Source organism: Anastrepha obliqua, chromosome 2 (genome assembly GCF_027943255.1).
Source record: "Anastrepha obliqua isolate idAnaObli1 chromosome 2, idAnaObli1_1.0, whole genome shotgun sequence".
NCBI classification, from domain to species: Eukaryota; Metazoa; Arthropoda; class Insecta; order Diptera; family Tephritidae; genus Anastrepha; species Anastrepha obliqua.
In genome coordinates, this window is record NC_072893.1 from 15984659 (window position 1) to 16128837 (window position 144179).

Consider the following 144179-nt stretch of genomic DNA (forward strand, 5'->3'; position numbering starts at 1 on the left):
TAAGCTAAAGTGACTACCGCTAGAACTTGTCGGCACTCTCAAACTGGGGTTGCGAAGCACTTTAACCCTTTGTCAAGCGCGCGCGTTCATTCGAATGAAATTTTATTGTATTCCTTTATCAATATTGAACGTTTTAAATTCTGTAATGCTGTCACTTCATTTACTTTTTGTTTTCTGTAATGCTCGATATTCCATTCTAGGGGGAATGACCATCTGAACGATAGGCAATGCAGGTTTTTTTGGGGTTGACGTACTCATAAAGTCCACTGTTGCTATGTAATTTACACCTCTACATGCAGAGTAGACGAACATGGGCAATAGAAAATTTCTTAATTTTCTTTGCCACTCAGATCATCTAAAAATTCCGAACGCATTTATTTTCGTTCTCTCTTCCAAAAAGGCAGTATGCGAGCAGCTTTTTACTCTGTTTGATTGCTGGAAGTCTTAATGGGAAATGCTCGGCGTTTCTGGATGCCTTTCGCTAAAAATATAATTTGTTGGCGTCCCCTTGGTTGCACATGAGTTCTGTTGTGGGTTCCTTCATTCAGAAGTATTGGGTATGGGAATAAGTCTCCGTCCTTTCTTAGCCAAAGTTCTTTTGACTTGATCCATTGAGCCAGTTTGCGATGCTCTCGTGTGAAGTGAACCGCTCTCCAATAAGGGCTGACTGCATTGATCGGAACAGATGGTGCAATGTCTGGGGAATACGGCGGGTGGAGCAAGGCTTCCCATTCAATCCCTCTAAATATTTTTGGCCCGATTTGGAAACGTGTGGCCTGGCGTTGTCATGCAGCAAAATCAGTTTTCCATGTCTATCATCGACTTGGCACTTTGGAAGCCACTCTTTACGAGTTGTATTTGACAGAGCGTGATTATCGAAAATATGGATCAGTATACGACACGTTTCAGCTGCACTTTTCTTTAAAAGGTAGATAATAATGAAGAAAGACTTCCGGGAAATGCTTTTTTTTTGGGACGAACGTAGATATTTTTGACGTCAGATAAAAGTGATGTGAACGAATGTCAACTACTGCGATCAGGACCCCACATATTCACCTGTAAATCATCAGTCTATTACTAAAGCGAACACAAAAAGTATCAGCAGCGACACCTCTTTTACGAGGGCGGAAACTTATTCCCATACCCAATATTTTTGTAACGAAAGTTTTCTTTCTTACAGACTCATCTGCCACTTTGTTGCTTTGCCCAGTGGCTACACTAGAACTAAAGCGAAACTTATTGCTCATCTATGCACTTAAAATTTCAATTTTTTTTCACGATATATTTTGAGACATTTTAAGTTAAAATTGAGTTTACTCAAGCCACAAAGGGAATTGCGTTTAAAAAAAAAATTAATATTATGAATAAGTCGTACGCACAAAAAAAAAAACAATAATTATTATTATAGTATTTACACATCTGCTGAAATTTTAATTACAATTATTTGCAGCAATTTAGGCTAAATGACTCACAATTAGCCGCTTTTAACTTTTCATAAAACAGACGCACATACACACACCCACACACTCAAGTGCTGCTACACCCAGCGGCTAATGCAGATATTAAAATAATGTTAAGCTTTTGCGTGTGTTTTGTTTACTGGAATTTATTTACATATTCTCAAATTTACACACGAATTAGTAACAAATGCTAATAAATATTTAATTGCAATTGAAATACAAATAAACCGAAAAAATGGGTAAATATAAGCGTTAAAATGGAGTTAGATTACTTTATGTGCGCTGATTAAAATTAGGTAGATTAAAGTAACAAATACATATTTTTCAAATTGGTATTTGAAAGTAGTGTAAATAAAAGAATTGGCCTTGCCGGAGCTTATAGACAGATAAACAAGGTAAAATCCAAAATAAACAAAACTGAGCTAAAATAGAAACGACAGGAGTTTTGTATTCGAGTTGATTTATTCAAAATAGTCCCCTCTGGGATCGATACACTGTTTTCCGCGATCTTAAAACTTTTCGGAAGAGTGTTGCAGATCATTGACCGTAATCCGGAATGTCCTTCAGCATGTCGGTTCAGGCCTTTTGGATGGCTTCTACAGACACAAAACGTTTTCCTTTCAGGGCCTAATGCAAATTTCCAAATTAGTAGAAGTCACAGAGAGCCATATCAGGCATATATGGTGAGGGATTGATGGTCAAAATGCGATTTCTAGTCAAAAAATCAGTCACAAGAGTGGATAGATGAGATGGTGCATTATCATGCAATAAGCGCCAGCTTCCTACTTCGCAGTATTCAGGACGAATTCGACGAATGCGATGCAACAAACGCTTCAAAATGCCAAGATAGAAAATTGCATTGACGGTTTGGCCCATTGGCATGAACTCCTTGTGAAGAATTCCCTTGGCATCGTAAAAACAAATGAGCATCGACTTGATTCTCTATTTCTCCAAACGCGATTTTTTGGATGGTGGCTCGTCTGCGCCTTCCATTCGGCAATTTGACGCTTAGTTTCAGGTTCATCTTGGAAGCACCACGTTTCATCATCAGTTACAATGTTGCAAAGCAGGATTCTCGCCTTTTTTCGCCTCTTTAATGAGGTCTGTCGAACGTTGAATTCTTAGTAATTTTTGGTCCTCACATCAGTTAACTTGTGCGGAATGAAACGTGCACAGACCTTTCGTAAGCCCAAATGATGAGTTAAAACGCGATAAATCGATTTTCTGAAGATATTCAACTCCGATTCCATGAACTTCATCAATGATTTCTGTTCATTTTTGATACATTTATTAACAATTTCTCTGAAGTTTTCGGTGATTACTGATTCCCGGCCCGTATGTTCACTGTCATTTGTTTTCTCAAAACCATCCCAGAAATGAGAAAGCCACTCATGTACTTTAGCACCAGATGGATAATCATCACCATATACGTTGTTCATCATTTCAAATGTTTTGGTTAACGTTTTACCGATTCTAAAACAAAATTTGATATTAGCTCTTTGTTCGGAACTCATTTTTGTACCGATGACATAATTATACTGACACTTTAGACGCCATAACTTCGCTTCCACTGAACCGAATGTCACCAAGCTTTCGCTGGAAGTCAGCTAGCGAGGTAACTCATTAAAAAAATGGCGCCATCCTTTTGTATATATGAATGAGGTTTGTACTTTGATCTCATGGTCTTTTGTGCCCTCTACTCATCACAGTACCTCATCCAAGCCCAGTTCGCTGATTAATAAGCTGGGTTCTATGGAGCGGCTACAGTTTTCCAAGATGTCTCAACCCTCTCCGGGCTATAGCGCTGCATTCCAGGAGAAGGTGCATTGGAGACTACTGGGATTGGTCACAGAAACAGCAAGAGTCCGTGGACCAAATCCCGATCATGTGCAGATGACTTCGCAGTATGCAGTGGCCTCTGAGCATGCCCGTGAGCATTATCAGATTATATGCTTGGGGAGAGTTATGAGTTCTTTAAAACTCATATAAGCCGGAGCGTATAATTCAGGCCCACCAATATAGGATTCCTACATTTAGTTGCATGGGTGGTACTTTTTAATTTTCTTTAAATCTACCCGAACACCGAGGAAATCTGAATAGATCTTGTGGTGCCAAGGAGCCAAGGTGGTCGCTTCTTAACACATTAGTGCCAACGATCTCAAGCCTGATTCGAGCGAAGACCGGACAGACGCACGGAAAGCCGTCTCATCCTCCTCTCCTCATGCCGGACAGAGTGCGCTGCCTGAGATGCCTACATTTTCCATATGCACCGCCCATAGAAAGTGGCAGTCCAACCACCTGTCTACAGTCCCTTCTGCTTTGACAGGAGGACATGCGACAGTCGGTCGGACATGACAGATAAAATCAGTTTTGACCTTCTGCAGCCTCTCTCAGCCCGCGAAGCTCGCTTGTGGGTTGAAGTAATCTGTTTGCTAACCGTCGCTTTGATGGTTGCAGAAGTGAGTGGGAGATCGTGCTCCGGACTAAAGAAGTTGGCTTCAGAGTCCATCCTAGCTAAAAAGTCAGAGATCTCGTTACCCGCGATACCTACGTGTTCCGGACCCCACGTTAACATCAGGGTATTATGCTGAACGACATAGTTAGGCCTGGATTCGCAGGACTAAACTACCCTTGAAGTGGTTGGAGGGCTGTGTAAGGCCATGAGAACTGCCTCTCCATCTGTCTTCCACAACAAAGTTCACCGCTTCTTGAGTAGCCTACTCCTCCGCTTGAAACATATATGCGAGTTGAAGGCCTTTTTCGTAATTCTGCTGTCGTCCATCCTGACAACTACCCAAGCCATCTCAGCCGCACAATATTTTGACCTGCTCCATCACTTCATTGTGTCTGATTCTGTAAGATCCATCAGCTTCCCTTACTGGTCCTAACATCGTTCTAAGGATTTTATGCTCAAAGCAGAGAAGACCTCTTGAAGTGTAGTCGTTGTAATAAATTTTGTAATAAACTCTTAACATTGGCAATTTGTTGGCCACATACCAAACTATCAACATTGAACGCCATATCGTTATGTCGAAAATAGCCTCAACGAATGTTACGTATACGCACTGTGAACGCATAATGACCTTTACCATGTTTTGATTTACTTAATTGTAAGTTCACTCAGTATTTCGTACTTCATCCACACCTTTCACATATGCAGACCGGCTTGGCATTTTGAAAATTTCTTCTTGCTCAATTGTGTGCCAATCTACTGCACGCAAGGGAATTTTGTTTGCTTCTTTAACAGTTTGCAAGTACAAAGTGAAAACGGAAATACCAAATGTTATATCATTTTGCCACACGCTATTTCGAACTAGACCAGCCAATTGCCTCTCGGGATGAGGAAATGTACTTGCAACGGAAGTCGAAAGAGTTAGTAATTCATGCACATTACTCAAAGGCGTCGAGCAACACCGAACCGTGCAACACATGCCTCAGTACGTGGAATCACCAGGCAATGCCCAAAACATCATTGAACTACTAACATTTAATAGACAAACACTTGAAAATATTTTGAGGTTTTCGAGCGTTTTTCAACAAGAATACTAAATATTGCTGTTTGTTGTTGCTTGTTCTGGCCATGTACCGTCTGCTTTTGCACTTGTAGCTATTTGCCAGTGTATCTTTTTTCCTGTATGTTGCAAATTGGCATGCAAGCACATTAAGATTAATAGCTGCACCGGCAGATATGCTTACAGCTAACTGCATTTATGTGTTGGTATGTGTGCGTGGCATGAAATTTAAGTAGGTGTCTGAGGTATCTGAAATGGCGCATGTTGGCTGACGTTAACGAGCACGTAAAAAGCGCATCAGTGGCTAGGAGGCAAAAAAGTGAATTTTGTTTTTTTTTTTTCGGACCACGAAATGCAAAGTAGCTTGAACTTCAATTCGTGTTAAACCGCACGAACCAAGGCATGTGAGCGGCCAATAACGTAAGCATTTATTTATTGCTGGTTTATTGAAATGAAGTTGGAGGTTCTGAAGTTGCTATTGCATGGCTTACCACACCGATGTGCGTGTAAATAAGATGAGGCTTTCGAAGTTAGAACTCAGTGAATTATTTACTGTTATTTATTGTACATATGTATAACGTTTTATTATGTGGCCCTGTATCTGGGTTAGCTTCAGCAAAATACATCGTCTATTGTTTTTCAATTCTGCAAATGGAAGCTCTTGAAGCACTCGTCTTTCGGAATGTGATTTTATTGCTTCAAATGCCGAAAAAAATTTCATAAATTTTCTCATAGAAATTCTCAACTTTTCAGTTTTCTATGAAAGGCTCACTGTTAAAGTGAAAAAATACAAGGAAAAATAATAATAACAAAATTAAAAACATAACATAAAAAACATAAGTAAAAAAATGAAAATAAAAAATATAAGGATAAATCCTTCTTATTGTAAAAAACAAAAAAATTAAAAAAAATGAACAAAAAAAAAATAAAAATACATAAAAAATGCAAAAATAAAAAAAACAAAATTAAAAAAAATTACAAAACTAAAAAATGAAAACAAAAATAAAAATAGAAAAAAAACAAAAAAGGGAAAAAGGCAAAAACACAAAAACAATAAATACAAAATTAGAAAAATAAAAAAAAATGAAAACACTAAATAAAAAATAAAATAAAAAAATTAATAAAAGACAAAAGAAATATATAAGAAAAGAAGTAAAAAATTAAAAATAAATAAAAAAAGAATACTAACAGAAAAGTAATAAGAATGAAAAAACCAAATCTTCCCGTTTACAATGAATTGTAAAAAAGAAAAAAAGAAAAAAATAGAAATAAATGAAAAAATTTAAAGACCGTTTTACCCTGTGGCAACAACTTATGATGCACAACGCCCCTGATACCGAAGAAAACGGTAAGCAAAACTTTTACATTCGATCGAGCTTGGCGTGCTTTTTTCGGTCTTGGTTCGTGCGGCAGCTTTCATTCAGATGATTGAGCTGTGGTTTCCACGTAATAACCATAAACCCACGATTCGTCACCAGTAATGACCGTCTGGAGCAAATTTGGGTCGTCGCGGGCGGAGTCCAACATTTGATTAGCAATGTTCATGCGATGCTGCTTTTGGTTGAAATTGAGCATTTTTGGTACGTTTTTGCGGCGACGCGTCTCATGCCCAAATCATTGAGAAAAATGGAACAGCACTAGCCAATCGATATGTCTAGGTCCTCTCCAACTTTTCTAACGGTGATTCGACGATTGGCCACTTCATCAAATTTTTCATTTGTTGTTGGAGTGCTCGGGCGAACGGCACGCTTTTCGTCGTTCACATCTTCTCGGCCTTCTGAACCACCGATAAACGTTACTTTGGTCCAAAGTAGCTTCTTCGTATGACACAGTCAACATTTGCAATGCATCCGCGCACTTAATTTCGTTTTTCACACAAAATTTGATACAGGTTCTTTGATCCATCTTTTTGAATAGGTAAAAATCGAAGACGAGCCGAAACACGTGCAAGCAAAGCAGCTGTCAACAATTAACTGAACATTTAAAATGACCGAACTCGTCAAAATTGGTATATACGTAACCTGCGAAAATCCAAAATTCGCGATACTTTCTGAACACACGTCGTATCTACTTCAAGGTAGATACAGCAGTTGAGATTGTGACTCTTCAGTGAAGAGGGGTATGAATATTGCAGGTAGACATATTCTTAGGGTATTTTTAGGAATTTATTTTACAACAAAAAAAAGATGAAAAACGATATTTATATTTTTTAAACTTTTTATTTAACTTCTTTTACAAACAAAATTCGAATTTTTTATTTAATTTTAATAATTTTAAAAGTAGCGCTGAAAGTTAACCCTTCCGAAAAATTGGACTTGGACGGTGTTGCCCATTTTGGCTCTCCTATTCATCTGAAACACAAAAACCAAAAAAAAAAATTATTAATCAGTATGACTCTAGTTATGTCTCGCTACTAGAAAAAAAAATTGACAAAATGGTACGGTTTTGACTTTGACATTCTAAAAATAAGGTTTTTTTCAATTTTTTAATCAAAGAGTACGAAGGCATTGAATTAATAATAAAGCTTCAGACGATTCGGTGGAATAGTTTTTTGTTTACAACATCAGGCCGAAAAAAGACGTTTCGAGGTAATTGAGTTGAAAGTTTTGAGAGTAGATAATGTGACCATTGATGCCGCCGTTTGACGAATCTGACTCTACCTCTCTTCTCGCAAAAACGCTTGTTGAATCGAAAATACTAGGAATTTCCTTCCAAAAAGTTCACAGTATATTCTTAAAAGCCTTTAATTTCGAAATATCAAAAAAATCGATTTTTTGAGAATTCTAGACCACATAAGAAGACAACTGATCTTAAATCAGCTCATTCACCGCAATATGTGGGCAGCTTTTTATTCTCAAGCAAGTGTCGGATCCGGCCACTCTCTCTATCACGCAAGCCAACAGCTGACGGACCACGGACCAATTGCATTTGACCTAGGGGGAGTGAGCATAGAACCAGATCCATCATTAATGTAGGTCGGCTTTCAATTACTACGGTAATTAGTATCATCATCGGGCGCTATCTAATGGGAACACATGAGAAACGTATTCAATTTCCCTCAAATGACTTACATATGTCGCAGTTGCACGAATGAGGAGAAGGTGAGTAGCGTTCAATACTTCCTCTGTCACTGCTTCGCTTTTGTCAGAACGCGATATCGCTGCCTAAACTTTTACTTCTTTGGATGGTGGCAGACTCATCCACAGTTTTTATTGTTTATCCGAGAGGCAAAGTAGTTACACCATATTGGGAATTAGATGAGGAACTTGAGCCCACACCAATGGTAACACTATGGACCTCCAGGTCTAACTGTAGCCCCTTATACACCCTTATAAAGATGATGTGACAAAGATATATCAATAGCTTGCAGGGGCTCTTTACTAGGATAAACCAGACCGCTCTGATACAGCTGTCTGTTAGTAGGCTAAACGACAGTCCAGAGTATTGTTTACAAGCGCGCGGAAACATTTTGCCGAGAGTAAACACGAACACCGAAAATCAGTAATGAATTTCAGACGTAATCGTGAGATTGCATTATATGTATTTGGCTGGAAAATCACAACCACCGGTTGTTCGTGAGCTCGATCTCCTTAAAGTAAATAAAGCTATGTTTCTCGCACCACTACTGGTTACAATGATACTAGTAGCATCGCGAAACGTCATGGAGGTGGTCATCAAAAGATTGCCACGTCAGGTGAAATGGTTCAAAAGGTGAAGGACCGACTTGAGCGAAATCCCCGACGAAGTGCCAATAAAATGACGAAGGAACTGAAAATATTTGACCGTAGCATCTACCACATACTGAAAAATGATTTCAAAGTCAAGCCTTATAAGATCCAAAAGGCGCATGATCTCACACCAAAGCAGTAACAAGGCAAAGCAGCGAAGGAGTTGCTTCGCTTAGTCGAAAGCGGTCAATTTCAGAACATTGTGTTTTCTGACGAGAAAATTATTTCAAATTGAGCCATTCGTAAACTCCCGGGCCAAAAGGGTTTATTTGACCGACCGTTCATATGAGAATTTGAATCATCGATTGGCCACCAGGAGCCAGCACCCGCCACAGATAATGGTTTGGCCGCTGTAATCGTAGATGGGCGCTCTCCAATTATTTTCATCGAGCCTGGCGTCAAGGTAAACGCGAAATATTTTATGGGGAAAGTATTCTGAAGGTTGCTTTGAAGCCATGGGCAGACAAACATTTCAGTGGAAGACCATGGACGTTTTAACACGGCTCGGTACCGTCTCACAAAGCTCGAATGAACCAAGAATGTCTAAAACACAACTTTTCGAACTTCATGACGTCCACACAATGGCTTTCAAATTCACCAGACGCGAATCCGATGGATTATTCTCTTTAGGCCATTTTGGAGTGTGAGGTCCGAACTTAAAGATTCTCCAGTCTCGAGGCGCTGAAAAAAACCATTGTCCGCGAGTGGGCCAAAATACCTGCAAGTCACATTCGGGCAGCCTGCGATTCGTTTCTGGACCGTCTCAAGGCCATAGTCAAGGTAAAAGGTGGTCCCATTGAACAATAGTAAATTGATTCTTAATTTTGAATTATTTTCACACATTTTTTACTTTGAATTGGTTGAAAGTGATTTCCAAAACTAAATTTATGGCCCTTTTAATTGGTTACACTTCGAGTGCTGGACCCTGTAGATAAAATCACAGAAATAATCGAAGTTGATAGTGGTTGTAGCAACGCAGAGAAGCTAAAGATCGGCCATGAAACAATTTCAAATCATTTGCGTACATTTTTTTAAAATAATGGAATCATCCACATACAGAAAGAAGTTTGCAAACGGGTTAGAACAACTTATACCATTGATAAATAAAACAAAAAGCAAAGGACCCAATATACTTCCTCGAGGTACACTTGAGGACGCAGAAAAGGGAGCTGACGAGACATCATCAACGGATCATATAATGCCTCTTCCCGAGCCAATCTAGAAAAAACTGAATGAAAACCCAAACAACTGACTGATGCTGTCGAATGTTGCTATAATATTTCTGAATATCTCAACAAATTACCACTAAAACACACATACAAATATATCTACACACAGTCTTATGCATTTAACTTAAGTATACTACGAGCTGTAGATATTGCATGAGGCGGGGAAGTGAGTAGCTGCATTAAATCATTAACAGAGCATAAAGCGTAACGCGCTCGCTCTGCTTACGTTGCCAGTACAATAAACACAACGCCGGCACACAGGACATTTAAATAGCTTCCTGCCGGCTTGGAATCAACAGACTGGCAACAAACTTCATCTGACGACTTTGTCATTGTGTTTTGTACGTATGTATGTATGTATGTCTGTGTGTTGATCGTAGCTTGTCTATACAAAGTTGAAACTCTGTCGCGGATGTGAGTTTGTAGTGACAGCACTGCGCTGCTTGTTCGTCTATCTATATTTGTGTGGTTTTATGCGATTCGGATTTGTCTGTTCTTATTTTATTTTGACGGCAAAAACAGTTTTTGTTTAGCTTTCAAAATGCGACTATGTCCGTATGTATTTCTGCACTCATTGGCATGCACTTACGGTATATTTCAAATTACTACCTCCAATTGTCGCTTGGCCTGCAGTGCTGCGTTGAATGCAGTCAACCTCCAGTTATTGTTGCCGTTTGTTGCAACAATGTAAGTCCTTTCCGAGTTGTGTTTCGTACGGCAGTTGTCACATAAAAATTTGCCATTTAACTCTTTTCCCAACTACTTGCAGTTGCCACAATCCTACAATTGTTAGTGCATTGTGGTTGTTTTGTGGTATTGTTGTTGCATTGTTTTTTGATCAAACCACACAACATTTGCATGCGTCTTGCGTGCGTGTCGTCGTACATATTTATTTATTGTTACAATCCCCCTAAGCACACACACTTACATATACCTAATTGCGTATGTGTACCCCGCCGTTGCTTCTGATTGCCCTTTTCCTCTGCCGGCTTTTTACTGAATTTTGTGGTAAAAGTAATGTTTTAAATATTGCTGTTTTACAATTTGTTTACATTTAATTTGTTTTGTGGATTTACTCGATTTTTTTATTTTTTTATTGTTGTTTGAATTCCACATTGCCCCCACCGTTCGGGTGAAAAAGTTGTTAAGGATAAAATGTTGTGTCGGACTTTTCGCATTTATAGAGATAGCACTGTCCAACAATGGTTACACAACTCGAGCAAACGCTAGTAGTTTCCAAAGAGGATGTCCCCCAGACTAACTTTATTGAAGACAGTACAGAAGGACGGATTTTTTTTTTATGGGGGGATAAAGTTTGAACATTTTGGCAGGAAGAGCAATTAATTTATACCGTAGGGCTTCTAGGGTAGATTTCCATGAAGGTTTTTTTAAATAGATTTTTGTAATAGACCTTCTCACTGCGAAGCGCTGAGCGATGACGCTGAAGACATGTTTTTGTAACAGATGACTCGCGGAAAGAAATGGTTTGAGGTAGCAGATTGGCGAAATCGTGACCAGCAACATAATCAGCAAATCGCTCGAACGCGAGAACAGTTGAGACGCGGTAAAGAGATACAGCGGGGACGTACTACGGAAAAAAAGATAGACCTCGACATAATCGAATAAAGCGAAGCCGCATAGATAGAGGCACAAGAAGACGAGCCTATAGCATGAAAGCGGCCTACAAATATGGTGGACCCAGACGTGGGTGAACAGAATTGGTCCTTTAAGGATGCCGTTCTGGGTCCTCCCGAAGTAATATAGAAAGCAAAAAAAAAAAAAAATATTAGCCCTGCGAGAGCAGAACAACTAAGGTGAAGGTGCTGAAATGATTCTACCTTATCCAGCTGACACAAAAGGGACTCCATGTAATTCCAAGCCTTGCAGCATGCATACCTCGCAGATAATGTCCAGTGAGGACATCCACGAGAATCGCGAGCTGAGATTTTGCCTCTCTCGAACGCTTTTTAACACGTGGCCCGAAGGATTTCCCGACCTTACAAGTTTGACTTCTTGCCCAGCGCTCGCTGAGCTCATCATTCCAGAAGGAGAGTGCAGGTTGTCAAGAGAATCCCACTACTCTCCTTTCGTGGGGAAACTTCCTCACAGGTTACTTATCTGGCCAGCTCGTCCGCTTCGCAGTTTCTCCCAATGTCACAGATACCCAGATTAACCTTATGCCAATGAATTCCTATCCAATCGAAAGCGATGTCGGGCATTCCCTTACCAGTTTTGAATGCACCATAATTGAGCTCAGCGACCTAATTAGAGTAAATATTTACTTTCTTAACAGTTATTACGCAAATATTTGGTAGCGGCTACCTCTGCTTCGAACACGCTGCAGTTATCCGGTAACCTGAATTTGAGTCCGATGGGAAACTCTTCGTAGAATACCCCTCCGCCAACCCTTCCGTCCAACTTCGAGCCATCCATGAACAAGTTTACCAAGTCCTGTCTGCAATGAGTGTAGACTTTGGAACTCTCTCCAACTTCTTCATCGATGTCATCCCCTTCAGTGACTTCCTCTTTTGAGGAGAGTTGAGTTCTAGGTATTTCATATTTCCTCGTGAATAGGACGAGCTCCATCTTGAGTGGATTCATCGATAGCCGCAATCCGCTGCCCATCTAACAACTACGTTTAGATATCCTTGCATCAAATCGTGCAGGGTATCTACAAATTCTCTTCTAACAATTATTATCACGTCATCCGCGTAGGTAACCACCCTTGTAGTTCCTTCCCACCAGTCGTTGATAGCGACAACCCAGAGAAATGGTGAGAAACCAGCGCCTTGCGGAGTGCCCCTACTCAGCTGCCGGCAGAGAGACGCCGTCCCACTCTGCCACGACTATTCTGGTGCTAAACATTCTGTAGATAAATCTGGTAAGGCCGGCTCGAATGCCCAGTTTACCCAGAGATTTACTGATTGCCTCCGGTAGGACGTTATTAAAAGCCTCCTCAATGTCGAGGAAGGCGCCCACTGCGAGTTCTTTATGATATAGAGACTCCTCAATATCTAAGTTCCAAGTTAACGTCGATGGCATGAGGTAAATAATTTAAAATGTAATTATGACCTGAAAGAATTGAGCTGGAGATTGGTAAAAAAATCTTAATATATGAGTCTAGTCTTTTCATCCTGGGCTGAAATCCATCTGACATAATGAAAAAAATATGTTCTATCGATTCGTGAATGATATATACTAGATTGTTTAATAAGTTTGTCGGTTCCATAATAAACACATAATTTTATGGTTTGCAATACATTTTGATATTCATTAATCCTCCATTCGAACTTAATTTCATGAATTTTGCCCTTACACAATTTTTCTTTCAGCTGGTTTAAAAGATTAGAATGATATTTAGAATTTATTGTTTTACCTGTTTGCAAACAATCTACAAACAAAATTTCTTTTGCAACCCCAAAACTGATGCTGACATCTTCTTGGCCCCATTCTGGACACGAATTCGTTTTCGGGCAGAAAAAGCAGGTTCACCCCACTCTTTAGCCTCCAGTTTTGATTTACTATCATGGTGATAGAGACCCAACTCTCATCCATAGCGATGAATTGACGACCAAAAACAACTTTATCCTTTCGAAAATAATCTAACCGTTGCTGGAAAAATCGCATTCGAATGTATTTTTGCACGCAGCTTTCTGCCTGTTAAGGGCTTATACTAAATCTCTGTTTAGTCACTCGGAGTTTTCTGGAGTTTTTACTGTTTTTGGACGACTTTGACATGGGTCGTTTTCAAGGTTTGAAGGCAACGACTACATTGAAATTCAGTAAACCCATCTTTCTACTATGGTAAACTTATTATTGGGGAAGAGTCCTTATACACTTTGTAATTTCGTTCATAAATTTCCTTTGTTTTTAAACCTTTCAAAAATAAAAATTCAATCACTGCACGACACTTGACTTTTTCCTTTGCAGAAAATACTCTGATACTTCGATACTAATGGTTTGTAAACAAAGAATGGATTGACAGACTGAAATTAAACTTCATATGCGTTTAAATTAAGAGTGCACCAACATAACAAAAGAAAACTTTAGGCTTGTAGTAGTTCTAAGCGAACTGCAAAACTTATTGAGCAACCGTATACTCGTATACCTTTTACATGTGAGCGTCTTGATGTTTTCACACAAATGGAGGGGCAGATGGTTTTTTATGTGGAACTTTTTCAGGACAGTAATACACTTGGAGGTTTGGTATTGTCTGCCGTTTGGCGATTGCTGTTTTATCATCTTTGATGTTACGTGCTTACAGCGTGTTTCGGGGGCGGATCATACCGAATGGTAGTCACGCACAATTTGCCGCCTCTGTTATACAGTCCACGATAGACCAAATCTTCACAATACGTCAAATCCTGGAGAAAACCCACGAAAAACAACTCCATACGCACCACCTCTTCGTAGATTTCAAAGCCGCCTTTGATAGCACTGATAGAAATCACCTCTATGCCGCTATGCCTGAGTTTGGTATCCACGCAAAACTAATACGGTTGTGTAAGATGAAGTTGCGCGCTACGACAAGCGCCGTCAGAATTGGAAGTAACCTCTCCGAGCTGTTCGATACCAAGCGAGGTTTCTGACAAAGCGATTCTCTACCTTGTGACTTTTTCAACCTCTTGCTGGAAAAAATCTTTCGCTCTGCCGAGCTGAACCACACTGGTACTATCTTTCATAAGAGTGCCATGCTACTAGCATATGCCGACGACATGGTAAACATCGGCGAAACCAACCGCGCTGTATGCTCGGTATACTCCAGTTTAAAGAGAGTGGGGAGCAATGTGGGCCTTGCGATGAATGAGGATAAAACAAAGTACCTGTTGTAGTGCCTAAGTAGTGCTGTCAACACACAGGAAGTCTTCGCGTCTTGGACAATATATCAGTGTTGACTGCCAACAATTCAAAGTTGTGAAGGACTTTGTCTACCTTGGGACCAGTATTAATAAGAGAAATGACATCAGCTTGGAGATCAAACGGAGAATAACCCTCTCTTTGGGCTCAGTAGCCAACTGAGAAGTAGAGAAGTAAGATGCCTCTCAAAAGACTAAACTGGCACTCTACAAAACGCTCACCATTCCTAATATATGGCGCAGAAACATTGACCATATCAACTGCGGATGAAAAAGTTGTGGAAGCCTTCGAGAGAAAAATTCTCCGTAAGATATTTGGCCCCCTCTACGTTAGCGAGGAGTTCCGCGTATGGTGGAAAAGCGAGTTATATTAACTATAAGCGTGTAAAAATATAGCAGCTACGCTGGCTTGGCCATGCCACCCGTATGATGGAGGACGCTCCAGCAAAGCGAATTTACGACACGGTACCCCAAAAAGGAAGGCGTGGAAGAGGAAGACCACATCTGCGTTGGGAAGACCAAGTACTGCACGACCTATCTTCACTCGAGATTTCCAACTGGCACAAACGAACGCAGGACAGAAACAGCTGGCGTGCTATTTTGGATTCGGACGGACACACGGTTGTAGCGTTACATAAGTAAGTAAGTTATTCAGGGCGCAGTTGATGTACAACCGGAATACATTTAGGGTGGCGCTAGGTCCAAAATGGGTGTGTAAGGTACATATGCTTAGTGTGGACTTCCTGATTGAAAGTAGAGTGCGATGTTAAGTACTAGTGCAATCATATTAAGGTCAAGAGCTGGAAGAAAGAGCTGTGACAAACTGGATTTGCATTGAGAAAGCTCCTAAGGTGTTAACTTAATGCTCTGGAAACCATCATTCAAAGCATTTTTTTTTGCAATGCCGGCTCTACAGCCTTACAATGCAGCTAACGTCCATGGGGATTTTTAGAGGTGTACCACCTAGCAGACCATTATTCGGCTCTGAGTAAATTTGACACATATGCCGACGTCATTCGTTTTGTGTTTCACTAAGCTAAAGCTAAATTTTGTGAAACACAAACGAATGACGTAGAATCCAAAGTTCTCCTCAAAAATTTTCTTTCCACCATACTTACCGAGCAAACCTGGTATCTATCATCCTTGGCTAACGTCTGCTTTATTTTCTAGAAAGAAAGGCACATACGACCAGGTGAAACCAGCTGCATCCAAGGTTGATTGAGAGAACTAGGTTTGAGTACTGAATGGTATGAATTAATTTTTGTTGTTGTTCTTGTCATTTGGACTAATTGAAATGTAAACTACCTTCCTTGCTCTTAGAAAACGAAAAGTGCGCAAAACATATTCATAATATTTTTAATTTTTATTCTTCTTATTTTCTTTTTATCCCATTTGACATTTCATTTATGCATACTTTTATTTAAGTTTTATACTTTTATAAATTTTTTCTCTTACATCTTTGCATTTTATTTTTGTTTTAATACTTTTCCATACTTTACAAATACAAACATTATTTACAACAACTAAAACTAGGCATAAGTACTGACTATAACTAATTTTTCACTTACATACCTACGTATGTTTGTATGTCTATATTTATTTTGCATTGCTCGCTTACATTCGCGATCAAAACGGAGCAAATGAACAAGTAACACAAAAACAAAAAACTTATTGTTATACTCGTATGTGTGTATGTGTTCATATGGAGCTGAGTTATTTACATATAGCTCTGTAGCTTAGGTGTCCTTCTTGTAACGTTTAGTTTTTTTTTGTTTTTGCTCTTGTATTTATAGCAAAATCCCGGCAGTAGAGACAGTCACAGAAAAGCAAGTAATTTGTGTCGACTAGCTGTTTTGTGGGTGTTGTTGTTTGTGTTATTGTAATAGCATGAAATAGTACCTTAAATAATTATTTGGTGTACTGCTGCTAAAGCGATAGATTTTGTTGAATTTGAGTTCGGCGAGCTCTGGTAACGCAGACTAGACTGTCGGGGTGATGCACGTAAATACCACACAGAGACTAGGCATAAAACCGTCACACATTGACAAATTTTGACTATTTTTTATTTGTTTTTCAAATCTAATTTTTTTGTATTCAAAATATGGCTCCTTCTATAACAAAAACACCAGTAATACATGTTTAGACTTTGTAAATGATTTATAGAAATTGGAAAAAATTTCATTAAAATTTTAACTCTTTTAATCAAATTTCTCAAATTTTTACAAAAGTTTTGGGTACGCACTTTTATAGCCCATTGATCTTTAGTGTAATAAAGTGCAAATTTGAAGTGGCTTAAAATTCTCTTTGATTTCGCATGATTTTTTTTTCTCCGAGGTTTTGCGCATTTTATTTAGAATTCTAGAAAATTTCTGGGTATGCAGTTTTTAGCCTGTTTATGTTAGATCGGGGACGCTTGAGGGAACTCCTAAGGCTAACAAACCCCAGCTCTCGAATTTGGAAGGATCCTTACCGGACATTGTCCGTTAGGTGTCCATGCGGTGAGACTTTGGATTGCCTCAAGTCCGTTCCGCAGAAGCTGGCTTGAAGACGAGGTGGAATCATCTCAACACCTTCTTCTCAGCTGCCCTGCTCTCGTCGGGCAAAGATTTAGACATCTGGGCTTTCATTTTTCGCTACGCCTGCAGATATAGCGGGTCTAAGTATCACAAATCTGGTGAAGTTCATCAGTAGCTTGTTGCGGCTAATTACGAACGTAAATCGGCCACCGTCGGTATCGTCGTAAATGCTTGGTCATCACCGTCTCTAATCCCAAGGCACTTTCTTCCTTCCTTCTCCTTTCTCCTCTCCCCTGTATGGCATCACAACGGATGAATTCTTGAATATTTGACCAAGTGTGCCCTATGCTAGGGCTGCCATTTAACATAACCTAACCTAACTTGTAACCGTTGATTCCTAGATTCTCGTTGATTTTTGATGCTCTCAAATGTCATCCGTTCATTATATGGAGAAAATGGGCAACAACGTCAAGGAAAAAAAGTATAAAAAATCAACGACAATTTTGAGGCACTTCAAACATGCAATTTTTTATACTAGAGTTGCTGTAAAACGCTGTAGAAATGCGTACCCAATTTTTTGTAAAAAATTTTATTAAATGGTTTGAAATCTTTTACCGAGTTCAAGAAATTTTTTATAAATTCTGAATAAAAAGTGTGATGATTTAATGGAAATTGGATGAATGTTGAAAAAATTTTGCTTTTGTCATACAATGAAATAGATTTTTATAAAAAACTAATTACAACTAATTGGGGGGAAAAATATGAAAAAGGCATTGAGAGTCCACCACACCAGCAAAAACTATGTAATGATAGATGACAAAAAAGTGGAGTTTGTTGATAGCTTCTGCTACCTGAGCTGCTCTATAGCAGCGAATGGCGGAGCAGAGGAAGACGTCAACAACATATTAAGCAAGACAAGTCCTGCATACAGGCGCTTCTGGAAATGTAGGTTAACTCACAAATTTTCTAGAAACGCAAAGCTTTTCGGACTAAATCAGACCCTTCATTAGATGCTCTGCTTAGTTTACCACCACTTGATATTTTCATCCAGGGAGAGGCCTTGAAGGCCATTTTCTGAAGGCTGCGACACAATGGGAATTGGTACGGTCTCTGTCCGGCATTGGACCACGGACAAGACATGGACTTCGGTCCAATGATTCTCTACATGTCCCTTGACTGTATGCCATCAGGAGTCGGACTTGAGAAGAGATGCAGTGTGGCGCTGTCAGAGGCTCAATTGTGGTCAAACTCTGAAAATGAGAGGAGGTGTATGCTATTCAAGAAGCAAAGAACTTTGAAGTGGAAGACAGGTGTCTTTAGCTAGAATGGGCTCTGAGACTAACTTTTTTGGGCCGGAGCCCGTTCTACCACTTGCTTCTGCAACCATCAAAACCACGATAAGCAAACGGGTTACTTCAACCCACAAGCAAGCTTGGAAGGTTGAGAGAGGCTGCAGATTGACAAAACTGATGTTACCTGTCATGTCCGATCGGCTGTTGCAGATCCTCCTCTCATTAAGCAGAAGGGACTGTAGGCAGCTGGTAGGACTGATGACGGGTCACTTTCTATGGGTGAAGCCATAGAAAAGGTAAGCCTCTTAGAGAGTGCTTTTTCTTCAGCATGTGGAGAGGAGGAGGAAACGGCGAACCACATTCTGTGTGTCTGCCCGGCCTTCGCTCGAATCAGGCTTGAGTTCGGTGGCACTGGTGTGTTAAGAAGCGACCATCTTGGCTCCTTGGCAGCAGAAAATCTACTCAGATGTCTTCGGAGGTCAGATAGATTCAAAGAAAATTAAAAAGGAAACCCGAGTGCAGTACAATGGACTTCCTGTTGTCTGCGAGCTGTACTTGCAAGTTGTCCCAACAAAACAAAAAAAAAAGCTCATTATATTCAATAGATGGGTCAAGTCGACGCTGCTATATGAAAGTCACTTGAGTTGTTTCGATCACGCAGAAACTTCAGTGCTTTACCGACAAATATGTAGAATATTCGGGCCCAACATAACTAGTAATGGAGAACTCTGTAGAAAAACGAAGGAGGTGCCCATCTTATGCCAGCTTACATGCAGGAAATGGAGCTAGATAGGCCGTGCTCTTAGAAGAGCACCCCACAGCATCACAAGAATGGCCACAAATTGGAGTCCGCAAGAAAGCAGAAGCCGCGGCCGGCCAAAGAACACTTGGAAAAGATTCATCGTGCATGGCTTATCTTCCATAAACTCAAGCTGGTACAATGCTATGGCGTTGACATCAAACTGCGTACGGTGAAGAAGCCTTATAGAGGTGTTATGCTTCTCAAAGATGTAATCACGAGAGAAGAAAAAGAAATCCATTATTTTCTCGTTAGGTGGCTGTAATGATCGATATCTCATAAAGTATAGATCAAACAATTTACTGTTTATGCTCGTTGTCAAGGTAACATTTCACACTAAAAAATTGTTTTACTGTTTTTTGTTTGTTTCATTCAGTTGTGAGTTACAGGGTGTTAACCAGGGTCAACAATTTTTCAGTTCGTGATGAATTTCCTATTAGGTCACTCACCTTATTGTGATGCCGTAGCCATAACGCCATAGCCGTGACATTACAGCATTTGTCGAATGGTCATGCCGTAACCTTAAACCGCTGATATTGAAGAATTTTTAATGACATCATTTTGTCGCAGTTTGTTACAAAAACAGGGAACAATTTTCCATTAGGTCAATTAATTTTTCGTCGTTCATTTCTAATATTCAAATTTTTATCGCAAATATCAAAATGAATGTAAAGTATTTCACAGCTGCTTACGATTACGGAGAAACGCCAAAATTCAATAGATATATACGGCTACGGTTATGGTTATGGCGTTATGGCGTAGCACCTAAGTCGTTTACAGTGATGCCCACAGGTTTGATGAGAACAGCTGATTGCGATGGCTACCGTACGGCACCATTAATTGCAGCTTAAGCCTTGCTTGTGAGCAGATACAGTTAAGTAAAAATTGATTTTCACTGTATGTGGCATGCGATGTTGCAAAAATAAAGAATTACGAGCTTATTTCAATTGCTTACCACTGTATGTGACAAGCGTTGTTGTAAAAATAAATAATTTACACCATTTGCTGTCACTTGAGTCCTGGTCTAGTAGTACCCCAAAATGTACCAGTCCAACTTAGGCTTACGAGACTACCTCAATTGCTTACCATTGTATGTGGCATGCGTTGTTGTAAAAATAAAGAATTCATAGCATTTGTTGTTAATTGAATCCCGGTCTAGTACTACTCCCAAATGTCCTAGACCAACTTATGATTACGAGACTGCCTCAATTGCTTACCACTGTATGTGGCATGCTTTGTGTAAAAATAAATAATTCCAAGCATTTGTTGCCATTTGAGTCCCGGTCTAGTACTACCTCCAAATGTACTAGTCCAACTTATGCTTACCAGACTGTTTCAATTGCTTACCACTGTATGTGGCATGCTTTGTGTAAAAATAAACAATTCACACCATTTGCTGTCATTTGAGTCCCGGTCTAGTGCTAGCCCCAAATGTACTAGTCCAACTTAGGCTTACGAGACTGTCTCAATTACTGCGAGGATGCCAAATATTACATACATATTGTTTTATGCACTGCATGAATGGGTTTTTATGTCAAATTTTAATTTTTTTAATGTGTTTTTTTTCTTGTCATGAAAACGAAATGCATTTCACTTTCGATGGTTTTCAGTCGACAACGAAATTTCCATGAATATTTTATGCAAATACTTTGTTTTCGTCGCAGCACTTGAATGTTATATTTTCCATATTTTTGAGCTCTAAATTTTTGTGTGCTTTCGCTTTTTATTTCTTTGTATATCCTTAGCATAGACACTGACTAATGTTGCTTTAATAGATTAGGTTTTTGTTTTTGTTTCTGTTTCGTTACATATCTTAATTATGCTCTTTTGCTGCCGCGCACAATAAACATGCCGCTTCTAATATTACACATTAATAGTTTATTCATTTATTATCAGTATTTGATATATTTTAATTTCATGATAATTAATTTGTCTAACAAACATTTTAATTAAATACATTTTCTGCATTATTTCACACAAATTGTTTATGTTTGATTTCGATTCACTATGTCATTAGCGCGATGCTGTATATGTTCATGTGGCTGTGTGTGTGTATGTGATATGTGTTGTTATTAAATTACAATTGAAATTTCACAATTATGTTAAATTTGCGCTTGTTTCAAAACGTTGCATTCTGATTTGGAATGAAATAAAAAAAATGTATTTAATAATAACCGTTTTTTCAATGGCTTGGTTTTGCGTTTCTAAATATATTTTTAGTGCGTTTTTGTGTATTACTAGAAAGTAAATAAGCGTGACAGAGGATTCAATGAGAATGTTAAATTGAATTATTTTTGCAATAAAATAAACTAAGTGTCATAATGATAGTATCATCACATAGCAAAGAAATTTTTTCCAAACTAAAATGAATTAATTTTTTAGAAAAATATATATCATTTCATAATAAAAACTACATAAATCCAAGTTTCAAGCTTTGTGAAAAACTTTGCACAATCTTTGACAAAAATTTTGCCAAAACAATTTATAAAAATTAGAACAAGTTTTTTCAATAGTTTAAACTTTTATAAGAAATTTTTAGAAAATTTCTGGATATGCAATTTTATAGTCCATTTCATTCTAGTTTAATAAAGTGCAAGTTTGAAGTAGCTCAGAGTTCTCATTGATTTGTGATATTTTTTTTTGTTTGATGTGTTGCGAATTTTCTTCCATATAACAGAAAACGCCATCCATTAATTTTATGTGAGAATGTGCAACACTTCAGTGAAAAAAAATTTATCAAGGAATTTTTAGAAAAAAATTGGGTATGCAGTTTTATAGCCTGCTTAACTCTAGTATAATCAAGTTCATGTCTGAAATACCTCAGAATTTTCTTTGATTTCTGATAATTTTGTCTCCTGAAGGTATTGCGCATTTTCTCTATCAAACGAAGGCATGACAATTTTTGTTATATGCAAGAGAACGCCCAACACGTCAGCGAAAAAATAATATCAAAAATTAAAGAGAATTTCAGGCCACTTGAAACTTGCATTTTGTTACACTAAAACTCAATGAGCTATAAAACTGCTTACTTAAATTTTTTGTAAAAATTCCAAATAATAGTTTAAAATTTAGATGAATATTTTTCGAATTTTTATAAACTTTGTGCTAACTTCGAAAACAATATTACTATGGGTTTTGTTATAGAATGAATTATATTATATTTGCATAAAAAATAACTGAAATTAAAAGTTTTGTCACTCAGCTTGCACAAATTCAGCAGTGAGCGCTACAACTGCAGAAGCCAGCTTTTCATAAGGCGTATTGCTCAGCAACACTCGAATTTCTGCGTGTAGAGTTCAGTTGTTTTCTTCAGTTGGAAATTATTTCGTGCAGAGCTTGAAGCAAAAATGTGAAAATTTTCAGCTCCAAGAGACACAATTTCATAAAACACAGATAGCCTAGTTTAATGATGAATAGTGTTTATCTTATTTTCCTTATGCGAACTATACAAGGCAGAGAGATGAGTTGAAGAGTTTGAGTTCAACATCGTGTCCAGTAGAGAGAACTTTTCTTTAGTGGGTATATGAGCGCCTCTCAATATCATTAGCACTAATAGAGAAAGCAATATTACCCAGAACAGGAGAAGAGGCGACGAATAGAATTACATCGAATGGTCGAGCGCGAACCAAAGTAGAAGGGCTTATTAGATTTAAGCAAGAACTCAGCATCAGTTGGTAATATGTTTACACATTGAAGGTGTACAAAAAAAAAAACAAATAAAGGAGGGTTCCGCTATTTCGAAAATTGAATTCGAAAAATTTTCCATCGCAGAAAAGAAGATAAGAAAAAAGCAGAAAATAAGCGAAAAGTAAGTTCGAGAAATTTTCTATCGAATATATGAATTTTTTACAAAAAATTAAAAAAAAACAAAAAAAAAACATCCATCATTTGGAGAATTGAGTTCGAAAATATGAGTTTTTCACACAAGACAAAGCAACGAACGAAAAGTGTTCCGTCTTTTCGAAAACTGAGTTCGAAAATTTTTTTATCGAACAACAAAGAAAAACAGCAACAAATAAAGATTTAGAAAAAAAACGACCGAACTTTATTCCGCTATTTCGAAAATTAATCGCGAAAAATTTTCTATCGAACAACAAAAAAAACAGCAATAAACGAAAAATTACAAAAAAACGAACTAAATTTGTTCCGCCATTTCGAAAATAGGGTTCAAAAAATTTTCTATCGAAGATATGAATTTTTCCCAAAAAAGAAAAACAAAACAACAAAAAAAACAAGCAACAAAAAATAAAGAAGAAGTTTTTCGCAATTTCGAAAATTGAGCTCGAAAAATTTTCTATCGAAAATAAGAGCTTTGCACTCAAAACAAAGCAACAAACAAAAAGTGTACCGTTATTTCCAAAATTGAGTTCGAAAAATTTTCTATCGAAGAAAAGAAGATAAGAAAACAGCAGAAAGTGTTCACCCATTTGGAAAAATTTTCTATCGAAGATATGAGTTTTTCACACAAAAAAGGCAAAGCAACAAACAAAATGTGTTTTATCATTTCGAAAATTGAGTTCGAGTTGAGTTTTCTATCGAAGATATACATTTTTCACACAAAACAACTACGAACAGAACCAAAAAAACAAGCAAAAAATAAAAAAAACGGGGTCCACCATTTCGAAATTTAAGTTCGAAAAATTTTCTATCGAAGATATGAATTTTTCACAAAAACCGAAGGCAAAAAAAAACGCTTAAAAAGAACGGCAAGAAAAACAAAACAGTGTTCCGACATTTCCAAATTTGAGTTCGAAAAATTGTCTATCGAAGATATGAATTTTTCACAGAAAAACAAAAAAAAAACAAAAAGCAAAAAATAAAATATAAACGGGTTCCACTATTTCGAAAATTTAGTTCGAGAAATTTTCTATCGAAGATATGAATTTATCATAAAAGACCGAAGACAAAACAAACCACTTAAAAACAACAACAACAAAAAAACAAAAAAGTTTTCCGACATTTCGAAATTTGAGTTCGAAAAATTGTCTATCGAAGATACGAATTTTTCACAGAAAGAAAAAAAAACAAAAAGCAGAAAACAAAAAACAAGAACCAAAAAATAAAAAACAAAACAAAATTGAGTTCAAGAAACTTTGTATCGAAAATATGAATTTTTCACCGAAAACCGAAGGCAAAAAAAAAAAATACTCAAAAACCTGCAACAAAAAAGAAAAAAAAGCGTTCGCCCATTTCGAAAACTGAGTTCGAAAAATTTTCTATCCAAGATATGTTCCGCCATAGACTAGAGGGGTCGTTTGCAGGCTTGGGTTTTGCTTCTTTGGTGTATTGTGAAAATGTGCAATTTCGAAAGTTAATAATTAAAAAACTGAACTCTATTTTTAATTTTTGAATCTTGAGTGCAGTTTGGAAACCAACCACTTAGAAAAATACAAGACTAATTTCATAAATTCAAGCATCCCAATTGATGTAGTTTTCATTAAAAAAAAAACAGAAAACAAAAAAAACTTGTTTCTTTGTCATTTTGTATTCGCCATCTGGGTTCTTTAGTTCTTGGCAATTTTTTGAAATCAGCAACATCGAAAATATTAATATATTAAAATAATTTTCCGCCCAAGCGATGCATTTTTAGAAAAAATTAAAAAAAAAATTGCGAAAAAATTTTAGTTTGAATTAGAAAAAATTTTAATTTTATTTTTAGAAAAAATTTGCGAAAAATACTTTGCACCTTCTATTTTGAATTAAAAAAAATTTAATTTTATTAAAAAAAAAATTAAAAAAATTGTGAAATAATGTGTAACCTTTATTTTGAATTTTTGCTTCGTGAGTGCCCTTTTTCAAATCAGCAACCTCGAAAATGTATCTATTTAAAACAATTTTCAGCCGAAGCAATGCACTTTTCAGAAAATTCCTCCGCCATTTTTAAACTTACGTATGATTTTGAAAAAAGTTTAATTTTGCAATCAGCGACTTCAAAATCACAAAATTTTTAAATTTTGCAAGAATCTTCTAAATTCACGACTTTTGGCCAGCTTTTGCGGAAAACCGTTCATTATTCATTATTTTATAAAATATTTCAACAAAAAAATAATTGTAATTATTCATTAACATCTGTGTTATGTTTTTCATTTTCAAATTAATTTGTTTTCAGGTTTTATGGAAGCTGTGCTATTTACTGAAATAAATTTTCGCTCACGTAACACCAAAAATATTTTTGTACATACGTAAATCAGCCACGGTCATACACAATTCGTCGGCGAACTAGAATTCTCAATTGAATTTATTTATTATTTGGCACATTTTGTAGCATTTTGTTGATTTGTTCATATACTCGTTTGCATGTAAGAGTATTGGTGAAGGTGTATTTTTACAATATATATTTCTAGATTATAATATTTGTATGCATGCCTTAGCGATAATTTGTTGCTGCTGGCTTTTGATTAAATATCGAATTTATTTTGCAACACATAAATTTTCTACATTAACTCAAAAATTTGTTGTAGTTGTGTACAGAATTTAATTTCAACTCATTTATATGTGTGTCTATGCAGCATTTAACAATGTGTGCTTGGTATGCAGTTGGAGTTCTGGGAAAAAATTTCATTCTGTGCTTTTGATGAAATATTTGCTCTAGAGTTAACCGGTTTAATCGAGATTCTCTACAAGATTCTGAGGCTATAAATAATTAAAATCAAAATCAAAATAAATACAATCAATGCACCTGAAAATTTGCAATACATAAATAGGTATTAATTAGGTTTCCTTCATTCTTTATGCTCTCTAAGAGCTTAAAATGAGCCTCGCGTATTTTCAGCCTGAGTGGTCTTGAGAAGAAATATCGAAGAAGAAATAAAATAATTTAAGCCTAGATATTGAAATCCTGCCTCCTCTTAGAGATGAAAAAATGCATAGCCACTGAGAAAGAATCGGTAGAATTTCCACTAACTTCACAGCAAAATATTTGGCTTACCAATGTTTATGAATATGAAGGATTCTTAAGTTAATGGATCTATCATATATAGCTTATGGGAGTAATGCTAACGCTTGGGATCTTGCAAATTGAATAATTTTCTCTGGAAGCCGAATCTCTTGATGGTCGCTCAAAAATCATCGACTAATATCATAAGCATAGCTCTGGTGAAGGCAAAAAAGTAGACTGGACTGACCCAGTAAATTAATGCTGAGGAATCGATCTGAATTGTCAATGCTTAGTGACCATCTTGGGTACATAAACAAATTCCGAAAGATGGGGTTTTTCGTATTCTAACTGCTACGCATAAGGAGAAAGGTGTTTGTTTTTGCCTTATAAAGGGTGGTTAAGTTTCAAGGGCCGGTGTTGATTTTGAAAAAAATATAAGTTTTTTAGGAAATTATTGCCATTTCTCTTTATTATGATAATAATAGTATGGCTTAATTACGCACGCAACAAAATATCGGCTCAATGGTCGCCGCGGCCTCGGCGGCACAGCTCCATCCGATGGTCCAAATTTTCGATGATGCTCAGGCATAATTGAGGTTCTATGCCGTTAATGTGCCGAATTATCTCATCCTTTAGCTCTTGAATTGTTGCTGGCTTATCGACGTACACCTTTTCTTTCAAATAACCCCAAAGAAAGAAGTCCAACGGTGTCGTTGACGTTTAGGCGTGGTTCACATTCAACATCGGCCCTTAAAATTTAATAAGGGTGTTATTTCATTTCACTTTCATTTTATTTTTAATCTTTGAAGCTTACTCCATCAAGTATGACCCAGTAGCTAAGCAAAAGCCGATAATATCGAATCCAGAAAGTGTTGGTCCACCTACTACAGTGAGGCAACAAAAGTCAGCGTTAAATTAATTATGCCCATCTCAGAGTTGCCACTTATAGTTGTTATTCCTCTAAAAGCCAATTAGAAGGTAACTGCTTAATGGTATACTGTAATTTGCGTGCCACAAGTTTTCGCAAGCTTCATGAGAAACCAGAAAACTATGTATTGCATGAAAAGTCCTAATAAAGTGTGACAATGCACTCAACAAAGTGGCCACTCATAGCCACTCAGTCTAACTAATTTGGGTACCACGACATGAGGGACACGAAAGAAACGAGAAGGCAGACTTTTGTGCCAAAAAAGAGGCAGAAGGGCTATTTATTGGGCCAACCCCATTTTCCAGCTTTAACAAAAATAATAAAAAACAAGAAACCAAAAAAATGGATCCAAAATAAAATCACGGAACACTGGAATGGCACAAGCGGCCTTATTCACTCCAAAAAGTTTTTGAACTTCAATGCCAACAGAAAAAAATCGGCTCTAACTCTAGATAAAAAGGGACTCAAATTACTCTGCGGAGCACTTACAGGTCACTTTGCCTGTGATAAACACTTTAACACAATAGAATTATCTAGTACAAGATTATGCAGGTTCTGCTGTGATGAAGAAAAGTCTATGGAAAACTTAATCACCAACTGCGACGCATTAGGCTACAGAAGACACAGAATCCTGGGCTCATACCTACTAGAGGAGGAAGACCTATAATTGCTCCCTCCTAAGGAGCTGGTTCGATTCCTCGGTATACTAAATAGTTATAATTAAGTAATTAGAGGTACACAATAGATCAATCTGGTCGCGGTGCATAAAGACCTTAGCCTAACCCGTACAACCATTACCATTGCCATTGCATGCCTATTTTATTGCATTATGATAAAGTGCAAGGACAAATTGCTCAAAATATAAACCACGTTTTTGTGTTCTTAGCGATTGAAGAAATAGCCAGTGTCATATTTCTCAGATCTAGCGCAAAGAAAAAAAATTGAGGAAAAGGTATCCGGAAATAATAATGTAAATAATGCCAATCTTATGTATCTATACAAAGGAATCCTGAGGTTTTAATATACATTCTGTCAGAAAATATTGGGAATTGCTCATTTAAATAGCGCGCATTACACATACGAGAATGTTTAATTTTTTTTTGGTATAATGTTGGTACAACTGTCCTTGTTTGAGCGTGAATGTGGCTGAATGGCGCTATCCACATGAGCCAAAATCCAAAAAACCACTTGAAAATGATGATTTGAGAGAAATGCTTTCAAGGTTTTCTTAGGCCGTGCGAGACACCTGGAAGAGATACGTGAAAGTCATATATATAGGTATAGAAGCATATTTTCTGCTCTGGTCTGATTTTCGTAAAGCGTTTTTTGAAATATTATATTTTCAGAAAATGCGAAAAAATTAAAAAGAAAAAACTTTTTCTTTGGTGAAAAAAACGTAGAAAAGAAATTTTTTTTTTTTTTTAATTTCAATTTAAATTTTATTTTTTTTAACTTTTTTTTATTTTTTATTTTAAAAACATTAAAAACAAATATTTTTGTTTGAAAAAAACAAAATTTAGAAAAAAAATTAAGAAAAAAATTTCAAAAGAGTTAAAAAAAAAATCTTTTCACAATTAAGAAAAAAAAAAATGTTTCCACAAAAAAATTAAGAAAAACAAATTGTTTTTCTTTATTAATTTAAATAAATTCAAAAAAAATTTTTTTCTTTGAAAAAAAAAAAATCACAAAAAAAAAAATTGAATAAAAAAATTAAAAATTTGAGAAAAATTTAGAAACAAAAAGTTTTTCACAATTAAGAAAAAATTGTTTTTTCACAAAAAAAAATTAAGAAAAACAGTTTTTTCCTCTTTTTTTTTAAATAAGAAAAAATCGAAAAAACATTTTTTTTCTTCGAAAACAAATTGAGAAAAAAAAATTTTAATAAAAAAATTAGAAAAAACAGTTTAAAAAAAAAAATTTTCACCAAAAAATTAAGAAAAAAAATTTTTTGCTGTTCTCCTTTTAATTTTTTGTTTTTTAATTTAAAAAATAAATTAAAGAAAATTTTTTTCCAAAAAAAAAAAAAAAAAATTTAGAAGGAAAATTTGAATAAAAAAATTAAGAAAAAAATTAAGAAAAAAATTGAGAAAAAATTTAAAAAAAAATTTTTTTCACAATGAAGAAAAATATTTTTTTCACAAAAAAATTGAGAAACATTTTTTTTTTAAATTAAAAGAAAATTCAAGCAAAATTTTTTTTCTTCGCAAAAAAAACTGTGAAAAACAATTTGAATAAAAAAATGAAGAGAAAAAGTTTGATAAAAAATTAAGAAAATAAAATTTTTTTAACAATTAAGAAAAATTTTTTCACAAAAAAATTAAGAAAAAATTTTTTTTGTTGTGTTTTTTTTTTGTAATTTAAAAAGAATTCAAACAAAAACTTTTATTCTTCGAAAAAAAATTGAAAAAAAAATTTTGAATAAAAAAATTAAAAAAAAAAATTTGAGAAAAATTAAGAAAACAAACTTTTTTCACAATTAAGAAAAAAAATTAGGAAAAAAAATTTTTGTGTTGTTTTTTTTTTAATTAAAGAAAAACTAAAAAAAAAATTTTTTTTCGAAAAAAATTAGTAAAAAAAATTGAATAAAAAAATTAAGAAAAAAAATTTGAAAAAAAAAAATAAAAAAAAAAAAATTTTAACAAGTAAGAAAAAATTTTATATATAAAAAAAATTAAAAAATGTTTTTCTTCGAGAAAAAAAGTGAGAAAAAAATTAAGAAAAAAATTTTTTTTCACAATTAAGAAAAACAAATTTTGTTTCACAAGTGTAGCTAATTCCTTGATATATCCACCTTAGAACGCGTCGCCGCTATCAAAGATTAATGGAACCTAATGAAATACCGGTGCAATTTTTAGCTGAACGAGCATTGAGTAAAATACATACCGGATGTATTCAATAATAATTTGCTTCTCTTTTCAAACTAAAATTTTTTCCTATTTAACAATAACGTAAAATTTGTGAGCACTGCGAACTCAGTTTAGTACATTGAGGATAATCGTGCGAACATATTTACAGTGTACATTGTCTAGACTTAAAGTATTTACAATATCAGGGGAGGCGTGGATTCTACTTCATAAGCATTTCTTATAAATCATACAGACATATATATACTTTTTAATATTTAACAAATCGCTCGTAATACTGCGTTTGGCTGACTATTCTTTCATATTTTATTTAGCATTTATATACCATTAATACATTTCTTAAACATACATACGCAAGTATTTCATACCTTCACTAATACAAATACTTCTGCAAAGCATTTTGTTATTATTTTATATTTTTATTTCGGTTTTTCTTCTATTTCATAGCTAAACTATTCATATTTCACTTTAAAGTTTGCTGGGTTATTTAACTTCAAAGGCCGCCAAGCAACTCGTAGCTATGTCAGCTGCTAAAAAATACAGTCAACAGTCATTGTCATAGAAACACATTTCGCTAGAGAGGTAACATTTAACTCAGTTATTCATTCTTTGCTTTCTGCTAAATATTTTTATATTCCAATATCTGATTGCATATTTTAATTACTTATTTTTTGTCATTAATTTTTATCTTATTACATTTATTTATTGAGCCGCGCTATTACTTATAATACCTATTATGTTTGTTTGGTTTTATTATTTATTTTATTTCTTTATTTGTTTACTTCGCATTCGCTTGTCTTCGGTGAAGCTATAAATTGTCTGAACTTTGTCTTCTTACCGTTGTAACTGCTGCAGTTTTTATTGTTGTTTTTGTGACAGTCGCTGCAAGCGACACCAGCAGCGTCAGCACCAGCATATATATTGTATTTTGCCGCCTACTCAGCGTTTGACTTCCGCTTTGCAGGTCCGCATCGCTGCCACGCTCCTTGTAGAGGCGTCCGTTTTGATTGCGTGAGCCATCCTCGTGGCGATTATCTTTGAGTGTGGCATCATTTTTCTATAGAAAAGGAGTATAAAAAATACAATTTTAAGGCGGATGGATGATGTATAATAAGTGATGGAGTTAGCAAAAAAAGTAATACAGAGAGGAAAAAAAAAATTAAAAAAAAAAAAAATTTAATAAAAATGTCTATTGACGATTTGCCCATATTGAGAAATGTATTTTATTGAAGATCAAATGAATTTATTACTGTTTGGTTAGCTTAAAGAGAGTGTTCTTCTTGATTGGCGCGATAACAGCTTACGCGATTTTGACCAAGTTTAACAAAGTGCGTCAATCATTTTTTTCTCGTACTAACCGGTGCCAGTTGGAAACACCAAGTGAGGCCAAGCCTTCTTCTTCCTCTGTTACCACCAGCTGGTACTGCATCAAATACTTTCTGAGCCGCAGCGTTTGTATCCATACGGACGACATGACCCAGCCAACGCAGCCGCTAGACCTTTATTTGCTTCGCTGTGTCTATGTTGTTGTAATGCTCATACAGCTCATTGTTCCAACGCCTACGATACTCGCCATCGCCAACGCGCAAAGGTCTAAAAATCTTCTGCGCCATACGTTAGGACGGGCATGATCAGATTTTTACAGAGTGTTAGTTTAGTTCGTCGCGAGAGGACTTTACTACTTAGGCCAAAGTGGCACTTTTTGGCTAGAGAGATTCTCTTCTGGATTTCACTGCTGAGAGTGGTTGACCGATAATAACGCGGAGAATAGGAGGGTTGAATGAGTGAATGAAAATGGGGCTTACAATTCGTCATCGTATCACCATCGAACCTTCTACTCATCACAGTACCTCACCTAAAACCAGTTCTCTTTATAAACCTAAGCCTTTTGAGCCTGACGAAAGCCTTTCTTCCAGGCGAGATATCTCATAGTTCCTAGCGTTATGGCATCACATTCGAGCAGAAGGTGTGCTGGAGTCTACGAGGAGTGATCTCAGAAACGAGAAAAGTCATTGGATCATTAGTTTGCTCTTAGAGAGTTTTATGAGTGAACTAATTCTCATTTGATTATATCCCTTTAGTAGGGATTTCGCCTAGCGTAATCCCAAAGTTTAATGTTAGCTTCATTTCTAACGCTCTCCTTCTTTGATAGGGAAGAACTCTGGTCCTATTAGTAGCGAGCCTCTAGCCTCTCTAACCAGTGCATCCGCTACTTCTTTCCCAGTACAGGGACTCATTTCCCAGCAAATTTAATTTATTGATATACTCAAGTACTAATGAGGACTTAACCTCAAAGGATGACAACGCTTTGAGTGTCGCCTGACTGCTGCCTGAAATAGAAATTCGCTTATTCAGGAGGTTCCTGTCTAAGTTGATTTCTGTACATAGACACATGATATACACTTCCGCCTGGACGATGCTGGGAAAACTACCCATCATCTCTAGGTAGCTGGGTAAGTGAGAGCTTCAGGCTCAATGCGCTCATGTTCTTCGATGGTATTACTTCTCCTTTACCAACACCTTCAATAGTCATGTTCAACAGGGTGTGCTTGGTCCTGAGTGAGGGATGTCGTGCAGGGTCGTGACTAGGGGTCGCGGGGTTGTTATGCTCGTCAAAATATTTCTAGAAATTCTGAATAAAAAATGTGGCGTTTTAACGAAGATTTGTTCATTTTTTTATATGGTACGTATTGAACTATATTTTTATAAAACAATAAAAAAGAAATAATATAATAAATAAGAAATAAATAAATTGTGCAAACTCGTCAATAGTTCACTGCAGGTCCTCAATGCTTAAACAAAAAAAAAAAATTGATTCTGTTCGAACTCAACACTTACCGCAACTTCGTTATCATCTTCTCGTTGATTTTTCTTTCCAGGTCTCTCCATTTCTGTAAAGAGAATTTCAATTGTATCCATTAGACCTTCGAATCTTACGGCAGGTAAGAGAAAATGAAAGGTTAAAGGTCATGCGTTTACAAAATCCCTATTAAGTGGTGTGTGGTAGTCAGAATTTAAAAAAATTGGATTTTTTTACATTTTCTTAAAGTATGATATCTTAAAAAAATTGTGTGACAATTTTAACAAAGGGCACTAGGGCGCTCCGGAGCAGATAGCAAAACTTTAAATGCGTTTTTCTCAAAACTATGTTTTTTGAACTGATGATCAGTGTAACTTAAAAACCGCTTAGTAAATTTCAATAAAATGTATACTGCTGTTGAAAAACATAAAAAACTGGTGCGATTTTTCTTTCAAAATTTCGATTTTTTTAAACAATTAATTGTCTGGTTTTTTCTCGAAAATCTGAAAAACATTTCCTGACGCCGCCATATCGTTAATTTCGAAAAAAAAATCTTCCATCAGGCACAAGATTTGCTATTAATAAAACTAATTTCTCTTGTCCGATTGGTTTTAGATGAATTTCCACTATCACTATCATTATTTTTGTAAAATTAAGCAACTGACTAGCAAAAATAAAAAAAAGATTGAAAATCATCATATTTTCGGGCCTCTGACTACCCCTAACCTCTTAAATTATTTTTGTAAGTATTTTATTGTCACTCTATCCCCAAAAGTATTCTCTACTTCAATAGACAATTTTAATTTATCTCCTATACACTCACCATACAATCGTATCGTTCCTTCCGTGTCGCCAATACTATTCTTCGAGATGCATTTGTAACCACCAAAATCACTGGTCTGTAAGCGCCTGATATGCAAAATCATCTCAATGGCGTACATATTGTTTTCCTTTTCGGTGAGGACATACCGATCGCCAGCAATAATCATTTCACCTGAGAAATAAAATTAAATACAAAGAGAAATTTTGAAATCCTGACAAATCCAAGAAAAAATGTGTTGGTCAAAGCAAAACTAATGCTGCAGATAAAAGAAAAATTTAATAAAAAGTAGTAGAACCCATCCAAGTAGTGCAGAGAACAAAAGCGAAAAAAGTCGCCCCAACAACGTTGCTGCACGTCAGTTGAATGAGTTAGACATTTTCAGCTCGTTTTAGAGTGACGATGAAGTGTCACGTAGAAAATGACATGACACTCAGCAGTGGGGGCCAGTGGTGTGACAAGTGAAGAGTCGAGTTGGTCAGTTCATGAAAGCAGTCAGTCACTCACTCATTCAACTGCTGGAGTGCCGAAAATTGCACGTTGCAACTTCATTTATTCGATGGCACGAAGTCAATAAGCTGCAAATTGTTTGTAGCGTCAAGTTGGCAGATTGCATGTTGCACTTTTTCTCAATCCTCAAGTTTATTTGGTGATTGTGATTTTCTTTCTATTTTTACTGCTTTTGTTATTTGGAATTTGGGTTGTAAAACCTTAAGCTTTGCTGAAGTTTTTTTTCGTTCTGTTTGTTTGCTATTTTGTATTGCTTGCTTACCATTTTCTCGTTGCCAGTAGTTGATAGCTTTCGGTGATGCTTCCACATTGCAGACCAATGTGACATCGGTTAAAACGGGCGCACCAACCAATTGATTTGGAACTTGTACCAATGGATGAACTGGAAATGAGAACAGAAAGAAGGAGTGTAAAAATATTCTTTAAATCTAAAGTTTTTTAAAATATATGTTTAAAAAAGTAAAAAGTGATAGATTTAAAATTAAAATTTTTTTAGATCTACCGTCTTTTTCCGAAAATAAGACACTGTCTTACTTTCGTTTTTTGCATCAAAATATGCGCTGGGCTTATTTTCGGGGGAGGGCAAAAATAAAAGTATATCTAAATATTTTTATTTAATATTTATTTTACACAGAATACAGAAATTTAAATTTATTCAATTACAGTCTACTTTACTTCTTCTAGAACATCGTCATAAATTAAATTCGGAATTATTTTCTGATTTTCTTCCAAATCCATTTCCTATTGAACCATTGGTCGGGATCTCTCATGCCTTGCGATTTAGCTACCTTTAAATGAATACTTCTTGCCTGAGTAACCGGTGCATAGGAAACATCTCTGTCAGTTATTTTGTCCAATGAATTTTTTACCCACACAACTTCTTCTGTTACAAAATTACCTCGATGATTTCTCACCATTCTGTTTTCACTATATTCATTGATTTCCATCCACAAATGATCTTTGAAGTGTCTGGAGGTAACTAGTCATTCCTGCCGGAATCATTATTTGATCAATCTTCCTCTCAGCAAGAAAGTTTTTCATGTCTTTAGTGCGGTGAGTACTGGCTGAATCCCATAGGCAGGTAGATAAAATGGCAAAAGTGCCACAGGCACACTTCAAGTAGCACTTCCGTGCCGTTTTGATACCATAATGTGGACCATTATCTGTGCAAAGAATAATTATTGGGAAGAAAAAACCGTCTACAGCCAACCAGTGCTGTTGATGTAGTGGCGGAGAGAAAAGGGATCTAGGCTGGAGAATTTCTTCAAGTCATCCCCACAGGGCATGCTAAGGAATCTCAACCGCCTAGCCGCCAGAGCCGGACATTTGCAGAGAAAGTGCTCAACAGCCTCTTTCTCTGTAGGATCCCACAGCTTCTGCAATAGGGGTTGCACTGAATTCCAAGCTTCTCCGCATGAGTACCGATCACCCAGTAACCAGTGAACACCGCAATGAGTTTGGAAATTGAAGGGCGGGGGATTCCCATCACCTTAAGCGTTCTGTTGCTATCATATTGAGGCCATATTGTTTTCGAAATAGCGCACGATGAGACAGACCTCCTCTTAGTCTCTTAGAAAGAAATTGTGTAGTTTCCCCTTAACAACGGACAAAGGGACACCGATGTCTGCAATGGTCGGTTCTACGTTACCGGAACGACCCGGATTTATATCCGGCCAAGGACTGTCTCTTCAGCAGCGTTCCCCATATATGTATGGGAAATGTTTATGTTGCTACAACAACATAGGGACAGCTGGAACCAGTTCTGCCAACCCCTTCCTGGCAAGTTCGTCGGCAATTTCATTTCCCTTTATATTCCTGTGCCCAGAAATTCAGATAAGGGAGATGTTTCCTGCTCGATCGAGATGTTTGAGTTCCTCCTTACAAGAGTTCACCAGAAGAGAGCTGCAATACGGCGACGACAGTGCCTTGATCGCAGCTTGGCTATCGGAAAAAATATTAATTTCTCCAACAGCGATCTTGAAGCATTTTGCATGCCGGCAGGATCGCGAAGACCTCTGCTTGAAAAAAGCTACTCGTTTCCGGCAGTTTAAAGGAGACCGAAATGCTGGCTGATTTAGAGAAAACCCTCGCTCCCACTCCAGATTCCATTTTAGATCCGTAAGTGAAAACAGAGGTACCTGTATCCGTGCCGACTCTCCCCTCCTTCCAGTCTTGCCTGCTCGGAAAGATAGCCCTAGCACAACCCTCAAAACAAAGAGAGATCAGTGCGAAGAATAGAGAAGGAAAGGGAGATCTGCTTCAAGATGCTACTATGTCCTACAGTAAATTATCTCCAGAGGCGAATGGCTGAATCCCATGCTAGTAAATTTTTATTCTACAGCGGTGGTAGCATAAAACCAGCCCACTTTCTTATAACTGCTTGGGTGCACTAGGTTTTTCCACTTTCAATGACATAAATTCATGAAACACGTTGAACCTGTTCTTTTTCACCTTTAGTAATTAAAAAATGACGATACTTTCTTGCTATCTGGACGAATCGCCAAAATACAGGTACAATCGTAACCGGTAGAAGGATCGTAAATTGACGAAGAAGCCTTGTGGTGGACTGTTGTTTGAGCTCTTTGGACTAGCAATACCGCGGTCTCATCCATAGCAATCATGTTGGCGAGTTGGTATTTAGAAAAATCGATAACATCAACAAAAAGCTTAAACGCAAGTGCATGCTTAACAACTTCTTTGTCTTCCTGCTTAAACAATGTTGTTGATCTCCTTAGAGACAGTTCATATCGTTTAAGGAAGTTGTCCAACCAGTGTGACGATGCTTTAAATTCTTCTGTGGATATATCAAACTCAATTGCTGTTTCAAAGGCAAATTGTTGAATATCAGCCTTGCGCACAACCAATCCTGTAATCCATTCCCAGCTGCAATTTTCCAAATCAGAAAAACGGCTGCCGACCTCATTCAAGTCTGCGTTTGTTCTCATTTCCTTAGTTCACCAGTTGACACAGGTAATCGTAGTCTGCTCGCCATTTACGGGCCATACGGAGATCCATCATCTCTTCTTGACAGAAGATTTACACCCCTGGAATCTTCCACGATTTCCTTTTTGTACTCTATAGTAATAGCTTTTTTAACGAATTCTTTTTGTCACATTATTTTGACACACATAAATTGTTTGAGCTACTAACTCGAGAGAAACCAATATATAATACACCCATGTAGATCGTTCCCATGAGAGTCGGTTCGACGTAACTGGAACGACCCGGATTTATATACGGCCAAGTACTGTCACTTCATCAACATTCCCCGCACATGTATGGATAATATTTATACAGCATCAACAACAACACCAACAACAAGAACATACCAACGTATAATAAACCAAAGGATGCCTTCTGATTGCTCCACTGAAACATCTCCACAACTTCCTGGCACATCTCCACAACCTCCAGCAACATCTCCTATCTTCCGGTTAAGGAGCACAGTAAAATGCTCAGCACCAATTCTCGCTAGGCTGTTATAGCAGAAACCACCTCTGCATGACACTTATTGGAGGCTAATCTACATCTCTGGCAACTCACTAGACATCTCTTCAACCATACTGACAAGATCCAGGATCGCACAAAACTAGAACTACTGAACCAGACAGTGCCCCTTGGGGGAGCCTGTTATCCCTAGAGGGCGCGTCCCCAGGTGGTGGATAGGGGAACACCTCCCAGATATGGAAGGTAGGAGAGTAGGTCTCCCGCGAACCACACAGGCCGAAGACGTAAACTTCGTTAAAAAAACTCCCTCAACCCAAGGTGTGATGCGACCCGTGCCTATTGGGTGGGTTTGGCAGCCGGGGGATTAAACAAGGCTGTCTTTGAACGGAGCCCTCCTGATATCAGGCCGCCTCAGGTTGTAACGGTGGCCTTGCCATGGTATGGGGCGCTGCCATGGTCGACCGGTTATTTCCCCTAATTCCTCCTTGGTCACCGCGCATGGCGACATGCGCAGCCCCTTAGGCGGGGCAGGTGACCGTACGAACCAGAATAATGAAACCAACAAAAAAACCAAAATCGGATAGCGGCGAGAAACAGACGGACAAAGTGACGGAAAGACAAACGGACGCACTGACAGCACAAGACAAACAAACGGACACACAAACTAAGCTACAGGACAAGCAATCGGTCACCCATGACAAACTGGGGATCGGATCTTCCACGGAGGATGAGCTCCTGGCCTCCAGCCAGGAAGCAGTTGAGGGTAAAGCTGTGGGCCACAGCACGCCAACAACAATAAATAAACCGACAACATCCGCTAAAGCCATGGGGCAAAAGCGTGCCAATAAAGGCCCATCAAGGTACAAGCTCTACCAGAGGTCTCTCGCTATCCTTGGCAGGATTCGTAAGAACGAGACCGAAGGTAAAGCTCATCCCAAAGATGAGGCTGACAAGGCAAGGTGTCAAAAGGTGGTGGACGAATATCTGGCATTCCAAACCGCCCGAAAGACAGAGGCCAAGAAACGTAACCGTTCGCAAGACGAAAACAAAAGGGCAGCAAAGAAGCACAAGATCTCAGATCAGGGTGCGGTTGTCCCCACACTTACCAAACAGTTCAGTGAGGTGGCACGGGACCACCTTCAAATGGCACTGGTGGACGAAACTTCCAACCGCGGCAAACCTGTGCTTGAAAAATGGTCGGAGATTGAGGCACGGTTGTCTCGCATAATCGTCGACCATGTCATGGCGAACCCGGAGGGTCAATCGCCAGGTTTCGACTCGGTGGAAGTGGTTCGCGGTTGCCGGGTAATCAAATGTGATGACCAGTACTCATTGCATTTCCTGAAAAAAGCGATTGGCGAAATTCAGAACAGCTGGGATGGCTTGAGGCTCAAGCTCATTCTAGCTAGCGAGATACCACGAAGGCCGAGGGCTCGCATCTGGATACCAAACATGGAGTTTGAAGCCAATCAGCTGATTCCCTATCTCCAGGCTCACAACCGCGCAGTGCCGATGGCCGACTGGTCGATCATCAAAGCGGAGGCTCCGCAAAAGCACAGCGTGTCGTTCCTCCTTCAAATTACAGAAGAGAGCCTTGAACCACTGCAAAAAGTGGAAAATAAACTTCGGTTCGGCATACGGAAGGCCCAGCTGAAGATATTCCGTTCTGCGAATCCGGAGGAGGAGCAGGATGAGGTTGACGGCACCAGCGAACTGCTGACTGGCATGCAGTTAAATGACGCCGAACCTGCGGAAGCAAACCAATAAAAATGGTTTTAAAGGTTGTCCAAATTAACCTGGAGCATTCACAAACTGCAACGGACAACCTAACCGTTCTCCTAGGGGAGGAGAACGTTGACATAGCCTTAATTCAGGAACCCTGGGTGCGGAGCAACGAGGTGAAGGGGTTCCCTGGAAGAAACTACACTCTGTACTATAAGCGTACTCAAGGTAACCCTAGATCATGTATTGTAGCCAAAAAACACTTAAACATATTTTTAATCCCATCATACAGTTCACAGGATGTGACAGCCGTTGAGGTGGAAGCTGCTGACGGTGTCAGCATCACACTTGCATCCATCTATATGGCACATGATCGGCCAGCACCGCCCGAGGAGGCTTGTGGGCTTGTGCTTGAAGCAACCAGAAACAAAACCCTGCTACTCGGATGCGACGCCAACGCGAGGCATGCGCTGTGGGGAAGCTCTGAGACAAACGACCGAGGTGAGTCTTTATATAATTTTATTATTGATACTAACTTATCGGTATGTAACAGGGGTAACACTCCCACTTTCACCTTTCCCAGTACGGAGTACTTCAGAGGATGGGAGGAAGTGATTGATGTTACTCTACTGTCTGAAAATAGCTCAGTAAGGGTAGATAATTGGAGGGTATCCAATAAAAGGTCATTTTCTGATCACAGTTGGATCCTCTACGATTTGGATCTTAAGGTAGATCCACCCCTACCGTATCGAAATCCTTTAAGAACCAACTGGAAGAGGTTCAAAAATGCAGTAAACAATAGGTTAGGAGAGACTCCTATCTCTCAAATCACTCTCACGGAAAACCTTGAGAGTAGGGTCATAACACTGGGAAAGGCATTTAGTAGGGCCTACAAAACGTCCTGCCCCATAAAATTTAGCAAAAAAACTCACCCTCCTTGGTGGAGCAGTGAGCTCTTAAAACTAAGGGAAAAATCTAGATCAACGTTTAACCTCAGCTACTCGACGGGAAATTGGGAATTGTACAGAGAAAGTCGGAGACAGTACAAAAAGGCAATCAGGGCCGCCAAAAAAGAGAGCTGGAGGGAATTTTGCTCGTCAATCGAATCCACCAGGGATTCTGCTAGGCTCAGCCGTGTTCTTTCCAAAGACCACTCAATGGCTTCTTGGGTCAAGAAACCTGATGGAACTTGGACTGCTACAGCAGAGGAATCGCTAGAGCTTCTGCTAAACACGCACTTTCCGGGATGCAGCGCTTACGAAAGTGAGAGGGGAAACATTAGGCGGAGCCAATATAATCCACAGCATCTTGCAAATGAAATTATTACCAAAGAAAAAGTTGCATGGGCAATCAAATCTTTCTCACCCTTTAAATCTCCGGGGCCAGATGGGATCATTCCAAAGATGCTACAGGAAACCTTGGACTGTATCCTACCATGGCTAGAGGAAATTTTTAAAGCGTGTTTAAACTTAGGTCATATTCCAGATAGCTGGAAACTAGTCAAGGTCGTCTTCATACCAAAAGTAGGTAGAAGAGGACATGAATCAGCGAAGGACTTCAGGCCAATCAGTCTTTCGTCCTTCCTGTTAAAAACCTTTGAAAGACTTTTGGATATGCACCTCAGAAGCTCTTTGGAGAGCTCTGGTATATCAACTGCACAACACGCATACCTTAAAGGCAAATCTACGGAGACAGCACTTCACGAGGTAATCCGAACTATAGAGGGCTCTCTAGAGAGCAAACATTATACCATGGCGGCGTTCTTGGATATCGAAGGCGCCTTTAACATGTTAGCACAGATGCCATCCAACGGGCGTTGATAGACCTGGAGGTGGACAGTTGCGTTAGTAACTGGGTCATCTCCATGCTAGAAACCAGGATCATCAAAGCTAATATGGGTAATATCAACATAACCAAGAAGGTCCACGGGGGCACTCCACAAGGAGGAGTATTATCTCCACTTCTTTGGCTATGTGTGATCAGCAAAATCTTAATAAAACTTGACGGAGGTGGGGTAAAAGTGGTGGCGTACGCTGATGATGTGGTGCTAATGGTGTCAGGACTGTGTCCAAATACGATCAGTGGGATCATCCAAAGGGCGTTAGGCGAGCTTAACTCTTGGGCCACAGGATGTGGGCTAAGTTTAAACCCGCGTAAAACAGAACTTATGCTTTTTACCACCAGATACAAGGTACCAACTTTCACCCTACCAAATATCAACGGACAAACTCTGTCACTATCAACCAGCGCAAAGTACTTAGGAGTAATTCTGGACTCCAAACTTAGCTGGAAGTTAAACGTCAAAGAACGGGTAAGGAAAGCAGAAATTGCTTTATATGCCTGCAAACGTATGCTTGGAAGAAGATGGGGTCTTCAACCTAAGCACACATTATGGCTGTATAAGGCGGTTATACGACCAATTTTAACGTATGGCTCGGTAGTTTGGTGGAAAGCTCTAGAGAGAGAGTACAATACCAAATTACTCGGCAGAATACAAAGATCAGCCTGTGCAATAACGGTCGGTGCAATCAGATCATGTCCTAGAGAGGCTCTCAATGCACTGACACACGTTATTCCAATAGACCTACATATAAAGAAGACGGCAACCATGAGTGCATTTAGGTTAAATGAAGCGGGTCGCTGGAAAGAAAAAACTTATGGTCACGCTAGTCTATTATTGCGACAAACTCAGTTAACCTCGGTGAGGACTGACTACATCGTCCCGATGGCAACGTTCAATAGGAATTTTGCCACACTATTTCCATCTAAAAAAGAATGGAATAAGGGATTCTCTCTAAACAACTTCGATACCACAGTCTATACAGATGGCAGTAAAATGGATTGTGGTGTCGGAGCTGGTATATATTCTCAGAGACTTGGAATTGAAAAATCTGTGCGTCTCCCTAATACCAGTAGCGTCTTCCAAGCGGAAGTACTAGCAATTGGGGAAGCCTGTAGGTTACTAATCGCAGATTTCTCTTTTAAGGGCAATATCGCTATTCTCTCGGATAGCCAAGCTGCAATCCAGGCGCTGGATGCGACTATAACAACCTCTAAAGTGGTGGAGCAAAGTAGGAATAGCCTCACCAACTTGAGTGAAAACCATAGCGTAACCTTAATTTGGGTCCCGGGACACCGGAACATAGAAGGTAACGAAAAAGCTGATGAACTGGCAAGAGGGGGATCTGCCATGAATAGCGCTCTTGCAGTACCAGTACTCACTCCACTAGGTGCGGTCAAGAATGCAATTTCACTAAAATACCTTCGAATTGCAGAGTGTAGATGGAGAGACCAGACGAAATGCAAAATCAGCAGAACGTTATGGCCCACCTACAACCTCAAGCAATCGTCGACATTAATAAACATGAAACGACGGGACACCTGCAGACTTACGGCAGTCATAACTGGCTTCTGGTCTATCGGAGAACAAGCCGCCAAAATGGGCATCCCTCACAACACATACTGTCATAGTTGTAAACAACCGGAGAAAAAAGAAACAATCTTCCATTTTCTCTGTGAATGCCCTGCCCTATGGAAGGACAGAATGTCAACCCTGGGCAAACCGCTGTTCGAGAGTCTCGAGCAGCTGTCTGGCTTAGACATCAACAACCTAATAAGGTTCCTAAACCGCACAGACTGGATATAGTCCTGCTGTAAATAAATGTTAAACAATTTGGTAACGAGGATGTGGCAACAAAATGGTGCGGAAGCGCTAGTTGGATTCTGGATGAATCACCACTCTAACCAACCAACCAACCAACCAGACAGTGCACATATAGGCATGAAACGGCATTCATCGTGAGTCTGTAAGCACCTTTCTAAGCTCCCGACCCCCAAATGTCGTTATCGGTGTCCAACCACCAGTCGTCGTAGATGTAGAGCTTCAGCTGCTTCATGAGATCCGCGTTATCAACCTCGATATACTCAACATATAATATGTCTGGTAAGTGAAGGTATCCCGCAAACTATTAACCACCTATTCAGGTGCTATCCAAGACCCCTCTCCCTTTACACCCAACCCGTCGAAACAGTATGTTTCCTGGGTTACCGTTAGTTGAGATAGATGTTGACGACCGGTGACTACATACACCGCACTGCCAGGGCTTGATGAACTGCTGCAGCAACAACAACAACAGACCATTGAAGCCGCAGCCTGTACATAGATCCAATATCTGCTTGCTTACAAGTCTGCTCTTGTGCGGATATTTAAGTCGTTTGAACTTGAATAAGTAGTTTTTTGTTATAAGTGGAATTTTCTTGTAGTTTTTCAACTTTTAAACGTGTGCCCTCGTACAGCCTAGGAGACTTGAACGGCCTAGCCTAGGAGACTATCGGAATTCCAATTTTTAAAACGATTTGTTATTTTAGCTCACCTGAAGCTTTAAAGCTATTTAAAAATTTGACTGGATAAACAGTTAATTCATGTCATCCAACATCCAAATCTATTGAAATATGCGTCATTTCATCTTAATTAATTTTTTCTAGAGTTAAGTGATTTTTAAAGTTCAATGCTAATTTTTCGGCTCGCAAAACCTCCTCTTTTCGGTCTGTTTCATCAATCGCTTCATATAGTGATGAAGTGGTTTAAATAAGAAGGGAGTAAAATATTGCTGCCGCCGTAGCTGAATGAATTGTAACGTGACTACCACTCGGGAGTGCGTAGGTTCGAATCTCCGTGCAAGAACAACAGTAACAGAAAAAGTTTTTCTTATAGCCGTCGCCCCTCGGCGGGCAATGGCGAACCTTCGAGTGTATTTCTGCCAAAAATATTCATTGTAGAGCATGTAAAGTTAATCATTTAAGAAATCAAACGAATTTTCATCAAATTTTCAAACTCGTAGTTAGGAAGTTTACGAAAATTCTGGGTGTTCAGTTTTTTAGTCCATGCAATTTTTATATTACTTTATGCCAGTTTAAGGTGACTCTAAATTTTCTTTGATTGCACAATACCTTCCCCAAAAAAATTTGTCTAAAATCAACGCCTTATTTACGACCAACTAAAACCAAACAATTCGCTCAAATGTACTAACTCATCTATTACCATTAGACTTACATATAAAACCAGTCGCCACTTGCAGCGCGGTGAGACTCAGGGACATAGGAAGCTGGACAACGAGATCGTACGGTCACAGCAAGATCCTCCTACAGGCACCCGCGCTGCTCAAAAACAGATCAGAATACACAGTCCCCGACCTTAACTTTCAGAAAGACTTTACGGTACGTTTTCCACCGTAAGCCGAATGGGGGAATGGAGGAAAGGAAAAGTGATTGGTAGATTCGATATAGAAATCTACACTGACGGTTCTAAGATGAACTGTGGTGTGGGAGCTGGCTTCAATTCGGAGCAACTCAACCTATCTCTGTCAATTAGACTCCCTGACTATGCCAGCGTGTTCCAGGTAGAACTTCTAGCGATCAAAGAAGCATGCAAAACGCGTGGGGAACTAGCCCCTATCCGTCCTGAAACTAATGTGTGCTGTTCAAAAATTTCGCAAGGTCCTTAATTTTGACAGAGCCAAGGTCTTCTAACTCGTTGAAGAAATGCCCTCCCGTCGCGAGTCGACGTCTGGATAGAGCAGGACAGAGACACAAAAGGTGCGGGATCGTCTCTTCCTCTTCCCCGTCTAGACAACTTCTACAGTATTCATGTGATTGCGCATCCATTTTCTCGTTAAGAGGTGCGCGGCATTTCATGGCTACCTTCGAGGTTGTCGACTGTTTTGTGAGGGATGTTATCTTCGCCTGGCTATCAGTGAAAATGTAGATATTAGATAGACTCTACAGTAGTCCGAGAGCCGAAAACTGAACGAGATCCCCAGATGTTCGGAATATAAAGGAGGGTCACGAACGCTGTAGTGGCAAGTATAGGCGGAACTGTATAGTCCATCTGTCTGGGAAGCCCCAACGAGCCATCAAGGCCTTAGACTCCAACTCCATTTCATCCAAGCTAGTCTTACAGAGTAGAGAGGAACTAGAATTACTTAGTCATTGCCTTGGAATTACTCTTATATGGGCTACCGGTCACAGGAACATACGGGGTAATGAGATAGCGGATGACCTAGCAAGAAAAGGTTCGACACTAGAAATAGCAGAGGTGGTGGCAGCTTCCACCCCGCTCAACACATTAAAAGCATCCCTTGCTTCACACTATCATGCTTCAGCCGAAAGAAGATGGAAGCAATTAACTACATGTATTACAACAAAAAACACATGGCCGTCGTACAAAATCCAAAGGACGAATGATCTGTTAGGATGTTCTCGGTCAAACATCTCACGCATCACTGCAACCCTTAAAGGCCATTGGAAAGGAGGGGATCATGCAGCTAGACTCAACCTACCCTTCAATCGCATCTGCAGAAGCTGTCAAGCGGAAGGGGTGAAGAAAAGTTTTTTCCACTACTTATGTGAAGGTCCAGAGCGAGCTAGGGTGCGTCTTCGCTCTTTCCATAAACCTTTCTTACAGCAATTTTATAAGATCTCAGACATCGAGATAAAGAATGTTCTGCTATACTGCTATACTTGAATCTGACTTAGAAAAAAAAACACAAGAACAAAATATCCTCACACGGGAACAGTGGTAGTAAAACGGTGCTTTCACTTCCACTTCAACAACAACAATAGGGCTTTTTTCTGCCTCTTGAAATTAGCTCTTTATTATTCGGCCACCGTTGCCGAATGGGTTGGTGCGTGATTATCATTCGGAATTCACAGAGAGAACGACGGTTCGAATCTCGGTGAAAGCAAAATTAATAAAAACATTTTTCTAATAGCGGTCGCCCCTCGGCAGGCAATGGCAAACCTCCGAGTGTATTTCTGCCATGAAAAAGCTCCTCATAAAAATATCTGGCGTTCGGAGTCGGCTTGAAACTGTAGGTCCCTCCATTTGTGGAACAACATCAAGACGCACACCACAAATAGGAGGTGGAGCTCGGCTAAACACCTAACAGAAGTGTACGCGCCAATTATTTATTTATTTTATTACCAAAATTCAATCAGCTATAAAACCACTTATTCCAATTTTTTATAAAAATGCGGACTAAAATATTTGAAATTTTGCTTAAAAATTTCTTAAAGTTTTTAAAATTGTGTACATAGTTTGGTACTTTAAGTTTTATGGTTTTTGTTGTAGTAGAAATTGTTTCTATACAAAATAAAATAAAAAAAAAAATAAAAATTAAAAAAAAAAATTATAGAAATATGAATCCTCACACCTTTGCAATGTGTCGCCCGGCTATTCTTTTTAGAACAGGTGCACGTATGTGAGCACTGGCAGGTTAAAAGCCCATTTTGAGATAGGATTCCATAAAATTTAAAACAAACTTACTGACTGTGTCAAATAACTACATATACTCGTACATATATGTATGTAAGCACACATGTGTGACAATTATAAATAGATAAGACTCGTCTGACAATATGGGCGAGCTGCCAGCCGACATATTGATTCTTGTGAATCTGTGGCCAAGACGTACATAAGTATAGGCATTTAAATCCATAACTTGTGTGTGCCTACCAGCGAATTCAAACCTATTTTGTGGCCAACCTCACATATATCGAAAATACAGCTAAGAAGAAGAAGTAAAACTGAAAGCAAAAGCTCAAAAAACAACACAACCGAAAATTGGCTGTATCCCCACACATCCATTAGTTGCCTAAATTTAGGCAAGCGTAGAAATTTTCTCCAGCTTCTTTTTTCGTCAAAAAGTTTTTCGCCACCATGACCAACGACAAACAAGCAGCTTGCAACAGGCAACATATGGCCAATCAGACTGATCAAGTGTTCAAATACGCTTAACACATACATACACACATATGCGCGTATATCAAACTCTATGAGCAAACAACAAAGTAACCACTTGCAAGTGCAAAGAAAATTTGCTGAATTTCTCACATACACAAGCGCATATTTTGTTCTATGTTTGACTGGATATACTATACCATATCATGTCTGTATATGTGTGTGGCTGTGTGTGAGTTTATCGCTGCTGCTCCTGCTGCTGCTGCTTTGGCCTCTGGTCAACTGCTGCACAGATCATTGTTGTCTTTGAGCCCTGTTGGTTCAACCACTTTTGTTGCTATTGTTAGCTATTTGACTTATTGACTTTTCGTTCAGTTGCCTGTCCGGTCGATGCTAAATTTTTTATGTATGAGTATTGTACAGTTTATTGCTCTTCCCCAGCACTTCACAGCTGTATCAAAATGTTGCCAGAGATTATTGGCATATAGCAACAGTGGCTTGCTTGGTTTGGTGTAGTCATATGGTGTTCTAATGTACGTTCACATGTCTACATGTGAATATGTATATATATATATATATTTCTACATGCATATGCACATGTATGTATTTTATGCTTGTAGGCAAACATGCACATTAGGGCGCGCCATTTCCTTTTTCTACTTCGTTTCGGCGACTGAAGTACTCTAATGAAAATTGTACAGAAAAAAGTCCAAAAAAGCAAGTTCCTAAAATGAATTCCGAGCCTCTTTAACTTTAATTTTAGTTATTAAGCCTTCGAAGAACAACCGCTTTTTTTACTGAATGCTAGTTTTTAGTAGTATTTTGACATTTTAAAAGAATCCATTTATTTTAGGAGAAAATGTTATGTTGCACATCAGCAACAAACAGCGTACTGAGTAAAGAAAACTGGTTACAACAGATTATATGGTTAGGTTAGGCTAGGTTGAAGAGGTTGCACACTATGGGGCGCACTCAGGCTCAAAGCCTATTGTGATGGCGCATGGGGAACTTATCCTTGTCTCTTCGAAAACCAGTGTGTACTTTTCAAAAACTTTATAAGATTCTTGATTCTGTCAGAGCTGAGGTCTTCCAAATCATTGAAGGATTGTCTACCCAAAATGGTGAGTCTGAATGGGGTGGGTTGGTGACACAAAAGGTGCGGAATCTGCAGAAGTCAAGTTTTTGCACACCCATCCTCAGAGCGTGCTTACAGATTAGGCAATGCCCCGTTATAACTGAAATCAGTGTGCTAAGAGTGTTCTTATCAGTCTTAGCAGAAGTTATGTGCGTTTAGCATTGAGAGTCGGCCCCAGCTGTTTCTGTAAGTGATTTCATTACGGCATCTTTCATTCGCTGCCCTTACAATTTTCTCAAAGATAAGCAGTTTATATGCTTGCAAGGGTATGCCTATCTTATTGTCTGTGTACTTATCGGTCAATTTTGTGCCGATTTTCGCTAGGCCATCGGCTCTGCAGTTACCCTCAATGTCACAATGGCCAGAAACCCATGGTACTGGTAAAATGACTCAGCCATCTTAGATGTGCGGCATTTCGTGGCCTTTTTGGAGATTGTCGACTACTTTGTGAGGGATTTTATCGCCGCCTGGCTATCATTAAAAATGTAGATATCATCTCCAGGTATCGTATCACACCAGTGTCACGGCTTTCATTATTGCCATTAGTTCAGCCTGAAAGACACTACAGTAGTCGGGAAGCCGAAAACTGAAGGAGAATTCCCAGATGTTTGGAATATACACCTTCGCCCACCCTGCCATTGAGTTTTGAGCCATCTGTGTATACATGGATGGACTCGCCCTGTCTTACCACGTCCCGTTCCCACTCTTCCCTGGAGGATCGCGAACGTTGTAGTGGCATGTGTAGGCGGGACTGTATAGTCCACCTGCCCGTGAGGCTCCAACATGCCATCCATGATTTTGCCGTGGCCGTAGTCTGTGTTCGACCACTTACTCAAAGTGCTTAGCCTTACTGCCGCATTGCGCGCAATGTAACTTGCCTCTAAGTGCACCGGAAGGAAGTTTAGTATCGCATATAGTGCTTTCGGTGGTGTGGTTGACATTGTACCGGTTATAAGAACAGATGTGAGCCTTTGGACCTTGTCAACTCTTTTAATGTTCACGCAGTTCTCAAGAGCATTCCACCGTAGAAGAGAAATGGTCTAACTACTGCTGTGTATAATCAGTGTATCATTCTGGGTTTTAACCCTCCTTTTTCCCAATTAGCCTTCCGCAGGAGTACAATGCCGTCGTAGCTTTGCGTACTCTCTCTCCGCGACTGTGAGCAGCTCCCAATTTGGCTTCCCATCCAGTACTAGTCCTAGATATTGAGCCCTTTCTGTTATTCTAAGGGGGTTTCGCCCTAGGAATATTTGTTGAAGAGCAGGTGTTTTGTGTTTCCTGCTGAACAGTACCAGATCTTCTAGTCCCCGACTTTTGCTACAAAGTGATAGTCTGTTGAGAGCTCTTTGTGGAAGATCACATATGAAATTATCTTACCTTTAATTTTTTCAAGTTTCTGAAGAAGATTATTGACGGTCAGGTTCCACAGAAGTGGATAGATTACACCAGCCTGAGGTGTACCACTGACCGGAAATTTGTTAATGGATGTTTCGCCCAAATATTCGCGTATCGTCCGCCCGATTACCATTCGTTCTATGAAGGAGACAAGCGCAATGTTTATAGATTACAAGAGAATTAATTAAAATCAAAATTGTTTGCTTTATTGTAGCACAGTGATATTCCACAGTTTTCGCAGAGAGTTTGTGTATTTCCTGTGCACTTGCAATGCATACGAATATTTGTCCAAATTGGTCAATGATCTAAGTGATCGTACTGACGTACTGGCTGTGGAGGTATGTGCTTCGAATGATTTAGCTCTCAACTCATTTTCATAATTGGAGTTATGTTTCGTAGTCTTCGCTGTTTTATCCATTTTGCACAGAGCTTCAGCGACATTTAAACGAAACTCAGCAGAACTCAATTGTTTCTCCGTTGATGCGCTCGCTTTGTGAACTTGTTTAGATAGAAGACAAGAATAGTTGATAACCAAATCAAGTAAATGGTAAAACAAACGAATTTGCCATCTGTTACTTCGTATAGCTATTTTTTAGCGGTCCATTATATTGTCGATCAAATCAATTCCATCCATATATGAGTTGCATTAAGCACTGCGAATGCCCTATCCATCTGAACATGACATTTATTCGCTCCGTCATAGCATTGAACTTTATCTTTGGGAATTTACCCTGCAAAAGTTGATGATAAGCACACCACTTTATTATCGACCCAGGCAGTGGTAGATATATCAAAACCATCAAACGAAGCCACATATTCAACGGAATACGTACGTGAAAGCTTTCTTAAAGTTTTTTGATCGGTCAATTTATAATCTGGCATCCGATTGCTATTTAGAGTCGTCAAACTTAAATTCCCTTCATTGGCAAGGTACTTTAGCAAAGGTAAAGAGGTAAAATAGTTATCAAAATATAAGCGGACATTTTCATTTCTGTGTATATTTCTTGCCAGCCTAACCACAGCGTTCGAAGAAGCACAAATACCTGATTCGCAGAGGCGCACCATGCTTTCATTTCCTGTATTCGGCTCAAATTGATAACACTTTCACGGTTCATACCAGCGACCCGAAGTATTATATTATATGTAAGCTTAAAGAAATCGTTGTAGCCATCAACCAGAGCTTTATTGCTCTGTAACTTCAAACAATGCTTTTACTCTTATATATACATATATACTCCAATAAATATTACGTACCTATAATAACGCATCAAAACACGTCCTTATTCCCATTTAGCGTAAGTTATACCTACATATCAAATTAGTAAAAAAAAAACAAAAAATCTTAAAACTCACACAACTCTATTAATTTTAATTCAATTACAGTCAAATATAGCTCATTCGACGCAAAATTAAATTTACTATAACAGCAGTGTACTAAAAAAATCCTCAATAACGGATAATATCGTAAAAATTATGTCAAAGTTGAAAAAATAGAGAAAAAATAAAAAAAATCCAAATACTTCCGTCTACAGTCTCGTCAGTTATAATTTCAGAAAAATTGTCAACACACTGTCAAAAAGGTTTGTTTTTGTTCTTTTGAGCTAAAAAAACAAATCCGAAATTGGATGGAAATTGGCGAAGTTAGTAGCGATTCTTCACATCAACCTACTGAAAAACGGTTTTATGGGCATAAAACGAGATTTTGGGGGTGTATTGGAAATTTCTTCTACACCATTTTTATTAGTTTTACTATACCTACAAGTTGTACTAGGTCTCCATAAAAGTATAAAATCACTGTCGCACAGTGTAATAGAAGCCAGGTACACTTAGAACCATTATTTGGTATCCCCACTTATGGGGCTTCTTAAGGTTGTACCGTTTCATGTGATTACGGGCTTTTGTTGAACGTATCTGCTTGTCTACACAAAGGAACGTTAATAAAAAAAAAAATAAATAATTGGCGCGTACACTTCTGTTAGGTGTTTGGCCGAGCTCCTCCTCCTATTTGTGGTTTGCGTCATGATGTTGTTCCACAAATGGAGGGACCTACAGTTTCAAGCCGACTCCGAACGGCAGATAGTTTTATGAGGAGCTTTTTCATGGCAGAAATACACTCGGAGGTTTGCCATTGCCTGCCGAGGGGCGACCGCTATTAGAAACATGTTTTTATTAATTTTGCTTTCACTGAGATTCGAACCAATGACCTCTCTGTGAATTCCGAATGGTAATCACGCACCAACCCATTCGGTTACGGCGGCCGCCAAAGGAACGTTAATAGTTGGCCTTATTTTGAATAACCGGGCATGGCTTTGATGTGATACCGGCAACTGATTTTTATTATCGCTTTTTGTGCCTTTGTCGTATGTGAATATTGGTTTTATTCATTATTTCCTCAAAAATTTCGTGAGGGAATTGTTAAAAGAAAGATTGATTTGAAAAGTTCCATGAGCTCAGGACACTGCATGATGAACAAAGCAAGTTGATTTTCATTTAGTGGTAAATTATTCTTTTTCTATGCTTGATTTTTTTCCATTTTTGACGTTTTCTACTCGAGGTACTTGGGAAAACCGCATAGTTTTCGTATCGCTCCGAATTTCCATTTCGAGTTGAATTTCGCGTACAAAACCACATACATTCATTTTATGTAAAAATAAATTTACAAACAAAAAAAAAATTTGGCGATTAATAGGTAAAATTTAAAATGAGGAAGCCCTAAACCCATTTTAGGGCCGTTTTTGTTTAGAATTGCTAGAAAAATACTTTAGTCGCCGAAGAATATATGTCGGCTGTATGTTTTAAGAACAAATTGACCCATCCTAATGCTCATATATGCTGCTTGTTTGATATTGTACTTTAGCTGAAGTTTGTTTACTGATGATTTTATATAGAGATAATGGCAACAGCTGTCGATTATGTATTGTTGTCATACACACACGTACATGGTGGTCCATTTAGTGATTTCTTTTTAAAACTTAAAAACAAAAAAAAAAAAACTAAAATTAACAAACATCTGTTTTTTTTCGGTATTTCATTGGTTTATTCGAAAAAGCAAACATTGCTATTATTTATGGAGCACTACTTCACATGCATGGCTGCTTCGTTTGACTTCATAGTAGCGCATTCTGTTAACCAATTTTTCAACACCTAGGGGACGGTTTCTGACGTAAACTCACGTAAGGAAATATTCGGTTTAAGTGATTCAAACGGTGCTTGAATCGTTTATTTATTGGATTACATAATCAGTTTGTAATATTTCTCAACGGTGTTCGAGAGTAAAGTGATTCATTTCATTTCTTGGAGATATGACACTGACTTTCTGTCATGTATTCTCCGCCACACTCACTAAAAGTGGGTAGAAAGAAAGCACGGTGAGGTTAACTATTACCTCACACAGTTTTTGTCCGGACACGGGTCCTTTCGCAAGTATTTGTGGCGAATGGGAAAAGTGAGCCTACCAAACTGCATATATGGAGATACTGAGTATGATGATACGGAGCACACCATCTTTAAATGCGAGAAGTGGAACGTAGAGAGAACAGGTCTGCAACAAGCTATTGGTGTACTTACACCTGAAGAAATTATCGAGAAAATGATGATAGACGAAGGAAAATGGAATGCCGTCGCAAATTTTGTGGAGGAAATTATCCGAAAAAAGAAGCGTGAAATGGAAAGTTATGCTGAAGGGCATTGAGCGTAGGTTTCTCAAAACAGGCGACTCTGGACGCAGGGTAAGTAAATAAGTGGTGTCCTTCTTAGGACACCGTCTTGGCCCCCTACATCGAAGCAATGCGGGAGCAGTCCCGGGTTGGAGCGAAAAATGCAAGAGAAGAGGAGGGATATTTTTAGTGAAATCACCACGCACGTAGTAGCGACGGATACTAGTATATGGTGCGAAGGCATTTTTAACCCAACCTCACAGCCACAAAAAAAAAAAAAAGAAAAATTCACTATATGGACCACCCTGTATGTATGATAATTAGTTTAGTAGAGTGCCTTTTGACGAAAATCGGTCTTTGCAATTGTTCTGCTCAAAATATGCCGCTTCAAATATCTATTTTTACGACTGAATCTCTCTATTCGTGAGCCATGGAGACAGATGGAGAGCGAAGCTGATGTTAATATACTTATTTAATGTATTTCATGGACAGTAAATTTCGATATCTTTGTGAGTTATGCGAGGTTTGCTGTATACATATTTTTGGCCTTGGGAACTTTCAGTGTTGTAAGGCGCCTTCTGGTGTTTTCATTTGAAAGTTTGATTTATTTTACCATAAACGGACTCCGAACATTTTGATGTGTGAGTCAAATTATTGCTATTTAAAGCCACTGTCTCAGCAAACTTATCTCAGCAAAAAAAAATAGAATTAAACAGTGAATATTTTCGTGCAATTCTTTTCCACATATTTCGACGTGGACTAACAAGACAAGAATGCACCGATGATTTAAAATCATTATACGGCGAACAAGCACCGTCTTTTAGAACTGCAATGAAAACTAGTACAATGAATTTTCTCAAGGTCGCTGTTCGCTCACTGACGATTTTCCTGAAGTTTGTCCAAAATCAGTTCTAGCGCTAGGAAATATCGATGTAGTGTGCGAAATGCTTGAGGAAGATCGCACAAGCACCAGCCAGGAAACGGAAATAAGCGTCAAAAACAAAAAAAAAACGTCATAAAAATTGGGACCAAAAAATGCCCAAACAGTAGGCACCAAGGAAATATAACGCCAAAAAATAGGCACCAAAAATATATATCCTATAAGTTTGCACCAACGAACAAGCGCCAAAAAGTAGGCAGTGTTATTTCTCACTAGAAATTACCAACCACAAGGAAAAATTCAGGAAAAATAGCCTAAAGTGTATCTAAAACATATATAAGGTATAGCTCTCTCTCTCTCTTCCCTTTAAGTTATATCTTTTTTCTCTCTCGCGGAACGGAAATGCCCAAAACGTTGCATGGACTTGAAATTTTACTCTCCATTCTCGCTCGTCCATCGACGCCTAAGAAGTTTCACTGCAAAAAAAAAACATATAAATAAATAGAACCGTTTTCAAGCACTAATGTTAATTTTTCCAGAGATATATTGATAGCTCTGAAATATAAATGCCAACCGTCATACAATCGTCGTTTTATCAACGTTCGTGAGAAATTTCGTGCTGAATTCAATGAATTACTCAATAAATTGCCTGGTGAAGTTAGATTTATCTGATGAAAAGCATTCCCGTACCAACTGGTGGTGGCAAAGAAAGAGGAAGGCCACCTTAGGCCACCGAGTAAGCCGTTATCGCGTCAAGTAAGAAGAAGACCTTAAAATAAGCTCTAATAAGACTCCTGGCGGAGGGTACGGAATTTTTGATTATTAAACTGGTTAAAGCTCTGGTTTCTGCAGCAAATATACCGAATTCCGCAGAACACTCTCAAAAATTCTAGCCGATTGGCCTGCATTCGTTAGATGGTATTCTAAATCTTTGTGCTTGAAGTTTGCGTGGTGTTTTCAAATAATCTATATGGCACATTTTAAGGCCCAGCAGTTGTTGTTTTGTTGTTTGAACTCAGTATTAATAATAATAGTAGCAAATATCTAATAGGAAGGATCCTATTAAACTGAGGTTTCGGGATTTCATCGGGAGCTACTTTTTGCTACTATAACCCACTATGTGTGATATTTTGAAAAAAACAAGGGAAACTTAGGAAATTATTTTTGACCTATGATACGCCTTTTGGCTTATCTCATAAAAAAATTTAGTTTGGTTCAATACCCAGAAGAAAAATTCTAGTATAGTGTAATAGGAAATAAGTATCAATTATTTATAGTGTCAATCTAATACGGGTGTAAATTTACAAATACTCCCTAATACACAGTTTAAGCGTTAAGCTCTTCTAAGCCCCCTCTTCTTCTCCCACTTTACCGTAAATATTGAAACTTTTTGCCGATTTCACACTCAAAACAACTTAAAGCTCAGTATAAACGTTTCACTGCCGCTTACTAAAGAAAACTATGCAAAATAGCGCCTAACTCTCAAAGCTACGTGAATAATAGCTCGCTTAAATCAGCCACGTTGAGTATTAAAGCCGTTTTCACCTGAACAACTTTTTGCAATTTTACATATTAGCAGCAATAAAAGTTGTAGCTGCTACATGTAGCACATAAGTCTAGCCGTGCAAGCACACATCGCAACTCGCACACACACCCACACGCGCACAGAAAATCACCAAAACTTTCTTAACTACTTGATTCAATAACCTTCCGCTCGAGTGGAGTTCTATTCAGTTGGCGCAGACATGCGAGCGTAGTAACGTTTTGCTCGTAGCAGCAAACAATTTACTTTAACTTTGTAATGTATTTTGTTGTTGCTGAATACTACATACACACGTGCCCAAATGTGCACTTGCCAAAGCCACACAAACTCACCCATTCGCTGATAAGTGAAGCAGTAAAAACGTTCTTATATTGGCTGACGTTAAAATTGTAGAAATTGATTATATGGATATGAGTTTCTAATTAGTTGCTCAAAACCAAGAAAGTAATTAGTTTGCTTATACTTAATAAAAATTATAATCAAAGGTATATTCAAAATTATAAACTGGTTGGACTTCTTAACATAGTCAGTCCTTCCGTAGCCAACCTAACCACTTTGCAAGCAGAATTCATATAAGGATCGTTTGAAAAGTCTCTTCGAGGTTGAATTTAGTTAGCAGCATTCCCTGGAAAAACACACACCAAGTTTCCGCCTGATCGGTTTATTTCTTTGTGTTTGGCATACGTTTGAAGCGAGGAAGTCTAGTGATTTTTAAAAAGTCCCATTCCATCTCGACAATGCACCAGCTCACGTCTGAGCAGTTGTGGATGCAAAATTAATGGAAATAGGGTTCCAACTCGTTATCCTACATCCGTAGGCCTCCAACCTACGGGCATTCTTGTGACGCTGCGGGGCGGTTTTCTAAGAGCGTGGCCTATCCAACTCCATATCCTGTATATTGGCAAAAGATGCGCTCCTCGCTCATTTGTCTCCAGAGTTTTACGTTACTAATTATGTTGGAGCAGAATATTCTACATATTATCTTCAGGCACTTACCGGTGAAGCGTTGAAGTTTCTGCGTGCTCGCTTTCGAAACAAGCCACGTTTCAGTTCTATACAGCAGCGTCGACTTGACATACAGGTATCTGTGGAATATTCAGCCCTTGCCTTGCTCAATCTGTTGTCGATGTCTTTCTCTGCTCCGCCATTCGCTGCTAAAGCGCACCCCAGGTAGCAGAAGTTATTAACGAACTCCACTTCCTGAATATCCATCATTACGTGGTTATTGTTGGCCTGGTTGTTTCTTAAGGCCTTAGTTTTTCTTGGTTTGCGTGCCAGCGTTACTAGTTTATTCGCCTTCGGTTACGTATCGGTCAACCTGTGGGATAGCAGACGAATAGCGTTTGCAAAGTCCAAGTTCTTGAGTTGCCAAAGAATCACTGGCCTTTGGAATACACTGTACTTTTCGGATTGATTCCTTGTCTCACTAAGACTTGCTGCCCAACTGCTGGTACCCAAGACGTTTGCTGTTTCTTTTTTTTAGCTTTTGCTGCTGCTATTTATTGGTATTCGCGCTGTTTGTGTTCACCTGAGCTTTTAGTTCTGCGTACGACCCGAAGGATTTCAAGTTGTAACGCCATTAGAATTGTCGTAGGCTGCTGGATTTTTGGGTAAAGCAATTATTTATTTATGTTTTTTATTTTGGCACCGGTGGAATACCGCTAAACGAAATTTAACAAAAGCTCCCCAGCTGTCAAAAAGTGCAATCACAATAGCTGTCCAAAAGCTCAGCTAATATAAAGGGTTTTTCAATTGGCGTGGGTCGATTTTGGCGCCCTGTGGCAGCCATTTTGTTTTGGTGACATCTGTCAAATCTTTTTTGTTTATTATTCAGTTGTTTATGCCAAATCATCATGGCAAGTTACACGATTGAACAGCACGTTCAAATGATAAAACTTTATTATCCAAATGAGTGTTCATTAACGCAAACGTTGCGCGCATTGCGCTCATTTTTCGGTAGACGTAGTGGCCCTTCAAAGTCGACTCTTCAACGTTTGGTGGCCAAATTTGAGACGACCGGGTCAGTAAACAATCAGCCAACACCTCTACGTTCAAGGAACGCACGCGGTCCGTGAAAGAGTACAGCAGAACCCGAGGCAGTCTATTCCTCGCCGTGCACAAGAACTTGGCTTTTCGCAGACTTCAACTTGGCGAATTTTGTGTCGGGACTTGGGCCTACACCCGTACAAGATCCAACTGACCCAGGAGCTCAAAGTTGATGACCAGAGACAACGCCGTTTGTTCGCTGACTGGGCTTCGAATCGTTTGGAAGAGAACCCCAGTTTTGGGCGAAAAATCATCTTTAGTGACGAGGCGCATTTTTGGATGAATGGCTGTGTTAACAAACAAAATTGCCGTATATGGGACGACACCAATCCACACGAGGTTCACCAGGTGATAATGCATCCTCAAAAAGTTACCGTTTGGTGTGGATTTTGGGGCGGCGGCGTCATTGGTCCGTACTTTTTTGAAAACGGTGAGGCGGTCACAACGAGCGCTACACAACGATGATAACCAATTTCTTATGGCCCATATTGAACCATATGGACCTAGACGACATGTGGTTCCAGCAAGATGGCGCTACGTGCCACACAGCAAACACCACGATTGATGATTTCAACATCTACCCGCCCTTATTGGAAAACCCTTTATAATGCACGCCACCTACTTCTGAGAGTGCAAGTCGCAGGGCTGCCGCCTCTGACTCTAAAATATTGCTCCTCAAAATTTCACCTGAATCCAGCCCAGTTGTTTCAAAAAACTTAGTAGGTAGTTTGGAGGTGACTAAATTTATGCGACTTATGCATGCCTTGTTGGACATTGCCACAAAAAGTGATCTCTCTGCTGTTACCACGAAGGTGGAGGACTTCGTGAGAGGAATAAATGACTTCGCTGAAGAAAACAAAGTGCTGAAAAAGGAAATATACCAAATTGAAATGGAGAAGGAGAGTGATCGGGCGGAATTCCAGAGATTTATCGACAAGTGTAAATGGAAAAATTTGTTCTTCAGAGAAGCTGAGAAGAGCTCTTCGCCCTTAACTTCCATCACGAAATGCTACTCTGAAAAATTTGCCATAGGAGCAGCAGTTATCTCTAATGTGAAGCATGCGAAGCTAGCGATCAAAGTGCAGTCCTCATCAGAAAACGCAGTGAGTGAGGCTTTCAAGAACATTCGGACGTCTTCGGGCTCGAGTATCTCTGTCGACAATGATTTAAGCAGCGCTAAAAGGTTGGAGAAGCCAGTTTTCTTTCATCGTAAACACACCCTATTAGCAGCAAATCCAAAGCAAAAAATGCAAATATTAAGATACAAAATGAAAATAGACAATAACTGGTTCAAATGGGTCAACGACAAAAAATTAATTTGTGGCAAGGAATTAGAGGTTAAAGTTCTAAATTATTTATATAATTTTTGGGGAGTTTGGAGCCGATTATCCTAAATAATTTCATACAAATTCAAAATAGTTGCTTTATATTATACGCCCGACTGACAACTTTTGTTAGTCGTACATTCTCTTATTTATTATTATGCCATTGTAGTTATTTAAATTTAATATGAAATAAAGCACAACATCATCGCCATCTTTTTCCAAAACAAAATTAATTTATCGTTTCGAAGATCTGTTTTAAATTTCAATGCGGAGTATGACATGCTATATAAACAGAAAATAATAGTTTTTTAAATTTTTATTTTCCAAAGAGCTGACTTTTGACCGCTTATAACCCTCATAATATAAAATTCTACAAAATATATTAATAGGTCTATCGATAAGTTCGTGCGGTTTTACAACAGATGGCGTAACTTGATTATTATTCCATCGATCCACATTTCCAAACATTCATTGGAGAGCTACTGTCGTAAGGCACAAACGTCAGTATAAGTTTTTTATTTGAAGCGTAAACAACAATATTTTTACCACACTTGAAAATGTCGAATTTCGTGCCAAATAATGTGTTTTTGCGGGGAATTCTTCTTCATTATTTTAATATGAAGAAAAAAGCAGCCGAAAGTCATCGTATCTTGGTGGAAGTTTATGGTGAGCATGCTCTAGCTGAGCGAACGTGCCAGAAGTGGTTTGCACGCTTTAAAAGTGGTGATTTTGGCCGCGCCGCCAAAGTTCATGGATACCGAATTGGAGGAATTGCTCGATCAAGATCCGGCTCAAACGCAAGAAGAGGTTGCAAAAACTTTGGGAGTTGATCAATCAACCATTTCCAAACGTTTAAAAGCCATGGGAATGATCCGAAATTCAAATTTCGAAAAAAAAAACCGCACGAACTTATATCCCATTTAAATAAGAGCACCGTATCCGGGTACCAATAATTTAATTTCTATTTTTTTTAATAATTTAAAAATTTGCTCTCTCATAAACTTACAATGCACTTGCAGCTTCATGCGTTTGCTCACCGACGGCGGCACACCATTTGAAGCGATGCACATATAGGCGCCCATTTCGCTGCGAGTCACCTTGGTCAGCGTTAGCATTTCGCCCTCAACTGCCAAAGCTACAAGAAGGAGAGAGAAAAGCGAAGAAAAAAAAAAAAAACAAATACAGATTTAGATTTCAAATATTGTTAATACACACACACTCATAAATATATGTGCTTGTCAAACACTATGCGCCAACACTAACCTTTAGTTTTTTGATGAGCTCCATTACGCGCGATAATTTCACGCCCATCCTCGCGACGCCAAGTGATTTTCGGTTTCGGATGTCCGCGCGCACGACACACCAACTTCGCTGAGCCACCTTCTGGCACCATCATGTCGCCGGACGTTTCTTCGTTGATAATATCTGGTGGTATCACCACTTCTAATGTGGCTGTCTGTGAAGAAGGATTTGAGTTAATATAGAATACATTTTGTAGTTTGTGGAAAATTTTAGACAACGTATTTTTTTTGTTATTAAATAAACTTTGCACAAAAGTCCTCAATTTGTGATAAAGAAATTCAGTTAAATAACAGATGAAAAATAGTCAAGGTTTTGAAATTTTTTTGAATGATACTGTGATCATGCTAAGGGAGCCAATTTGTCAGGAGGCAGTTGCTTTCTGAGTAAACCTGTCATTATTGAATCATCAGTCCTCAGTGTAAAAAAGAGTAAACATTTCCTATACGAAAGGAATGTAGCTTTTGGTTTTCGATATATATATTTTTTTTATTGTAAAGTTTTGTTTTGTACGCTGATGCGATAAACAGACATAAGAAATTCTGTCGTCCGAGTTTGGATTTCTATTTACTTCTAAACTTTCTAATAATAACCTCTCTATTATGCATACAAGCCCTCATGTATATTAGTATACACTTGAAAATGAAGAATTTTTGAAACGCGCAGCATAAAAATATACCTCTTTAAATGGCTCAAATAAATTCCATAAAACAAAATTAAATCACGCTAAAAAGTGAAATCACTCATATGCCCTGTGCGCCGGCTGTCACTGTTTGCCAGCCACTGTCGCAGTCAACGCCAACTGACGCTGACACTGTCCCTGCGCCATCGAACTGCTGCACTCTGCTGGTAGTTTTGTCAACACTCTTGTTTCTTGCTCAGTTCACTTTGTGCGGTTGCCACCAACAGGCGACGCTTTGGCTCCACCAGCCATCACACTAATATCCACACAGGCACACATATATACATACAAAGAATGTCCCTGTGCAGTAGCAATGTCGTCCCCATACTCGAATAACGCATATAAAATTGAAGTATGCTCATATGTCGCCACTTTACGACAGCCTCAAATGTAGATACAGAGAGTAGCGTGATAGCATTCCTTGGCCCCTGTGTCGCTTGGCCCGCCAGTTGTTTGCCCCCAGCAACCTCTGAGCCAATCGCCACTTGTCATTGTGCCACTTAAACTCTTTTCCTTTACCAATATTACTCTGCAGAGTCATTGTTGGCTTAACACTCGAAGCTATGCGTTAGCTGCGCCAGGCCTGTGCGTTCCCTGGTGCGCAGTGCAAAGAATATTTGCAAACACTTATTCAAACATACACACATACATACACACCAGTTACATACAAATATGTGCACAAGTATTTGTTTATTGTTGCTGTTTATTTATTTTTATGATTATTGTTTATTTTTATTATTCGAGCTTTTATTGTGATTGTCCCTGACGTTGTGGGTTCTTTGTGTATGTACCTGGTACACAGAAAAACGCGTTTGTCTTGACTGACTTACATATCTTCCTATATTTTATTTTTATTTCATATCGCTCGTCAATCCTTTAGGTCTTTATGTTTCGAGTACCTCTGTTTTTGAGTATTTACTGGTATTTGAAACAATTGAGAGCGGGCAAAAACACGCTTGGGCCATGAGGATGTCTTCATTCGCTTTGGTTTCGTGCAATCAGTTTGTGTCACTGAATGTGAAGGTGACTTTATTTGTTGCCAACTTAAGTAGTAAATGCTTCTTATTCGTTTGTGTGACCTTTATTATTAAATTTCAAAGGGACTATCGGTATTTTATTTAATTTGTAGAAATTTATTTATTTTTTATAGGCTTGCATTATTTTTTATACCTAACACATTTCTAGTACACAGAGGTAATTTTTACAACCTAAGTAACTGCTGGTAGTGTCCATTTTTAGCCTATTTCTTCTGACCGAAGTTGAACTTAATACTACTCTCTCTCAAGTACCACTTAATACCACTTTTTTGAAACAATAACTATGCAGCGATGGGTAATATTTTCAATCATATGACGAGGTATATATAAGATGTTTCAACTCTATAAAAAAGCGGAGCCCTTTCTTATTGATCCCAGATCATACTTTTCGTATTGTGCTATAGGTAACTACTACGGAAAAAAGCTAGACCTTGACACAGTGCAATAAAGCGATGTCGCACAGATAAAGACATAAGAAGACGAGCCTATAGCATGAAAGGTGGCTACAAATACGAGGACCTAGACGGGGGTGAATAGAATTGGTGCTTTATGGATGCCCTTCTGTGCCCTGCCGAAGTAATGCACAAAGTAGTTCCCGGAAAGATGTCTCACCAGAAGGAGAGGAGGGATTATTTCAGTGGCCACACCCCTCGACGTTGTAGGCGACGGTCGCTGTAAGTGCGAAGGCAATGTGAACCCCACCTCATCCACCAAAAAAGGCATAAATGGTAGGCAGGACAATGTAGACGGTCCTTCTCTGACTAACAAGAAGCCCTAAGACATCCAAAATGCTTCTCAGTCATCTGAGAGTGGGTCAAGGAGGTGCTCAGTGAGGAAAAGGAAGGTATAGGAAAGGGAGTGGATGCGATTGCACAACAACCGAATTCGGTGGTAAAAGACCAACGTCCGCAAGAGGAGGATGCTTCCCTCGAAAAGATACTAGTGCTATGATGGCAGAGGGTAGCGCCCACGATCTCTGCAGTTTTTATGAGGAAAGTAAGAGAGAATCCTTATCGGCGACAGTAGCCGAGTGAGTTGGTGCGTGACTACCATTTAGGAGTGTGTAGGTTCGTATCTTCGTGCTCGAAGTAGCAATAAAATAGCAAAGTTGTTTCTTTCGGTCACCCCTCCGCAGGCAATGTCGAGCCTCTGAGTGTATTTCTGTCATGAAAAAGCACCTCATAAAAAATATCTGCCGTTCGGAGTCCATTTGTGAAACAACATCAAAACTCACGCCACAAATAGGAAGAGCTCGGTCAAACAGATATAAAAGTACACGCGCCAATTATTTATTATTTTCTAGGCAGAATCTTGGACCTCTTCCATGCTGTGAGAGTACCGGGTGGCAGTATTTAACATACAAGCGAATAGTTTGTGCCGATAAACGGTGGGCTTCTGTGTACACGGTAGCAGTGACCTTGGTAGGATAGGCATCTAGGGGAGCCGAGCTGAGGTGGTGGACAAGAGGGATCTACATGTGCGTTCACGAGAACGTATATGGCCTCTTCTAAACCCTTCTTTTCCGAGAAGATGAAGAGAATCTTGCACTATTCTAACCCGAAACTTCCGACGCACTGGAGCGTGGTGAAAGTCGAGAAACTCTATTGGCAAACGCTAATAATGCAAAGTCTCTCGGTCCTGTCGCCGAAGCAAAGGAAGTCATAATCTATGGTTTGGAGGTGATAGTCTTTAAGGTATAGGCAGGCAGGATGGCAGGTGGGATGCCCCTAAACATTAGGAGGTGGTGTGAGAAGATAAGACCTCAGTCGAAGACGGTTCCTGTGGATATGGATATGAAATCCATCACGTCGGATGTTGGCAGTGCTGGTGACGCCCCTTCATTACCAGTGTCGGTCATAAGCATCGGGCTTCTGCTAGATAGTTGCGACTTTAATGTACTTATTAAATATGAATCAAAGCAGCTCATAAGTACGATTTTTAGAGGTATCTCGAACCCAGCAATATACAGGCTGCATTCGGTAGTTGAGGGCATGCATGTATGTGGCTATAACTTTTCGAAACCATATTTTTCTTTTTGCTCTTTTCCAGATGGACATTTAGGACTACAACTTAACTCTAAAACGGAAAAGACATGCAGTTATCGTTGCAATATTTGCAAATTACACCGATTCAGAAATTTCTAATTTTTTTAGGTGCACCCGTCATTTGTTCATAAGGTTAGGCGTGAATTGAACGCATCAGGCAGCGATGAGAAATCTGTTGCAAAACGCAAAAAAAAACAGGAGAAACGTTCTGACATTGTCCGTTCTGCAGAATTTATTCAACAAGTGGAAGTGTCAATTGCGAAGGACCTTTCGAATCCAATTAAAGATATTTGCGAGGGAGCTTGATGTTTGTGAGAGACTTATCCGTTGAGTCGTTCATGAAGATCGCAGGTATAAGTCATACGTTTTGCGAAGAAGAGAGTTTATGGCGAGGAAAACGCGAGAAGAGCAAGTTCTCCGATCAAGATCCTTTCTAAACAAAATTAAGCACCCTCAAGCGCCTGAGATGTTATGGTTTTTTTTCAGACAAAAAAAAAGGTGAGCAAAACCCAAGGCTAACCACAGATATAACCAGAAACCAGAACAGACGGCTATGTTCTTATTCTACAGAGGTTCTTGTTAGCATACACAGGAAGTTTCCAGCTACTGTTTTGGTTTCAGATGCGATAAAGGACATGCCATGCGACCACAATTCTTTACTCAAGGATATCTGAATTCTAGAAATTTTGCTGCATATAGCGATGCTCCTCTATTTTTAAAGTAAGTATTGAAACCTTGAATTGATAGTGTATGCAGTGGCAACCCGCTTTTAGCAAGACTCTGTTCCTTCGCATCCTTCTTGTCCGATGGCGACACAAGATTGGATGGCTGAATATTTCCATGACCACATAACACCGAAAACACTACTTTTCAACTGTTCAGTTATTGAAGCACGATTGGGATACCTATGGCCACGAGCAAATTAATAATTAAGAATAACATTGGCCAAATGGTCAATAGGGAATAGAGAGATGAAGACACATGCGGTACAGCTAGGCTACTATACAAATAAATAAGATAAAAAACAAAGGAACTACTTAGCCTTTCAAAAGAGGATATCTCGAAGGTCGTGGTTTGTATAACTGGTCCTTGGTTACTTGGCAGACATTTCTTGAGACAAGGAGTTTTCTTCCATCAATATTGTTGAAGTTGTGGTGATGAAGAAGAGGAAGCAATGGTTGAGCACTTCCTTTGCAATTGACTAGCCCTGGATACAATCAGGTTTTCTAGACAGATACTTTTTAAATTCTCCTATGGAACTCTCTGGCGTGTAGACTGGACTAATTATGCGCTTAATAAGAACCACAAAATGGTTCTACAAAAAAAAATTAATGAGGTTGTCATGTCGCACAGTGGTATTACAACGGACTTGTAAGGTCTAAGTGAGTTGGTCGTACAGACCGACTACCACCATAGCCTAATCTAACTTAGGACCGAACTTCGAACGCCTAATTCTCCGGATCTTAATACTCTGGATTATTGCAAATAGGGAATAGTTAAGTGTGAAACCAATAAGTTTCCTCATAACACCATTTCCTCTCATTTACATGGCAAGAAGGCATTCGACACAATCAAGGGTGGCTCAATATGGCTGGCATTGGGTAGAAAAAGAGTTCCCGCTAAGATAATCAGTCTCTTCAGAGCCCTTTACTCCAAATTGGCAGTGCTCCCCAACGGTAGCATCGGCGACCCTTTCAAGGGACAAGGTTGTCCGCTTTTTTGTTTTTTTTTGTGGTGGGTGAGGAAGGTTCAAAATGCCTTCGCACTTACGGCGACAGTCGTCGACTGCGTCGAATGGTGTAGCCACCTTTCTCTTCTGGGGAGATTCTCTTCCCGTAACTACCTTGCTTTACTTCGAGAAGGCCCAGAACGGTGTCCGTTAAATGGACCAATACTATTCACCCACGTCTGGGTCCACCATATTTGTAGCCAGCTTCATGCTATAGGCTCGTCCTCTAATGTCTCTGTGCCATCATACCACTCGTATCTGTGGCATGCTCTCAGGTTCCTCCCACACGGGCGTATTGATGTTATACATTATCGAGGTTGTTTTTGCATCTGCAGCAAAGAAGATTTTGCCGTAATATTATACCGTCTTATGCCGTCGTGAGCACATGACTCGATCGTCTGTGATTTGTCGTCAGTTCGTAGACAGTCCACCTCCTATCGAGGGTGGTTGTACCCTGTCGCCTCTTCTCTTCACCAACGTCCTAGACGACGTTATGAGCCAATTGACCCTGCATGAAAAGGGCATCGCTTGGAGTTTCACCAGACATCTTGAGAACCTGGACTTCACCGATGACATCTGCTTCTTCTCTCACAAGCTCATTGAAATACAAGCTAAGGCAGTCACGTTGGTCTCCAATACCATCACACATTCCGCATCATCTGCGGAATATTCTGGCCCAACACCATCAGCAACGACGCGCTGTGGAAAGCAACGAATGAGGAGCGCTTCCTACGGCACATCAAACACAGAAAGTGGCAATGGACAGGTCACACGCTTAGAAAACCATTAGATAGCATCACAAGAATGGCACTGGACTGGAACACACAAGGGAGTATAGGCCGTGGTCAGCCAAAGATCACTTGGAGAAGGTCGTTGTTGCGCGAACTAGCATCACATGGGATGGCGGAAAACCGTCAGCCCAGAACCCTATACGATGGAAAAGTCTTTTCGGGGTCCTATGCTACCGCTCGGAGTGAACAAGGATATAAAAAAGAATAGATGAATGCTGCGTAAAAATTCCGTGAAATGTCTTTAACTTTTGTTCAAACAAAATCCAATTAGTTCAAGTCTCAATCACTATTTCGGATATGAGCCAAATCGAAAAACAACTTTAGATTGATGCAGTTTTTGAGTTTTAGAGCCATCTCGAGCATAGCTATTAATTGGCTTTAAGACAAGCTTATTCTGTGTACTTAAACGGCTGGCTACTTTTTTAGCTCTTCTGCCTCAAACAAGCACGGAAAAAGGGCTAATTTATATCTAAATTTATTTATAAGAAATTAAGCGCCTACTAGCGACTAAAGCCATGACTTTCGGCAGTGCATAAGTTGAGCATTGTGTCAAAGTTTATGTGGCAAATAACTTTTGAATGATTAACTTCGACATAGCCTTGAGCTCATTTAAATCAGATTAAAAGTGTCGTAATGAATCCAGCGTACTTGCGAAAGCTTAGTGTTTACTTATCAGTCGCTCACTTTATGCCCGATTGTCACGTATACGCCATGCGTGCTTAAGTACTTTTAAAGCGAACAAATTGGCTTAGTATGAGTGTCTTGTGGCAGGCAGTGCATCTTTCGTTGTTATTTTTTCATTGCTTTTGCTCTTTTTTTAGTTTTTTTGTCAGTTTTTTTTTGTTTTTGTTTGGTTTTTGTTTTTGTTTTAGTGTTTTTTCGCTTTGTTTTGGTTTTTTTCATTTTTTTTGTTTTTTGTGTTCTTGTTGTTTTGTTGCCACACACAAGGTGAGACACACAATTAAGATTACACATTGTAGATAAGCGATTTTTAATTTGGACAACAACATAAACATGTACATACGCCTACATTGCACACACATACAAGTACAGTTATATTGGCTTTTGTATACAAACAGGCTAAGATTAAAAAGAGGAATAAAGGAGGTCACAAATCTCGAAAAGACGAGTGATTTTCTCCAAATACAGGCAAGCACATACACACACGTACGCGTACACACATTCTTGGGTAGAAATTTAAATGGAAATGATTGGTTTTGCATAAAGAAGAGCCTTCAAGTGCCTACACCATTTGGTGATTGGCGCATATACGCAATTAATCATGACACAGCCGTTGAGTTGTGATCGACTGTGACACATACAAATACACACTCACACACATACACGCACACAAACGCAAAGTGCGCTTATACGCTCGTACTCCCGTTTAAGTGGAAGTACATGGAACGATGTCTATTTTTGTGTGCGCGCCTAAGTGTGTGTATGTTTGTTGGTTTTGTCGTTTGTTATCCGGTACTTACTTGCATTTTCATGGGATCCGTATTCACTTGACACATGTACTTGCCGGAATCCTCCATTTTCACATTCCGTATGACCAACGTCCACGTATTGAAGTCATTATGTGTGACTGACAATCGATCATTGTTTGTTATCACATGTTCGTGTATGGCCAGAATCGCCTTTGCATCGGCCTTAATCCAAGCGACCTGTGGCAGTGTTTAGTCGCGTAGCGGGCCGGGGTTGATGTATTCAAAACATAATCGTAGATAGAATACGAAGAGGTGGACGGTTGGCCGGCATTTGTGGAGTGGAGTGAAGTGCATGAAAATCATCAAGATGGGCGTTGGAAGAGGAAGGTGGAAGGTGCCAGTGGTGTGTGGCAGCAATACAGCCAGTTGAAGTGGGCGTTGAGGCGTAGAACGTTTATTGATATGCATATGCACGGGAGAGTGTGTGTGTGTGTGTGTGAATGTATGATTGTTTGATTGTGTGCGTGTGTACATGAGTTTGGTCGTGTTGTGGTGATTTGCAGTTTATTCCGTTGAGTGGGTGTATTAGCGTGAGTGTACATGTGGTTATGTTTCGTGTGAGTGTGTGAGTGTGTGTTTGTGTGTGCGTGTTTGTGGCCACAGCACAGCAGTTGCGTTCAAATTGCATTTTGATATGCGTCAATATGTGTGTGATTTTTTGTATATGTATATATATATGAATTTTTTCATTTCCATTTTATTTTTGCATATCCGATTGAAATTGGTTTAGTTGTAGTTGTCGTTTTTTATTTCATTTTTATTATTTGTTGTTTTTTTTTTTGTTCACAATACCGGTCGTTATTCGATGTTTCATTAGTTTTGTGCGCGCATTCGATATTGTTAGCGAAGCGAAAAATAAAGCAACAACAACAAAGATAACATTAAGCCGCACATGGCCAGCACCAGCACCAGCAAAAGTGGATTCGTGCAGATGGGCGGAAGAAGTCAGCGGTCGAAAGGCAGCATCAGCCACCGCGCGTTCGTTTTTGGTAATTTTTGTTGTGTGTGTTTGTTGTTTTTATAGTGGCGCAACCGTCATCATCATCATCAACGTTTATTTAACAATTTCCGGTATTTTCGTATCACGTTTTATTTGGTGCGATTTGATTCGATTTGATTTTTATGTTTAGAGAGTCCACATTAACGGATTTGCGTACATTTCCAGTGGTTTTTGTTTAATTTAAATGTTGTTGGGGTTTTCAGTGAGTTTCGGTGTTGTTGTTTTTTTAATTAAAAAATAAAACAAAATTTTATATGGAATTTAATGTAATTTTTTTTATGTAAATTGCAATTTTGATTTTTTTTTTTAATTTTCATGGCAAAAGTTTTTATGAGTTATGAATTTGTTTTTAATTTAATTTTGGTTTTTTGAATTTGAGTTTTTGTTTTATTGTTTGTAATTTAATTTAGTTTGATTTGTATTGAAATTTATATTTTGATTTTTTTATACGTTTTACATTTTACATTTTTGATTTTTGTTTTTTAATTTTCATTACACAGGTTTTTATGAATTATGAATTTTTATTTAAATTTAATTTTGATTTTATTTAAATTTAAGTTTTTTTTTAATATTTGTAATTATTATTAAATTAAATAAAAATAAATTTAAATTTTGATTTTAATTTTAATTTAAGATTTTTTAAAATTTGTAATTCACTTTAATTAAATTTTTATTTTAATTTTAATTTGGTATTAATTTAATATTATTAGTATTTTTTTTTCAGTATATTTTTTTATTTAAGTTTTAATTACAATTTTAATTTTATTTCAAGTTTATTTATTTACAATTTTTGTTTTAGTTCAATTTTAAATTTATTGTATATATTTGTAAATATTTTTGATATATTTTATCGAATTTTTTGTTCGTTTTATTTTTTTCAGTTTTTTATATATATTTTAATTTGTTTTTAATTTTATTTTTAATATTAATATAAGATTTTTTTTTAAATATTTTTAAAAATTTAGTCATAATTTTTTTCGCAGAATTTGAATTTGTTTTATTTTTATTTTTATTTTAGTTTTAATTTTTGTTTTAAATTTAATTAAAATTGAATTTTGGTAAAGTTTGAATTTTAGTTTTAATTGAAAATTAAATTCATTTTAGTTTTTTTGTCAATTTTAATTTAGTTTTAGTTCGAGATTTTATTTTAATTTTTAGTTTAATTTTATTTATATTTTTTTTAGTTTCAAATTTAATTTGAATTTTATTGTTATTTTAGTTTTTTTCATTTTAATTTAGTTTTAATATTAATATAAGTTTAAATTGTTTTTCAATAATTGTAATAGTTTTTGTTATAATTAAATTTTTTATTTGAATCGGGTTTTAAATTTAATTTTAATTTATTAGTATATTAAATTTTCAATTTTATTTTAGTTTTAATAGTAATAATTTAGTTTTAATTTACATATCAATTTTAGTTTGATTTTAATTTAATTAAAAATTGGTTTTTTAATTTAAGTAATTTTTTGATTTAATATTTGTATTATTAATTATTAATTAATTAATTAATATTTGTATTATTAATTATTAATTAAAAAATAATAATATTTAAAAAAATTTAATAATTTTTAATTTTTTAACCAGATTTGAAATTTAATTTGAGTTGGAATTTAACTTGAAATTAAATTTTAATTTAGTTTTAATTTGAATTGTAACATTAGTTTTAATTTTAATTTTAATTTTAATTTTAATTTTTATTTTCATTGAATTTTAATTTAAATTTGATTTTTTTTATTTTTAATATTTATTTTTGTTTAAATATTAGTTTGATTTAAATTTTATTTTTAATTTTTCAAAATTATTTTGAAATGCCAGTAATTTTTTTTTTAATATTTGTAATAGATTTTATATAATTTTTTAACAAGATTTTAGTTTGAATTTAATTTTGTATTTATTTAAATTTTAATATTGATTTAAATGTTAATTTTAATTTCAACCGTAATTTTGTTTATTAATTTCAATTTCAATTTTTATTTAAATTTTAAATTAAATTTCATTAATTAATAAAAAATTTGTTAGGATATTTTTTATTGAATTTCATTGTATTTATTATTTTACGTTAAATAATTTTCAAGATTTTCAACATTAAACCGATTTTAGTTTTCAAAAAGATTTTACCAATTTTATCCATTTCACCCATTTTCGGTGTCGTAGAAAATCGATTTGAGTGCAGCAGTGGAAGGAAAGTCCGCAGGTCGTTTGCGTCGACCAAACCATTCCAATTTAACCAGCCGGTCGGTTGGCCATCAGCAGACAGCCATTTGTAGTGTAGTTGTAGTTTTGTTTTTGTTTTTGTTGTTTTCGGTTTTGTTGTCATCATTGTCGGCGATGGCAGTATTCGGTGTAGTTCGCGCATTGTTGGCATTGTTGCCAGATGTCAACGCAATTTGACGCCGTTTTCGATTTAGAGTTTGTTTTTTAAGGACATATTTTGTTTTTTTGTTTTTGAATTTTTAGTTGGTTTTTGGTGTGTGGCGTTTTTTGTTTGGTTCGGTGCGGATCATTGTTTCAGCGAGTTTTTATGCCGCATGAAAAAGGATATTTCGTGTGCAATTAGTGGATATTGGATTAATGTTGGCAACGTCGAGTTTTATTTATTATAGATTCGTTTTTTGTTGAATTTAAATTTTCGTTGTTTTTGTTTGGTTTTGTAGGATGTGATAATTGGCAATATATGTACGCGGTTCAGTATCATTATTTGAGGTGTTGGTATCAATTTGGTGTTGTTTTTTTTGTTTGTTTGTGTTTATTAAATTAATATTTTGTGCATTTTATTTGTGTTTTTTGTGAAGTATTGAATGTAAATTTAAGTTGAAGAATTGATTTATTTGATTAATAAATAAAATTCATTTATTTTTTTTTTTTTAATTTTTCGATGTTTGTAATTTGATTTTTTATATTTATCACATTTTTTATATTTTCATTTTATTATTTTATTGTTCGTTTGTCCATCGATGCAAATGTAGGAGTTTTGCAGAAAAGTGAAAATTTTGCTAATATTTAGTTAAATGTTGTGCAAAGTTTTTGTTTTAATATAAACAGCGAATTACAGTATGAAAAATTTAATAAAAAAATAAATTACGAAAAAACTCATATGGTGCAGTTGGTGCATAAAAATAACATAGTTTTAGCTTATTAAAAATTCACATATCAAATTTTGACACTTAAAAATATGCAAGTAAATAGTTATGTTATAAATGGCGCAAAATTAATCATCCATTTTTGTGTTGCAAATATTTGTTGCTTAAATAAAATAAAATTAAAAAAAAAAATTGTTTCGAGTGTCTGAAATATCTATTTTGCCTTACACCCTCCATGCTCGGCTGTTTATATACTGTAGCTGTCTAGTTTGCAAGTGTCAAATGTGATTGGCTTACGGCGCCATTGGCAAAAATTAAAAATTTTTCGATAGGATGATTAATTTTGCGCCACCTTGTATTATACTATGAGTTTTATTAATATTTAGTTATATATCAAATATTTGTATCTCTTTTATGTATGTAATAAAGTGCTTGTAAAGGAAAAATTGTAAATAAGAGATAGAAAAAGTGGAGACACCTTAAAAATACTATTAAAAATATTTAATTATAATATGTCATATAGAGTTTAAAGAATCTGTACTCAATTTAGGAAAGTAAATAAGAAATAGAGGCATAACAAGGCTTTGTAGCATGCAATGAATAACAAAAAAAAAAATTGGAAAAAATATGCAACGAACCTGCATCAGCTTAATTACATACGACCAGAATTTTCAAAAAATCGATTTTTTTCGATATTTCAAAAGTAGAGCATCTTAAGAATATACTGTGAAAGTTTCATGCGGAAATTCCTAATATTATAGCTTCTACAGCCCATTAACTAAGTAGAGCGCGGCCCGCGCGCTCCTGTACTTCAAACATTAAACTCGTTTTTCTCGAAACTAATTATATATTCTCAAAAAGAAAAGCACTTGGTATTAAAATCAGAGACCTTCACTGGCTTTTAAATCGTCATTGCTCTTATATTCAGCACCTCTAAAACCCGTGTGGACATATGGTACTCAACTTTGGGGCACTACAGCAAACTCGGAATATCGAAATTTTTCAACGATTTCAGTCCAAAACAATAAGAATGATCACCAACTCACTCTATTATGTTACAAACTCGCAAATACGCCGTGACCTCTAAATATCCACTGTTGTGCAAGAAATAGAGATATATACAAGATCCCATAATCCCAGGCCCTAAGCTCATTCTACCTCCTTAATAACGGAAATGATAGCCAATCTCATTGCTTTTACCCGACTCAAAAGGAATTTCACCACAGATCTTCTCTTCTAGTAAGAAAAACTGAAATGGGTTGTACCACTGGATGCATCCCATAAACGACTGAAATTCTTTAGCTGTTAGTTAGTTCTAGTGTTCTTAAAAAAACACAAAAAAAAAAAAATGATTGACTTCTAAAGAGGCTTCTAGAAAATCTATCAGAGGCTGGTGTGACATAATTTCCGCTTATCCTTTTTTAATTAAAATAATGGAAATCACAGCTGATGTTCTACATATAAAAAGAAAAAAAAACAATACTAACTAATTCTACGACATAAAAGTGAGAGTAATCAAAGCTACACGCACACACATACATACGTACATTTATTTATGTTATATAAAAGTGCATGCGGCCTTAGGCAAACTTAAATTTATATACACACATACACTCATACTTATACACACACAGTAGTACATTTATGTGAATTGATAAAAAGTATTAAAATTGCATATTTAATGCATAATGGCATACATTTAGATTAAACACACAAACATAAATAATTGAGTGCAATAATTAAGTTAAATATTAAATGGTGCAAAGTCTGTTTCGGTTTTAAATTGGTGCGCTTAAAATTCGATATAAAAATAGCAAAATGATAAGTAAATAAAGAAAAAAATTAAATTACTTCTCTGTACCGAATGTCATGAGTTACTCAAATGTGTGAGCGCAAGTTCGTTAAATACCGTTTGCTGTTGAGTGCCAATAAATAAAATAAATGGCAGATGCCGGTGCAAATAAACAGCGGTGAACAAAAAGTGAAATGGCATAAATGTTGACGAAGAGAAAAGTGAATGACAGATGAGAATGTAAATATTTATTTTTTTGCGGCATTTTTTTTATTATTATTAATACAGCCCTGATGAGAGTGATTTATATATTTTTATAAATATTTTAATATATTTGTGCATATGCATTGGCAGTGCTGAGCATTGGCGAAAAAAATAAAATAAAATAAAAATACAAATTTTTGTAAATTTTGTGAATAGTCTTTCACTTTTTTCCTGATATGAGCGTTTCCAAGCAATTAAAGTAATGGAAGTTTAAAATTTTATTAAATGCCAATAAAAGTTGTAATGACTAATTACGCCTTTGTGAATGTACTTTTATGGCATACAAAAAAAAAATGTGGAGGTGGCGCAAAAATATCAACTGTTTCGAAATTTGTAAAACACAAAAAAAGTGCGTGTAGGGTAGTACACATAACATAGGTGAAACTTTCAAGGCAGACAAAGAAAGGAGAGAGACCCGAGAGAGAATGAGAAAGAGAGAGAGAAAGAATATATATCTCAATAAATTCACAACATTTGCAGAGAATACAAATAGATAAAATTTACAAAAAACGGAGAAAAACCGTGACAACAAAAAAAAAACACCCCAAATAGTAGGCACGAAGGAAATATAACGCCAAAAAGTAGGCACCAAAAATATATTTCCTACAAGTTTGCACCAACAAACAAGCGCCAAAAAGTAGGCAGTGTTATTTCTCACTAGAAATTACCAACCACAAGGAAAAATTCAGGAAAAATAGCCTAAAGTGTATCTAAGATAAGGTATAGCTCTCTCTCTCCTTCTCCTCTACGTTATATTTTTGGTCTCTCTCGCGGAACGAAAATGCCCAAAACGTTGCAAGGCCTTGAAATTTACTTTCCATTCTCGCTCGTTCATCGACGCTTAAGAAGTTTCACCTCAAAAAAAAAAAAAAAACCTTCAGACTATTTGAAATACAGGTATTTGCTTCATGTAATAAGTTAAAAAAAATTGCCTTTCCAATCTTTTTTTTTTTGTTATGTTTGACATTTTTCAAGTAGACAGATGCATAACGCGTCAAAATTATTGAAACTTATAATCAAAATGTTCGATCTTTAAGATCAACAACACAGAAAATTCGTAATTTTTTTGGTGGAAATAATCATCCGAATGAGTCGGCAATTCAAAGATTGGTGAACAAATTTTAAGAAACTGGTTCTATCGAGGATAGAAAAAGCAATGGCAGACCCAAATCTGTACGTACTGTTAAGAAGATTGTTTTACTGAACAATCTGGAAGGTTGATGTTCTCAACAATCGGGTATTCCCGAATCGACTCTTTGGCAGATTTTTTATGTAGACCTGCTCGTATATATAATTGGCACGTAGACCCTTTTTGGGTATTTGGCCGAGCTCCTCCTCCAAATTGTGGTGTGCGTCTTGATGTTGTCCCACAAAAGGAGGGACCTACAGTTTCAAGCCGACTCCGAACGGCAGATATTTTTTTATGAGGAGCTTTTTCATGACAGAAATACACTCGGAGGTTTGCCATTGCCTGCCGAGGGGCGATCGCTATTAGAAAAAAACTTTTTCTTCATTTTTGGTGTTTCACATAGATTCGAACCTACGTCTTCGAGTGATAGTCTCGCACCAACCCATTAGGCTACGGCAGCCGACCTGCTCGTGGTGAACATTTAAATGACGTAAAATTTTATATATATTGGGTGTTTTTATAGCTGCAAAAGAACTATCGGTATCGCTAATTATGGTTTGAATGCTGAGAATGGCAAACTGTGGTGACATTTCTGTTCAGTAAGGTTTGTAAAATTGTGGAAATTTACTTTGAAAAAAAGAATTACAAATCTGTTCGCGAAGTTCATGGAGCACTGACGTGATCATCGATCCTTATTTCTTTTCAAATTGAGGAATTATTGCCACTAGGACATCTCCATTAAATAGCTGACGAGTGCGACGATCCTGCGGGCTCTAGTCACTTCAGCGTCACTATAAGAGTTAGTTGACAAAATCCAGCATGCATATGTCTGTTCCCATATTGGGCGGTTTGTTGGTCAGTATCTGTTCATCATGTTGGGTGAGTCTTACCGGGGTGCCCTGGGATTCCCTGGAAAGGTAGCTATGGCTTTCCATTATCAGTAACCAGCCGCCTCGGACCCCGGTCAGGAAGTGTTTATTGGGTGAAAGAGTAGTAGCTTTCGTTGCTCCAGGGGAGCGCCGCTCTGTCTATGTTTTTCGGGGTCAGTGAAGTACAGGTCAGGCTTCAGGGAACTAGGGTAGGAGTATGGTCTCCGAGGGTACACCCGCTCTTGAATATTTCGACCTGCTCACCTGAACACGATGCGCTGGTTAAAAAAATAACCAACCCAAAAAGTAAATAGAAGAAGGCCATTAATGATGGAGATTTAAAGCAGAGCCTTTTCGTAAGAAACCCACGATTGCTTCGCTCACCACCACAAACGGCCAATACGCTTCTAACGAATGGTTCATTGCCAATCAGAGCGAAATCAAAGGCGGTCAATGAAGCAGAAGAAATAACGCCTCAAAAATTACACCTAAGAGTAACGTCAAAAGAGGTTGAAAAGCTTGCAATGGACACCAATGTTAGTGTAAGGGTGAGAGCGAGCACATCTCTGAAGTAATTAGTTCCTTACTAGTTAATATAGGCATCCACGCTTCATTCTACAAATTTAAGCCACGATTTAGCTATTTAAGAAACAATGAACTATCCATATTACAATAACAACAATTTGTGCATTCTACTTACATTTACGACTGTCTACCGCCGCCGTGCTAAACTTTCGGTTGACGAGCACGCACTCGTCGACTGCCTGCTTAGTTGAATATTCCAGCTAAAAGATTGCACTTGCCGCGGTTAGTATAATGTGGCATGCAGTCACGTACAAAACATTTGTTGCACTTTTCAATGTTGGCTGCAACATTTGCAGACTGCACTTGCTGCCTCCTCTTAATGTTGGCAACATATTGGTCAGCGCAGACGGAAGCACGAATCGTGTCACATATGTATGTATATGTGTGTGTACTCATAGTATGCGCTGTGGTAATAATTTTTCGATTTTTCGTTCTATTTACGTGCTATGGTGAGCGCGTAAGCATGACGAAGTCGTCGATGTAGTTGGTCTAATAATATCGCTGCGATTGCTGTACTATATTTTGAGCTGCACTACTTTGGGGTGGCACTATTTTGGGTTCCATTACCAATTTTGCTTATGTGTATGTAAATGAAATGTTATGGGCTATTTATGCAAGAACACATGTACATATGAGTGTGTGTGTGCATGAATGCGACATTTATTAGTTACATAAAATTTAGGCAATTTTTAAGCAAGCACAAACATCGGCTGTGGATCAAAAGTTGAATGCGATGCTGCAAATATGAGTGAAGTGAAATGAAGTGACCCAGAAATGTTGTAGCAAAGCTGTTTCACAGTCAACATTATAAATCATCAGAGTTCGTCTTTTGCTATTTAATTTTAAATACCCAATGTTTACTTCTCAGTGAGTTAGAAATGCTTTGGGAGGAATGGAACGTCTTGTAAGTAGCGATAGGGAAATAATTCTGTATTGATGAATGCCTAAGTTTTGCTTTAATTAGTCTACCTTTTTATAACGTTTTCAAGTTCAAGAACTTCCGCATTCTTTTCGGAGTATCAGCCCACAAGTCAATGTATTGTTAATCAAGGCTGTTTTCTGCTACTTTTTGGGCATCTAAGTATCTAAAGGATGATCACATTGGAGGTACCTTTACCAAAAGAGTTTTTGAAGTGAAACTTCTTAGGCGTCGATGGACAAGCGAGAATGGAGAGTAAAATTTCAAGGCCATGCAACGTTTTGGGCATTTTCGTTCCGCGAGAGAGAAAAAAGATATAACGTAGAGGAAAAGGAGAGAGAGAGCTATAACTTATATATATCTTAGATACACTTTAGTCTATTTTTCCTGAGTTTTTCCTTGTGGTTGCTAATTTCTAGTGAGAAATAACACTGCCTACTTTTTGGCGCTTGTTTGTTGGTGCAAACTTGTAAGAAATATATTTTTGGTGCCTACTTTTTGGCGCTTATTTCCGTTTCCTGGCTAGTGCTTGTGCGTACTATAAAGTGCTATCCATTCCGGCGTCAGATTTATTGGTATTGCCTTGCGATAATTTGTGTCATTGCTGCGATCCTAGAATCGCTGCGTTTGTGCGGGTGATAAACGCTCGGAGTAGTGCGCGTTGTTTTCATGGTTTTCGTACGGCGTTTACCTACACCGGTCGACCCCTCTCCGTTTTTTGTAAATTTTATCTATTTGTATTATCTGCAAATGTTGTAAATTTATTTAGATATATATTATTTATCTCTCTCTCTCTCTCTCTCTCTCTCTCTCTCTCATTCTCTTTCGGTTCTCTCCCTCTTTCTTTGTCTTCCTTGAAAAATTCACTTCTGTTATGTGTACTACGCTACACACACTTTTTTTGACAGATAACGCGTGCCTATTGTACTTTCAAACTAAATACATGATTTTTTTTTAGTATTCATTGACATTTCATCATGGAAAGACGCCTCAACAATTTTTACAAATCGTGCAATTGTATTACGACAATAGACGTTCTGAGAAAAGTGTTCATTGCTCGCTCAGACCAACTTACGGTGCACATAATCGTCTGCGATGAGGCCAAGTTTGGCTTAATGGCTACGTCAGTAAGCAAAATTGCCATATTTGGGCTGAAGAGTAATCCGAAACCATTTAAGAACAGCCGTTACGTCCATCGAAAACAAACGTCTGGTGCGGCATATGGCTGTAGAAATCATCGGCCCATATTTCTGTAAAGACGAGCTGGCACGTTATCGCGTTTTTATAAACTGCTTTTTGATGACGAGAAGTGAAGTTCTGGATTACCACAACATTTATTTAAAAAAGGCGGAGCTATTTGCCATACAGCTCGTGAAACAATGGATTAACTGCGTCGTCATTTCGGTGAACAATTTGCCTCTCGTCTCGGACTGGTGGATTGGTCACCAAGTTCGTGTGATATCACACTTTTGGACTTTAATTTGTAAGGGTATGTAAAGTTTAAATAATTTTTGGATAAACCAGCTTTTATTGTGGCATTGGAAGCCAATATTACCGAAGTTATTCACGAGTTACCGACCGAAGTCCTCCAGCGAGTCATTCAAAATTTGTGTTTACGGATGGCCGAATTACTGCGCAGTTGCGACTAATATTATCTTTAAAAATAAATGTCAGTCTGTTCCCATGATTTAGATGGAAAGTTTATGTTATCATTTCGTGAAATTATGCGACCGGAAATCCCAGATCGCAATAATGGAATGCTTGGCCCGTCGTATTGGAAATAAAAATCGTATATGACTATTCCCTTAAGCTTAGGCCACAAAAAATCTGCCATCAGTTTTCTATAGCAGTTAATATTAACAGCTCTTTCATATTCATTTTCGAAGAAAAATGAGCCAATTATGGATGTAATGATTTTTCTGAAATTACTTTAAGGTTTCATCTGCCCAGATAAAGCAATTTTGTTTCTTGACAAATCCATGCGGAAATGAGCTGCTTCACTAAAGATGATTGCCTGAATTTTGTGAAAAAAAACAGTTTTTTATTGGGTGCCGAAAAAAAAATTTAATTGAAAAACATCGTGATATGATCAAGTAAATGTAAATGAGTGAATGAATGTATGAATGGGATAAAATGAATGAGAGAAGACAATAGAAATAAATTAAAGGTGATGCTAAATTAAAAATTGCGCTACGCAACATTGTTTTTTTTTATATTAAGATGAGCTTAGTTGGTTTTGGTGGATTGTAGTGCATCGCATTGGAATCTAGACTCAGTAATTTTTTACCATATCACAATGTAAAGAAAATTTTCGTCAAAAAATATAATTTCGTAATTTAAGCTGAAGAGAGAGGTGAAGAAGTGGGCGAAGAGACTGACGGAAAAAGTTTTCGAAGTGAGCATTAAGAAATGTGTTTCCCCGTCTTACCACACGCATCCAAAGGAATGGCGATTTTGTTGGAGAACCACTTTTTTACCAAATAAAAAATATATTTTTTATATATACACACGTCACTTTTAGCAACCGCGAATTTGAAGTGACGAAGGACTTTCTTTATCTAGGTACCAGTGTTAACAGCTAGAACATAGACATTAGACGAAGAATACCTCTTGCCAATAGATGTTACTTTGAGCTCAGTAGGTAATTGAGAAGTATACCCCTTTCTCGAAAAAAGGAAGCAACTCTGTACAAAAGTCTAATTATCCCCGTTTTTGTATATGGCGCAGTAGCTTGGACGATGACGACAACTGATAAAAGAGAACTGGGAGTCTTCGAAAGAAAAATTCTCCGAAAAATCTTTGGTCCTTTTCGCATCCGATGGGACAGAAAGCTGTATGAGCTATACCGAGATGTGTACATAGTGAAGTGTATTGAAATATGCTGCGCTGGCTTAGCCACGTCTCGAGGATGAACGCAAGTGTTTCAACACGGCAGTCCTTCGAGAGGGAAGCCACTGGTGAATGACGAGGAAGAGAAAGGCCTAATCTACGTGTTCGAATTTCACGAATTTTCAAGTAGCATAAAATGATTCACATACGTGCGTTGCACCGAATATGGAAATAATTTGACCACCAGCCTATTTTAATTCCGAATATTTCGATTATGGTACAAATTTCCAAGATTCAGTAATCTACGTCAACTTATATTTTAATTGTAGAGCTCGATCTTCTTGCATCTCTATTAATTCAAATTATTCAGATGATTTTTGGGTCATAATTATATTGGAAATGGAAAACTCACATTGAATTATGGTAGTTTGAAATGAATTTAGAAAAAAATCAACAGACGTTTTAAAATATTTCAAGTTTTGATATATATTTTGGAATTCCGTCAATATTCCTTCTAGCTTTTTTATATACTCATTGAGTTTTTCTGGTTAAATATTGGAGCACATTTTTTTAATTCGAGGAACATGACAAAATGTTTTATTTTTAATGTCCTTTTGCATCCGCTAACGCGTAAACTTTTAGTAAAGCAATAAAGTGATTCACTAACGCCAGCGAGTTGTGCTGCCTTAATTTTGGACTTTTATTTAGAAATGCAGTGATCGAACTCAGAGAAATTATTGTGGGACATTTGATTTGGATATAAACGTAACAATTTCGTAAGAATACAATAGCACAAAACCTAAAAGGGAACTCGGTTACATTTATCGAAAGCCACAAGTAATACTTCTAAGACAGCATGGCTGGTTGGCCCCTCTGCTATATGCGCATTTAACAGCAAGTGTTAGCATAGAGCTGTAAACTTACATATATTGTACCAAACCGTTACTACAGGGTCCGGCACTCGAAGTGTAATCAACTTCAGACCCCTCCCGCAAGTGATGCACGGGCATCAGCTGTCTGTTAAATTACAACCAGCGATTGTTCGTGAGCTCCAGCACCTTAAGGTAAATAAGGTTTTTGTTTATCGCACCATTTCTCGTTACAATAATACTGGTAGCATCCCGAAACATCATGGAAATGGTCATCAGAAGACTGCAACGTCACGCAAAATGGTTAAAAAAATGAAGAAACGACTTAAGCGAAATCCCCGATGAAGTGCCAATCAAATGGCAAAGAACTGAAAATATGTGACCGAAGCATTTGCCGTATACTGAAAAATTATCTCAAAATCAAGCCTTACAAGATCCAAAAGGCGCATGATCTCACACCAAAGCAGCAACAAGTCAGACTTGAGAGAGCGAAGGAGTTGCTTCGCTTAGCCGAAAGCGCTCAATTTGAGAACATTGTGTTTTCTGACGAGAAAATTGTTTCAAATTGAGCAATTCGTTAACTCCCAAAACGATAGAGTTTATTTGACCGAGCGTTCTTACGAGAATTTGGGTCATCAATTGGCCACCAGGAGGCAGCATCCGCCACAGGTAATGGTTTGGGCCACTGTGGAACCGCAGATGGGCGCTCTCCAATCGTTTTAATCAAGCCTGGCGTCAAGGTAAATTCGAATTATTATCGTGAAAGTATTCTGAAGGTTGCTTTGAAGCAGTGAGCAGACAAACATTTCGGTGGCAGACTAACAGGACTCAGCACTCGACGACTCACAAAACTCGAGTGAACCCAGAATGGCTAAAAAACAACGTTCCGAACTTCATAACGTTCACATTCTCCCAAATGGCTCTCAAATTCATCAGACGCGAATCTGATGGATTATTCTCTTTGGGCCATTTTGGAGGAAGCACCGAACTAAAAGATTCACCAGTCTCGACGCACTGAAAAAAGCCATTGTCCGTGAGTGGGCCCAAATACCTGCAAGTCACGTTCGGGCAGCTTGCGATTCATTTCTGGACCGTCCCAGGGCCATAGTCAAGGCAAAAGGTGTCATATTGAGCAAAGTGATTATTAATTTTGTGTTGTTTTAACAGATTTTTTACTTTGAATTGAATAAAAGTAGTTTTCCAAACTAAATTTAATTCGTTACACTTCGAGTGCCGTACCCTGTTTTTGAAGTTTTCAAGAGAGATCATTCACCTCTCAGAGCTTTGCTTCGCGTGTAACTTTTACTTCTTCCAATGTACTTTGATGGCTAATTTTCCTAAAAATAATACTTTCTCAGACCAAGTTGATATGTTTTCTACACAAATAATTTTCAATTTCCTTTCATCGCCATTTCTACTCCGACACTTTTTGATTAACTTTTTTCTGATATAATTTCGAATTTTAAGGACATTATTTAGACTCTTTGAAGTACATTTTTCTCTACACTATCAGGTAAATTTTCTCAAAAGTCGGACCTGATAAAAAATATATGAGCTGGTATTCACATTCAACGCACCACACGCTACCAAATGCGTCCAATCACTTCCCAGTGATATTCCAAAACAAAAAAAAAATTGTGAAAATAAAATTGTGTTGCATAGTGTTGTTATTTTTTCTCTTCATATGAAAGTGCACTTTATTTGCAATATATTTTAATTCGCTATATTTTGCTGTTATTGTTGTTATGAAACAGTGAAATTCAATTTAAAATTAAACATTTTTTGTGCGTTGGTGCGAATTTACGAGTTGTGATTATTAATAAATCTAAAAATTGCTTAACACTTCCATAAATTTATTTTGTGCGCTATTACCATAATGCGGTGCGTCAGTGCATCGGTGCGATTTTATTCAAACTATAAAAAGTTGTGTTGTGCTTTTTTTTTATATTTAAATTTTGCTTGCCACTACGTGAATACAAAGTGATTTGCATTTAATTTCGAAAGAGGTGCGCTTGTGCATTGGAAATTTGTAATTAGTTGTTTTAGTGCGATTTTAATTAAATCATAAAGGTTTTTGAAATAATAATATTTCTTTTTGAACAACACAAATGGTGTTGTGGGAGCAAAATGAAAAGTAGTGGGGGAAAGAAAATGAAAAACAAAAAACTAAAGTAACTTTGAACGCCGCTTCAAAACCGATACATACCCTGGCCGTTGAGGAGTCGCCACTCACCCTGTGACCGCCGAGATTGTTAACCACACACGTGAAGGTCGCATCGCGTCCCTGCGCCACGGTGACATTCTCCAGCGGAAAGACGAAGTCCGGCTCGAAGGCGCCCACTGTCGAGATTTGGTTGGAAATGGAAATATCTTCATTTCAATTGTTTTCGGTTTTCAGTGAATTTTGTTTTGTAGCGTAATTTTTTTTTATTTTTATATTTTTTTTGTTTTTTTTTTGTGTTGTTTTGCATAGGATGATGTGAGTGAGGTGATTTTTGAATGCAATTATTTTTGATGTGGCATGATTTTTGTGGATGGTGCGTGGATGTGGAACGGGGAGCAGAGGTCGGTAGTGGTGATGGTGCAATTAGTTGTTTGTTTTGTGATTTTTTTACATTCATTTACATTTACATTTAGATTTGTTTTTGTTTTTGTTTTCAATTAAAACACAATTATACGTTTTTGTTGTTGTTTGGCATTCGATTTGTGAATGGAAATGGGGTAAATCAATTAAGCAGCATTGAAAAAATTCGCGTAAAAAAGAAACAAAGAACAAATTGAACAAAACGCATAATTATAAAAATGCATATTTGCAAATTTCTTTCTTCATTATAATACACAATTGAGCATACAGATAAGTAACAGTACATAATACATACAATGATACATAATTAAGTGAAATTGTTGTTGCAAATCAAATGGAGCAACATAAGAGAGAGACGCAAATGTTGTCAATCATCTGCAGTGCAACACAGACGTAACCATACATAAGCACACACACACACGCGCGGCATACACTACTAAAACTCACTGCAGGAAATATTTAAAGAATTTTTCGAATAACTATTTTTTTTTTAACTAACTATAATAAGCAGTGTTGAATTTTTTAATCTAAGTAAACGTGGAAAAAAGTTAATTCATAATAGTTTAAATAAATAAAATTAAACAATAATAATAATTTTTATAAATTATTCTTTTAATAAAAAAAATTATTATTTTAATAAAAAAAATTAATTATTCTTAATTATTTCAAAGCAAATAATTACTAATTAAATAATTGGTAAAATATAAAACAAACAAAAAAAATTAAATAAAAATTTCAAAGAAATTTTTTTTAATAAAAATGTTATAATTTTAATAAAAAATGAATTAATAATTCACTGCGTTACAAAAACGAACTCTTTTTCTGTGCTTTGAACCAAATATATTTTTTCGGAAAGGGGAGAAAAAATAAAAATACACGTGTATCGGCGATTTTCATGTACACGTCAGAATTTTTTTTTTTGTCTATACTAATATTATAAAGAGGAAAACTTTGTTTGTTTGTTTGTTTGGTTGTAATGCATAGGCTCAAAAACTACTGGACCGATTTTAAAAATTCTTTCACCATTCGAAAGCTACATCATCCACGAGTAACATGGATTATATTTTATTTCGGAAATAGGGCTCGAGATATAGGTCAAAACGTGGACCCGGGTAACCTTCGGATGTGTATGTACAATATGGGCATCAAATGGAAGCTGTTGGTGAATGCTTTAGTACAGAGTATTTTTCATGCCGCTCCGTGACTGGGGTCTCCAGATATAGGTCAAAACGTGGACCCGGGTAACCTTTGGTTGTGTATGTACAATATGGGTATCAAATGAAAGCTGTTGATAAGTGCTTTAATACGGGGTAATTTTCATACCTATTGATGACTAGGGTCTCGAAATATACGCCAAAACGTGGACCCGCCGTGTCTTTGCACCGAATTAAACCAAACTTACGCACATTGTTAAGGAGGTATTGAAAATGGGTTTCGTAAAGGTTGGTTGTAATTCGGAGCACTGGCAACGGGTACAGCGTTCTTTTGAACCAGCCATAATGTCGCTTACTTTTTTAACGCTTGGGGCGGAACTGAACTGTCAAATTGACAGTGTGAGTTACAATGTGTCAATATTTCTTTCTGATTTGGATGCCATAAGGAAAAAACGTAAGTGCAACATGTAAAAATTGTTTGTGAATTTTTTTGGAGTGGATTTTGGAACAGTGAATAATTTCTTACGAAATTTGAGAATTTAATGTGAAATCCGAATGAAATTATGTGTTCGTGGAAAAAAAATTTTTTTTCGTTTTTTTTTTTTTGAAAAATATAAATGGATAATGGTTAAAAAAGCTCCAATGCTTAATAAAACATATAAATTGAAACGAAAAATTCATGGATGAACAGGAAAAAAGACGATTGTTTCTTAGTTATTCATATGCGTTGATTTGAAATTTAAAAACAATCTTCTTTTTTCCTGATTTTCAATTTACATTTTATATTTACTCAAGAACAAATAGAAAAACAAAAAATATTGTTTATGCCAAAGCGCTTGAATAAAGAGTAAAGAAATAAATAATATGAAAATCATATATTTTCTGTTCTAAACCATATCTATTCTATTTTAGTGTGCCCAGCGAATGGGGCCGGGTGTGCTAGTATAAAATATAGAGCTCGTAGTCCGCCTGTGTGAAAAACTTTGGATCAATTTTTAACCCTTTTTCCGTGATCCAATCGCGCTGAATTTCTGCAGGCAGACTCGTGTAAAATTAAAAAAAAAAAAATTTTATCAATTCTCAGATTTTCTTAAATTTTTTTTTTCTAAAAAAAAAAAATTTTTTTCTAAATTTTCGGCATAACGTGAAGGGACTCCAAATTTTTAAACAACTAACTAACCTTTAATTTATTGTTTCATACAACACACTCTTTGCCGTTTGAGTGTTTCTTCCAGTTCCGGAGGTTCCGATCATCTGACAGTTGCGCTACTAGGAGACGTATACTTTGACAATTGTTTTAAGTTCTGTTGCGCGAAAACGTCTTTCTGTATATTTCATCTTACGAAAAATGCCGTGCCCGACTAGAAATAACTTTTGTTACGTTTGTGGCTTATTCGCACCAAGTACAAGTTTTAAAAATATTACGAAAACAGTGGTTAATTCGTTTCAGAAAATATTCAAGACTGCTTGTGTTCCTTACTTGTGGTATACTCCGTAAGTCGTGTGCGACTATTGCTATAGAAATGTATGCAAGTTTACTGATGGAAGGTCAACAATAAAGTACTCTGTACCAACAATTTGGCTACCACGTACGGAGCACTGCAGTGAACTGTGCTACTTTTGCGTAACTTTTACTCAAACTAAAGGATACCAATACTTTTGCCGCAACAAAATTCGCTACGCTAATGTAGAATCAGTTATTCCAGCGGCTATGTACTCACCAGAAATACGTATAGGGGCTTCAATGGAGGCCGATGATGTTCCCGAATTAAGGGATGGAGAACCAACAGTGGCACCAACAATGCTATCAACATTTCTTGCATCGAATGCGAAATGCGGGGAACCAGAAGTATCGGAATTTGTACCACCACCCAGTGATCTTGGGACTGCAGTGCCGCATTTAGTAACACAAGCCGACTTCAATGACCTTGTACGAGAAGGAAATTTGTCAAAGAGAAAAGCCGAACTCTTTGCATCACTCTTTAAGCAGTGGAATATAGTGGCGGCTGATTTTAAAATAACCGCCGCTCGTGATCGACGTAGCAGTATTCCATATGACAAACGCAAAAATAAAAGGCCTAAGTTTCTTTAAAAGCATTAATGTAACAATTTTTAATTTTAATATATGGTAATAAAATTCATAAAAAAATTCGGGGTTTTATATCTCTATTGTAATGCCGAGTGAAATACCTTTCTTTTGATACCCACTTTGGCATATCTCATGCAATTTTTTTTTAATTTCGAACAGGTGGCAACCCTGTGAAACATTGTCAGTGGCAACACCGAGATGAAAAGTCTAGAAATGTGATACACTATCTGTGTGCCCAATATCATTCAAATCCGTTAAGCTAATCCTGAATTGCTCGTTTAAAGTTATAAAATACAAAAAAAAAAATTGTGACGTGTACATGAAAATCGCCGGTACACGTGTATTTTTATTTTTTATCCCCTTTCCGAAAAAATAGATTTGGTTCATAGGACAGAATGTGTGTAACGCGGTGTTATTTTTAATTACTTTCAAAGGAAATAATTACTTTCAATTTTAAATAAATAAAATAAAATAATAATTTTAATAAAAAATAGTATTATATTAAAAAAAAAAAAATTAATAATTAAAAAAATTAATTATTTCAAAGCAAAAATTTATTATTTAATTACTTAGCCAAATATAAAATAAAATGGAATACTAATTTTAATGAAATTTTTTTATAAATGTTATAATTTTAATAAAAAATTTTTTAATAATTGAATAACATTAATTAATTATATTTAATTAATATACTTTGCAAATAATTACTTTCAAGTTTAAGTAAATAGAATCAAATAATGCTAATATGAATAAAAATTGGTTTAATAAAAAATATTATTATTTTAATAAACAATTAAGTAATAATTAAAATATATGAATGAATTTCAAATTTAAATAAATAAAATTAAATACATTTTTTTATTGTTTTAATAAAAAATTAAGTAATAACTAAAAATATTTTTCTTAATCACTTTGAAAGCAGGGAGGTGTTCTTTGGCCCTACTGTGGTTCTGATAATGCTAAATAAGGGTAGGGTTAAGGTAGTAGCATACGCCGATGACTTGGTCCTAATGGTATCGGGACCATTTCCCTCATTCGTGGCTGATATTTATGAAAGCTTCCTGGCTGTACTCAGTTGCTGAGCTGTCACTTGTGGCCTCCGAGTCAACTCTGGCAAGGCGGAGCTGGTGCTATTTACCAGAAAATATAAACCTCCACCCTTTCGACTACCCAAATTAAACAGCCACGTTCTCCTGCTCTCATCGGAAGTTAGGTATCTTGGAGTGATACTTGACTCCAAACTCCATTGGAAGCTACACATTGAAAATCGGGTAAAGAAGACCAGCCTTCTCCTCCTGCAAATCTATGTTTGGTAAAAAATGGAGACTCAAGCCACAGGTCGTGCTGTGGATTATACAACGCAGTGGTTCTGCCTTCTGTAACTTATGGATGCCTGTTTGGTGGGAAGCTCTTCGGAAGGGCTATAATATTACTAAACTGGGGAGAGTGCAAAGGACTGCATGCATTGTCATCACCGGAGCATGTAAAACTTGTCCCAGTGCTGTGTGTGTTCTTTTGCACTTACTTCCCAGGGAATTTTCCGTCATTTCCATCGCAGCTCTAAGTGCAATCAGGTTAAAGGAGGTTGGCCTCTGGAGGCAATCTCTCAGGGGACATGATAGCGTTTTCGGGCAGTTAACACCGTATTTCTCCGAACTTCGAATAGATCTCTCTATTCGCAAACTGGAGTTTGAGGGTCGTGCTAGGGAAATCATTCTAAGTAGGCAAGACTGGATCGAAGTGAAATTCTGCTCAGTCTTCACTGACGGTTCCAAGATGGAATCGGGAGTCGGAGCAGGGGCCTTCTCTAAGTCTAATCAATTTATCTGTTTACTTTAAACTGCCGATTACTGCTAGTGTTTTTCAAGCAGAAGTCTTAGTGATCTTGCAGGCATGCAAAATGCTTAGGGAACGCGGGAGCGAGGGAGATATTAACATTTTCTCCTATAGTCAAGCCGCGATTAAGGCTCTGACGACGCCATAGTGCAGAACGAAATTAATAAGCTCCTCTAAAGAGGAGATCAAATCTCTTGGATGTGCAGGTAACATTTCTCTGATCTGGGTTCCAGACATAGGAACATAGAGAGAAATGAAATGTTGATGAGCTTGCCAGGAAGGGGACTGAATTGGCTTCAGAGACCTCCTATCCGGTCATCGGCATATCCCTGACGTTGTTATAGGGGAACTGCACAAATTATTTTTCAGGAAATTATTTCTCAATAAAAATAGGATGAAGATGGGTTGAGTTCAGTGTATGGGCCTTTTATTTTGTTAAGAACTCAGTCATACCCAATGTTTTTGGATTCCAGCAGCCAGAACTTTTGAATTTGGTTGAAAACGAAGTACATCCTGTCATAAAACAAACAGTTAGCACTTTCAGGTATCGGCACCCACGTGACGGAGAATTGAGTAGTAAAGTCCCCTCTTACCGAACAAAACTAACACCTTATAAGACGCTCATCATACCCGTCTTATCGTATTGCGCAGATGCTTGATTATATCCGATGAGGTCACCCTTGGAGTGTTTGAGAGAAAGATTGTGGGCAAGATTTTTGGACCTTTGCACGTTAGGGACGGCGAATATCGCAGGCTATGGTACGATGAGCTGTATTAGCTTTACGATGACATAGAAGTAGCACAGTGAATGAAGCTCCAGCGGCTTCGTTGGCTGGGTCATGTCGTCCGAATGGATACAAACGCTCCGGCTCTGAAAGTATTCCATGCGTTACCAGCTGGCTGTTGCAGAGAAAGAGGAAGACCTTCTCTGCGTTGGAGAGATCAAGTGGAGAATGACTTGGCTTCACTTGGTCGGGAAGAAGAAGGGAATTGGTCTTTTGAGGTTGTAAGAGTATATACCCACAGGACAATATTTGCTTTTAGTACTCAGTCGCGTGAAGATGTTACTGCACACAAAGTAGGTCAGGTTCACCCTCTTCTAGTTCTGCTTAATGCCGAATAGGACGTTCTGTTACCGCATCTTGGAAGATACTCCCTCGGTTTAGCGAAAGATGTCAAAAGTGCTGACTGCCGTTTTGCTCAGATTGATACTGAGTCGTCTTCTGAAGATTAGTCACTTCGATATTAACAGAACTTTATTAACGATGTTAAGAACTCGCGGACAAACGAGACTAATACTGTTATCATAGAAAAACCGACATTCAGTAGCCACACTTGAAGTATCATAGAACCAGAATAATTAAGATGCGAAGATGGTAAAATTTTACCGAATGGATTATCATTAAATAAGAACCTCACTTTTGCGACTTGGGTGGTGCCCCAAGGACTTCCACCTCACCAGTTGTGGTAAGATTTATTGTCACTAAGTGACCTGATATCTACCCAGAAACTTTTACATACCATAAAGTCTCTGGAAACAGTCTTCGATAACGAGGAGCTTCGGTACAAATATTCAGTTAAATTTAAAGCAAGCCAACGAAAAATTGAAAAGCTTGTTTCTACAACAGAATATTTTAGTATTCGGCAATGGCCTGAAAATATTTAATGCAAAGTTCTGAGATAAACAAGCAATAAAATTTCCTTGTTTTTAAACAGTTATAACTCGACAGGCAAAAGTAAAACAAACGAAAAGTGAGTTGAAAATAAATACTAATTAATTTAGAGTTAATTTCATTTCCTGCAGGATTTTATCAAGCACACACACACACAGACACACTCTCACAGACACATACACGTAAAATTATGCAATAAAGACTACCAAGCACCTACTCACCAATACAGTTGCATATAAGGAAGACAACCAACAGTTGCCATCGCACTGCGGCGCATTGCTGCAATGTTGTTGCTGTAATAACCAGATGTGCATTGAGTAGTTGCCGCATGTGGCGTACAGTGCCGTACGAAGATAAGGAGGGCGTTTCGGCGAAATGACAGTGCTTTTTTGTTTTTGTTGTTGCCGTTGTTGTCGTGGTTGCTGACCACAAACTCTGTGGTCTCTCAGATGCTTCTGGGGAATTTGCTATTGGTGTTGTTGTTGCCGGTGAGTTCACTCGGTTTGCTTTCGACGACTTTGATATTAATGCGACTGCTGATGTTGGCGCCACCTGGCGAGTGACAAATGTGGTTTTAATTGAGGTTGTCATCATGTTAAGCCGTCCCATATTAATTTCATTGCTTGCCCGATTTCTTTTAATTGTGACGCCAAAATGGAATAAATGGCTAAGATTCGGGTGTGATTTCGCTGGAATGGCTGGAATGAGTTGAAAACGAGAAAGGAAGGAAGAAAGAGCGAAAATGAAATATTTGTTACAAAGAAGGTTTCAGTTTTTATATTTCTATACTTAGTCTATAAAATACACATATGAGGGAAATTGAGCGTACGTGAATGAAATAATAAAAATGCTTATAAAAAGTTGTATAAGTGCGTTTGGGCATACGTCGCGTATGAGTAACTTAGTATTGAAAATTGATTTTGCAATATGCATAGGCACAGTCCTCGGCAAAAGGTAAGTAGATTACACTGGCGAGCAAAACTGAGTGCTTGGTGATTTTTTTTTTTTCATACAAAAGGTTTTTAAAAGTGATGCCTAGATGCCAGTAGGGAATAATTCCTGAACAGTACCTTTTTCGATGTTATCTTTGACATTTGTCAAGTAAACAAATGTACAATTTCAGCCATGGTTTTTTACACAAAAAATTATTGAAACTTATAATGAAAGTGGTCCATCTTTAAAGAGCAACATACCACAAAATACGTAATTTTTTTTGCTAAAAGTTATCGTCCGAATAAGTCGCCAATTCAAAGATTGGTGAACAAATTTTGAGAAACTGATTCTATCGAGGACAGAAAAAGCAATGGCAGACTTAAATCTGTACGTTGAGTGGAGAACATCGATGCTGTAGCGCAAAGTATTGCCAAATGACCATCGATATCTTGGCATTCAAACAATTACGCATTCATTAATCGACTGTTTGTCGGCTTTTACCTATAGACGTGCCAATCGTGGACATTTAAATGATCTAATTCTTCAATGTGCCTTACAACGAAAAGGAGTTTCAGACAATATTGTCGCAATATGAAACCTTCGAGTGTCGAATCTCTCATGATGGAATCTTCTCGGATGCCATCCAAACCGAGGCTGGTGTAAGACAGGGCTGCATTCTGTCGTCGCTCCTTTTTCTTGTTGTTATCGATGAGATACTAACTACATCAATCGACAATGCAGGAAAAAGAGGAATGCTATGGTAACCGATTTCAATGGACCAACTCGAAGACCTAGATTTTTCTCATGACATCGTTCTATTCTCTCAACGTAAATCGGATATGCAAAGCAAGTTGGATGATCTCCAACCAAAGAAAACTGCAAAGAAAACCAAACTATTGGCAGTACACACGAACGATTCATTCTACAATATCGCGAGGAAAATATTGAATATGCAAACGTTTTTCAACACCTTGGAAGCCAATTCATTGTGGAAGCGGATGCAAGAAGGATGTATCTATTAGATTGCAAAAAGCAAGAGGTGCATTTACAAATCTTTGTCCGGTGTGGCAGTCCAAGAAAATACACATTACAACAAAAATACGGATTTTCAACTCCAATGGTAAATCAATTCTGCTCTACGCCTGTGAAACGTGGTGTATGTTTGCGGAAATTGTACAGAAGCTTCAAGTGTTCGTGAACCGCTGCTTGAGACGCATTCTACGTATTTGGTGGCCAGACCACTGGATATATAACACCGATTTGCATCGACGATGCCATCAAAAACCAATCACAACTGAAATAAGAGAACGTCAGTGGTGATGGCTTGGCCATAGCCTATGGAAAGGTGGCACTGAAATCACTAGACAAGCGCTGGACTGTATCTCCCAAGAAAAGCGCAGAAAGGCAGACTTAGGGGATCTTGGCGACACTGCCTCGAAGAGGAATGCAAAGCCGTGGAAAAAACAATCACCTGGCAGCAAGTGAAAATTTTACTTTGGCTCTATGCTCCGCAACGGAGACGAAGGAATGATGATGATGAATTCTTCACATAAAATTCTTGAGAGCCGAATAAAAATAGTGAAACTTGAAAGAATTAAAACTTTTCAAAGGTTTTATTTTAAAACAACATTTATGCACGTCTTTTGAAATACCCTTTATTTACATTGACTTTCAAGTAGCTTTTTTTATACTGACTTTGACCTCCTTAATAAAGGGTTTTCCAATAACAGGTGCTATTTTGGAATGGATTGCGGTATCGACAGATGATTAACGACTTTATGGCCGAAATTGGATGGTCTTGATCTGCACAATATTTATTTTCAACAAGACGGCGCCACATACCACACAAACAACGAAACCATTGATCTTTTACGGGAAAAGTTTCCGGACCGTGTTATCTTTCGAAGAGGTGATCACAATTGGCCACCTAGATCTTATGATTTAACACCTTGTCACTTTCTTCATTGGGGCCACGTGAAAGAGAAGGTCTACGCCAACAGCCCAGGGTCGATTCAAGGCCTCAAAGATGGAATTTGTGAGGCTATCGAGGACATAGGGCAGCCACTTTGCAATTCGGTTCTGGAAAATTTCATGAAAAGGATATTGTCCTGTAAGCGTGGTTGTGGTGGTCATTTGCCTGATGTTATTTTCCACTATTAACGCATACCTTCCTCTTTAGAATGAAAAAAACATCCGATCATTTATATTATAAAATAGCATTTTCCTTTGAATATCAAAATAACACCTGTTATTGGACAACCCTTTATATATGCGACGCTTTAGCTCCTGTCTAGAGCATAGGACGTCAACCTCTTCGCTTCGGCAATGGTCACGGTTTTGTGCTAGGGATCATAGTTCGTTCCACTATAATCCAAGATACTTCATTTCAACTTCTGTTGAGCGCCGCGATGTGGTACGTGGTGTGCCAATATCTCTACCAGTGTGTTGAAATGGATTAGTTACCAGTTTGTTGAATGTTAGCGATATTGTCGTCATTTTCCCATTGCTATTTAATTTTTTGAGTTTTGAGGCAACGTCGCCATGGTTTGCTTGCGCCAACAACTCGGCGTTGGCTATTGTACGGGGCCAGGAAATTCGCAAAATCCAACCAAGGCAGCGATTTATGAACGTTTGAAGGCGCTTCGTAATCTCTACAGTGACTTTACAGGTGGTGCAGCTATATAATAGAAAATACTTGACTTTCAAGTTGAAGATGCGCCGCTTGCTGTGAAGGCTGATACTGTTGTTTGGCCACAAGGAGCGAGGATGCCGAAAATGATTTAGCTTTCTTAATTTTATATTTAACGTACGGTGACCGCCGTAGCCGAATGGGTTGGTGTGTGACTACCATTCAGAATTCACAGAGAGAACGTTGGTTTGAATCTCGGTGAAACACCAAAATTAAGACAAAGTGTTTTCTACCAGCAGTCGCTTTTCGGCAGGCAATGGCGAACCTCCGAGTGTATTTCTGCCATGAAAAAGCTTCTCATAAAACAATATCTGCCGTTCGGAGTCAGCTTGAAACTGTAGGTCCCTTCATTTGTGGAACAACATCAAGTGGCACGCCATAAATAGGAGGAGGAGCTCGACCAAACACCCGAAAAAGAGTGTACGCGCCAATTATATTTTATTATATATATTACCCTCAGAACCGCCATCCGCGATGACCATTCAGGGAAGGTAGCAGAATTTTTCAACGGTTTCGAATTGTTGTGAACCTACTATCAGTAGTTCCGATATGGTGTCATTGAGATATAGCACAACTCTTAATTATTGTACCTATTTTAGTAAAATTTCATGAGCCTTGTTACGCATACCCAACTCTGACTGAAAGTTCGAAATTTCCATTGAATTTTTTGAACTTTTGTAATTTTGTGTAAAGTTTGAGACTTTGTTTCATTTATTTAGATATAATTTAAGTCAATTGTTTCTGCTTCGTGCTGCTTCAATCAACTGCTCTAATTCGATATTTTGAGTATTCAAAAACTCTCTTGTGGGAGCCGATACGTGAAAGCTTGCATTGCCTTGGTGAAGGAAGACTCGTTTTCGGCGGTTGGTTTGCCTTAATTACCCGAAAATTTGGGTTGGTCAAATGATTGTGTATCACTCAGAATTTAGTGTTTTAAGTTCCTCTAGTGACACAGTTGTTACATGCTCAGGTTTCTAAAAATACGGGCGCCCGTTTGCTTTGAGGTGCTTCTTTCTCGAACAAATTTTGTTAGATTCAGCTCGTCTTAGAACACCCATCGATTGCTCATGTGCATAGATCCAAAATTCGTCATCTATTAATATTATATATAATTGACTTGCTTTGAACGACCCGGGCTGAATTTAATATTTCTTTACACCAATCGACAGGGGTTTATTTTTGGATGATTGTCAAATTATGTGGTATCCAATGAGAAACGTGATACGTGACGACCAAAAGTGCAAATACTTATATCTCTATCTTGCGATACTCATACCTCTATATCATATGACGATTTTGCTTTTCAATTGAGGCAAAACCTCCATTGTGTTTTGTAAATCAACCGTTTTTGAACAACTTTCACAAACTTCGTTCTACAAAGATCGCGAGCTACGTTCTTACAGGGTTTACAGTGCTTCCTGGAGGTAATATCTCCTTGTGGACGATGCCTCGAGAGTCGAAAAAGATGATCAGCAAAGTGTTGACCTTGAATTTCAAAATGCGCGCCTTCTTGGGTCGTGCCACCGTTTTACCTGGGCACTGGACGGAGATTGGTCCCCGTAAGGCTCCTTGAGTAGCCCAATGGTTTCGGTACTCGTTTTGTTTAGCTTTATGCAAAATTTGATCGAGTAACGTTGCTCCAACGATTGCTGCATTTTCGCCACGGCAAAATCCTACCACACTTTTAAAACAGCTTTCACGCGCGGAGCGATGTTGACTGCACCGCTGTTGCCAGCGAACTGGGACCGGTTTCTAGTGGAAGGGGAAGGTCCAACGATCATTTTCCCCCACCAGCCGATTCGGTTGACCGCTTGGCAGATGCTCCGCGCGGGAAGGCTCATTACTTTTCAATCAAACCCTGTATAAAATAAATGCCATGTATTTGTTATATGGGGAAATGCGAAACTTCTTTCAGGAAAGAAATTATCAAAAATTGACAAAAATCTTTAGCGCTTCAAACTTGCACTGAATTGGACTAAAACTTAATGGGCCATAAAACTGAGTACACAAATTCTTTTACAAAATTTTGATTAAAAATTGAAATTTTGCGGGAAGTTTGCCGAATTTTTATAAATCTGCCACAAATTTTCAAACTTGGATTGTTATGTTTTTGTTTTTTTTTGGTTTTTGTAGGTGAGGTACGCCCTCGCTCGTACAGCGACTTTTATCTACTGCATTGAGTGGTGTGGCCACTAAAACACCACTCTTTCTGAGGAGATACCCTTCCTTGGACTTGTTGTTGTTGTTGTTATTGTTGTTGTAGCAGCATAAACACTCCCCATACTTACATACGGGGAATTCTGCTAGAGTGACAGTTCTTGGCCGGATATAAGTCCGGGTCGTTTCGGTAACGTAGAACCGATTGTCGTGGAAACGCTCCTGAACTTCTTCTTATTGATTGGCCGATAGCCGCTTACGCGAATTTCGCCGAGTTTAACAAAGCGCGCCAGTCGTTTTTCGACGACATTCGGACGACATGACCTAGCCAATGAAGCCACTAGATGCTCATACAATTCATTGTTGCATCGCCTATGATACTCTCCGCCATCAACGTGCAAAGGTCCAAAAATCTTCCGCAAAATTTTTCTCTCAAAAACTCCAGCGTCGCCACATCGGAGGTTGTCATCGTCCATGCTTCTACGCCATACGTTAGGATGGGCATGATGAAAGCTTTTTAGAGTGTTAGTTTTGTTCGTCGAGAAAGGATTTTACTACTCAATTGCCTACTTAGTTCAAATGAGCACTTTCCATCGAGGGACTACTTTGTGCATTACTTCGGAAGGGCACAGAATACCATATTTGTTATAGGCTCGTCTTCTTGTGTCTCTATCTGTGCGGCTTCGCTTTGTTGCACTGTGTCTTTTTGCCGCTTTCCAAATGCCCTCACCTTCGAGCATTTTGCTGATTATATTGCTCGGCGTGATGTCGTCAATCTGCTTCCTCAGAGGATCTCTTTGCGCGAGCCATTTGTCACATTTGTCGTTTTTCTTCAGCGTCATTGCTCAGGTGCTTCGCAGTATATGCACTTGAGTTCGCTTACCTTGTCCATGCGGTGTAGGTACAAGTATTGCCGGAAGTATCCGTGGCCCGAGAAGAACTGTGCTAAGAAGTTATCCACTTACACGCAGTTCCTTTGGATCCATTGGCCTATTGATGGATTGAGTTTCGCCGTTCATCTGGCACTCGGTTCAGTGTCCCATCACCTTTGCTACCGGAGCAAGGTTTGGCATCTTCGCTCCGCGATGCTGGCGTTGATGGATGAATTGTTACGGTTGTTGTTATAGAGTGAATTTTATTATATTTTTGTAAAAAAAAAGCAATTAAAATTCGAAAAGAAATAAATGAGTATACAAAACTGGGCAATATGTGGAGAGTTTAAATACTTAAGGGGGGTGTATCTTCACTTTAATTCGATGAAGCAAATTTCAACATCAGAAGCAATAATTTACCCAATACTATTGCTGCTTCTGTCTGTTGCCATGTGTGATGGTCTACAGGTTTGCTAAGTTTTACGCTTCCTCTCTCTTCGTCAAAAGCATTTAGGGGCGACTAGCATAGGTATGACTAGCATAGATATGTAGAATCAATCCTTTTATGGGACTGTTAAACTTTTGACTACAGTACTGTGTGTCTGTCATGGGTACATAAAGCTATGACTTTAAATACCATTGACGCTTTTACGGTGGATGGTACACCATTTTAATGCTGTTCGTCTTTCTTTTGGCCCTAATCCTTAAGCCCGCGTTGCTGTTGCCATTTCAAATGCACTTAGCGCCACTGTAGCGACTGCTACGTAAAAGAGCCGTGCCTGCTTGTACAATGCTGTGAATTTGATTAAAGCGATGTAAAAACTTTTGATCCCAGCAACGGTGTTTATGAGGACTTTTATGTGCTGCAGCTGGAGCAGCCGTTTGTGCAGTGCCAAATGCGCGCAGCATTCCTACCATAAATAGCAGTTACAAGTGTATGCATGTGTTTCTGGAGTCACACGTGGCCATGCACGCATACATACATACATGCGTACATACATACATGCATACATGCATACATACATACATGCATACACACATGCATCTGGATGTGAAGCTGCATTCATATCTACCTTCGCGAGTGTTCCCTTCGACTCGCAGTCACATTTCTTGCTGTGCTCATACAACTGTACTTAAATATTTTTATATACTTAAACGAGCATGGCAATCCTTTACTGTACTCAGTCCTGCATATCCTCATACACGTCAGCCTTGCAATTTCACTTAGAGCGCACGTGCCTTGCCGCCTTTTGCGCCATTCCGTCGCCTACCTGCACTATCTCTCGCAGATGCTGCACCTGGGCTACTAGCCTAGCTGGTCTCTACTGGGGTGCTTGGTGCGCACCTGTCGCATTCGTGGCACTTCATTGCCGGCACCCAGCCAACTTATTTTTGTAGCTGTGTGTGTGTGCGCGCAAAGTAAAAGCCAAGCCAACATGTGTTTTTGTGTTGGGCATTTTTTGCTCACCTTTTCGCTGGTGGCTGTTGGACGTGGCAACGCGGTTTTGCTTCTAATATGTTGCACCTCCATAACAACTCTCTGTCGCTCGCCATCTCGCGTGCTTTGACTAATGCATCGAGCGGGCGCGGGTTTTAATTATTAAATTGCAAAATATGCTTTCACGTTTGCTGGAGCACATCGATGTTTAATAAAGTGAAAGCTTGGCATGCTGCTGTTGGATATTTCGATTTTATTTGATGCGAAAAAGTTGAATGACACTTGCGTTTTGGGAGACTTTGTGGCAACGAAAATAAGAGACTTTAAAATGTTGTCTCTCGTGCCTTTTAAGAGACTTTTAAATTTAGTGAAATCTTTAATATATATTTTTTTTTGCTTAACAATTTTTATTCGTTTTTTAGAAGCGTTGCACAATTGCACCAAGTTATATAAAAGGATCCTCATAAGCAATTTTCGTTTGAAAATTTAACTTATTTTAAGAGGCATTTTACAGTCTGTGCCATTTTCTTGGCATGCTTTGAACCAACTTTTCTGCGTAGCTCGTCGACAAACAGGACCAGATTTTGAGAATTTCACGCGCGAGTTGCTTTAAATCGTAGACTAGCTCTGCGGGGAGATGTGTTTTTATAGTTACCCTCACATATTCAATGAGGTTGGCGTCTGAAGAGTAGGAAGGTCAGTCCAGCTTAAAAAGTTGGACGATCACTTTAACCTTTTTTTTTGCCGTCACTCGCTTCAAGCCGCGCTCGGAAAAGTTATAAACATTTTTGTACTCTTTAAACCGTTGATTCCACATCACAACAAACTTTTTTGATTTTTAATTACTTTTGCAGCCGCGGCGTAAGATAATTTCGGCCCTTCGCGTACTTCTCACTCATTTTTGTTTGGTTGCTTTTACGGGAAAGAGTCGAACGACACTAAATTGAGTTAGCACTGGCGTTGTAGCGCTTCAGTGGGACTAAAATCGCTCCTCGCTATCCATAAGATCTGCTACAGTTCTGCATTTGAAAGTTCAGCCGAAGGATGCTGATTGCTGCATTTGGCATGATTTTTTAGTCGCTGTTTACGAACTATGGGAAAATCCTTCATTATTTCAGTCACAGTTGGTATGCCAAGATCACGATGAAGGTCGCTGATATTCCTTGTATAACACATGGGCGGAAAAGTCACGGGCCTAACATATAGATGGCACTAGTTAGTCTTAATCTGAAAAAGACAGTTGTTAAAATTCCATGATATTCTCTCATCAGTTCGTGAGTTATTCTGCTATGAATGATGCTACTTTTGTTATTTTAAAAACAAAGGATCAAGAAGAATTTCGTGTTTTAATTTAACACTGCCTCTTGATGAGCAAAAATAGCTCTCAAGCGAAGCAATGTGTTTTAGTGACTCCGTTCCATCAGAAACAACCACAAAACGATCGTTTGCTGACTCCGAACGTCGTCGCAGAGACACCGATGAAGCACCACCCCAAATGAGGCGGTGACACAACAAGACATAAAAAAACCACAAAATCGTCTTGAATGGTCGAAAAGTGGAGTTGCGTGAATGAGTTGACATCCTAACGATATCAAAAGAACGAGTTGACTTTATATTATATAAGCATTTGACCGTGAGAAAGCTCTATTAGAAGTTTAAACCGCGTTTGCTCGCTTTCAAGACAACGCTCCGTGTCACAAGTCAATCAAAACAATGGCAAATCTACATAAATTGAACTTCGAATGTGGCTGTGGCGGACGTGTACATTTACCAAATTTGGCTTCCAGTGACTAAGCTTTTCGCAGACCTAAAAAAATACTCACCGGTAAGAATTATCGCTCGAATGAAGAGGCTGAAAGTGAGATTGAAAGAAAGTATTCTCAGAGGGCCGAGAAGATGTGAACGACGAAAAGCGTGCCGGACGCCCGAGCACTTCAACAACAGACGAACAAATTGATGAAGTGAAGAAAATGGTATTGGCCAATCGTGGAATCAGCGTTAGAGATGTTGCTGAGGACCTAGACATATCAATTGGCTCGTGCCATTCGACTTTTTTCAATGATTTGGGCATGAGAAAGGTCGCCGCCGGCGTTGTGCGTCATGTCTTCTTGCCACAGGGTAAAAAGGTCATTAAAGAATATTACCTGCAAGTTATGCGCAATTTGCACGAAGCAATCCGCAATCCGCCAGAAACGCCTGAATTTGTGGAAGAACAAAAATTGGCTCTTGCATCACGATAATGCCCCTGCTCACACATCGTTGCTTGTGCACGACTTTCTGCCCAAAAGCAACACACTAATGATGCCACAGCCATCTGGGGAATACCCAGATCTGGCTCCTTGTTACTTTTTCTTGTTCCCGAAACTGAAGAGGCCCATGACAGGACGACGCCACGCTGCGATTGACGAAATAAAGACGGCATCGAAGGAGGAGCTGAACAAGATAAAAAAAGGATTTTTTGAAGTGCTTCGAAGATTGGGAAAACGTTGGCACAAGTGCATAATATCTCATGGGGATTACTTTGAAGGGGACAAAATGGATATTAATGAATAATAAATAATTTTTGAAAAAAAAAACACAAAATTCGCGATACTTTTGAACACACCTCATATATACATATAATATATATATATATATATATGTATATATATATATGTATATATAATTGGCGCGTACACCTTTTTTGGGTGTTTGCGTCTTGATGTTGTTGTTCCACAAATGGAGGGACCTACAGTTTCAAGCCGATACCGAACGGCAGTATTTTTATGAGGAGCTTTTTCATGACAGAAATACACTTATAGGTTTGCCATTGCCTGCTTTTGGTGATGCACCGAGTTGCGAATGTACGTTCTTTCTCTGAATTCCGAATGGTACTCACGCACCAACCCATTCGGCTCCGGCAGCCGTAGCATAATTGAAATTCGTTGCCAAATTTGTTTTTAGAATAAATGAAAACAAGAGTGAAAATAAATTAGCGGAAAGAGATATGTTGTTTAGTTGCATATATAAAAATTTGCTGAGAAATAAGATTGTAGGACATTTCTATTTATTACTTCTCTTACACAAGGATCGTTTTGACCCTTTCCATCCTATGAAGGTTGTTGCTTGCTCATTAACGTAAAAACACTAGATATTCGGCCGCCGTAGCCGAATGGGTTGGTGCGTGATCACCATTCTGAATTCACTGAGAGGTCGTTGGTTCGAATCTCGGTGAAAGCAAAATTAATAAAAACATTTTTCTAATAGCGGTCGCCCCTCGGCAGGCAATGGCAAACCTCCGAGTGTATTTCTGCCATGAAAAAGCTCCTCATAAAAATATCTGCCGTTCGGAGTCGGCTTGAAACTGTAGGTCCCTCCATCTGTGGAACAACATCGAGACGCACACCACAAATAGGAGGAGGAGCTCGGCCAAACATCTAACAGAAGTGTACGCGCCAATTATTTATTTATTTATTATTCTCTCCCTGACTTTCGTTTTTTCTTTGTTAGGTGTGCGATTGACTGCCCATCGTTAGGTATGTAGGTAGATGAAATGGTTGAAGTACCACTCTGGTTCTCCCCAAGTCGTACTAAAGCGCCATTTTGATACCATTGTGAGACCCCGGACGAGTAGTGCTGTTGATCTTATAGAGAAGATTGATGGGATTTAGGTTAGCGCACTACTCCAGGCTGTCGAAGAAAGTAACACCACTGACCTTATTCGTCCAGCTGCCAAACCCCGACATTTACAGGGAAATTGCTCTACATTCTTCTTCTCTGAAAGGTCCCCACAGCTTCTGCAATGGGGGTCAAATGGTAAACCTATCTTCTCCACGTGTAAGCCGATCGTCCAGTGCCCGGTAAATACAGTTACGGGTTTGGAAGTTGAATGATGTGGAGTTCCCAGAACTCTCTGAGTTCTGCGTCTATTCTACTGGGGCCACAGGAATTTCGAAAGAACACACGAAGAAATAGAGCTCCCTCTTTTCTGCGCTTTCCTGAAAAATTATTTACGCAGTTCCCCTTTAACAACTGTCGGGAGGATTCCGATGACCGGGTAGGAGGTCTCTGAGGCCAATGCAGTTCCCTTCCTGGCAAGTTCATCAGCAATTTGATTGCCCTCCATGTTCCTATGCCCAGGAAACCAGTTCAGAGAAATTTTATCTGCACCCCCAAGAAATTTGATATCCTCCTTATAGGAGTTGACTAGTTTGGATCTGTAGTACGGCGTCTTCAGAGCCTTGATCGCTGCTTGACTATAGGAGAAAATAGTAATATCTCCCTCGCTCCCGCGTTCCCTAAGCATTTTGCATACCTGCAGGATCGCAAAGACTTCTGCTTGAAAAACACTAGCAGTTTTCGGGAATTTAAAGGATATAGATAAATTTGCTAGTTTAGAGAAAACCTGTGCTCCGACTCCCGATTCCATCTTGGAACCCTTCAGTGGAAACAGAGCTGCAAGCTTCGGTGTGCATTTTCTCCTCAATCCAATCCTGCCTGTTTGGAAAGATTGCCCTAGCACGACACTCAAACTACAGTTTGCGGATAGAGAGATGTGTTCGAAGTTCGGAGAAATACGGTGTTAACTGCCCGAAAATGCTACCATGTTCCCTTGAGAGATAGTCTCCAGAGGCCAATCTCCTTTAACCTGATTGCACTTAGAGCTGCGATGGAAATGACGGAAAATTCGATGGGAAGTAAGTGCAAATCATCGAAAACTGGAGAAATGGGAGCGGAAAAAATGTGCATTGGATGTCTTCTAACACCGCTAGCGAAAAAAAAAATTATCAATAATCAGCACAATTTTTGAGCCACTAAAAACTTGCATTTTTCTGTGCCGAAGCTCAATGGGCTACAAGTTGCATACCTGAAATGTACTATATAAAAATTCGAATTAAAATATTTGAAATTAAAAAATTTTTTTTTATTTTTTTCTAAATTTGTGGTTTCCGTAGAAGAAGGAACTATAATTTCTTAAAAAAGTTACTAAAATATAAATTAATAAAAAAACACAAAAATAAATCGTCAACATTCCGAAATAATTCCTAGTTCTTAACGCAGGGACAAGCGCAGTGTATTTCAGTTGGATTTGCTGCGCAGAAATTGGCGAGTGAGACGTGCGACATTGGGTAAAAGTAAAAGCGGTTTTCCAAGTCAATATGCTCAGATTACAAGTGTTGCGCAGTCTGAGAAGATTGACTGGGAAAACAATGGAAATGATAGCCCGAATTGTCTTTTCAGCAAACGCTGGCGGCCAGCAACGTAAACAAACTTACTACGAGCGCCTCGACAAAATCTGCTTATTTAAAGGAGTGCGGCACCCATACTTTTTCACTCGATGGATGGAACTGTATGTATAAACAATACTTGTATACCTACATTTGATTATATCTGTAAATGCATTTGAGCGTGTAAATATAAACAGCATTAAAAATGGTCGTTGAAATGGAAGCGGCAGCCGAAATAAGAACGACGAGAAGAGGCATTCAACAAATAAACTGAATGGTATTTGTGCAACGCAGCGCAGTAAAAAGGAAGTTGCAAGAACGAATGAATAGTCGCTGTTTAAAGTGTTGTTTGCACATTCGCATTGCATTGGCAATGGCAATGTCTGGCACCGCTAATGCTCTAAGAGTGGAAATAAAAGCCACAACAAAAAGGATGACAGCAACACAAGTAAACAATGCGATAGTTTTGTTTTTTGTTTTTCGGAAACAATAATGGTATGTCTAAGGTACAGCAATTGCGAAAGGAATTGTGGTGTCGAAAGTGTCGGCACTGTGGGTTGATTTAAGCGAATATGTCGTGGGTTCATTGCGAGAAGTTTAATGAAAAAATATATGCTCATGAAAATTATGATTGTGAAGGTGTTGTGTTGTTTGAGTAGTGGTTGGCCTCCGATGACGGCATTCGGGAGGCGAAAGCTTAAGAAGGGGGTAAGGATCCCTCGATGAATGTCGCTAATGTCTGTCTAAACACTATCCGGTCCAGTAGTTGTTTGTTCGGTTTGTCCTCGATCTCAGCGGCGTAATTGAAGAGATGCCTCCTGACGTGCCTAAAAGGAACTGCTTGCTGACCAGTTTATTATGCTCCTTTACAGGGACCATGTGGGCCTCGTCGTGTAGATGTTGAAGTGGAGACATCAGAAGACATCTTGTCGCAGTCCTAATGGTCGTATTTTGACAGGTCTGTAGCTCGCGATAAACTGCTTCCAGGCGACCAGACAGGTCTAGGACAGCATAGTTTAAAACCGCCGGCATATTGTCTAAAATGTCGATAGCACCATTTCTTTGTCCTTGCTCCAAGTGCAGCCGGCAAGCGATTTGAGGACTTTGTTGCGATTTTGGACTTTAGTAACAATTGCGGTTGTATGCGCTTGACAGTAGGAATTGGTGTGTCGTCGACTTTTATCTTTAGTAGCAGTTTGTCCTTCTTTGTTCAGGTGGTAAAGAGTGTCGCTGTGGATTGCGTGGGGGATAGCTGTTGGTTCCTCGCAGTGAAGAAGCGAGAAAGGAAAGCGAGGTAGTAGTTTTCCTTGGCACATAAGCCATCGATGTCATTACCCGGCCCCATTATCGTTACAGTCGTCGGCGTAGAAGACCAGGGAGACTTACTCTGGTGACTGGGGGAGTTTCGAGAAATAGAAGTTAAAAAGCAAGGGTGAAAGGACACCAACTGCAGAATTCCTTACTTTATATTCCTCTGTTTAGAAATTTGGTCTCGAAATAGCACCGACGAACGACAATCACTCAGGTAGTTCGCGGTCCACCTCTTCAGACCTGGCGGAAGTGTCGACTGTAAAATATCATCTAATAGCGTGGCGTGTCTGACAGTGTCGAAAGTCTTTTTTAGGTCCAACGCTACTAGGACAGTCCTTTCGCAGGGCCGGTTTTGGTTGAGCCTGCGGTTTATCTGAGTGTTATTGGCAGTGAGTGCTGTGGTGGTTTTGTGTACTCTTCGGAAGTCAAGTTGGTGTGAGGCTGGGGTCGGTGTTTCGTGTAGTGTGTGAGTAAAATGGCTTCAAGAGTCTTCACTACTGGGGAAAGAAGAGTTATCGGCCGATAAGAATCCCTTTGGCTGGCTGGTTTCCCTTAGATTCTTCTTGATTGCAGATTCAACATCTATCGTTGTACGGCCACCCCATCTTCTTGACATGGTCTCCCAAAGGCCAGTGGCTGGTTATTGTTGACGTTATTCTGAATACGTTTTCTCGTAGCTTTCTTAGCAGCTCCTCAGCTCAGCTCTGGATTTGTTAAAAGTGGGCCACGTGTGTGTAGTTATTTTGCAGTTATCCGTGTTAGCTCATCTGTCAACGGCCTGCTTCTGGAATAGCCAGGAAATCTTCTTTTGGCGCACGCCTTGGGGACAGCTTATTTGTACCGCTTCGTTCCGATTCGTATCGATTCGTTATAGGATGCCCCTGTCTGGCCAGTTCCTCAGATTTCTCTTTCAAAGGAGGCAATGGTGCACTCCGCACTATAACGCCAAGAATTTTAATTACAACTTTAAGCAAACCGTTATCAAATACTTTTGTAAAACATAAAAAATCTGTTTTTTTTTTATATTCAATCGCCTTTTCGTTGAGTTGGTACAGGATAAAGATGCTATCTACTGTCGACCGTCTGAATATTTGTTGCAATGTCGGTTTCAGTAATTTTTTTTTTGTTTTTTTTTTTTTTTGGAGCGACAGACTGGCAAGTACAGCACTCAGACACAATTAAGTCCATTGTACTGCAGTCGGGTTCCATTTTTAATTTTCTTTAAATCCACCCGACCTCCAAAGAAATCTGAGTGGTTCCAAGACCTCAAGCGTGATTCGAGCGAATGCCGGGCAGACGCACAGAAAGTGTCCGCCATCTCATCCTCCTCTCCACATACTGGGCAGAGTGCACTGCCTCAGATGTCCACCTTTTCCATGTGCTTCGCTCACAGTGGGCCGTCATTAGTCCAACCAGCTTCCTACAGACCGTTCTGGTTAATGGCAGGAGAATCTGCGACATTCGGTCGGGCATGACAGGTAATATCAGTTTTGTCCATTTGCAGTCTCTCTCAGCCTGCTAGGCTCGCTTGTCGGTTAGACTAACCCGTTTGCCATTCGTGGCTTTGATGGCTGCAGAAAGGAGTGGCAAAATAAGCTCCGGGCCAGGGAATCTGGCCTCAGAGTCAGAGATCTCGTTACCCGCGATACCCACGTGTCCCGGGACCTATGTTAGCATCAGGATATTATATCCGCCGTCATAGTTCAACCTGGATTTATAGTAGTTACAAGAGCAAAGTGCAGTTATGGGTTCTAAGTAGACACCAGAGCCGGAACCGTGCTGGGTGCTGGAGCCTCCGTGAAAATGCGAGAACCATATAGTTAGCTAATATTTTAGTAAAAAGTTTTAGCGCGGAGCTAAGCAAGGGAGTCCCCCTGTAGTTGTCTGACAGTTTCTTATCGCCTTTTTGGAGATAGGAATTGTGTATCTATGATTCTAGACCACAGGGGTTGTCCGATTTTGCAGAATGAGGTTATTTTCCTTCTGCATTAAACTGTGGTTTATATTGGAAATCCCAAAAGCATGAACAGAAGCTTTGCTGCCAGACTCATTTTCGCCCTGCTCCGACTTTTTAAAAGTTTTGCTAGGTAAATCTAATTTTTATGCCAGCTGTTAGCATTTCCATCACGTTTACTGCAGAACCATTTATTTATTAAGAACGACTGTCTGGATCTTCGGAGACTGCAGGCGCCGTTCACTAGCAGATGCAAGTTATAATTAAATGAAAGCCTCGCAAAGGTGTGGTCGGTTTCGTTCATTAGTGTAGAAAGTATTATAGCAGCTTGTGTATCCAATAGAGTCTGATCGGAGAACATTTTGATGTAACATTTTCTGGTATTGTGATTGGAATGAAGTATCATAGAATGAAATTATGGATGGCCGGAAATTTCTTCCAAGCGCTCGGGAAATATTGCCCATTGTACGATTTAGAGCGAGAATGGATAAGGAGCGACATTTAGGTCAGTTGTGGTACCACTCCGTAACACGGGAACCTTACTGTTTATTTATCATGGAGCCATTTGAATGCTCTTATGAAGCGTAGAATAGGTTTCATCCCAACACTAGATAGTTCCGTAAGCGAGTCAAACAACTTTTTCTGAAACGTTGCTCTACTCATAGCTAAGGCAGGACAATTACGGCGGAATTGTTCTACTGTTTCTTACTCTTCTTCATCTCTGTAATATCTGCAGTATTCATGCGAAAATATTCCTAGTCTAGAAGAGTGCCTATCTAACAGCCAATGACCGGTGACACAAGCCACGACCTTCGAGATGTTCTCTCTTGAAAGGTTGAGCAATTCTTCTGATCTTTTCCTATTTATTTGCCGCCAAATTAACCTGGTTGTAGCATTTAGTATTAGCATTTTCTTTTCTCGATAACCTATTGGCCTCCTGGATAATGTTATTTTTTATCCTTAGCTTGTAAGTTGCTAAAGGATTTGCTGAATTCTATCAGTCTGACGTATGGTAAATTTTTCACGGCTCCAAACTCATTTATTTTTGCTTTAAGTTTTCTTAAGCATAGACAATTTTTGCTTTTATCGGATTTTGCTTATATTTGCTTTACTAAATTTGTCTTCTTATTCCACGTCTTATGCCACTGTAAAGCGCGAGTCAAGTCTAATATGAGCCAAGCATAGACAAACTGGTGATGCTGAGTGCACTTCTTACAATAAGTAAATGAATGAAGGAGTGCGATGAGCAGAGCAAAGAAGGAAAAGGACGTGAAGGAAGTCAACTCGTGAATTTTCGCCTTTGTCGTTAACCCACCATAATACCGCCTGGAGTGCTTTAACATCCGATCGCGTGTTGCGTTCTTCCGCTCTAAAATATCTTAGCTCTTACTATGTAGTGTATGTGTGTGTGTGTGTATGTGGGTATGTATATGTGAATATTATTATTTGTATTCCTTGTTTGTATTGTGTTATTGCATACTCCGTTATTTTTAAACCTGCCTTTCTGTTCGCGTTATTGTATGCTTGACAGCTGCACATTTGTCTTCGATGCAAAACGTGCCGCTATTTACATTTTCACGTAATAAATTCCACAACATATCCCCACCTCGGACGTCTCAGTGCACTGTGCTTGCCTAGCGAAAAAGTCACAAGAAGCCAACTGGCAAGGCAGCAGTGACCGAAATGTTGACTACTCGTATAGAAAATTGAGGTCCACACATTTCTCATGATAGCTACGTATGTAACTGTATATGTATGTATGTATGTACACATTTTTTTGTATGTATTTGCTTTGTCCATGCGAGCTGATATCGTCTTCTAATGGGAGGACGCTTCTACTATTCACTTTGCGTAGTGAGCGGGCAGCCAGCAGCGCAGCTTTGAGCTGTCTGTGTGTGGCTGCTAAATGGAGTTCCAACAACCACTTTGGGCGTTTAAAGTGTGCATGTGGGTGACTAAACCTTAGATAGAGCCAGTCCCGGGATCCCGGTATCTTTAAAGTATTAGACTAGTCTCGCCATAATTTGTTTCCCATATTTTGAAGAAAAGGTTTTTAACACAATTTGATTGGCAGGGAGATCAAATTAATTCAAAACCCATTTTTTTTTCTTCGTGCAAAAAGCCAGTCTATGTGTTCAAATAGAGAAAATATGAAATATTTACTTCTCGTTAACACATTTGACTTGCAAAAACCTATAAATGTCATAAAAACCCTATTCAATTTTTTGCTCTGAGAGAAATTTCAAATTTTTATTGCGAGCTGTTTAAAGCTGGAGCAGATGATGTCTGTACTTATCGGCTTGATATGGCAAGCAGCTGGAGGAGATGATATACCGCCTTTTCGACTTGATATGGCAAGCAAAAAGCTTGCCCGGGGAGAGGAGTCTCAGTACCCTTTGTTCTATCCTAAAGAAAGGTGAACCCATGATCTGCGCCAACTACCGTGGGATCAGCCTTATCTCCATCACATATAAAATTCTATCCTGCCTGTTATACGCCTTACGCCCAATCCTTAATTGGGCCATATCAGTGCGTTTTTTAGATCTGGTTGCTCCATCGTCGACCAAATATTCACACTGCGCCAGATTCTGCAGAAGACCTATGAGGATCAAGTTAACAAACACCAGCTATTCGTCGACTACAAGCCTGATAGCCTGATTCGCGACCAACTATAGGGCAAATGTCGGAGTTCAGTATCCCTGCTAAGCGATACGGTTGTGCAGAATGACGTTGAGCAGCACACAAGCTCCGTCAAGATTGGAAAAAAAAATCTGCCAACCTTTTGATACCGGTCGCGGTTTCAGACAAGGTGACCCATTGTCATGCGATCTCATTAACTTTATTATGAACTTTTTTCTATAAAAGTGTCTAGCTCCTTGAGTATGCTGATGCCATCCACATCATCGGTCATACCAAGCGGGATGTCGCTGCCGCTTTCACGGCTTTAAAAGGAGTCCGCACGGTTGGGTCTGACGGTAGGTGAAATACTTGAAGTACTCGTCTGTCACTCCTCACGGAGCACTAAAGCGCCGTTTTGATACCATTATGAGACCTCCAACAGGCAGATATCTACAGCCAGCCAGAACTGTTGATATAATTGAGAATATTCATGGGATTTAGCTGGGTGCACTCATCCAACCTGTCGGAGAAAGGAGCCCCCAGTGACCTTAATCGTCTAGCTGTCAAACCAGGACATTTACAGGGAAAGTGCTCAACAGTCTCCTTCTCTGAGAGGTCCCCACAGATTCTGGAATGGGGGTTAAATGTTAACCCTAACTTTTCCGCGTGTGTGTCAATCATCCAGTGATCAGTTTGGAAATTGAATGGCGAGGAGTTCAAAGAACTTTCTGAGTCCTTCATACATTGTACTTGGGCCAAAGGGTTTTCGAACTAGCTCGTCAAAAATTGGAGCTCCATCTGGTCTAAACTTTTCTGAGAAATAATTTGTGCAGTTCTCTTTTAGCAACTGTCAGGGGGATGCTGATGACCGGGTAGAAGGTCTCTGCTCTCTCTCAGCAATTTCATTTCCCTCTATTTTCCTTTGTCCTGGAACCAAGATCAGAGCAATGTTACCTGCACACCCAAGAGATTTAATCTCCTCCTTACAGGAGTTTACTAATTTCGTTCTGCACCATGGCACGTCAGAGCCGTAATCGCGGCTTGACTATCGGAGAAAATGTAATATCTCCCTCGCTCCCGCGTTCCCTAAGCATTTAGCATGCCTACAGGATCGCAAAGACTTCTGCTTGAAAAACACTAGCAGTAATCGGCAGTTTAAACTAAATAGATAAATTGGCTGATTTAGAGAAAACCCTTGCTCCGGCTTCTGATTCCATCTTGGAACCGTCAGTGAAGACAGACGTGTAAGCTTCGGTGCAGATTCGATCCAATCCTGCCTATTCGTGGCTGACGGTAAATGAGGGTAAAACCACGGAATCGTGGCGTGCGCAGTTGGGTAGTAAAGCCCTCTCTCGACGAACGAAAACAACACTCTACAAGACACTCATCATCCCGTTGCTTCTCTGTGGCGCTGAAGCATCGACAGTCGAATAATCAGATGCAGTCGCTGGAGTTTTCGAGCGAAAAGTATTTCGAAAGATTTTTGGCCCTGCTGGCGTATATGACAGTTACCGCATTCGAATGAACCACGAGCTGTGAGAGCTTCACGGAGATATTGGTATAGTCAAACGAGCCACCATGCAGCGACTTAAGTGGCTGGGTCATGTCGTCCGTATGGAGGGAACTGCTTCGGCGTAGAAGGTATTTGAGACGGTAATTGGCGGTCGGCGGCGAAGAGGACGTCCTCGTGCTCGGTGGAAAGACCAAATTGAAGATGACTTGGCTTCTTTTGGCTCAAGAAACTTTGAAAGGTGTGCGGAAAACCGAGGCACCTGGCGACACATTACTCGGTAGGTTGTAACTCGGTAACGGGTTGTCACGGCCAATTAAGTAAGTGAGTAGGTAAGAAACATTTTCGTTTAATTAAAACTTATTTTTTGGTCTTGCTTGCTTGTTTCATAGAGGATATGGAAATTTTATTTCTGCAGGTTTTTGCTTGTGCTTGATTGGTTTTTTTAAAAACATCTCGACCCATGCTTAGATGTACATTTTGTAGAAGAGCTTTGAATTTTCATCTGACCGAACTTGCAGATCATAAACTTAAGTAGATTAGATTAGATTTGTGGGGGGCTGGACAAGTCCTAGCACTCAGTCAGTAGACAATTGTACTACACATAAACTTAAGTACTGATGATTTTAAAAAAATCGAGCCTGTAAGTAAATTCCTACTGCTGTTTGAACTTCTCACTTCTGTTGATTTGATTTAAATAAAAAATATTCCAAATCCTTTATTTTACATTTTCAGCAAAGTTTATTCATTATAACAAAAAAATATTAATAAAGTAATTATTTTTTATAGAAAAAGAAGTTTATTAAATTTTTCCGGAATTGCTGAAAATTATGTCCCCAAAACGAGTCCCGAAATTCCGACATGACATACAAAATATCCCGATATTCCGGTATCAACAGTTACCGTTGATATTGACAGCCCTACCGCATATGTCTATGTACTTATGTGTGACCGCAAGTTTCTTATGCTTTATGTCGTCAGACATTGTTTACCAGTCTCCCATTCTTCACTTTAGTCATTGCTATTTCCTGCTTTTGTTTTTATCCGCTGCACTGGTCCGCCGTTGTCCTTTTTCTGTGCCCTTGTCACTTTGCTCTTATCTGATTCGCACAACGTGTTGCATTTTATTTATTTTATTGCCACAATTTTGCCTCTGTTTACACTGCTGCGTGCCCATTTGCCATTTGCTTTCTGTTTGTCTTAGGATTCTTGCATCGAACGGTGGAGTAGCGGCGGTCGTCTTGAAGCCTTTCTGCAATGTATTTTTCTATTTTCCACAATTTGCTCCCTTCTTACATCTCATTCTTCATTGCTACGCCACTGCTTTGGCTTGCTTGTAATTTTTTTCCTATTTTTCTATTTTATTTGTTGTTTTTTTTTCCTTTTCTGCCTTCGCTCTGAAATTGATTCTGCAGCACGTAACGTCATTAGATATCAGCGAAGCGATAAGTTCGAAAATGAAATTGAGGTATTTATTTGCTCACTTATTGGCTGCGCACGCAGTTGCAGAGCCAAAGCACAAATGGGTGACTTCTTCGCACGCGAGCCAACGTACCGATGTGCAATTTCTTTTTGGTCGGTTTTTCTCTTTATTTTTTCTACCAACTTTGCTTTGCTATGCACGAAAATCACCGCCTTCCTCAATGAGTGCCTTTGTCGGTCAACGTACTTAACTGTGCAACTGAAAGTGGGAAAACTAATTTCAGAAAACCATTTGGGAATATGCAATGGCATTGAAAGCCTTGTGAACGTGCACTTAAAGGATCAGCTTTTAAGCTGAACTGTCAACTCTTTAAGTATGGAGTGCTGGTGAGATAACAAATAAGATAACTGTTAAATAAATGTTAAATACAGTTTGGTTTGACTCAATTTTGGTACTCAAATTTCTACTGAAACTTTAATAGGAAATATTATACAAGACGCTACCGCGGCCGACATTTTTTGGATTTTTAGCGTCTAATCCCAAAATAACATTAATTTTAAGAATCTGAAAAATCACTTGGGTGATTTCAAAATTCTGTGTGGTGTATGTTTATGTGTTCGTTTCTATTGCATTCTGACATTACCTGCCTTGTCGTCATATAACAGGCCCAGCTATCACTGCAGTAAAACAGTCATAATCTCGTTTTAACGAGGTAATACTCGTATGAGATTGTATGTCTCCCGGAATTCGAGTGCTGAACGACGTAATTTAAACTGATGTTTAGGAAATGCAGGGCATTGAGAAAAGAAATGTAAAATATTTAAGGAAGAAAAAGTAAGGACCAAAAGAAGCAAAAAATTGTGGTTTCCGGTCCCCGTCTAATATATTTTTTCAACAGATTTTTTACTGAAATTTTTAAAAAGAAAAAAATCTGCCTTTTTGGTCATATACGACGCTTGTTTTATAGAAATGTATGGTAATTTTGTCCGCCGTCTCGTCCTCCTTTCCACTTGCTGGGCAGAGTGCACTGTCTGAAATGCCCACATTTTCCGTGTGCTTTGTCCGTAGAAAATAGCCCGTCGTCAGTCCAACCAGCCGCCTACAGATCATCGTAATGAAAATAAGCAGATGCAATCACAAACTTCGACCATCCGAGTCTACCGCTATAACACACCTCAGCCTATGTATTATCAATACATAGAATTGCTCATGACCCGTTACAGTGAGATGGGATGACCCTATAAGACCGGTCCTAGGTCTACTCGAGCTCCTGCCATATAATAACATGGCCCCTTTCAACGCGCTTAAGGTACAGAGGCGGCCCGTAAAGACCCAGGGCTTTTGCACTGTTGTTATGTGAGGTAATGTGTGCAGCTGGATTGACTTCTACTTAGTAGGGCGGTAGCGGCTTTGGAATGCTGCAAGACAAGAGACGGTAGCTACAGGAACCGTACGAGCCAATCATCTGGGAAAGATGTGTTTCCGTACCGAGAGCCGATGACATCAACACTAGCTTCATCCACTGGCACCTCAAGAGCAGCCTCTTCCTTTCCTTCCCGATTTTTGCTCTTAGTGTGCGAAAGGCCTCGCCAAAGCCTTTTGCTGATGCCCGGTTCTGGGCACGTAGACAGGACAGGACATCTGCCGTAGACAGGTCTAGATCCGGAATTCAGCAGATGACCTTCTTGAGGAGTACGCTCTCTTCACTATAGACCGCGAAGCGAGTGGTCCCCATGGAGGGCACGCTATTGACCACGGTCTTCATCCACTCGAAGTTGGCCAGAGACGCGCACGTCACCCTTATGGTGCCATTGTGCCGTTCTTTGTCTCATAGCCCTTCGTGTTAGCTTCAGGACCGGGCTCTGCCGCACCCTTGGATGTGCTCTGGCGAAGGTCCAACTCACCATCTTCCACTGGCGAAACTTTCGCCGGGCAGATAGCTGTATTGGACTTTTTGTCGAGGCGTCGATAAGGACGTGGCTTAGTAGAACCTTTTCACGCCACATTCACTGGCACTAAGACCACGCTCGTACCTTGGGGGGTTCGTGGCTCGCCCATTAGCGGCAGTTGCAGACTCGATAGCTTCCGTTGGTGTTACTTCCGGCGACCGAGGTCTTTTGGAAGACACAGACGCAGAAGTGCCCGCAGAGACACATGAGGATTTCTCCCGCATGAGCCTTGCCCGCCGCTTTCTTCTTTTCCTCCTTGCCACGCTCTTCGATTTCCCGGCTTCTTTAGGAGGTCGTGCCTCACGACTCAGGACCTCTGAATGTGGGAAACGTTTTTCAGTCTCTGAAGAAGATGAGATTCCTCCAGGATGCGCTCTCGCTCGTACAGCTGAGAGACTTGAATAATGGTTGGGGCCTCCAGAATCCATGCCCCTGCCGCACACCCACTTGTGTGGGTTCCACCTGAAGCATTATCCTTTCTGTTGTCCATTACCGAGGAAGGTTTTGATTTGGGACTCCTCCCTAGCCAGTTTGGCTTGCGGTTAAAATATTGAAAAAATTGTATGCGCTTTGTACGAATTCGTACATATTTGGAAATAAAGTAAAATAAAGCAAGTAATGAAAGCTTGTAAAAAAATAAGAAGTTAATATTAAATTCAATTAAATAAATAACTGGAAAAGTTACAAAAATAGTAAAATAAAATGAAATTAAGTAGAGTAAATAGCGTAATAGAGTAATAAAGTGAACATTTACAAATATATAAAATCAAAAAATATAAAACAAAAAAGCAGGTAGTAAAAAATTTTATTCATTTAAATGATATAAATAAGGAAAAGTAAAATAAAACATAGTAAAATTAAATTCATAATAAACAAATTTAAAAAAAGAATTAAAAATATTAATAAAAATAAGTATGAAATAAAATAAAATAACAAAAAAAAACATTTAGTAAAAAACGAGGTTGTCTGTAAAGTCGGTTTACTGAAGATAGTTTAACGTGACAACGTCATAAGAAAATATTGATGGAATGGTTGCAATTTTTAAAACAAAATTTTAATTTTATTTGTTTGATAGATATTTTGTATGGATATAGAGAAGGAGGTAAATGGAATCGCAATGGAATTGATCAAGTTACATTTATTTGTACGCATAAATATTATACAATTATGTCAATCTTTTTTTACAATGTACATAGCGGTTCTGCAAAATGAGTAGTCGTTCGAAACAATTTTCATAAAATTCTTCGTTCATTCAATCATTTTAAATTTACAAAATACTACAAAATTTATTGCTTCAATTTCTACTCGACGGTTAAAATTTAATTTTTGATTTTATTATTTTATAATAATACATTTTGTATTCACATTATTTCTTTCATCAAGTAAACTGAACAAAAGTTGTTGTTCAATCAGTTACTTAATTATTTTTGCAAATTTAATTCTAACTTGTTGTAAAAAGAGTTGTGTACATCGAATTCAGTTATGATCTCTGTTTCTTTTAATAAAACTTTTCTCACTTCCTAACCTGTTGCCGATTCGCGTTGAACTACTGAATACTATAAAATTTGAAATGTGCCAGTCAATGAATGGAATGATGCATTGTTACTCTCTTAATCTCTTTGCTGCTCATTTATTGCATATAAAAGCGATAAATCGCATGTTACACATTTTTGTACTTTGTTTACACATTTTTAAGTGAGTAAAAGCGCACACTCATTTGGCTCTTGGAGCCGTTATACACATCCGTACATGTGTGCATACAGGCATGTGTATGTGCGTATGTAGTTTCCCATAGGCTTTGAATTAGTCTTGTATTATTGTATAGCAGCTGTCCGGAGAGAGCCAGATGTCGAACGTTGCCGAACGCGGAGGCCGATTGTGCCTCTTTGTCGTTCGTTCCGCGCTCTCGCTTGCAGTTCAAGCCTCAGAGCAAGGTAACGTCACATTTTTTAGTGCATGCCGCCGGCTCCATCGAATTATAAGACGTTGTCACGTGAAAAAAATTAAATTAAATTAAATGAATATATTGTAACTAAATTAAATTAAAATCAAGTAAATACATAATGAACATTTGTGAAACAAACAAAAAAACAACAAACACAAAAACTAAAAATAAAGTAAGATAAAATAAAATGAGGTAAAATAAACCAAAGTTAAATTAAAAATATAAATATAATTAAATAATAAAATTAACAAAAATATATAAAAAGTTATATAACATAAAATGAAAAATATTTAATGAAAAAAGTTTAGTTTTTGTCAATATGAGAAAGGCATTTTACGTTAGGTTAGGAGGCCACGTGAAACCATTTTGTCCATAGCGAAAATAAGCATCACTTACTGGCGTACTATTTGCAAATTATAGGAACCGCTCAAGCGCCAGTTCAGGGGTAAGTTCTAGTCTTTCAAAACTGAGAGCACCTAGGTAGCACAGACTAGTTTTCAAAAGAACCGGACAGCTGCATAAGAGATGCTTTAAGGTGTATTTTGAGCCCGGCTCATTACATTTCCAGGAACCATCGTTAAGAGCCTGATTTAGCTTGGAAGCATGCGATGCAGCTAAGCAATGCCCTGTTAGTACACCAAATAATGAATGCCATTTTAGTCACAAGATATTTGAAATAAGCATAGATTAATCAATTGATAGGCCCAACAAATCTAAATGAATATGAAAATGAGATTTGGAAAGGTCGAACTAAGGAGAACCAGTAGATTTGGTGGCTCTTAAAACACTCAGGCTAAAAAGCCCATTGTATTTAGAGCTCTGAAAAGAGGAAAGAGGGGATATAGTCAAGGAGAGAAGGAGAAAAGTATCGGAGAAAGAGATAGGAAAAAATAGAGACAGAGATAGAGATAGATAGTCCTGTGAGAGTTTTCTAGATTCTTTGGCAAATCTGTAAATATCCTCCAGTTTTAGAGAACGAATATTACTCATTCTCACGATGTCGGAACACAAAACTCCTAGCCGTGCTCTAGCAAAGGTAGGACACTCACAGGAAAAGTGTTCAGTGCTATCCGCCTCCTCCAAGCAAGACAGGCACATCGGGTCCTCAATGAACCCAATGGTGGTCGTATGCTGATCCCATGGGTTGTGTTCTGTAGTAATACCGGCCATCAACCGAACGTCTTTCCTTCCAAATACTTTGCATTCAAATATCTTCTGCTCAAATATGAACGAGACGTTATCAACAAAACGGTCCCCGGATGACATATGGCAAAAATAAATTTTTTGTTTTTTGGTAGGTGTTATAAGCTTACATGGCAAATTTCAGCGTGATATGTCACATAGTTTGTTTTCTGTGCTGCTGTAAACAAGTCAAGCTCGAGTGTGTTCTTCGAATTCTCTTTTATGACTTCAATTGTCTCGAAATGTTTTCCACGGAGCGGCAACTTGAGCTTGGGAAACAGGAAAAAGTCACATGGAGCCATATCAGGCGAATACGGTGTTCAAATAATCGCGAACAAGACGTGATGTGTGAGCTGGTGCATTATCGTGATGCAAGAACCATGACATGTTAGCCCACAATTCCTTCCTTTTAAGGCGAATGTTCTCGCGCAAACGCTTTAAAACGTCTAAATAATATTCAGCGTTAATCGATCGGCCTTGCGGAAGGAACTCCGAGTGCACCACACCTTCGTAATCGAAAAAAACAGTCAGCATAACCTTAATTTTTGAGCGACTTTGGCGTGGTTTTTTGGGTTGATGTACGGCCCTCTTTGAACGATTTGTACCACTGGAAAACACGTGCACGCGATAGAGCAGAGTCCTCATAGGTTGTCTGCAACATTTTTAAGGCGTCTGAAGCCGAAATTTTGTTGGAATAACAAAATTTCAAACAAATTCTTTGTTCAACTTGAATTTCCATCGTTAAATTCGAAGAACACACTCGAGCTTGACTTGTTTACAGTATCACAGAAAACAAACTATGTGACATATCACGCTGAAATTTACCATGTAAGTTTATAACAGTCCTACCAAAAAACAAAAAAATTATTTTTGCCATATGTCATCCGCGGACCGTTTTATTGATAACGTCTCGTTCATATTTGAGTAGAAGGTACTTTGAATCAATCAAGTTATTTGTGCTTCAGGAAGTCGTAGTAAAAAACTTTGAATTAAATAAAGAAAATTGCAATGAAATTGAAGTTGAATTCTGAAATTGCATTCCGCAATTATTCACTTCCAAAGGTTTTATGGAAGCTCTTTGCTTTCAGCTGAAATACACTAGCACCAGTTGCTAAATTCTTTTCTCTGATCCTTCTTTATTACCAAAAATTTTACAGAGACATGAATACTCATGGCCAGCCAAAGAGTTTGCTCCTTTTTAATAACTCGAAATATTTGTAAAATCTTAAACCTCGTTGCAATAATTATTTTCCGCATGTTCCGGATATTTATATGACTCGTCATGCTCTTTATTTTTAAGTTTGAATATATTTTGATAATTCTTAATTTTATGAAAATGGCCATTACCACTCATAATTGTGCAGAATTTCAAAGCTTCCTCTTCGTAAAAAGGAAACATAAAAGCAAATTATTCTCGCAGGAAGTATAGAAAGAAACGGACATATTTCGAAGGAGTCTCAGATTTGCACGCTGAAGTCAATAAATACACCTATAAATGAAAAGTGCAAATATAATCAATTTGTAAGAAATTATTTATGACTCACAAACTCTGATTTATGGTATATTGAATAAGCAGATTATTATTTGCCTACAAATGCGCACACTCACATACTTTAGTATGCATTCGAATCATGGCTCATAAATTGCCGAAAATTTCCATACAGTTATTATTTACATTTTAGCTTTTATCTTAATTTTCTAAATACCAAAGGGTTTTCATACGTGGAAATACAACAAGTACGTGCGTGCATATGTATGTGTGTGTACTTACATCTAAACGTCTCTCAACTTTGCACTTCATAACATTAAATTTCGTATTTGTAAAGCTTAAACTCGTTCAAGTACAGTGGCGGATGTAAAAATGTTATTAGGTAAGCAAAAACAGCTAAGAGAAGTGTACGCGCCAATTCAAAAGAAAAAAAAAGAAATCTAAAGTAACAGCAATAAAGCCTCGAACTTCTTTTCTATTTTGAAAGTAAAGGCATGGAATTAGCAGCGATCTGAACTCTATCAAGGACTTTTGCCACATCATGCAGAGGCAGGTAACGAAACAGAAAGCCAGACTCCGGCTGAGTTTGACAAAGCGATCGATGACAGTGCTACTTTTGTGGGATTTGGTGGGTTAGATGACTGATGTCAAGAACTCATCTTGTCTGCCCATGATCGTATGAAATTGTAGTAAGTAGTTGTGAGCCCATCTAGGAAGATTTTGTGGGATTGCCGGAGTCCATTAGGTAGCGTTGGGGAAATTTTTGAAATATTTTTCATATTTGTTCATTCCTCTAAGCATAGGGCCTCGACAAGACTTGTCTTGCGTTGGTTTCGTTAATTTAGTTTGATTTCTGACAGGCCGGGTAGGCTGCCGCTACCAGTCCTAAGTGGCAATGCGTTGCCTGTCGTTGCTTAGGAACAACGCCTTTTTACTGCTTTGAGCGCCATCTGTGTTTCACATTTTTCTGGCAGAAGGATCGCACAGATGGTTGAGGACTTCGCTAAATTTGGTGTGTCTGCGCTATTACCGCGGTTGCCCGCTTCCTCTTTCTGGCGCCACTTGATGCAATGTGTAGCTGTATGGTTTTCTTTGTTTTTACTTGTTTTAGCAGCCACAATGCAAATAATGCACTGACTATTGTGCGGAAGTAAGGATGGAAAGGATAAGGTTTTGGGGTTGAGGAATGACAATTTTTTTGGTTTTTTTACCATATTTGTTTTAGAAACAGGGAAAGTAGGTTAATTTGGAAAAGTGCGCAAAGTGTATCTAAGATATATATAAGGTATAGCTCCTCTCCCCTTTTCCTCTACGTTACATCATTTTTTCTCTCGCGGAACGAAAATGCCAAAAACGTTGCATGGCCTTGAAATTCTACTCTCCATTCGCTCGTCCATTGACGTCTAAGAAGTTTCACTTCAAAAAAATTCCTCAAAATTTTCAACTTTTCCACTTAAATTTCCAGAATACGTGCTTTCCATGGGATTCGGACCCACAACCTCTGGCATAGCAGGCTAGTATACTTACGCTAGACTACCGAGGCCTGAAATATTTCTTAGCTACTTAAAAATAAATGTTTCTAGAAAAATATACTCGTAATCGGATTTATGGTTTCGTTATTGAATTGCTAGATGGCGGCGTGGTAGATTTTCCGAAAGTCGTATAATTCACCTGATTTGGTTTTGACTCCGAATATGTTTTACCCATCAAAAAAAAATATTAAAAAAAAAAATAGATAGATAAGGGCCGCTACGGGCAAGACGTTTTGCCACCTCCGAACAGCAAATGGTTTTTTATAAAGATTGCAAGAAAACACTCGGAGACTGGTCACTACTTGGCGAGCGACGACCATTATTAGAAAACACTTTTTCTATTATTTGGTGTATTAAGTCCGGGGCTAAAAAGCTTGAATCCTTTATATTTTTTATTCATGTAGAGAAAACCTGCCAACAACATCAGCGAAAAAGAAAGAAACTATTGCCAAACCATTGGGATTTTTGTGCCACTTGAAATTTCCACTTTATTATATAAAAATCCAGTGGGCTATGAAAAACCTGAAACTTGATGAAAGAGTCTGAAATTTGGTGAAAATTTCTTCAATTTTTTTAATTTGCGCAAATTGTGATACTTGGATATGGTTTTTATAGATTTTGAGTGCACAAAGAATTTAATGCCTCTTATAGGTAATTGTGTCATAGCTGACACCTTCTCAGATCGAGTTCGTATGTTTTGTACTTATGTCATTTTCAATTTCCTTTCATTCTAGCCTATTCTCGACTCTTTGGACGAAATTTTTTTTTATCGAAATTTTCAAATTTGGGTATATTTTCCTACTACACTCAAGCATACATTCTTATACCATAGTCCTTATTAACTCCCTGACCTCTTGTCAAAAACTCCAAACCATAAAAACCGTGAGTATCGATCTCTTTTCTGACTGAAAACGACGTGTTTTTAGGTCTTCATTCATTCGTTCACTCGCCTGATATCTGGATTGCGCGAGTTCTGTATAAACCTCTGTTAATAACAGCCCTACTGTTATTAACATAACAATGACACAATAGTGATGTTCAACAAATGTTAAACAATATAAGCCATGTTAAATGTTAAAAAGTTAAATGTTAAGAACTGTTAATGCAAAAACAATCCTAAATTAAACAGTTCTAGTAACAACAAATAGTACAAAGCAATGTTGGATGGAAAAATACCATTGCAACTGAGCTTTTAGGTGGCGTGATGCTTTTTGTTTAACTGTTCATAAAATGCAGCTTTGTTTTAGGTAATAAGCAATTTATTTTAGAATGTACAGAGGAGTCTTAAGTTGACATTGAAGATTAAGATTATGTTTTCTGCAAACTACTCACTGTTTCATTTGAAATATATAATTCGTGTCATACTCAAAACTCACGTCTCGTGTCCAGTAATGATACGTTTGATGAATGTTGGGTCACCCGAATGAATGGCGAGCCCTCGTCTTTGACGATATGAACGCAGGTTCGGTTTTGCATAAGATTCAGGTGAAAATTGAAACTTGAAAAGGTCGAGCCAAAGAGCACCAGGAGATTTGGTGGCTCCTAAAACACACAGGCTAAAAAGCCCATTGTATTTAAAGCTTTGGAAAGAGGATAGATAGTTAAGGAGGGAAGGAGAAAAGTATCAGAGAAAGAGATAGGAAAGAATAGAGACAGAGACAGAGGTGGTTAGTTCTGTGAGAATTATTCAGATTCTTTGGCAAATCTGTAAATATCCTCCAGTTTTAGAGAACGAATATTGCTCATTATCATGACATCGGAACCCAAAACTCGTAGCCTTGGTCTAGCAAAGGCAGGACACTCACAGAGAAAGTGCTCAGTGCTATCCGCCTCCTCCAAGCATGACAAGCACATCGGGTCAGCGATGATTCCAATGGTGGTCATATGCTGAGCCCATGGGTTGTGTCCTGTAATGATGCCGACCATCAACCGAATGTCTTTCCTTCTAAGTTTTAGCAGAAAGTTTGACAGTTTTCTGTTCGGATTTGTCACAAAACTCTTTGCAGTTCTGCAGCGTTCTAGACCATACCATCGTTCTTTAGGCAGATTGCCTACATAATCGCTGATCCAATTCATGATTCCTGCGGAACTGATTCCGATTATTGGCTCTGGCCCCTGTGGGGGCACCGCTAATCCACGGTTGGACAATTCATGGGCAATTTCGTTTCCTTGAACACCGGAGTGTCCCGGAACCCATAAGTACAAGCCTGTTTTGTCTTGCGACAGAATGAAGCTTCTTCTTACATTCTTGAACAATCTTTGAGGTTTGCTTCGCGTTCTCCAGGGCCTTCAGTGTAGCCTGACTGTCACTGAAAACTCTGATCTGTTTCCCGCTCCATCTCTTCCCGATTATCCATTCGGCCACTGTCAGGATGGCAAAAATTTCCGTTTGGAAAACAGTTGCCTTTCCCCCATAGCATAGTTATATCTATTACTATCGTTTAAGTACCATCCGGCTCCAGACCCTATTCATTCTTTTACCCATCGGTAAAGAAAATGTCCGTCAAACCTCCCGGAATGCATTCTGGATTGCTCCTAAATCTGACATCAGATTTTCTTCCAAATGAAACTGTGGCTATCAGGTCGTCTATAGGTGCCAAAAACAGTGGATACTGTTCAGATAGCAACTTAAAGATTTCTATGTGTACCGAAGTTCCATCTTCGTGCTAGAAACCATACTTCTGGAGTATACACATTGCTTCTATTGCTTCCTGTTGTATCTTAAGATCCAGGGGGAGGAAATCAAGGATAGCATTTAGGGCATCACTAGAGGTTTTACTCATGGCACCCGTGATGCATAAACATACACTTCTTTGTAGCTTGTATAGTTCCCGGATTGTGGACTTAACCATGCTCCGTCGCCACCAGAACACAGAAGCGTACGTGATGATTGGTCTGATAAGTGCTGTGTATATCCATAGGACCACAGCAGATTTCAGACCCCAGGTTTTGCCAAAGGCACTACCGAAAAATCTTCAATGCACGTTTCACCTTCAGTGAAACGCGCGTCTCCCAAGTCAGCTTCTTATCCAAGATTATTCCTAGATATTTAACTTCGTTGGAAAGACCAAGTGTCACACCGTTCAGTGTTGGAAGACTGAGTCCATCCAATTTCCGTTTTCTCGTAAACAAGACTATGGTTGTTTTGTTCGGATTAACGTAAAGACCTTGTCTCATGCACTAGTCATCAATTTTGTCCGGAATCCTCTGCACTTTCGTGCAAAGCTTCCTTAAGGATTTATCCGATGTTAACGCACAGACGTCGTCCGCATATGCTTGGACGTGAAAGCCGAGTTCCTGCATCTCCGCTAATAGGGAGTCTACGACGAAGCACCACAGCAGCGGAGAAAGAACACCCCCTTGGGGACATCCTTGCTTGGCCCTGACTGTGATTTGCTCGTCGCCGCTCCCACCAGCGGTTAACAGCCTCTCAGAGAGCATGGAGTATATCCATTTTATAATGGCTTGATTAACTCCATGTCGTTCGGCAGAAGAACATATCGAGCCGAAAGTGGCATTATCAAAAGCCCCCTCAATGTCCACGAACACGCCCATTGTGTATTCGTCAGCTTCCAGCCCAGCTTCAATCTTGCTAACAAGATCGTGTAAGGCTGATTCACATGATTTTCCATTCTGGTAAGCGTGTTGATTTCTACTAAGTGGACTTCTCGCCAATACCTCCACTCGAATATGTTTCTCCACCGTTCCAGACTTTTCAACATGGAAGATGTCAAACTGATTGGTTTAAAAGTTTTTGCTATGGAATAGTCATCTTTTCCTGGTTTCGGTATAAATACTATTCTTACGCGACGCCATTGGGATGGTATATGACCAGGTGCAAGACAGGCTGTGAATATCCTTTTCAGAGCCTCAATCAGCCTGTCTCCTCCTTTTTCAAGCATAGCTGGATATATTCCGTCAGGACCAAGGACTTAAAGTTCTCAAAGGAAGACAAGGAAAACATTATCGATTCCTTTGTCATTATCCGACTTGCAATACACCAGCTGTGCCTAGATGTTCCCCCGTTGCTACCGTTATTGTTCATGCCACTCTCTACTTCAGAGAGAGTTCTACTACCCGGAAAATGGGTTTCGAGTAGAGCATTAATCATTTCCTTTTTGGAAATGGTGTATGATAAAACTCAGGTACTTTGGGACAAACTTTGCAACATCACCGCGCAAACCCAAAACATTAAGAACAATGACCCAAACGGATCCGTAAGCAAAGTTCATGCGCTCTGATGTTCAATTTATGATTACTGATTAACTTTTCTTTCACTTTGTTGATATTCTCATCAGTTTTCGATGTTGACGGTCTGCCACTATATGGTGGTAACCTCACAAAAAAATAAAAATAAAAATAAAAATAAAGTAAAAAAAAATCAAATTCAAATCAATTGGCTTATAGCGTGACCTGTTGGCTGTTCTGGGAACTTTTTGTGCAAGTTTGTATTATTAGACAAGAGCCTTTTCTGTGTCTTACTGCTAGAGCACTGCGGCTCAGCCATCATATATTTTTAGCTATTTCCATAATAAAGATTCATTTTTGTTTGAGAAATACCAAAATAAGGAAAAAATTTGACTTCAAATTTTACATGAAATAAAACAAAATATTTATTTTTCCCTTTTTTTCCATTTCGAACAACATTTTTTTTTTATTTAATTTTATTTTTTTTAGTTGGCATCATTTTTATGTCCGCCACTGTACAAACTTAGACATTGTATGCGCATACAAGAACAATCACAGCAGCAGCAGCAAGCAAAAATTTATTTGGGATATCTTTAGTTGCCAGTAAGCCAAAAAAAAAAACAGAAAATTATATTAAGAGCCAACCCTTTTCTTGCACAACTCAGAAAGGAAAATATGTAACATAGCAGCAAATATGTAGTACTAAATATATTTGTATGCATGTCGATGTGTTCACATCTGTGCTTTGGTTTCAGTGCAAGTGGTGTGCTTTTAATGTAGCTGCTGGTTGGGCTGTTGATCTTTTATCCTCTGACCTGCACAAATCGGCAACATGAAATTTAAAATATGATGCGATAACACTAAAGGGGAGGGGAGGACCGTTAAAGTAGTGAGCATGGATTATGCATGCCCACACACATGGAAATATGTATGAGTTCTGTGAATACATTTTGCACTTGTCAACAACAAAATGCATACATAAAACATAACCGCTCTCCATCCCCGCTCGCTCACGCTCACCCTCTCTCTCTGTCTCTGTATCTCTCTGCTTCTCTTTCATTTCCCCTCTATTCTATGTGTGGTATTAATGCAGTCAGCAAGCAAAATTTAACAATTTCTCCATTTGCCATATTCATTCGAAATGGAATATGTAGAAAATGTTGCAGTAGCACATGAATATATACGAGTATGCGTGTGCTTGTAGGTTTGTGCTCTATACGTCATGTACTCGTATACTCGTTCAATTTGGCAACATGCGAAAGGATTTTCGGTTTATTCAAGTAATATGTTGAAGGTCTACTTTGAAAATGACAGAATTCGAATGTGGATGAGAAGTGTGGGTGCGCTGCAGCTTTTAATAGTTGTAGTTCTTACAGTGATTTTACACATTTTGTGAATGATTTACATAAGTAAATACATATGTGAGTATAATCGAATACATGCAAGTGTCTATAGAAATTCCTACAGGGTGTGCGATGAATTTGGTTGTATTAAGTATTTTTTTATTTCAAGGAATGTACCGCGTAGTGTTTAACATTTTACCCGCCAATAAGTATGAAGAAAGTTGAGTTTTTTACTCATCATTTCATGCGCCTGAGAAATCTCCGTACTTCTCAAATGGCTTATGAAATGTTAAATAGAAAAAATCTGCCTTATGAACTCTGCTAATTCCATCAAGCTCTTTGCTAATTGAGTAATTTTTTGCGAGGGTAAATGATTTTACAAAAAGATTCATTAAACTTTCAGCTTGCGAACTTACATAGGGTTCCATCTCACGATGGAGAGAATAATGATGTGGCGCCTATTGTAGTACCGTTACTTTATATATTATATACAATATAATTGGCGCGTACACCCTTTTTGAGTATTTGGTCGAGCTCCTCCTCCTATTTGTGGCGTGCCTTTTGATGTTGTTCCGCAAATGGAGGGACCTACAGTTTTAGACTCCGAACGGCAGCTATTTTTTATGAGGAGCTTTTTCATGGCAGAAATATACTCGGAGGTTTGCCATTGCCTGCCGAGGGGCGACCGCTATTAGAAAAATGTTTTTCTTAATTTTGGTGTTTCACCGAGATTCGAACCAACGTTCTCTCTGTGAATTGCGAATGGTAGTCACGCACCAAGCCATTCGGTTACAGCGGCCGCCGTTTACCGTTACTTTGCTCTCAGCGAATTTGACAATATCAACTAATTTTCGTGACGTCACCTTAGTGCAATTGGTGATCAGTGTGATCAGATTTTCATTTTCTTAATCTAATTTACCTTTGTTTTTGTTCTCTAGCCCTTGCTGCTGCAAGAAACATGGTAGTTATTATCACCAGGTTCAAGCATCTCAATATACATCCAACTGGCTGTCCCCTCATCAAATAGCGCGCAACCAAACTGATCCCATTTGGATTGACGGAAGGCAAGCTACCAGTATTTTGGACGTACGTACCATCCGAGAAGCTAACTCGGATCAATATTTTGTGACAGCTAAGGTCTGCATACGTTTATGTGCGACGAAAAGTATGCGGAACACAGTACCGAGAGAACCTGACGTTGAAAAGCTGCAATCAAAACGGACAGTCGAGACCTTCTCTACTCGTTTCTCGCCTCTCGCATTAGTAAGCGGACAGTTAGTGCAATTTTCTGCAGTGTGAAAAATGAACCCTTCGAGTGGGCCGTACGGTAAACGAGAGCAAGTCAGAGTACCTTGTGTCAACAACCAAAAAGTCTATACGTATGGGACAGCAGTTGCGATTGAAAATTACGAGTTCGTCGTAGACAAGTATATTACATTGTCTAATTAGGATCCAGCATTAACACCAACAACAACGTCGACCAAGAGATTCAGGGAAGAATAACTCTTCCCAACAGACGCTAATTTGGGTTGGGAGGCGATTCCAAAGCAGAGCCCTCTCTCGATGCACGAAAAAAAGCTCTATCAATCACTCTGTCAATCATCCGATGGGCGGTTGCTAAGAGCTTTCGAGAGAAAAATTCTTCGCATGATCATTGGTCCGATTTGCGTGAATGATGCATATCGAATAAAATGGTACCACGAGCTGTTCAAGCTGTACGTCCGTCGACATTGACGTACTGAAACGTATTAACGCTTAGCGGTGCTTTAACGAGTCTGACTTGTGATGAAAATTTTGGTACAAATATGCATATGACGAGCCAGGCTAGTGAATAGATCGTCGGGCCAAACGTAAATATCACGAACCGAGGTCGTGTACAGATAGTCGGATCAAACATAAACTTCACGAGCCTGGGTCGTGATTGAATATTAGTTTCTATCTGTGTGCCACCAGAGTTTGTCACGAGTCTCATAATTGCTGTTACAAAGTAGTTTATATTATGCTGATTTGTTTACCACGCGTTGACGTGTAACACTTGGGTTTAAGTTTCTTCGAATTAAATGGCACTGCAAGGGGTTAAAATTCAGCGGCTGCGCTGGCTTGGTCACATTGCGCGAATGCACGATAACACTCCAGCAAAAAAGGTGCTCTTTACGAACAGCACTGGTGCAACTCGCAATAAAGGACGCCCCAGCTACGTTGGAAAGGCCAAGTCGACGACGACCTGTTCGCCCTTGGTGTTGTAGCATTACACTATGGACGAAAAAAGATTCGACTGATATGAAAATAGAGTTGAGCGCAGCATCACTTTTATCAAACATTTGAGTGGATCGGTAAGTCGTCGGTGTTTAGTTTGCTTGTTTGTCTTATATGGAAAACAGATTCCTTTTTGTTTTTTTAATTCTCTCAGTTCAGATTATTCGTACCTGTCTTGGCAGATAAATTTCCTGTCGAACAATTTGGTTAGACATGTATGGTGGCAGCTAAAGCAAGATATATTTCTTGAGCCTACAGCCAAGTGGAAATATCCTTCAACATTAGAAAGTAATTTCATCAAGTTGCTGTACGATATCAATGCTTGGGGCAATACTCAGGTACTACACTGACATAAACCGAATGCAAGGTATAAACCTTATCCTAAACAATTCCACGTATTATCTAAAATCAATCACCGTCTCTCCATTTACGGCTGGTGTGTCCAAACCATCTCAATGCTCCTTATCATTCAGCGATCAGGCGAAGCCTTAACGTCTTGCCAAAGTCTCTTCTCAAGTGTGTTTCAGCTGAAGCTGGTCTTTCAGCCGCCACTGAAAGATGTCAAATAACCACTCAAACTTTCAAGCACCACAAGTAAAATTCCCTTCAACACCTTTAAAACCTTATCCCGGCATTATCGGTCGTTCAAAATCTGGTCGGTCATTCATCGCTGCATCTATAACTGCAACAACCTCGGTATTTTCTTACCCGCAAGTTGCTCGAAAGTTAGTAGTCAATGTCCTTGGAAACTCTTTCCTGAAATCAATAAATGTCCATCTTTTTGCCCTCAGTAAACTCACACAACTTTCGCCGATGCTTCAAGCACAGACCATAACACAACTTTTGCTGCAGTAGAGAATGACGGAAGCGTTGTTGTTATTTTAACAGTAATAAAAGCCCCACCAGTGTAGGGTATATCACCGGACGTCTTCGTCTTTCTCATCCAAAGGTAGGCCCAGGAAACATGCTGTTTCGACAGGTTGGGCCCAGAGGGAGAGGGGTGTTAAATGAGTGGGTTTTAAAGGGCATGTGAAAAGGTGGTTAGTGTCGTGCGGGTTACCCTCACACGACGGACATATGTTTGGTATGTCGCGGTGAATTATGGATAAGTAGGAGTTTAACCTGCTACAATATCCAAAACGTAATTGTGCCAGTGAGACACATGTACTCACGGGGAAGCTCGAGCTGTTCATCTGCAATAGGTGGTGGTTGGATTCCGATTACGGCATTCACAGGACGGGAGCTTAAGAAAGTGGTGACGGTCTCCCGGTGAATGTAGTTTATTGACTGTCTAAACACTCTCTGGTCCAGTAAATTTCTGTCAGGTTTGTCCTGGATCTCGTCGGCACAGCTTAAAAGGTGTCTCCTGACGTACCTAGGAGGCGGCTCTGGCTCAAGCAAGTGTTTGCAAGGGTGAAACCTACGGTAGCACCCCATTATAGGGTGCATTTGTGCCTCATTGTGAAGGTGTTGAATAGGGTACATCAGGAGGCAGCCGGTCGCTGTCCGAATGGCAGTATTTTGGCATTTCTGCAGCTTTATCCACTGCGTGTCACTAGTTCCAGGCGACCAGACAGGCGCAGCATAGTTTAGAGTCGATCGACCAACTGCAACAGTTCTTTGTCTTTGCCCCAAGTGCTGCCGGCAAGCGATTTGAGGACGCTGTTGGGATTTTGGACCTTAGTGGCAATTGCGGTTATGTGCGCAGGGAAGGCGAGCAAACTGGCAAAGGTTACAACCAAAATTTCCATGGCAGCCGCTCCTACGTTACCGGAATGACTCGGGGTTTTCCCGACCAAGGGCTGCCGCTCCAGGAAACTAGCCGTGTCTAGCGAACAGTAATGACGGAAGCGTAATATCCAATGGTTGGCTGACTCCGAATAGCTCCATTTTTTCTGCTGAGACTTTGGCTATCCTCCAAACGTCAGAGTATGCAACAAATAGAAAGGGCAAATTCCTAATTTATATGTACAGACAGCCTCTCAGTTTGCCTAGCGCTAAAAAGTCTAAATAAAAATCTTTAAGGAGGGACCCTCATTTATCGGGTCAAAAAAATCGATTTTTTGGAAATAATTTTAATCTATTCTACAACTATTTAAGAATATACTTTCAAAATTTCAAGTCGATATCTGTATTTTTGAAGGAGTGACAAAATTTTTAACAGGACGCGACGGGTGGCCTGATCGCCTGTATCCAAAACTTTAAACGCGTTTTTCTCGAAACATCATTTTTCGATTTTGTGTACACAATTGAGAACGCTGTATTGAACCAATCAGGCTTTACAATAGCTCATTTTAAAGATAATTAAATTGTTTTCAATGTGACATTAAGTGTTTTTTTAAAAAAAAAGATTTTCATATTTTTTGTAATTTTAAAGTCAATTTTTATGCATGAAAAATCACTTTTAACATAAAACTGGGTAAAAAATATCAATTTCGACATTTTTTTTTTAAATCAAAATGTCACATCGAAGGTATTATCCTAAAATTTAAAAAAAAGTTTGGTTTTTTTATTTCAGAAAAAAATTCAGAGCGCTAGAATGTACACAGATAGAATGAGGTGCCATGGACGAGGTGTATATTTCCATACTTAAAATGTTTTTTTTCTTCTCCGAAAATTTTTGTAGACAGTCAAGACATTTATTAAAGTACTTTATGAATTACAAAACGTTTGAAGTTATTTTACCTGAGAAAAAAATTCCCAAAAATGATGCATTTTTCGACCGTCTAAATGAGGGTCCCCCCTTAACCAACAAAAAAAAAAAAAAACGCGGAATTCGTTTCTTACTTTTTTAGTGTATTTTTTTTTGCTTCCTATTGAGGCATAGATACTTAAATATTACATGTTTTAGATACAAAAATAATACATTTTTTTTTGATAACGCGTTTCATCAGCCACCCTGTATCAATGACAAATCTACATATACACCTATATACACATGCATAAGTGTATCTGTGTGTGCACCGCTGCAGACATGATCGTAATGAAATTAATAATTCCAGTACTGCAAATGTAAAATTATATTTAGGAATGCTTCTAGCTGCTGAAACTAAAACTTTTTTTCATTTATTTCAATAAATTGGTGTGATATTCAATTTCAATTTTTTTTTTATTAACCATTCTGTGGAGCCCGGAATATAATGAATTCTGAAGCATAATTAAATTTTAAAATATGACAGCCGAATATAATTATCAAGCTATAATATTTATATTCATTTATATTATTTGAAGATAGTAAGTTTATAATGAGAGTTGCTCACTGTGTGCTGTGTTGAAGTTTAGAGGTGAGCTGGTAGGTGAAAGAGATGGTTTAGACTTGTATATTTTGGTTATAGAAACTACTTGGCACTGCCCCCTTAATTGCTGTGATGTTACGAAAGGTGCTTTTTACCACTCTATCACAAATGGTGATTATTCAAATATTATACATATTTGGTGGCTTTTGATCTATTGCTGGTTCAAGGCGGCGCAGAATTAATCATCCAATTTTGTTTTTGAGTAAGTTTTTTACTAAATAAAAATACAAAAAATATTACAGTATTTTTTTCAGTAAAAAAGTTACTTAAAAACAAAATTTGATGATTAATTTTGAGCCAGCTTGAACCAACAATAAATCATATAAATAATATTAATAATATTTTGAGTGAAGGAAATATTAATTTTGATCCTTACGCCTTCCATTCCGTGTGTGTTTGTAAATTACAGCCGTCTGGTTCACAAGTGTCAAATATGACTGATGTTGGCTGCCATTTGCAAAAATTTTAAAGCCACCAATAGTATGATTAATTTTGCGCCGCCTTGTAGTTTTTCATAATATTTGTTATCTCTTTCTGTATGGAGGATCCAGTGAAGATGTAAAAAACGAATAAAAGGAGGGCAGCATTCAGCAAGTTTAGTTCGATATGGAACTGGCAGCAGATATCTAGAAACACCAAGGTATGGATATTTCAGTCTAACGTAAATTCGGTTCCCCTTTACGCCTGCGAAACGTGGAATCTGTCGGAAAAAGAGGTGCAAGCACTTTAAGCTTTTATTAACCGGGGGTTTGTCACACAAACGGCCGCAACCGGATAAAAATCACCACATAATATATAGGTGTATAATTCATTAAATATTTGTTTTACGTACGGAGCGCGTATTTTGCTTCTATGCTATTGCTAAGCTACTTGAAGCGACAGGTCACGATGTTTTGTGGAAAAAGACTTAGAAGTGGTTTTATTACCTCTTTGGTATTTTTTACCCAGTAGTGACGAGCACCGGGTTAATCATTCAAACCGTGCAAGCTACAAAGCAGAAGCTTATCGGAAAGGAGATTACCAAACGGAAATGAAACTGGTTTTTGGGCGCACACTACACTGACCTCATCACGTCGTCATTAGAATAAAACCTGTAGCTTAGCTGAATAAAACCTGTAGTGCAGCTGAAAGACCGCCTAACATATGGAGAAGGACTATTGAGGTGGAGATGGATAAGACGAAACATGAGTGAACTTAAAATATTGGCGCAAAATTGGGGCCAGTGGTAACAATTTGTTGACGCTTTATGTTCAATTTTTTTTTTTTTTTTTTGTCGGGACAACTAACAAGTGCAGCACTCAGACATTAATTAAGTCCATTGTACTACACCTGGATTCCCTTTTAATTTTCTTTAAATCTACCCGATCTCGGAAGAAATCTGAGTAGATCTTGTGGTGCCAAGGAGCCAAGATGGTCGCTTCTTAACACATCAGTGCCAAAGACCTCAAGCCTGATTCGAGCGAAGGCGGGGCAGGCCCAAAGGAAGTGGTGCGCCGTCTTATCCTCCTCTTCACAAGCTGGGCAGAGTACACTGTCTGAGATGCCCAACCTTTCCATGTGCTTCGCCAACAGAAAGTGGCCCGTCATCAGTCCGACCAGCCGTCTGCACTCCCCTCTGCTGAATGACAGAAGGGTTTGCGACAGTCGATCGGATATGACAGGTAACATCAGTTTAGTCCATACTGGAGTAAAAAGAGTAAATATATAAATATAAATATGAATATATTCATATTCATATTCATATTCATATTCATATTCATATTCATATTCATATTCATATTCATATTCATATTCATATTCATATTCATATTCATATTCATATTCATATTCATATTCATATTCATATTCATATTCATATTCATATTCATATTCATATTCATATTCATATTCATATTCATATTCATATTCATATTCATATTCATATCCATATTCATATGCATATTCATATTCATATTCATATTCATGCTCATCCGTATACTCTTATTCGTTATAATATTAGGAGTCTTATTCATACTTATATTCGTACTCGTCCTCATACTCATATTCGAACATTCTCATATTCGTAATCATATTCATATTAGTACTCATACTCATATTCATATAAGGAGTCATATTCATACTCATTCTCATATTCGTACTTATACTTATGCTCATATTTAACTCATACTTAAACTCATACTCATCCCCATAGTCATATTCACACTCATGCCCACTAACAAATACCCATACTCATACTCATACTCATACCCAAATTCATACTCATACTGATAGTCATACTCATACTCAAACTCATACTCATATGCATTATCATATGAGCTATCATGTTCATGTTCATATTCTGAACTGATTTTTCACTTTCGATGTATTTTGTATGTACATAGTAGAGTAGGAAAAAGCAATGGATTATTTTATGTTCATTTAAATCAATTTCACTTTCACAACACGAACACATTTACATATTTAAGTATATAGGTAATTCTGCTTGTTTGCACATATCAATGTACGCGTACATATCTGCTCATCAATCAGCAAAAACTACCCGCAATGCATGAGCGGCTATTAACTCTTAATTGAAATAATATTCAATTACAATTAGCACGTAAAATATCAATGTTGCATTGCCATTAATGCCCATTCAGGACATTTATCATTCACTTTAACATCTCAACCAACAAACACTGCCGTCATCATCATCACCGACTAATGAAAAAAACCAAGTAAATAAATATAATTCAGAAAAAAATTAAAAATAATTTCAATGGAATTAAGAAAATATTGACGCCTGCATGCGAGAAATAATTTTTATGAATTGTAATTTAAACCGGATATTAATGAAATGGCAGAAAAGACTCAGTAAATTGCGAGCTTAAATAAAGCATAAAGCCTTTTCCTAGAATCATAGCAAATATAAGTAGAAGAAATGCAAAAAAAAAGTGTGGGTGTAGGCTGCTTTGAACGGCGAACAATTAGTGACGAGGCAGGGTAAGCGGTAGAAAACTTGCTGAACATTGTTGTCAAACAACAGGGATTACACGCCGCCATCGCCGTTAGCTTCTGTGTAAACTTTTCCGGCATTATTGTTATCGGCCGCTTAGCAGGTAAGCAAACATGCGGCTAGGCAAACTACCACAATGTGGCATGCCGCACAGCCTTTTGCTCCACAATGGGTTATGCTCCGGTTTCAGTTTGCAGATTCTGAGAATCAAGGGTGGATGACTACTGGTTGCTTGAGATGCAGCAGCTAGCGGATAGAGCTAATATTGTTTGCTGTAATGGCTGGTTGTAGCTAAAATGTAGATATGTATACGTGTATATGTATGTGTGTACATACAATATGAGCTATAAGTGTGTATATTTAATGCTCCAGCAGGTGTCTTTAACTTTTGTATAAACAAATTTGGTGTTAGTAGATTAGATGTCGACTTTGTGGAAAGCAAGTCCACATTAAACAAACAGAGAGGTATGCAATGCAATGAGAAAGAGACTGGTGAGAAAGGCAGAAAGTATCACTTGCTGTCATTATGAGTAACTTTAAAGAACAGTTTAACTTTGAGGAAAACTTCCATCACCGCAAAATTTTCTACTGTTATCGCTTGGGCCTATTCTGCGAATATTTAATTAATTTGTTCTTGAAAATGGCTGATCATCCAGTGGTTCTGCATAATCAAAGTTCACCCGCAATGTTGCAGAAATTATATACATTTTTAACACTTGAGATTTTATGGTACTCGCATTACATAGCTGCTGAGCTGGTGTAATCTTTCGACGAACTGACGTACTCATTTTGGTCCCCTGCCAGCTACCTTCAGAGGCTGCAGTTATTCTTTTGTCTGTAATCTAAATGGTAGTCGGTTACTTGCTTAGCACACAAATAAAGTGCTTCATCGTCTCACCCCGAATTTAGAGTGGCGCACTACCCCAGGTTGCGGAAGAAAGCAGCACATAGTGGCCTTAATCACCAAGCTGTCGAACCAAGACATTTTCAGAAAAAGTGCAAAACAGTCTCTTTCTCTGAAACGGGGAGCTTCCGCAAGGAGGGTTAAATGATAAACCTAGCTTTTCCGCGTGTGAGCCGATCGTTCAATGACCGGTAAACACAGCTACGAGCTTGGAAATTGAATGGCATGGAGTCGGCAGGACTTTCTGAGTCCTTCATCTATTGTACGGAGGCCAAATGGTTTGCAAAGTAGCACATGAAGAAATTGAGCACCATTTTTCCTGCGCTTTCCTAAAAAATAAGTTGTGCAATTCCCAATAGCAACAGTCAGAGGGATGCCGATAACTGGGTAGGAGGTCTCTGAGACCAATTCAGTCGCCTTTCTGGCAAGTTCATGAATAATTTCATTTCTCTCTATGTTCCTATGTCCTGAAACCCAGATCAGAGAAATGTTACCTGCACACCCAAGAGATTTGCTCTCCTTCTTAGAGGAGTTGACTAGTTTGGACTTGCACCATGACGTCGACAGAGCCTTGATGGCGGCTTGACTATCTGAAAAAATGTTAATATCTCCCTAGCTCCCACGCTCCAGGATTTTAAAGTCTTTTGCCTGAAAAGCACTAGCTGTATTCGGCAATTTTACGGAAAGAGATAAAGTAGTGTGTCTACTGTTACGAATTTGGCCTGTCAGTTGGTCGTCTAAGTAAACGCCTTCTCTATCTGAACTACGACGCCTTCGTTTCACCACATCTCTGCTCATTATTTTGGGCTCTGCTGACGAAAAATTTGTATGTGAAAGCAACAACAAAATTATCGAGGGAGATTCGCTGCTAACAAGTTTGCATGGTGAAATTCAGAAGATGTAACCAATACCAGATCGTTAGTCGGCGTTCAGCAAATTTAAAAGAATCAGCTGATTGACTGACGTAACTGGGGTAATGATAGTAGTTTATTTACAAAACAACTGAGTTTGTGTTGGTGATATATGACAAAAAATCAACATAGCCTCTCCACATGTTGCTTCGTTGTCATCTGAGCAACGTTTGATTGGAGGAGTATGTGAATACGTATGAAATGAGCGGTCATAATTTCGTTACCGAATACTCGATGACGTGGCAGCCGAAGTTACTCTTATAATTTCGTTTTTCACCATGGCAGAGTGAGCAAACCTCGTAATCTATGGTCCTCCGCGAGTTTGTCTGTATCTCACAAACTTCCTATAAATTAGTATTTCCAATGCTACCAAATCTCTCTTCAGATTTGTTTTAAGCTGGTTTTATTATACCGCATTCATACAGTCGAAATGCTGTTGCTTCAACTTTGTGAATTCTCTTTTGGTGTTCCCGGGAAGCCTTGTGACAGCCCTTTTCTAATCATATTAATCTGTGTTTATTTGTGCCAGTTTTTCCATCTCTTCGCCACTCGCTAAGGCTTGGCAAATCGAAGAAGCCTATAGAGGCCTCAACAGGACCCATAAGGGAGCGCTACCGGGAGCTGAAAAAGGAAGAGAGACATATTATTAGAATGTAGAAACGAGAGGCCGAACGACGTGAGTGCGAGTTGCTTTACAAGAAAAACGCCCGAAAATTCTACCAGAAAGTTCGGCGGTTTACAGAAGGTTTCAAGACCGGAGCGATTTCCTGTAAGAACAAAGACTGCGATCTGGTAACTAGTTGTGGAGAGAATACTTCTCTATCCAGGTAAATAGTAACAACTACGCATGTCACAGCTAATACGGCTATTGAAAATGACGCTACTCAATACTAACAGCACCGGGAAGGGCCTCTCCGAACCAAACGAGGTCTCGGACAGGGTGACTCTCGGTCGCGTGAATCCTTTAACCTGATGGGGGAAAAGTTCGTGAGAGCCGCAGAACTTAATCGCTCAGGCACAATTGTTTACATGAACGCACAATTGTTGTTGCATGCGGATTATATTGACCTCATCGGCCTTAATAACTGCTATGTTAGTTCTGCCTTCTCCAAACTGAATAAAGAGGCAAAGCGAATGAGTCTGATGGTGAACGAGGACAAAACGAAGTACCTCCTGTCTTCAAACAAACAGTCGGCGCACTCGCGTATCGGCACCCACGTCACTGTAGACAGTTATAATTTCGAGGTTGTAAAAGACTCCGTTTATTTAGGAACCAGCATTAACACTGATAACAATGCCAGTCTTGAAATCCAACGTATAATCTCTCTTGCCAACAAGTGCTACTTTGGACTAAGTAGGCAAGTCCTCTCTCGACGAACCAAACTAACACTTCAAAGGCTCTCATCATGCCCGTCCTAACGTATGGCGCAGAAGCTTGGACGATGACAATATCCGATGAAGCGACGCTTGGAGTGTTTGAGAGAAAGATTATGAGAGACATTTTTGGACCTTTACACATTAGCGACGGCGAGTATCATAGGCGATGGAATGATGAGCTGTATGAGCTTTACGACGACATAGACATAGCGCAGCGAATAAAGATCCAGCGGCTACGTTGGCTGGGTCATGTCGACCGAATGGATACAAACGCTCCGGCTCTGAAAGTATTCGATGCGGTACCAGCTGGTGGTAGCAGAGGAAGAGTTAAGCCTCCTCTGCGTTGGAAAGATTAGGACTTGGCTTCACTTGGTGTACCCAACTAGCGCCGGGTAGCATTAGAAAGGAACGACCGATGCTTTGTAAAACACGGTCAAAGTCGCATACGCGGTTATCGCACCAATCAAGAAGAAGAATCTTCTTATATTAATATTAACGTCGAAATAAATCAGTAAAAAAGAGTGTCGAACTTTACCTAATATGAAGCTAAGACGGCCTACTTTACAGTTGAAAACCATTATTTTTTTACACATTTTGAAAATTCTAAATTTTGAAAGGGCAGGCCAGCCAGTATATACCTATATATTTTTTTTATTTGTTGCCACTCCACCGCATGCATGCATATGACAGTTCAAAATCTGCTTAAGCCATTTAAATTCGCTATCCTTGAAAGTCAATAAGTCGGCTATTAATTGTGAACAACCGCCAGTAAGCAAAAAAAAAAAAAAACAAAAAAGGCTTCAAACGTATAGGCATTACGTCTGAGGCTTAAAGAGTTTATTGATAAATTTGCCTGCAAAATTAATGACGACCTGACAAATTACTGTCATTGAAACGTAGCAAATTAAAATGAGCCACAGCTACAATAATCAAAGCTAAAAGCATTTACGTTGCTTTATAAAGCCGCACAGTCAAAGACCGAGACCGATAAATAATTAAGTTTGTTGCGGCATTTTGAATGCCCTTTCGGCGGCAACGAAGCACACAGCATTTATTGTTTAATATAACCCATGCGGAGTGCGGAGTAATCCCAGAAGGTGAAGGGACCAAAACAAGGTTTGAGAGGATTGCGTAATAACTTAACGTTTGTGTGTAAAGGAAAAGAGTTATGGGGGCAAAATCAGAAAATGACTGATTTAAAGCGCAAAAATTGCATTAAATCGGGAGTTTAGTTACTTAAAAAATATAAAAAAGGTTAAAAAAAATAAAAATAAAAAAATTATCAAAAAAAAAATATATAAAAAAATAAGGTTAAAAAAAATAATGATAAAAAAATTACCAAAAAAAACAAAAATCATCCAAAAGAATATAAAAATGCAAACCTTTATTTTTCTTTATAACACCACAAATTCTCTCTTACCGCTTACAAAATACTCCAGCTGAAGTGCATTCGCCTTGAAATGCCACAAGATTTTACTGCACACTTATTTTCCTTTTTTTACTTTCTCACCAACTTCATAATACATAACACCGGCATCCTTCATTGCTTTAAGCACTGCAGCTCAGAGTCATCTCATTTCCCCACATTTAGGTTTAGTGCACTTTGCTTCTGCATTCTCTTTTTATGCCGCCCTCTTAGCAGGTACCACAGCGCCTCACTAACCGAGACACAACAACTTTGATGCGTTGCAGTGAATTTGCAAGGAAATTGCGCTTGATTCGCGTAAAACACGAAGTTAATTCCCAGTCGCACTTCACTTTCGTTCGCCGACAATGCAGCAGCCGCAATAAACGTGCAGTTATACAAACATGCCGACACTCGAGCGGTAGATGAGAAACGGCAACAGCGATTGAGTTTGTTTTGACTATTTCAAAGGATTACAAAGGCCACTTAACTTGCATTGCCAGGCGGCAGACTTTCAGACACGTAGTTGTTGAGTTGAAGGTTGTTCTGTGGCTCTTGGTGTACTTGCGGCTTAAATGGTGAGTTGCTGGGTAATAAGAAAACGAGATTTTTTTGCTATATTCCAGTGGAGTCTAGGAATGGAAAGAATGCTTTGTTTTTATCGGCTTGATTTTGATAAAAGCGTGTGTTGACTCGTTTGTGGATTCAGCGGGCATTGATTGTTTGAATCCTTCTAATTAATGGTAGAGATTTTATTTTTAAATGTGGCAACTATTTTAATTTTAAAAGTATCGCATTATTTTCTAGCTCTTATCAGGACCTTCGCTTATAAACATCTGCAGAACAGTGCAGAAAACTCTGGATATGATTGACACTTAGTGCTGTGCGAATAGGCTATCGACAAACTGTACCAAGACTGGTATTGTCCTCTTTGCCAGAAGGAGGAAGATTGATGGACTCGTTCCGCCTAAGCTAAAAGGAGTCACAATCCAGCTATTCAAAGAAATCAAATATCTTGGAGTAATCCTCGTTAGTGAACTCTTTGGAAGTCACACGCTGAAACAAAGATATCTAAGGCACTGACAGCTTTCTGGCAGTGCAAGGGTGTTTTTGGGAAAACGTGGGGTTTTTCTCCTAGCAAGATCCTATGGATCTACACGGCTATGATAAGACCTATTATCACATATGCATTAGTGGTCTGGATGAGTAGACTCTCTCTCGTGGGAGTCAGGAGGACCTACCTCGAGACTACAACGCACTGTGGCCATCTGTTGCGTCGGAGCTTTTCCGACTACTTCAGTCCCGGCATTAGATGCTCTAGTTAGTCTATCACCACTTAATGTTTTCATCGCAGGAGGGGCCTTGAAGGCCATGCTGAAACACAATGGGAACTGGTACGGTCCCTGTCCGGCATTGGACATCAGAGTAGGCATGGACTTCGATTCTGCACGCATCTGTGTTTAAAGTGGAGGTGTATGCTATTCAAGAAGCGGTGAACGGTGTTTAGGAAAACAGATGGATAAGCAGATCTGTATGTGTGTGCAGCGACAGCAAAGCTGCACTCGTGGCCGTAGACAGCCCTCCAATCACTTCAAGATTAGTTGAGTCCTGTAAATCTAGACCGAGCTATGTCGGTAAACATAATAGCCTGATGCTAGCATTTGTCCTGGGACACGTGGGTATCGACAGTATCGAGATCTCTAACTCTTTAGCTCGGATTGGCCTCAGAGCAATTTCTTTGGCCTGAAGCCCGTTCTGACACTCCCCTCATCAGCCATCAAAGCCACGCTTAGCAAACTGGTTACTCTAACACACGAACGAGCCTGGCATACTGAGAAAGACTGCAGATGGTTACCTGTCATGTCCGACCGACTACCGGAGATCCTTCTGTCATTAAGCAGAATACACTGTAGGCATCTGGTTGGACTAATGGCGGGCTACTTTCTATGGGCGAAGCACATAAAACAGGTAGGTATCTCAGCCAATGCATTCTGCACAGCATGTGGAGAGGATGATGACTACTTTCTATGCTCGAATCAGGCTTGAGATCATTGGCACTGATGTGTTAAACAGCACAAGATCTACTCGGATTTCTTCGGAGGTCGGGCAGATTCAAAGAAAATTAAAAAGGGAACCAGAGTGCAGTACAAAGGACTTAATTGTGTCTGAGTGCTGTACTTGCCAGTCTGTCCCGATAAACAAAAAAAAAAAAAAACAAAAAAAAAAAAGATTCGCCACTAGCGAGTATATTTACCTCAATAAACTGGTATAACTCACTATCTCATAAACAAATTTAATATTAGGCAGCTCCATTGCAGCGCTGCCAAGATATGTTCATTTATACCAGTTGATCATCTATTCGCCAATTGCTAAAGCTTGGCGAAGAGAGGAGGCCTATAGTAACATAGTCATTAGGGATATGCAATAAATCTTTGTTTCTTATAGTACTCTGGATAGTTCCAAAATCGATATCATTTGGTAGAAGGGATGCCCAGTATATAAAAATTTATGATCGATAATTTCTTTGCTGTTCTTGGGGGACTGAACAACTTCCAGCCACGCTTTAAGCTCTATTCCATGTTGTTCCGTGGTTCCATTTTCTAAATTATTCGAGCAACAAAAACACTTTCTTGAGCACCTCTGGATGACTTTATATTCCATAATAAACGGGGAAAAACCAAAATTCCAAATAAATATGTCATTTACAATGTTGCCACACATGAAAAAAATCACTAAAGAAATTATATAGTACAATTTTGAACATTAATAATAGCTTTGAGGAAAGTGGACTTACATCATTTTCCAAAAAATTGCATTTGTTACTTCATTAACTACGCAAGTTTTTAATGATAAAAACAATGAAAATATGAATAGATTTTTTTTGGAAAAAGTTTCTAAATATAAAGTACATAGAATACAATTCATTTTCATCCTTAAATAATTTTTTATGCAAATTGACTTACACCACTTTCAAAAACAAAAAAAAACTGTTCATATGACGATTTAAGGGGTTAGGGGTAGTCAGAGGCCCGAAAAAATGATGATTTTCAGTATTTTTTTTGCTGGTCAATTGCTTTATTTTACAAAAATGAAAATAGGTATAGCATTGATAAATCATGTTTCGACTTGACTTTGGAAAGATTAAAAAAAAAAAATTAATAATTTTGTTTGTGTGGATCCCGTTTCTCCAGTAGTCCCTTGCGGTGATAATCGTCCTTGGAGATTCGTGTAACACCAATCGGATACGAGAAATTAGTTTTAGTAATAGATAATCTTGTGCCTGATCGAAGCTTTTTTCCAAAATTAATAATATGGCGGCTTCAGGAAATATTTTTCAGATAAAACTAGTAAAACTGTGGAAAATGCGGTGAGAGCGAGAGAGCGACTGAAGTTTCAACTTCTGAGTGAGAGAGAACCGTATTCACTCTTTCTTGTACTCTAATTAGTCAGAGACCAAGTACAGTGCATGACTACACTAAAATTGCAGTGGTGGCCTGTGCAGGCCATTTACCCTAACATATGAAGTTTTTGTGTAAAATGTATTTTTTTTCATAATCACTTCGCTGGAAATGGTTATAAAATTTTCAGAAGATTCATCTAACGGACCTGTATGGTATATTTTCCCGTTTTTTGAAAACTTAACGAAACAAAAAAAAATCGGAATGGCCTGCGTAGGCCACATCACACAACGGACGGTTAAAAAAATATTATTTTTTGAAACAAAATTCTTCGATCAGGCACGAATTTTTTATGTTTTTTAAAAACAGTACAAATTTTATTGAAATCTACCAAGCGGTTTTTAAGTTAAAGTGATCACCAGTTAATAGTTTTGAGAAAAACGCATTCAAAGTTTTGCTATCGAACCGGAGCGCCCGAGCGTCCTTTGTTAATTCTTGGATAACTCAAAAAGTATTTGTCGTATTCACTTAAAATTTTCACACAGTATTTTTAAGATATTATGCTTTAAGAAAATACAAAAAAATCCAATTTTTTCAAAATTCTAACTACCCTTAACCCCTTACACCACTTTCAAAACAAAAAACTTTCAAGCAAAAACTCATGATTTGATTTCCTTTCACATTTCAGATCTCATATCACCTAATCAGCACGGCTTAGTTAAGGGTAGATCTACTGTTACGAATTTAGGGTTATTCGAAAATTGTGTCTTAAACCAATTTGAAACAGGCCAACAATGCGATGTCATACGCACCGATTTTTCAAAAGCGTTTGATAGAGTCAGCCATAGTATCCTGTTTAAAAAGCTAGGTTCAATTGGTCTTCACCCTAGCTTACTTAAGTGGCTTGCATCTTATCTAACAGACAGTATAAATATCATCTGATGCCACCAAAGTTATCTCAGTCGTACCTCAAGGTAGCCATCTTGGGCCACTATTGTTCTTAATGTTTTTTAATGACATTCCAGACATTGTCGAGACATCACATTGTCTGATGTATGCAGATGACCTGAAAA

At 38.5% G+C, this 144179-nt stretch overlaps 1 protein-coding gene across 1 annotated transcript; it reads right to left on the reverse strand.

The window, feature by feature from the left end:
• Positions 1-28425: 28425 nt before the first annotated feature.
• On the reverse strand, positions 28426-91501 carry LOC129237122 (neurotrimin). Its single transcript, XM_054871592.1, has 10 exons — positions 91045-91501; positions 83694-83857; positions 68143-68328; positions 60342-60534; positions 60085-60213; positions 34454-34573; positions 33685-33855; positions 32900-32952; positions 30900-31118; positions 28426-28443 (listed from the first exon to the last, which is right to left on the reverse strand). Exons 1-10 carry the CDS (start codon positions 91430-91432, stop codon positions 28426-28428), a joined length of 1641 nt encoding a protein of 546 aa, XP_054727567.1. The 5' UTR covers positions 91433-91501.
• Positions 91502-144179: the final 52678 nt, after the last annotated feature.

Bases quoted from the DNA above. Each gene is read 5' to 3' on its own strand.
- LOC129237122 (XM_054871592.1), bottom strand. From the start codon at position 91,432: ATGGGACGGCTTAACATGATGACAACCTCAATTAAAACCACATTTGTC. The intron at 68,329-83,693 runs GTATGTATCGGT...ACACTGCCACAG, and splicing joins GCGACTCCTCAACGGCCAGG to GTCGCTTGGATTAAGGCCGA. The intron at 33,856-34,453 runs GTAAGCAAGCAA...TTTATTTCTCAG, and splicing joins CTACTGGCAACGAGAAAATG to GTGAAATGATTATTGCTGGC.